General features: G+C 43.2%; 1 protein-coding gene across 1 annotated transcript; it reads left to right on the plus strand.

The window, feature by feature from the left end:
- Nucleotides 1-39,196: 39,196 nt before the first annotated feature.
- LOC137376528 (calpain-2 catalytic subunit-like) lies at nt 39,197-121,136 on the plus strand. The gene is made up of 21 exons (XM_068045246.1): nt 39,197-39,514; nt 46,154-46,223; nt 76,070-76,188; nt 76,854-76,987; nt 78,940-79,108; nt 81,122-81,205; nt 90,209-90,294; nt 91,829-91,903; nt 101,092-101,252; nt 101,885-102,054; nt 102,994-103,005; nt 104,334-104,545; nt 106,840-106,882; nt 108,536-108,595; nt 110,753-110,810; nt 111,603-111,667; nt 112,233-112,301; nt 112,900-112,978; nt 115,275-115,391; nt 117,901-117,959; nt 120,382-121,136. The coding sequence occupies exons 1-21, from the start codon at nt 39,278-39,280 to the stop codon at nt 120,403-120,405; spliced, it is 2,103 nt and encodes a 700-aa protein (XP_067901347.1). The 5' UTR covers nt 39,197-39,277; the 3' UTR covers nt 120,406-121,136.
- The last annotated feature ends 760 nt before the right edge of the window (nt 121,137-121,896 follow it).

Genomic DNA, 121,896 nt, shown 5'->3' on the forward strand with positions numbered 1-121,896 from the left:
ATCCCCGATGCGGGGTGGGTGTGGTGGGGAACGGAGGGTGGGGGGGACCAGTGGGCCGGGGGTTGTTTGGAGCAGGCTATGGGGGAGGGTGTGGATTGTGACACCTATGGAGGTGGTGGAGCATTTCTGCTCTTCCTGGCTCCATAGGAAGATTTCTCTTTGAAAAGATGATTTTAAACTTACCACTAGGTGGCCACTGGACTAGGGAGCATAATAGCAATAATGTCACATATGAGCAACACTGTTACTTTTGGTGCTGAAAGAATGGAGATTCTGTTACAGGAGGTGCAACAACAGAACTTAGAGCTGAAAGCTACCCATCAATAAAGACACAGGTGTAAGCTGCATGGAAGAACAGCATAGACAGAGTTAATGAGGTTATCTAGGGTCTCTCAAACTTGGATATAAATGAGGAATGCTTGCTGGTAAAACAGTTTTACTCACATTTCTTGTGGGATTCATCAACCAGGGAATAAACTGTAGTTGCCACTGACATGTATAATGATCAAATACCAACGTTAATTGAATGCAGACTCTTTTCATGTCCACAAAGGTGCCATTTACACCTCCCATTCAAAGGAAGTGTGCACATAGTGAAAGTTAGAATGGAAATTAATACACAAAAAGATTACAGTTAGTCATTTGTCTTTATGAGGTGAAGGAGATGTAAATTCTATCAATAAGTAACAACTTGCATTTATACAGTGCCTTTACTGTAGAAAAACATCTCAAAGCACTTCATAGAAGTCTAATCAGACAAAAAAATGGACACCCAGCCAAAAACGGAGGGATGACCAAAAGCTTGGTCAGAGGAGGGTTTAAGGAGGGTCTTGGAGTAGAAGAGAAAAAAAATGAGGAGGTAAAGAGATCCAAGGAGGAAAGTCCCGGAGTGTAGGGCTGTGGGATTCAGATGGCGAAGCAGTTAAGGGAGGGGGCAATGCACAAAAGGCTAGAATAAGAGGAATGGAGAGTTCTGAGGTTGTTGTAGGACTGGAGTAGGTTACAGAGATAGGGAGGGATGAGGCTATGAAGGGATTTAAGCCCAAAGATACAAATTTTAAATTAGAGGCCTTCTGGAACTGGAAGCCAATGTAGGTCAGTGAGGACAGCAGTGATGGGTGAGCGGAGTGGGGGATAAGATATGGGCTGCAGAGTTTTGGGTGAGCTGAAGTTTATGAGGGTGAAGGATGGGAGGATAGCTGGGAATATTTGAGACTAGGTGACAAAGGCAGCAGATGGGCTGAGCTAGGGGTGGTGGTGGGCAATGTTACGGAGGTGCAAGCAGGCATTCTTTGTGATAGGATATGTGATCAAAAACTCTGCTTGGGGTCAAACCAGGACGCCAGGTTCCAAACAGTCTGGTTCAACCCGAGAAAGTGGCTGGGGACGGGCATGGAATTGATGGCAAAGGCACAGAGTTTGTGGCAGGGGTTGTAAGAAAAACAATTTAATTTTGCAGCAGATAACCATGTTTAACACACGGCCGGTTATCGGCTGAAAAACACTGGCTGAAGAACTCGTTGGAGCTGCTCCTACTTCACCAGGGTTTCGGATGCACTTCCAATGAAGTAACACTGGCGGAGCTAGAGCAGCTCACAGGAACTTCCCAGCCTTGGGAAGTATTGAGAAATAAGATTTTTGACTTCGGTAATTCTGCATTAAATATGAAATTCAAATAAGGGATAAAATTGCAGTAAACATTCAGGGTCATCCTGCCATTTTACATGGAATGAAGGCCTGAACTGAAAGCTCGTGGGATCGCAGAGGAAGTTGTAAACTGGATAATAAATCAGCCACATAATAGCAAACAGAAGGCAGTTTATTAATAATAGCCATTTCAGTTGGGCAGTTGTGGTCGGTAGAGTTTCCCGATGATCAGTTCTAGAGGACCTGATGCTCTTAATATTTATTATTGGCCTCAATAACCACATTGTAAACAGACTGTCAAAATCTGTGGAGGACATTATGTTGTGTGGGAAGATCAACAGTTCAGAAGAGAGGGATGTTGCTAAAAGCTACTTCACAACTCAGCCAGCTGAATAGCAGGTGATATATCAAAAATTGAGAAATGCAAGGTCATGTTTATTGGTGCTGAACATAGCAAAATATGATTACATATTAAATGCTACATAATTAAATAAGGTGCAATTGGGGTAAGATTTGGGCTTGTTGACTGAACAAATATTGACAATATTACCATATAAAATACAGCTTTTTTAATTCATTTACATCTGCAAGACCAGCAATATTGCCCTTGAGAAGGTAATGGTGACCCATCTTCTTGAAAACAACTGACTGGCTTGCTAGGCCATTGCAGAGGGCAGTTAAGAGTCAACAACATTGCCTTGGGTCTGGAGTCACATGTAGGCCAGACCAGGTAAATATGGTAAATTTCCTTCCCTAAACAGGCATTAGTGAACCAGATGGGTGTTTCTGACATTCTGGTAGTTTCATGGTCGCACTATTACTGCTACTTGCTTTTTCATATTCCATTAATGGGATTTGAACTCATGTTTCCAGATCATTAGTGCAGGCTTCTGTACTCCTACACTAAGGCAAATAAAGGACGTAAATATATAAGTAGAAAGGTAGATCTGCTTGAAATATGACTGGGAATGGGAGATAATAAAGCCCAAAGAACAAGTTTCAGAAAGTGATCATCACATTCAATAGTTTTAGTGAGTTAACAGATGGGTCTGTAATTTGATGTGTGCATTGGAATTGGCACATGCATTAATTTTGTGCATCAGAGTTAATAAAAGTTGATTTTCAGAGGTCCCAAGCTCACACGCCTGGTTTGGCAATGAGCATTTTTGTGAGGCCCCACTCCCAGCCCATGTGAGCCTTGTCAGCATTTTCAAATTACTATAATCAGGTCGCATGCAGAGTTTTATGAATTCAGACATGCAAAACTAGGCGTGTGAGCTTGGGACCTCTGAAAATCAAGCCTTATTAACACTGATGCACAAAATTAGTGCATGTGCTAGTTCCAATGCACACAGCCATAAAAAAACGGACAAATCAGTGCCGGTAGGTGAGGTCTTCACCACAGAGCCTCTTAAAGGCAGCTTGCAGTTACTTCAGTCTACATTGTAAAACCTGAGCATTTTAATCACTGATTATTGAATCATAAGGGGTACGATTCAATTATGGCAGGGAAGTGAAACAACAGCATATTAGACACCCATTGCACACTCGGTCCAATTTTCCTTTCAATTGACTTTCCATCCGTCTGTTACCACCTGTTTTGCATCCCATATGATTTAGCATCAAACGAGCCTTCTCCAATGGTCATTTGTATCTTTCTTTTGGTTTCTTGATATCGCCTTTTTGCACAGCTATTTTCCTGGATATACTATGCAGTGGAAAATAGCTGTAGTAATATACGTGGCATCTAAGAAGTTTGGGAAGATGGGCCTCACTCTGCCAATACTCATACTGAATGAGCGGACCACTTTATCATAAGACATCATCTGCAGATTCAAAGATGCTACCTTGAGGCCTGTGTTTATAAACGTCTCCACATAGAATCATAGAATGGTTAAGAGCACAGAAGGAGGCCATTCAGGTTTGTGTCTATGCCAGCTCTCTGCAAGAGCAACTCAGATAGTCCCAGTCCTGCAAATTGTTTCCCTTCAGTTGCTTATCCAATTCCCTTTTGAAAGCCATGACTGAATTTGCTCCACCTCACTGTCAGGCAGTGCATTCCGGATCCTGGAAATGCCCGAGGAAACCACTCAGTTATATTCAAGAAGACTCACCACCACCTTTTCAAGGGCAATTAGGGAGTGGGCAATAAATTCCAGTGATGCTCACATCCTGTGAATGAATAATAGAAAAAAACAAGTTGCCTTAGAATTTTGGTGCCTGAGCTGATGGACTTACACAGAACAATCCTAATCTGGCAGCTCTTCCCATTGAAGTGAAGGCTACCACAGCATGAAGCTTTTATGCTAACAGGTCCTTCCAAACCATCTGAGGAGACAACTACCACATTAATCAGTCTGCAGTACACACACATATCAATTAAGTAATAACTGACATGCTGCAAGTAGGTAGTGGCTGGATAGGGCATACAGCTTTCACTGGAAGCAAGGTTCAGTTGAGTACAAAGTGCCACGTGTGGTATTATCAGGGATCTTCACATGAATCCTCTGGCCTTCGCGAGAAACAGTTTTGAGCAAAAGGTTCAAGTGGTATCTAGCCACTGAATCATTATGTACATCTGTTACCATTATCTAGAAAGCCATTGTGATTTTTTTTTTTGTGTTTTAGTATTCTATTGTACCCACATTATATGAACTAGAAGAAACACTTCAACTCCATGTAAAATAATGGAATCTATTATCAGGAGTAAACTTGAAGACTATCTAAATGAACGAACTTGCATTTATATAGTGCCTTTCTTGACCTCAGGACATCCCAAAGTATTTTACGATCAGATAAGTACTTTGTTGAAGTGTAATTATTGCTCTAATATCAGGAAACAAAGCAACTAATTTGCACACAGCAAGCTTCCACAAAGTGCACTGCAACGAGTGTCGACCTGGAGTATGAGCTCAAGTCTCTGGAGTGGGACTTGACTTCACAACCTTTTGACTCAGAGGCAAAAGCACTACCAACTGAAATATCAGTCAGCAAGGCCTTAGAAAGGTAAGTTCCTCCCTCACCATTCTCATTGAATTCTTTGTGGAAGTAACAAGTCGATTGTGTTAAACCCTATAATGTTTTCTGCCTAGACTTCCAAAAGGCATTGGACAAAACTCCATATAAAAAATTACTAATTAAAGTAACAGCTGTACAGAGTCAAAACAAGATGTTGGTATGGATGAGAAACTGGTTGAAAGTGGAAAACAATAGGTATTGTTTAGCAGGGTAATGTCAGGGTGAAGGAAAATACTGGCACCTCGGGCCTCATTGTTGGGATCAATAGTGTTCCAAATTCAAATTGAATGCTTGAATTCTGAAACTCAATGCATGTTGTTTAAATTAGCAGATGATATAGAATTAGGAGAGGCAGTGGAACTGAAGGAAGCAAACCAGAAACTACAAAATGAGCTAATTAAAATACATGAGTGGGCTGAACAATGGCAGATTAAATTTAATGCATACCATTACAAGAGTGCTTCTATTTTATGTAAAATATGTTTTAAGGACTTATAGTTGAATTATGGACATAGTTTCATCTGGAATCTTGATTTTAAAAGAAGTCACTAGAAGGTTCCTGGACTTGGCTTGTAAACAAGTCTTACTGGAAGGCACCTGTCTGTGGATAATCACCCAGCAGGGGTTGTTTTTGACTTGGGGAGATGTTTATTAAGAAGTGACAGGTCACAATTTATAGAGGTCAGGAAGCTTGACTTCTGGACTGTTTTTAGTTTCAATTTTAACTGTTATAAAATACAATTGTTTTTTGCCTGCCAAAAAAAGATCCAGCTCATCTCTTTCTCTTGTAAAGAAACCCTGCATTTCCAGTGTGTCAGTTTCTTATTTCCAACTGTATTTGAAGAAACCCTGCATATGAAATATGTGGGAACTGAAACCTTGTTGCCGCATTTCTGCTGTAAGACCTATCTGAAGCCTCTGTAGCTGCATATATTGGAAAGCCTACCCAAACTGATCTTCAACATCGCCTGGAAAGAACTGTTCAAGGAAGATCCCAGTGACAGTGACAGCTATCTATATACATTTGGGACGCCAAACCAAAACCAAGGACAAGTATTCTGCCTACGTGTTTTTGATTTGGCTTCCTTGGAAGAATGCTATAAACAAAAATCCCTTTTTATTTTTCCGGTTAACTGGGGTATGCATGTGTATGTGTGTGAGGGGCTAAGATAAATAACGTGCTTTAATATTTCAACTTGTGTATGTTTTACTTCATTCTTGGTTAAGACTTGTTTTATAATAAACTGATAATTCTGATGTTTATTAAAGAAACCTGGTTGGTGTGTTTTATTTGGGGAAAAAAAGAGTATATGATTGACCGAATTGGAAAGTGGGAAAACTTAAATATATGTTGTGACCTGTGGAGGAGTTGGACTAGAATAAACAATGCATTCCTCCCGCCTCGGTTATAACAACACAAATGTCAAGTATTGTACATAGGAAAGAAAATGGATAGTCCACATACCAGAGGTAACAGCATATAAATAGCTAAGGATAAATTGGAAGTAGACATAGGAGTCTTAGTGCACTCAATGCTTAATGGTCAAGCAAACGGCAAATTAATAGAATGTTTGCAAATTCTTGGGCATAATTATATTTTGAGCAAATACAGTAGACTTTCCATGTTTTTTTTTTACAAATTCCAAGTCAGTGGCTTTGAAGTGCCACAGGCAAAGAACAAGTAACCATCAGGTCCTTGAAGAGGAAGCTCTACAACTCATTGGCAGACAGAATGGGGAGACATTGGAGATGGCAAGGTTGGAGAAAAGTAATCAGGTTCAGGTTCATAATGGCATGAATCACCTTCAATACTCTGAGTGGTTATAGTCTGCCAAAATTACACATCTGCCGTGCCCCATCCCACACCTGACTCACTGACTCCATCATGGCTCTTACTTATTCAAACACAAGCCCAGATATATCCCGGAGGATGTGAGTAGCTGGACAGAATATACACCACAGGGTGAAGCACACAGCACCAGTCAGCAGGGGGAACTTAGAAATAATCATGAGGAAACAGCCATCTCTTCCAGGTAGAAATGAGGGGAGAGAGCAGAAACAATTGACATCACCTAAGCTATGACTCGGGAGCTTAGTTCTCATTTGCAGGCAGTGGTGACAACTCTTACCATGTGTTGCAGATGGTGCATAAGTTACATGAGTCCACAAACCCACATCTACAACACAATGCAGGAGCTATGGTAGGGCATGTGGAACATTTGGTGAATGTTGCCAGGTGGGGTGGACCCCACTCTAGAACTTGAGTGCACAATCTAGGCTGCTGCTCCAGTGCAGCACTGAGGGAGTGCTACACTGCCGAAGCTGCTGTCTTTGAACGAAGGCACCATCTGGACTCTCAGGTGGATATAAAAAAATCACATACAGTATTCAAAGAAGAGCAGGGACGTTGTCCTGGTCAATATTTATCCTTCAATCAACACCATTAAAAACAGATTATCTGGTTATTTATTTCATTGCTGTTTGTGGGATCCTGAAAATTGGGTACTACATTTCCCTTCACTACAACAGTAATTACATTTTGGGAGGTCATGAAAGGCACGACTTATTTTTAGATTTTTTTTTAGATTTAGAGATACAGCACTGAAACAGGCCCTTCAGCCCACCGAGTCTGTGCCGACCATTAACCACCCATTTATACTAATCCTACACTAATCCCAAATTCCTACCACATCCTCACCTGTCCCTATATTCCCCTACCACCTACCTATACTAGGGGCAATTTTATAATGGCCAATTAACCTATCAACCTGAAAGTCTTTGGCACGTGGGAGGAAACCGGAGCGCCCGGAGGAAACCCACGCAGACACAGGGAGAACTTGCAAACTCCACACAGGCAGTACCCAGAATTGAACCCGGGTCGCTGGAGCTGTGAGGCTGCGGTGCTAACCACTGGGCCGCCCTTATATCCAAGCTCTTTATTCTTTGCACAACACCAAGCTAGTGAATCTGTGTTGTTCTCCCTCTAGTGCCACAATAGCCTTGCTTTAGTGTGGAGCCAAAACTGCATACAATACTCCAACTGCTGTCTTAATAAGATTCTATATAGACTCATCATCATGTCTCAACTTTCATATTCCATACATTTTGCCGTAAGACCCAGTATAATTCTCACTGTTTATAGCGAGCGTGTTGGTGCTAATGCAATTTACCTGCCATATGGGCTGGATGGTTGATCACCTCCTGCAACATGCATATTGTTCAAAAGAAAGAGCTGAAGTATTAGTGAAATAGATTTAATGCTAAAATGTTGACAGCTATGTAAATAAAATTCATATATCAAGATCAGCAATTCTATTGTTGTTGTATGTTATGATTTTGGATATCTTAGAATATTCCGTGGGCAGGTGTTGAAAGAAGGCTATAAAATAAATAATGATAAATGAGGCACATTTGTAAGGATTGGGTGTGTGGCAGTTGTAGTGCAGAAGAGACAAAAGATTATCTTTCAGAACAGGTTGAGAAACTGGTTAAAAAGATATACGGGATCCTGACCTTTATAAATAGAGGCATAGAGTACAAAAGCAAGGAAGTTATGATGAACTTTTAAAAAACACTGGTTTGGCCTCAACTGGAACATTGTGTTCAATTCCGGGCACCGGACTTTAGGAAGGATGTGAAGGCTGTAGAAAGGATACAGAAAATATTTACAAGAATAGTTCCAGGGCTGAGGGACTTCAGTTCTGTGGATAGATTGGAGAAGTTGGCGTTGTTCTCCTTAGAAAAGGTTGAGAGGAGATTTAATAGAGGTGATCAAAATCATGAGAGGTTAGGCAGAGTAGATGGAGAGAAACTGTTCCCATCGACAGAAGGGTTGAGAACCAGAGGCCACCAATTTAAGGTGATTGGCAAAAGAATGAAAGGTGACATGAGGAAAAACTATTTTTACACGGTGAGTGTTAGGATGTGGAATGCACTGCCTAAAGGTTGGCGGAGGGAGATTCAATCGAGGCTTTCTAAAGGGAATTGGATAAGCATATGACCATTGTCTCTCGAGACAAGGAGGCCAAAGAAGAAGAAGAAGAAGATGAGAGAAAAACATTGAGGGTCTACGGAGAAAGGGTGGGGAGTGTGACTAGCTAAATTGCTCTTGCAGAGAGCTGGCACGGACACGATAGGCTGAATGGCCTACTTCTGTGCTGTAACCATTCTATAATTCTATTCTATTATTCCATCTACCTGCCACTTTGTACTTCCAACATTAATGAGTTGCTATTTACTTTGTTATTGCAATTAGAGTTGAGTAGAATAAACTGTAACCCAACACCAGTTGAAGGGGATTAATTATGAAAGAGAATTTCACTGTAACCAGATGCAAACTATTGAATGAACTCCTGTTCCTGCCTGAATTACCTGGCACACTTAACTCATCATTATGACTATAATGAAAATGGAAAATGGTTAGTAATTTTTGGCCAATTTAAACAATTGCCTGATTTAAATGGAAGCGGTTTTAGTGACGCTGATTTTATTTCATTAGTTGTTTTATAGTCTTATTCACTTGAGGTGAGCTTTTAATGTCTTGTGAACATGAACCCTCCCTGCCCCTGCAAATACCTCTGCTTTTCTAATTCACCCAACCTTCTTCTTAGTTTAGTATAGTATAATTATTTTTTTCATCAAAATATACCACTCCACATTTATTGACACCTGCCACTTTTTTGTCCATGCCATCAACTTATTAATATCCCTTTGCAGCTTCCCTTAGTTCTCAGGATTATTTCCTAAGCCTCCTATTTTAGTATCATCTGCAAATTGGTCACCACTTTCTCTTGCCCTATATCTAAATTATTAAGGTACACAACAAAAGAAGCAGTCCCTGACAGAACCCTTTAGGACACTGCTCCCTACTTGCAAACACTCTGAAAAAATATCCTTAACTACTAATTTCTATTACCTTTCTAATAAACAATTTTTAATCTAGTTTGCTCCACTCATTCCAACCCTTAATCTTCTCCAATAGTTTTGTGCGTGGTACCCTGTCAAAGGCTTTCTGAAAATCTATCAACTGCAATTCTATCCCCCATCTATCCCCCATATCTGTCACCTCCTCAATGAACGCTATCAGATTAGTCACATAGCTTGGCTGAAATCCATGTCAGCTGCTTATAACTATGTTCTCCTCATTCAGTTATTTAGTACTTTCAGGGGGAAATTTCTTTGGGCATCTCTGGATAATTTCAGTGGAAAAAATCAATGGAGAACCTTGGAGAAACAGTATAAACAGTCACTCTCAGACATTTTCACCATTTCTTCAGGTGTTCCACCGATCTCCCTGCAAAATTCCAGGCATTTATCTATAATTAAAAATGCCAAAATACTCCCTACCGCAGTTGTTAAACTAATGGAATATAATTACCTTGGTTAGCTCTGTTTTGAAAGTGGATATTATATTGGGAACTCTTTTGTCCTCCAGCTGACATTCTCATTAGAACCCTGAAATAGAGGGCAGACTTTTCCCAGCCCTATGGTGGCAGGCTTGGAGGTGAGGGGGTGGTGGGGCTGAGAAAATAGTGGGGAGCCACGTCGGGACGGCTCTCCGATGCATTTCCACCACCGGGGCAGAGACCCAGGAGGCAGGCAGTCAATTTACATAATTAAAGCCCCAATTAGGGACAATTCTGCAGGACCACTAGCATTTTGCCAATGACGGTGCAGCACCCCCCCTCCCCCCACTGCGTGTGGATGCCACAAGCTTTATGGAGACAGCAATCCGGGGTGCCACTGAAACCAAAGGCTCCAACCCCAAACTGGGGGCTTTGGGCATCAAAGGCCACCTCTGCAGCCCCAACAATCCAGGTGGAGGAGTTTCCCCTCCACTGAGGGGCCTACCATCCTCCCCCCCCCCACCCCCCCACCGTAATAATGATTTATTTTACACCGCCATGTCAGCCTCCATTTTGAGGCGCCCTCGTGGTCTCCTACCTAAGCACTGCCCACCAGTCCCATTGGGGTTACTGTGGCTCTACAGATGTTGGCCCTCTGATTGAGCCAGCAGCATCAGAAGTCCACCTGCCTTCCTTAATAGGATGGCAAGCACAGAGGCAGCTAATTAGGAGGCGGCCTCTGAGAAGATCGCCAAGCCAATCTTGCTCTTGGCAAGTGCAGGCTCAAGAACCCCAGTTGGTCCTGACCTTGGGATCCCAAAACCCATGGGAAAATCCTGTGCGTAATTTCCAGGATTTTTTTTTTACATTCTACCAGTCGTAGAGATACAGCATTGAAACAGGCCCTTCGGCCCACCAAGTCTGTGCTGACCCATTATACTAACCCTACAGTAATCCCATATTCCCTACCATTCTCCTACCAACACTAGGGGCAATTTACAATGGCCAATTTACCTATCAACCTGCAAGTCTTTGGCTGTGGGAGGAAACCGGAGCACCCGGTGAAAACATTACTTCTTCAGCATTTCCTTCATCATTATTGGATATATCACGCCAGATCCTGTCTCGTTGTTTTTCTTTAGCTTAATACATGAGACCACAACAACCGTCGGAGGGAGTGAAATATCTCAGTGGGATGGAAGAGAGTAAGGACAAAGATCTCAAGGGAGGGAGGAGGGGAGGGCAACTGAGAGATTTCAAACTGCTAGCATAACATGCTCCGAAGATCTCAAGCAGGCAATTTAATTCCGAGGCCAGTTTTCCTGCATTCCCAAGCAATATGCCTGAAACATTATTATAATCCTTCACTCCCGGGCACATTTTCCTCTTGAATTCAACATTATAAAAATTTATAAACCTTCAGTGCCCAGCCCGGTCTGCTACCTGCCACATACGTAGCATTAGAAAAAGTTACAGGCCTCCAAAATGTAGCTTTTACAGGGAGCCATAATGAAACTAAAAGGAGGAACATCAGCTTGGACGCTTGACCAGATGAATAGTAAGGGCAGGTGAGAGCTGCAGCGTATGTATAATAAAAATATTAAAGGTATTTTAGAAGATCCCTTAAGCACAAATAAAGGAGATGAGTTTAGAATATAAAAGCCTCAAAAATTGGTAGAGGTTAGAAAGCAGTTAATCCTGTCAAATTTGAACTGTTATGTAATATACTTTTACAAATTTCATGAAAAATGTTCTGATAAATATCAACTGCTGCTGGAGGACCATCAATTCGGTGAAAGATGCTGTTTGGTCTGCCCGAAACTCGCTGGTCCTCCAGTGCAAACAATTGTCCACAACCGAGTGTTGCAGACTGGCACATTCCAAGGTCTAGGACTACGTGCTGAAGGATGCACTAAAGCTTGGGGCAGCCGCAGCAAAGGCACAATGGAGTAAGCCCACAGTCTACTGCCTTCCCGCCATAGTACACCAAAGGACTGGGACCTGTGTAAAACCCTTTGGGCTGTATCTTTCACATAAAATGTATATTGTAAATATAACCTGTATTTGTAAGTGTCGTGAGGCACCTTAGAGTGTCACATACTGTATTGAGAGTAATTGAACTGTATTGCACTTTATGTAATGTCAATTTTTTAAAGTTCAAGCCCTCCAGGTCTATTTAAATTTTTAAAGTGACAGTTTATAAAAATTTAAATTTAAATTTTTTTCAAAGTTCCAATCCCCTCCCCCACCTGCCCAACAACTAATCAGTTTATTAATTGTCCTCACCCCCCCCAAAAAATCTTTTCTTCCAATCCTGAACTTTATTAACTTTGACTTTCAACCTCTTCCCACCATCCCCTCAAACAACAGCAAGAGCTTTTTCCGCTCCCCTCCCTCGCACCCTGAAAACTTCACTCCACCCCCTCCCCGCTGGCTATATTGAAATTAACCAGGACTTAATTCAGTGTTAATAGAGAGCAGGTGATGCTCATTGCAGTTTGCATTTAAGGGCTGGGTTTTTCCCCAGGCTGAAGATTACCAGGAGAAGAGTGGAAACTGATATTTGGACTGAACAGTGAATTGAGAATAAAACAGTTGTGGATCAGAGACTGTCACCAGCTTCCTGATTTTAGTGAATGGATATCTGCCTTATTAACACCCACCAGGTGCCACCTCAGATCCGAGATCCGAAGGCGCAGGAGTTCCGGCAACCGGCTGGCATATCGGCGTGGGACAACCATCGTGATGAGGTAATTATGCGTTAATTAACATTTATTTAAATATTTAAATAAAATTTCCAGTGGTGAGTGGGCCGCCACGAGGCCTCGCTGCTGCCAGTAATATGGGGCGGGGCCTCCCAGGTGTCGAGGCCAGAGGCAGGCCTCTCCCGGAGTTGTTTTCCGGGCCCCCCTCCCCCGCCATGATGATGTTGCGGGGGGGGGGGGGGCATGGTTGCTGGTAAAATCCAGCCCATTTACTTTGAAAGAACAAACTCCTCTGAGTGTAAATGCTGGCATTCTGGGTCTCTGGAGCCAATTCTAAACCTTGTATCCCATTAGAAGGTCCCAGAGAATACCCTGAGGCAGTCACGCAAACATCTGGCCATCTCTGAAAAAACTGGAAGTTTTGTTAGACACACAAATGACAAGCCATAACTGAGACTGCAGCAGAGAAGACTGTGTACCTCCCTTTCTCTCTTTCTTTCTTTATTTCTTTCTCTCTCTAGAAAACATCAAGCTTGAAAATCATCTGTGACTGTAGGCCCTCCAAGCCTTCAGACTGCCAGGGCAAGAGAGCTACCGACAATTCGGCCTCCAAGAAAACCCTGAGCTGAGCAAAGCAAACCAGCCACAAAGTGCAATTTGACCAGCTAAAGACTTACAAAAATACAACTCCAGCCGGAAGACCATCAAATCATCCAAGCTCACAGACTGTGTATTTAAGTTATTATTTTAGATTGGGTTTAGCTTGCTGCGTATAATAAACTTGCCTCTTCTTTAAACTCAAGAAAACCTGTCTGATTGTTTTACCTTTAATGTGATCATGAAAGAACCATTCACTGAGGTGCTAAGCACAGCCACTTTTTAAAAGGAATAAACCCTGTTGCAGTCAAATAAGAGGAAGAGCAAGAGGGGCGACTGTGACCCCCCTCCACACCTTGGCCATAACACAAAGCATCAGATTAAGTCCAAGAAGGCCTCCATCACAATGTCACCAAGGGCAAGCAACTGTGAACAGTTCTCTGTGGGGTGTGGGAGGAGGAATTCTCCAAATTGCCCCTGTCCAAAATTGCTTCTCCTAACCCTGATTTTTGCACCCAGAAATTGGCTATGACACATACCAGTTTCTACTCCGCAGTGTTCCTGAGCATGATGTAATTTGTTTATCACACAAAATCACAGCCGAGTACTAGCTTTTCTGACAGCCATGGCCAGACAAACCTCAACTGGTAGCACTTCCTCAATGAAATTATACATTTCTGCTTTTCACAAGAGCAATAATAAAGTCTTCTCTGGAGAATATTTCATAGTTAGTGAGCCTTAAGTAAGATTTGTTGGTACTGACCATTTTTTTAAAAATGTATCCTTCACCCCAATTTTCTTGCATTTTATTCTGCTTTCCCTTCTCTTCTGAAGGTAGCAACTTGTGTGAGAGTATGGTGTGGCAGGCAACAGCAGCCTAGGTAGACAGCCAAAATAATAATTCTTGGGGTCTAGGGCACCAAAAACTACACCCCCCCCCCCCACCCCCCCGCCCCTACACACAATTAAAATCTAACTCAATGATGAAGGCTGGGCAACTGCTCTCTAGTGCTGGGACTTGGAGGCAGTGACGGGCGGCTTCTGGCTTCATCGAGAAAGACGGTTGGGAAGCTAAACCCCTCAGGCTGTAACTGATGGTCTGCCTATTGGATACAGGATTCTGCCCTGTTGGGAGCCCCATACTTGGCAGGGGCGTCTGGGCAGTGTCTGCAACTTGCCAATTGAATGTGGATGTGGCCCAGAGCCAAATTTGGCATAGGCTTTGTGCCAGCATGGACTGGCACACAGAACAATCACTCTGATGACTTGCTGCCCATTTTGGGTGTGAGTCCTGTTTCTAGCCCTATCTGTTGGAAGGAAAAGGTGCAACAGCCCACAATGGCTGTTTCCAAGCTATGTTCAGTCTCTAGTTCTCACATTCTGCAAAAGTTATGTCACATAATCTGCAATATTACCAAGCAATTGTGTTGACATGAATTACAGGGAAACTGACTGCTTTGGTGTAATATGTCACTCAAAGAAAATCAAAGATAAAGCAATTACTTTACACAAAAGTCATGCTTCACACTAGAGATGATAACACATGCAAATATATAATTTTGAGTTAAGCTTTAAGTGAATCTTAAAAACAAAAATGTCAGATTGAAGGAACATCTGGAATCCTGCTCGAAGCAATGTAAAGGATCTGTTCTATTTATCCTATCCCATTCTGAAAGTAAATGTGGAAAATCAAGAATGGGAGGAATTAAAACCAACCAACCCTATTTAAGTAAACTAAGAGGTGGGGTGAGAGTGAATATCTATGACATCAAAGCAGCATCTGAGTGTAGCATCAAGGAGTCCAAGTAAAATTGAAGTCAGTGGGAAAATTCTCCAATGGTTCTACTCATACCTAGTGCAAAGAGAGATGGTTGTGGTTGCAGGAGACCAATCATTTCAGCCCTAGGACATTGCTGCAGGAGTTCCTCAGGGCTAGTGTCCTAGGCCCAAATATCTTCAGCTGCTTCATCAATGACCTTCCTTCTATTTTAAGTTCTGAAGTGGGGACATTTGCTGATGATTGCACCGTGTTCAGTTCCATCCACATCTCCTGAGATAATGAAACAATCCGGCCTGCATGCAGCAAGACCAGGCTTGAGCTCATAAGTGGCAAGTAACATTCATGCACCACAAGTACCAGGAAAAGACCATCTCCAAACAGAGAAGGTCTAACTATGTCCCATTCAATGGCGTTGCTATTGTCGAATCCCCAACCATCAACATCCTGGTGGGAGGGTCACTGTTCACCAGAAACGTAACTGAACCAGCCACATAAATACTGTGGCTACAAGAGCAGATCAGAGGCAGGGAATTCTGCAACAAGTGACTTACCTCCTGGCTCCCCAAAGCCTGTCCACCACAAGGCACAAGTCAGGAGTGTGATGAAATACTCTCCACTTGCCTCAATGAGTGGCGCTCCAACAACACTCAATGAGCTCAACACCATCCAGTACAAATCAGCCCGCTTGACTGGCACCTCATCCACCAGCTTAAACATTCAGGCTGGAATTTTACGCCACCCCAGTGAGCCGCATGGTGGTAAGGGGGTGGCATAAAATTGAGCGGGAGGCCTTCTCGGCCCGCATCCGCCTCTGTCCCACTTTATGTAGGCCGGGGGAGGGTGATAAACCGGCCACCCACCCCAGGCCAATCAAGTTCCTTAAGTGGCCACTTAAGGAACTGCGCCCGCCTTCACGGGTATTTTACCCGTGGCAAGCGGGTGTCCAGGAGACGTGAAAGGCCGCCCATTGATACTTGGCGGCCTCTCAGCACACCCGGGGCGGGGAGGAGGAGCCTCAGTCAGGCACACGGTGCCCGATTGAGGGCTACCCCTGCTTCCCCAACCCCCCCCAGGACCCGTGACCCCCTCTTCCCCCCAAACGACCACCCATGCCTTGCCAGGGTGTGACCGATCTCCCTGGCGAGGCAACCCTTACTTACCTGAAGTCCTGGCTCCACGTACTTGGCTGGGCTGCAGTCCCAGCAGTGGCCACCGCTCCCAGTGGCGCTGCTCGGACTAAGAGCTGCTGGGCTGATGATTGGCCAGCAGCTCAATGAGGTGGGACCTCTACCTGCCTCGGAACAGTTAAAGCCTGGGGACCCGTAAAATGCGGGTCGGATCCCCAGGCCGGGCGGAAGCGGGATCGCCACCGACTTTTACATCGGTGGCCAGCTCCCGTCTGCCCGGCGTAAAATCCAGCCCTCAATCCCTCCACCACTGGCACACTGTGGCTGCAGTACGTACTATCTACAAAGCTCCTTCCTCAGCACCTTCCAACAACCTCTACTACCTAGATGGAAAAAGGCAGCAGGTGCACGGAAACACCAAAACCTCCAAGTTCTCCTCCAAGTCACACACCATTCTAAAGCCTGGCTACCCAACCCGAACCCAACTAGACTCGACTACGTGTGTTAGGGTTGGGTTGGGTCGAAATTCCGAGTCCAACATTCGAGCTCAGGTCGGGTCGGGCCGGACATTGATTCCGGGAAGTCACTGGATCAGGCTTACCCATGATTCTCCACAACTCCAGCTGCTGCAATAGCCTGCTGCCGGAACAGATGAAGGAGATTCCTGTCGGGTTGGGCCGGGTCAGGCGCGAAAAAAAATTAAAGGTCCGGGCTCGGGTTGGCTGTGGCCGGGTCGAGCCCGGGTTGGGTTTTAATTTTATACCCGAGCCAGGCTTTAGAGCATCCCAACTTGGGAATATGTTGTTGTTCCTTCACTGTCGCTGTGTCAAAAATCCTGAAATTCCCTATCTCATGGCATTGTAAGAGTCCCTTCACCACACAGACAGCAGCGGTTCAAGAAGGCAGCTCACTATCACCTGCTCAGGGGTATTTAGGGGTGGGCAATAAATGTTGACCTTGCTGGCAACGGCCCCATCTCATGAATGGATAAAATATTTAAGTAAAATGCCTTTAAGCAGCAAACAGATACAAGTGAATGTGGGCATGGTCGGTACCTGCTTATTTCTTGGAACGCACCTCCGCCCTGAACATCGGCCCCAGGGAGTTTGCTGTTAAGGAGAAAATTCTTAGCAGTTTTCAACTTCCTTTGTAATTTTTCTTGTCACGTATTTAAAAACTGATTAGTTGGGAAGTTTTAGTTGGATTTCATCCTCACCCTTTAGGGGCTGCACATATGCTGAACATATTTATTTTGTTGATACCCATTTATACACCAACAACATTAAAAAGCATATTATACAGTGATTTTAGACATGATTTTCCAACCATTAGACTAAACAGGTGGATAATCTTGGCTGGCAAATGCAGAGGCGAAAAACATCAACCATATAATTTTGCTTGTTGTTACCTGCAGATATATCTAACCAAAACATTGTTATAATGCTATAAATGCTTTAATGGAGCCACAGTCATGGGGACAATTGTAATCTCAGTTACATCCTGTAAAAGAGCACAGGCAGGAGGTAATGGAACATGAAATTAGGTGATTAATCCTGACTGAACTTCGCCCATTTTGGAAACTGTTCAGGTGTCAGGAACTCCAATCAGAAACATTCAAGAGTTTCATTAAAGTATGGAAATGAGGGCACAGCCCACAATTTCCCAATGCTAAGAAATGCAAGATATCCAGATGAAACTATGTTGAGGAAATTAAGCATTGTTGGGGATTGAGAAGTCCGGTGGCAATTCATTTAAAGAACATAGTAATATAATGACCCTTTCTTGGCCATTCTTTTTCTTTATGCTGGGACTAGGTCTCTATGAGCTAGTTCTTTTTTGCCCCTCTCCACTATTCCCAATGAGAATAGCAAGGTCACTGAAGGCACGCCAGGCAGAACATACTGCTGAAAAGGTGCTCTATACCCACCTGAAGTGCCTGCACATCCACATCTGCAAGTAGTTGTGAGCAACACTTTGCTTTGGCAGATGGTTGTAGGAAATATCTTCTGTTGCCTTCGCTCAAGATCAAAGTCACTGAACTCGAGGAGCACACAAGACACAGGGCTTTCTGGAATTGATGCTCCAAAAGATGGTCACTTCATAGGCAGGCAGGGTTTTCGAGAAGAAGGACTGAACATTGGTGCCTAACCAATGAGATGAATAGAAGTCAAAAGGAAGTGAGAGAGTTGCCTGAGAATATTGCCTTGACAAGTAAGTTTGCAATAAATATTATTAAGAACTGATTTTCTCATCCCTGGCTCCACCTGGGTGTATCAGGTGGAGAAAGCTAGAAGTATGCTCTGTGAGACCTGAACTAGCCTGTATTTCAAGATCAGTGCATTACCACAGATCTGATAAGTGTCCTCCCACAACAAAGGTCTATGCTTTAAAGCAGGGAAGGGAACTCTACTCGCTGCAGTAATGGTCCCAAAACAACAGTAAGAAAGCCTTCAGATGCCAATATCCCCTGCTTTTCCTAGAGACAAAAGTATCTACCTGTTTTCAGCCTCGAGAAGCTTGTTATTCACAGCCCCTTCTCAATTTGTTTGAGCTGTGCAGGCTAGGTGTAAGCAGTGAGGCCCATTCTTTGTGGCCACTGCTCTGTTGCAACATCCATCAAGCAGAGGCCTAGGAAAATAAGGAGGAAATGTCAGAAGGCTTCTACAATAATGAAACTTGGTCACTTGTAAATGAACCAACCAGAACTGCTTTAAGTCACCCATTATTCAGTAATCTAGCTATGTCTCAGAAAAATTGTTTTCAATTGAACAGAAGACATCAAACAAAACCAAGATTTAGTGAAAATGCCCTTGACAGCTTATGGATGGGTGGTTGAAGTGAATTAAAAAGAAAGACTTGCATTTATTTAGGCACCTTTCATGACTTCAGGACATCCCAAAGCACTTTATAGCCAATGAAGTAGTTTCAAAGTGTAGTCATTGTTATAATGTAGGAAACACAGCAGCTAATTTTGTGCACAGCAAGCTCCCACTAACAGCAATTTGATCATGACCAGACAATCTTTTTTTGATGTTAATTATGGGCCAGGCTGGTTGATCATACATAACTCGGTTACCTATTATTCCAATAAAACCATATTCCAAGAGGTAGCTGTGAACCCTCAAATATTGTTGCTTTCAAGTTTGAACTAAACTAAAACATAGAAGAAACATAGAAAGTAGGAGCAGGAGTAGGCCATTTGGCCCTTCGAGTCTGCTCCGCCGTTCATTATGATCATGGCCGATCATCCAACACAGTAACCTGTTCCCGCTTTCGCCACATATCCTTTGATCCCTTTCGCCCCAAGAGCTATATCTAACTCCTTTTTGAAAACATACAATGTTTTGGCCTCAACTGCTTTCTGTGGTAGCGAATTCCACAGGCTCACCTCTCTCTGGGTGAAGTAATTTCTCTTCATCTCAGTCCTGAAAGGCTTACCCTTATCCTTAGACTATGACCCCTGGTTCTGTACTCCCCCACCATCGAGAACATCCTTCCTGCATCTACCCTGTCAAGTCCTGTTAGAATTTTATAGGTTTCTATGAGATCCCCCCCTCACTCTTCTGAACTCCAGCGAATATAATCCGAACCGACTCAATCTCACCTCATACTTCAGTCCCGCCATCCCAGGAATCAGCAAAATCCCAGAAGAGCTTCTCCAACAAAGGGAGGATGGAAATCAGACAAACAAACAAACAGTCACCTTGAACTGGTCTGAAGAGTGTACTTGAGATCCAGTTTTCAAATGGATTTCTGCGTAGGATATTGGAAAGAAGAACTTTGGAGTTATTTAAGAAACAGTTGGATGTTGTAAAATGGAAAAATTACATTGCTGCAATAAAAGATTGATAGATTCACGGTGGATTTAAGTCAAAGTTTCCTCCTTATATACTTCCTATTGCCAATCTTCAAATATTTTACAACGGCCCCCAATTCATACAAAACTTCGATCAGCTAATTTCCACCCATCTCGTTCACACACAAATCACATTTAAGTTGTGAAGTTTTATGCATTGGGATTCATTTCTAGAGGAATAAAACTCAAAAACAGTGAAATTTTGTTAAACTTATATAGAACCTTGGTTAGAGTACATATAGAAACTGTGTACAGTTATAGATGCACTAGAGAAGATGCAATAGAGATGTACAACGGTGCTATCAGAACTGAGAGGTTGCAACTATCAGGAAAGACTGAGCAGGCTGGGATTCGTTTCTCTAGAAAAGAGAAGACTGAGAGGTAACCTGATAGCAGTCTTTAAAATTATGAAGGGGTTCAGGGTAGACTCAGAGAAGATGTTTGTGGAGGACACCAAAAGTAGGGTCCATTAATATAAGATAGTCACTTTCCATTTCATCTGAAAATGCTACAGCAACTACAAGCGAGTGCAGATGCGAGGTTAAATGCAGAGAAAAGGAAAGTTTGCTGTACGGGATGCACCACTCTGTTGTTAGCTTCTCAGGCACAACAAGGTGGAATTTAATTCCCCCTCAGGAGTGGGCTGGGAAGCAGGGGGGTCTGTAGAATGGGAAGGGAAGGTGAGGGGCAAAGTGCCCGTCCTCTTCCTGACTCCCCGTGATTAAATCAGGGGTGGGGAAGGTCGAGGATGGCCTTCCCACCTGGAGGCCAATTAATGACCACTTAAGGGCCTCATCCTGCTGCCGCTGGCATTTAACCAGTGGCAAGTGGGGGAGCCTCCGGCACATGGGGAGACCGCCCAGTAAAACCAGTTGGCCTTCCTGTGGGCCTTCGGGGGGGGAGGGGCCCTCCTGCTTGGGAAATCTGTGGCCCACATGGGCCCCTGACAGCAAAGGCCACCCCTGCACCATCACCCCCGTCCTGTGCTCAACAATCCACCCGCCCACCCCTCGCTGGGGCCTGCTTGACTGGTCCCGGTGAGCCCGCCCCACTTACCTGCTCTTCGAGGCTCCATGGCTGCTCCTGGTCCCGGGCCTACTGCAGTTTCAGCGGTAGTGCTGGAACTGCTGAGTTGCTGGCCCTCTGATTGGCTGGCAGCTCTTGGAGGCGGGATCCTTCGGCACGGGCAGTTAATTGCCTGACCGCTGTTAAATGTAGCCAGGGGTTCCCCAAACAGCTGAGGCACGGTTCTCCTTATCTTTCTCGCCCTGCATCAGGACCCCACAGGCTGCATAAAATCCAGCCTGACATCTCCATCACCATGCATCGAATGGCATGAAGTTGGCGTATTGGTGCAGTAGATGCAAACTAAACATGCCACAGAAAGCTAAGTCTTGCCCATTTCAGTTTAAGTACCCTTTTAATGACATGATAAGTGTTATTTATTGCCATTGTATCCTTCTGGTACTGAAAATTAGCCATCGCAAGTATGCAATCTCATTCCTTCAGGTTTTAATTGTTGTTGGAGATTTTTAAAATATAAAATTTTAAATGTTGCAGCAGTTGGCAGATTTCACTGATGGTCTCTTTAGTGAAGCACAGGCATCTCAAACATTAGTCGTCTCTGAGGTTCAGGTAGGAGAATTGCTCCCTGAAAACCCTGGATGGATATAACCTCCTGCTGAGAGCACATCTCCCCCTCCTCCTCCCCTGTCTTTTAGTAGTTTGTCCTGCTCTGCATGGCCTCTTCTTATTCTACCAGTCATGCTCAATTCCAAGAGAAACGCCAATGAGTGTACCTTTATCTGGGAGCATATGGTTTGTGCAGAAGCTTGAAGTCAGCAAAAGGTCTTTCAGCACCTGTGACACCACTTCCTGTAAACATTTGAAACTTGAAGCAACTATGGAAAGCACCAAAAACATGTAGAACTATAGCAACAGACAGAAGAAATCAACCAGCAACCAAACTGATCCCTTTAAATAGCACTGGTGGGAGGTTTTTCACGCTGCTTAATGTTGTGTTCAGCTGTGCAAGGTTAAGAGCATGTGTAAGCTGGAGCGTGGAGTTCCAACATGGTACTGCTGGCGTCAAATCAGCATTGCGTGTTGATTGTCTTCATGATCTACTTGTTCTGCATACTTCTGGCAGATGTTAAGTGTTGCACGCATTAACCCGCTTTACTGATATGGCATCCAGCGTGCTTCACATCATTAGTGCACCACAGATGCCATTTTGGACTCCTAAGGGACTCAAGGTGCCTAAAAAACAGCTGCTACTGAGCCCAAGTTCACTCCCTCTGGCTGTATTTACTACAGCAAAGAAGGTTAGGAAGTGATTGAATAGATGTTTCTAAAAATATGAAAGAATTTAAAAGACTGATTAGTGAATGATTATTTCCACTGGTTGATGAATTTGTATTAAGGGCCCATAAATTTGCAGAGCTCAAAAGAATTTTTTTCATGTAAAGATTTGTTAGAATATGGGATGCATCACCATAAATGGACATTGAAACCAGGTCATAAATGACATGAAGAATATTAGATAAACATTTAAGAAGAAAAATATTAAAGGCCCTGGAAATGGTACAGAAGAACTAGATTAGAGTAGGTAATTCCAAGATAGAGCTAGCACAGGCACACTGGGCCAAATGGCCTCCTTCTGATTTGAAATTTCTATGATTTTATGAAATACAGACAACAATGATACTCATGCTGATATGACCAATGGAGGGCCATCTGTGGGAAATGAGCAATCAGAATTGCATAGTGTGAATTACTTTAATAAACTTGGAGAAGTTTTTAACTTTCCTGAGGAAATTAAAGAATTGGGCTGGAGTTTATGAAAGGGCAGATTTAACTTTTTTTTTTGAAACAGCACATGGTCTTTTATCATTCTATGCTTTCTTATGTCCGTAGCTCTGCATTGTAATTGTTGGATACAACATAAATTCCTGAAAGAAGGTATACATTTGTAGTACTCAACATACTAGCAAGTTTAACATGTCAAATGCTTGCCTTCATGTGATAATTCCACAGCTATAGTTGGGAGTTTTGTAAATCACAAATATTTCAATTAAAGTTAATGACCGTAGTTCATTTGTTGATGCATTTGGAGTAACTCCCATGCATGGTTTCCTGGAATTTTAACAAGGCAATCCTCCTTGCATGAGTCATTGGTGATTAATATTTTATTAATATTACACAAATTAAAATGGTGGCAAGCTTAGCTTTCAGTTGTGACTCTGCATCCTCCTTTGTTCTGTAATGTCAAGCTTTACCTGTAAGACCAGATGTCTGGTTTCCAAACCAGCTATTTTGACAAACTGCTGTTGATTCTGTAGTATGGCTATACTATTAGTGGACATTTTGTGTCAAACCATCTTCTCAAAAGCACTGAAATATCATTCATTTCCACATTCTTCTTAAATACCACTCAGAAGCATCTTGTTGCAGTTGTTAAGAAGAAAGAACCATGTGATTTTTACATCCACATGAGCAGGCAGACAAGGCCTGGGTTTTAATGACTCATCTGAAATTGGTACCTCTGAAAGTGGAGCACCCACTCAGTACGGCACTATTAGTGCCAGCCTGGATTACATCTTCGGAGTGGGACTTGAACCCACAATCTTGTGACTCAGGGTGACAGTGCTACAGAACCACCCAAGTGACTCAGTTGATAATAACAACAACAATGTCCCATGGTGCTTCACAGGAGCATTGTAAAATAAAATTTGACACTGAGCTATATAAGGAGATATTAGGGCAGGTGACCAAAAGCTTGGTCAGAGAGGGAGGTTTGAAAGAGCAGCTGAAAAGGAGGAAAGAGAGGTGGGGGGGGTGGCTTGGGTAGAGAGGTTTAAGAAAGGAATTCCAGAGCTTGGGGCCTAGGCAGCTGAAGGCCGGCCACCAACGGTGGAGTGATTAAAATCAGGGATTGATAACACCCAATGTAGAACTCACCACATGGATCAGGAAGGTCAAAGGCATGAACACTGATTATTGATTGAGTTAGCTGATCTCAGCCAGGGTCATGTTGGGATGCCCATACGAAGCTGGGAGTTTTAGCCACAGTGAACCTCTTGGAAACAAATCTATCACAGATGAATGGACTAATTTCAGCTTTTTCTTCTTACTATAAACATCTGTTACGACCACCTGGAGCGATGTGGGTGGTTCCCACTGTTCAACTCCCCACCTGACCGCACCAAGTGTATTTGTATTAGGGTTTAGCCCCTTGGTGTTTTTTAATAAACAGCCAGTGATGGGTTTTCTTGTAGGTTTTGAAAACAGAAAGTCACACACAGAGAAGAGAAAAAAAGGAGGTGGCTTTTAATGGGGGTTGAGGAGGAAGGTTATGATAAACCTGTTGAATTCTCTTGGAAATCAAGATGAGTGTAAATTTCTCTCTTGATTGAAGGTTCAATTGAAGACCGTGGGTTACTTCTAGCTCTCACTGCTGTATAAGGTAGATGACGGATTCTGCAGTAGGGCATGTGCTTTCTGACTTGGCTGGAACACAAGCTGTTAGGTTGTTGCTTCATCCTCTCTCTCTCTCTCAGGCTGTCTTTCTTTTAAGGGAAGGCTGTTATCTCTCACCACTTGTTAGGAGACGCTCTGGTTTCTTCCCCATGGTAATCGCACAATGGCCCAGCACGTGGCTACTTCACATCTTCTTTGCTCCAGAGGCAAACATTCAATTCTGGAATGTTTTAAGATAGGTGTAGGATTGGTTCAATTGACAACTCTTAGCTTTGAAGATTTGTCTTTGTCAGACAGTTTGAATATAGAAAAGGCCAATCCCTTTTTCTTTGCTGGCCATTTTGGATCACTGTCACTTTTTAAAATGAAGGTTAATTTTTTTTAAAGACTAAATCTATTTATCATAATTCTTCAGAGTTATTCCATGATTGTTGTATCATTGACACATCCAACTTGAAAAAGTTTGAGCAATATTTTGCAGAACTCCATTCCTGCTATTTTGAGAGAGTTCTACTCTGCATTTCTGGGTCTCCACCTGATGATGGCACTAGGTACCCAACCATTCACAATGATCTTGCATGAGTTTGCCACAGTCTAATATGCACAACTTGTAGGTATCCAGAAGCACCAGTGCCAATTTTAACCCAGCCTGCCCACCAGGAATGGACTCTTCCACCCATCCTCTTCCTCTCTCTGGCATTATGCATGGTCTTGTCCTGAGGGTGAGTTCCTCAGAGTGAGTGTTAGCTGAGAAGGTGTGAGGAAATGTGCAGGGCTTATGCATGGAGTGGATCTAGTAGGGGTTGTAGAAGAAGCAAGACTGCCTGCAGAATCATTCTATCAGGATGCCTGCCCATCCTCCCTTTTTTAAACAAGCCGAAGAGTTAAAATGGCCAAGGCCTCACATCAACAACATAATGAGGGCTTGTTGCAACTTGTGTACTCCGCCCACCTGATTCCCACCCCGATTGAAACTGGGACAAATCACATGCCGGTTTGCACAATTAAGTGGAAGAACACGTTTTAGCAGATCATTGTTCAAGGTTTAGTGAAGATTGTTTAAATCATAATTTGTAATACAAACTGAAATACACACTGGAGCATATTTAAAAGTACACATTTGCTGACAATGCAACACTTAAAATATATGGTGCTGATCTGATTTCTAAGAATTACTTCAGTTATTGTACCTAAACAATATGAGATGAGTAACCTTACAGGAACTACACCCTAATCTTTCATAATTTCCTTCAGTCATTTTCCACCCAATTATGAAGTTGTCATATTTACTGAGCTACATGTTCAGAATTTGTGGTGTTCCCCAGAATCATTATCTGTAAAAAGAGAGATTGGGCATATGGATGTCTACAGGAACCAAATGTGTGATTCTTCTTTGGCCTCCTTATCTCGAGAGACAATGGGTAAGCGCCTGGAGGTGGTCAGTGGTGTGTGGAGCAGCGCCTGGAGTGGCTATAAAGGCCAATTCTAGAGTGACAGGCTCTTCCACAGGTGCTGCAGACAAAATTGGTTTGTCGGGGCTGTTACACAGTTGGCTCTCCCCTTGCGCCTCTGTCTTTTTTCCTGCCAACTGCTAAGTCTCTTCGACTCGCCACACTTTAGCCCCGCCTTTATGGCTGCCCGCCAGCTCTGGCGAACGCTGGCAACTGACTCCCACGACTTGTGATCAATGTCACAGGACTTCATGTCGCGTTTGCAGACGTCTTTAAAGCAGAGACATGGACGGCCGGTGGGTCTGATACCAGTGGCGAGCTCGCTGTACAATGTGTCTTTGGGGATCCTGCCATCTTCCATGCGGCTCACATGGCCAAGCCATCTCAAGCGCCGCTGACTCAGTAGTGTGTATAAGCTGGGGATGTTGGCCGCCTCGAGGACTTCTGTGTTGGAGATACAGTCCTGCCACCTGATGCAAAGTATTCTCCGGAGGCAGCGAAGATGGAATGAATTGAGACGTCGCTCTTGGCTAACATACGTTGTCCAGGCCTCGTTGCCATAGAGCAAGGTACTGAGGACACAGGCTTGATACACTCGGACTTTTGTGTTCCGTGTCAGTGCGCCATTTTCCCACACTCCCTTGGCCAGTCTGGACATAGCAATGTGTAGCTTCAGGTATATCTGGTGTGACATGTGATATCTATGCCTGGAACATCTGAACAGGATTTCACAAACTGCGATATTGTAATTAGATTCAAGAGATTACATTGAGCAAAAGCAGATCTGTACTCAAAAATTTCGTTAAAAACAAATGATGCAACTATAAAACAGCTAGCTTAGATCTATAGTGATTCAGGGCTTCCAGGATCTCTCCCCGTAACTCTCCTGGGCTACACATTAAACAGTCTGGAGGGTGGAGAGAGATTTCTATTTGTTGTTATATGTCTATACAGTTAACTATTACACAAATATAGTCCAAATTTCCATTATTTCCTCTCCTTCATTACAAATAACTGACCAGTATAAAGCTGCAGAGTGTGATTTAGAGTTCATAGCACCTAAATTATACTGCAGACTGTACATGAACATGAATCTGCACTCTACCCATTGTGGTAAAACTCCATGGGACTGACTTTCAATGCTGTTGCCTAGATGGTAATCTGGTGGAGTAGAATCCATTGATTCATCCCACCAACAGCCTAACCCAGCAGGTAGCAGGTTCCAGATTACACCCTACATAGGAAATATAGGAACAGGAGTAAGCCATTTAGCCCCTCAAGCCTGTCCCATCATTCAACAAGATCATGGTTGGTCTGCAACCCAACTCCATATGCTTATCTTTGCCCCATATCTTTTATTACCTTTGGTTAACAAAAATCTTTCAACCTCAGATTTTAAATTAATAATTGAATGAGTGATTTGTGGAAGAGAATTCCAAACTTCTACCATTCTTTGTATGTAGAAGTGCTTCCTAATTTCACTTCTGGCCTAATTTTTAGAACCTAGTCCTATACTCCCCAAACTGTGGAAATAACTTGTCTCTACCTACTTTATCAGTTCTCCTTAATATCTTGAAAATTTAAATTAAATCACCCCTTGATCTTCTAAATTCCAGGAGATACAACCCTAGTTTGTGTAATCTCCCCTTGTGGCTAAACCTTTGGAGTCGAGGTATCATTCTGGTAAATCTACACTGCACTCTGTCCAATATATCCCCCTTATAATGTGGTGCCCAGAATTGTTCACAGTACTCCAGGTGAGGTCTAAACAGGGCTTTGTATGACTGTAGCACGACTTCTACTCCCTGTATTCTAGTCCTCTAGATATAAAGGCCAGCATTCCATTAGCCTTTTTGATTATTTTCTCTACCGGTTCATGACCTTTTAATGATCTGTGGACTGGACTCCCAAGTGCCTTTGGACCTCCACTGTTTCTAGCTTTTTACCATTAGAAAGGACTGGTTCTGTCCTTTTTAAGTCCAAAGTGGATGGCCTCACATTTGTCTAAACTGAAGTCCATTTGTCACAGTTTTGCCCATTCATTTAATTTTTCATTATTTCTTTGTAATATTATGCTTCCATTTACACTGCTTACAATGCCAGCCATCTTTGTACATTTGGCAAATTTGGATATGTGACTTTCTATCCCATCGTGTAAATGATTAATAAATGCGATAAATAGTTGAGGCCCCAATACAGATCCTTGCAGATCATCACTGTTGTATGATCGCTATGAGAGTAATGTCCCTTTAAGAACTACATTTGATAATGAGCTAAGTACCAGGATGTAGTCATGTGACTAGAAGCCATAGTCACTCTGCACTGTAACACCCTGAACATAGGTTCTGTATATAGTTTGCTCTGTATTGTATGTCCTAGTAGTCTCTTGGTCCCTTTGGCCTCCTTGTCTCGAGAGACAATGGGTAAATGCCTAGAGGTGGTCAGTGGTTGCGGAGCAGTGCCTGGAGTAGCTATAAAGGCCAATTCTAGAGCGACAGACTCTTCCACAGGTGCTGCAGACAAAATTGGTTGTCGGGGCTGTTACACAGTTGGCTCTCTCCTTACACATCTGTCTCTTTTCCTGCCAACTGCTAAGTCTCTTTGACTTGCCTCTCTTTAGTCCTGCCTTTATAGCTGTCCGCCAGCTCTGGCAATCACTGGCTACTGACTTCCATGACTTGTGGTCAATGTCACAGGACTTCATGTCGCCTTTGCAGACGTCTTTAAAGCGGAGACATGGACGGCCAGTGGGTCTGGTACCAGTTACGAGCTTGCTGTACAATGTGTCCTTGGGGATCCTGCCATCTGCCATGCAGCTCACATGGCCAAGCCATCTCAAGCACCGCTGACTCAATAGGGTGTATATTCTGGGGATGTTGGCTGCCTCGAGGACTTCTGGAGATACGGTCCTGCCACCTGATGCCAAGGATTCTCCGGAGACAGCGAAGATGGAATGCATTGAGACGTCGCTCTTGGCTGACATACGTTGTCCAGGCCTCGCTGCTGTAGAGCAAGGTACTGAGGACACAGGCTTGAAACACTCGGACTTTTGTGTTCCGTGTCAGTGCGCCATTTTCCCACACCCTCTTGGCCATAGCAGCAGACACCTTTCCCATGCGATTGTTGATTTCTGCATCAAGAGACAGGTTACTGATGATAGTTGAGCCTAGGTAGGTGAACTCTTGAACCAATTCCAGAGTGTGGTCACCGATATTGATGGATGGAGCATTTCTGATGTCCTGTCCCATGATGTTCGTTTTCTTGAGGCTGATGGTTAGGCCAAATTCGTTGCAGGCAGCCGGAATCCTGTCGGTGAGTCTCTGCAGACACGCTTCTGTGTGGGATGTTAATGCAGCATCGTCAGCAAACAGCAGTTTATAGCTGTTAATAAACCTTCTAGAGATCTTCAGGGAACTGGAATCCGCATACCTCATTGTGTTGTTTAAGATAACACAAAGAAGCTCATGAAAATCACTAGTCACCTCCTGCCAATTAGAGTACCTGCCCGTTATCCCGAATCTTTGTCCCCAGCAGCTCATTCAATTTTCTAATCAATTCCGTGAGCTTCAGCTTTAGCTAACAGTCTTTTATGAGGGACTTTTTCAAATGCCTTCTGGAAATCCATGTAAGTAACATCCATAGACAATTCCTGACCTACCCTTTATAAATCCACATGTGCAAATCTACTTGTGTGTAACCGTGAGTTTCTGCAGTGTTCTGCTGCAACCACTAAAATTGTAATGTTTACAGAACATGGCCAAAAATGTTCTTAATCCCAAAACATTAGAAAACATTTCCGCTTAAGTTTATGAAGTGTCCAGCACTCTAATTGGTAAATGTGGCAATTGATGTCCCGCAGGGATCTGTACTGGTGTCTCAGCTTTTCACCATATATGTTAATGACTTCAATGAAAGAATAGATAGTTATATATTCATGTTTGCAGATGATGCTAATTTAGGAGGCACAGTAAATTGTGTCAATGGAGCATGAAGTCACAAACGGACATAGACAGACTGAGTGAGATAGAGTTTAATGCTGAAAAGTATGAGCTTGTCCACTTTGATCCATGAGGAAGATAATTTGGAATTTTTTTTAATGCTGAGAGACCAAAAGCTGTGGATGTACACAAATCACAAAATGCTCGTGTGTAGGTACAAAAATGTTTTCAAAAAGTAAATGAAATCTTGGCCTTTATCTCAAGAAGATTGGAATTCAAAAGTTATGAAGTGAGCCTCAGTTAGACCCCATCTGAAGTATTGCATTCAGTTTTGGGAACTGAACTGCAGGAAAAATATATTGGCCTTGGAGGGAAGAAAGTGTAGATTTCATAGCATTATACCAGGGCTAAAACGATTAAATTATGAGGGCAGGTTGCATAAACTTGGCTGTGTTCCCTTGAGTTTAGATGGTTAAGGCTGTTCTCATCGATAAAGGGATTTTATTGGGTTGATCGAAAGAAACTGTTTCCTCTGGTGGGAAAATCCAGAACCAGGGTACATAACGTGGATTTACGAAAGAGAAATCATGCTTGACAAATCTACTGGAATTTTTTGAGGATGTTACTAGTAGAATAGATAAGGGAGAACCAGTGGATGTGGTGTATTTGGACTTTCAGAAGGCTTTCGCTAAGGTCCCACATAAGAGATTAGCGTGCAAAATTAAAGCACATGGGATTGGGGGTAAGATACTGACATGGATAGAGAACTGGTTGGCAGACAGGAAACAAAGAGTAGGAATAAACGGGTCTTTTTCCAAGTGGCAGGCGGTGACTAGTGGGGTACCGCAGGGATCAGTGCTAGAACCTCAGCTATTCACAAAAGATATTAATGATATAGATGAGGGAATTAAATGTAATATATCCAAGTTTGCAGACGACTCAAAGCTGGGTGGGAGTGTGAGCTATGAGGAGGATGCAGAGAAGCTCCAGTGTGATTTGGACAGGTTGGGTGAGTGGGCAAATACCTGGCAGATGCAGTATAATGTGGATAAATGTGAGGTTATCCACTTTGGTGGCAAAAACAGAAAGGCAGATTATTATCTGAACGGTGATAAATTGGGAAAGGTGCAGCAAGACCTGGGTGTCCTCGTGTACCAGTCGCTGAAGGTAAGCATGCAGGTGCAGCAGGTAGTTAAGAAGGCAAATGGTATGTTGGCCTTCATAGCGAGAGGATTTGAGTACAGGAGCAAGGATGTCTTGCTGCAATTATAGAAGGCCTTTGTGAGACCACATCTGGAGTATTGTGTGCAGTTTTGGTCTCCTTATCTGAGGAAGGATGTTCTTGCTATGGAGGGAGTGCAGCGAAGGTTCACCAGACTGATTCCTGGGATGGCAGGACTGACGTATGAAGAGAGATTGGGTCGATTAGGCTTGTATTCACTAGAGTTTAGAAGAATGAGAGGTAATCTCATAGAAACCTACAAAATTCTAACAGGACTGGACAGACTAGATGCAGGAAGGATGTTCCTGATGGCAGGGGATTCCAGGACCAAGGGTCACAGTCTAAGGATAAGGGGTAAGCCATTTAGGACTGAGATAAGGAGAGATCTCTTCACCCAGAGAGTGGTGAACCTGTGGAATTCTCTACCACAGAAAGAAGTTGAGGCCAAAATCATTAAATATATTCAAGAAAGAGTTAGATATAGTTCTTAGGGCTAATGGGATCAAGGGATACGGGGAGAAAGCGGGAACAGGTTACTGAGTTTGGATGATCAGCCATGTATTGAATGGGGAAGCAGGCTCGAAGGGCCGAATGGCCTATTCCTGCTCCTGCTCCTATTTTTCTATGTTTCTATGTTTCTAATATTAACATTGGAACCAGGCAATTTAGGAGTGAAATCAGGAAGCGTTTTTTCACTTAAAGGGGAGTAGAAATCTGAAATTTGCCCCTCCAAAATGTTTTGGATGTTGAGTCCATGTGGTGTCCACAGTGCTGTTAGGGAGGGAGTTCCCTGTTTTTGACCCAGCAACAGTGAAGGAAAGGTGACTAATACCTGGATTGGGCGGGTTGTCTTATGAGGAAAGGTTGGACAGGCCAGGCTCGTGTCCGCTGGAGTTTAGAAGAGTAAGAGGCGACTTGATTGAAACATGTAAGATCCTGAGGGGTGTTGATAGGATGGATGGGGAAAGGATGTTTCCCCTTGTGGGACAATCTAGAACTAGGGGTCACTATTTAAAAATAAAGGTTCGCCCATTTAAGACAGAGATGAGAAAAAAAAATTCTCGCAGAGCGTTGAGAGACTTTGGAATTCTTTTCCTCAAAAGGCAGTGGAAGCAGGGACTTTAAATATTTTTAAGGCAGAGGTAGATAGATTCTTGATAAGCAAGGGGGTGGAAGGTTATCGGGGGTAGGCGGGAATGTGGAGTCGAGGTTACAATCAGATCAGCCATGAACTTAGTGAATGGCAGAGCAGGCTCAAGGGGCTGAAAGGCCTACTCCTGCTCCTAATTCGTATGGTCCAAGCCAGGATGGTGTGTGCCTTGGTGGGGGGGGGGGGGGGGGGGGGGAAACTTGAAGGTCGTGGTGTTTCCATGTGTCTACTGCCCTTGTACTTCTGGGTGGTAGAGGTCACAGGTTTGGAAGGTGCTATCGAAGAAGCCTTGGCAAGTTGCTGCAGTGCATCTTGTAGATGGCACACACTGCTGCCACTGTGCATTGATGGTGGAGGGACTGAATGTTTAAGGTGGTGAATGAGGTGCCGATCAAGCAAGTTGCTTTATCTTGGATGGTGTCAAGCTTCTTGAGTGTTGTTGGAGTTGCACTCTCCAGGCAAGTGCAGGGTAATTCATCACATTCCTGACTTGTGCCTTGTAGACAGTGGACAGGCTTTGGGGAGTCAGGAGGTGAGTTACTCACCACAGAATTCCCAGCCTCTGACATGCTCTTGTAGCCATATTATTTATATGGCTAGTCAAGTTATGTTTCTGGTCGATGGTAACCCCAGAATGTTGGTGGTGGGAGATTCAACTATGGTAATGCCATTGAATGTCAAGGGGAGATGATTAGATTCTCTCTTGTTGGAGATGGTCATTGCCTGGCACTTCTGTGGCACGAATATTACTTGCCACTGTTGTGGAAAAATCTAACCACTCTCGAGTCCATGGAATTAAAGCAAATAAAGACTTTATTTCAAGCATATGCAAGGGAGGAGCTTCTGGTAACCCTAAGAACTTCTCAGTGATACAGCGTTTACAGCACACATTTATAGGATACAATAGTCATTACTCATTGATCACACTATTCCCCAACACATACCAGGTTTACAACTTAATCAAGGAACTAGATTGTATTGCCCCACAGACGTCTTCCTGTTATCTCCTCCCCCATACTTGAAGCTGCAGGTTCCCATGGTTCATTGCTGCCTGTCTCATCTCCAGTCTTCCCCTTATCTCTTTGACTAGTGAAGCAAGGACCACATGTTTACATAGGATGTAGAGGCAATTAGGTCCTGAATTGTACAATCCCAGCATAATGGTGAAGCTTCTCATTATTCAACAGATCCCTCACAACTACAGCATTTCGTCTAAGCTTATTAATGCATTCTAATGCTAAATCTACTAATGTTGCCCCTTTGGTCTCACTTCACTACTTATCAGCCCAAGCCTAAAAGTTGTCTAGGTCTTGCTGCATGTGGGCACAGACTGCTTCAGTATCCAAGGAGTTGCGAAAAGTACTAAATACTAAACGCCTTCTCGGGTCTGCAAATGAGACCTGACCCGAGCCCAACAGAACCCCATCCGACACCCAGCCCGACCCAGCACGAGCCCTTCCATTTTTTCCCGTTCCCGACCCGACCCGACCCAACCCGACCATCAGTTAACCTACCTTACGTTTTTCACTTTGTTCCTTACCTGCACAAGCTGAAAATACCTAATAAACCATCTTTAAAGTCCAAAAAGTAAACGAACGTTAGTCACTTACCTGAGGTGGTGATAGAGCATGTCCGACCCAACCCGAGCCCAAATGCCGGACCCGGATGTGCAACCTGACACGACCCGAGCCCAACATATGTCGTCGGATCCAGTCGGGTTCGGATTGGGTAACAGGCCTTCAGTAAATACTGTGCAATACCTGCCAAATTAATATTACACTATGGGAAAGTGATGTGTTGTGGACTGGCATTTACTGGAATTTTGGAACAGGACTGAAACTGCATAGATTCCATTCTATCCATTTGGGGATGCTTTCAGCCAATATCCCATTGTAATTCATTCACTACTAAGATGTCAGCACTCATTTTTTCTGGATAAAATACATATTTAAAAAAATGTACTGAGATTGACAGGAAAAATGGAAAGGTTAATGCTATTCAAAATACCTTCTAACAGATTTGACTTCTAAAAGATGTTGGACAGGTGAAAGTCCCTGTCCATCTTAACAAACTACACTGGAATGTAAAATTAACCTTGCTTCCCACTTCTGATCACTATCCAGTGACCCTTACTGGAAAGTGGGTACATATAGATATTGGGTGAAGACAACATCAGGCAGAACTGTGGCGTGCTCTATTGTCGAATGCCCTGTTGGTAATCACTGTCTTGTCTCACTTGCCAGAGGGTTGGAAGGGTTATTGGTGTCTCTGGAACAAAACACCAGCATGTATCTCGGTCTTTAGAAGCTGAGATGCCACTTATACAATTATTGAGTGGGGTGGTTGGAAATGTTTTAGATGTACACTAGATACAAATGTTTGTTTAACATAATAAGATGTCAATAGGGGAAGATGTCCTTGGGTTGATTGATATGTGTTTGAGACATTTAAACCAATAGCACCTCTCAAACCCACAACCTAGAAGCACAATGACACCAGATCCATGGAAACACCATGACCTGCAAGTTGCCCTCCTAGTCACACACCATCTTGACTTGGAAATACATCAGCGTTCATTCAACATTGCTGGGTCAAAATCCTGGAACTTCCTACCTAACAGTACTGTGGGAGTACCTACACCACATGGATTACAGTGGTTCATGAAGGCAGCCCACCATCACCTTCTCAAGGGCAATTAGGGATGGGTAATAAATGCTGACCTTGTCAGTGATGCCCACAGCCGGTGAACGAATGAAAAAAATATAAGAAGATATTATTTGGTCAGTAGTCCTAGCAATACCTTAAATAAGTCCAAATAGCAATCAAAAGAAATCTTTTCTATGATTACAATATCACCAAGACAATATATCCTCAGTAAATGCTCCCAATATGATTTTTCTCATTGGCTTTCATTCTATGTTGTTAGGCATTAAGCTTTTTAATGCATTTTCATCAGCACCAAATAAAGTTTCTGAACATTCATGTTTCCACGATAAAATTAAGGGAAAGAGGGTCATTTGAGATCCCCTGGTCTTTTGCGAGTTGCCCCAGGTCCAGGAAAGGATCCCATGCTCAGGGATATGGCCAACAGCAGAACCAGCAAGTTTTTGGCAGTGATGGCAGAAGAGCTAGAATCTTGAGAGACAATGGCTACTTACAGGCCGAGGATCCTTCGGGAAGAGGGCTTGTGATTCCTTGAAAGCACTCAGCAAGAAGGCAATGGGAAGTCACTTCATGTACTTTTTTCCCCTAGTCATATTGCTGATTACTCATGGAAGTTAAAAAATGGGTGGCTCTAATAAGCTTTCTTTCTTTTGGGCCTCCTTATCTCGAGAGACAATGGATACGCGCCTGGAGGTGGTCAGTGGTTTGTGAAGCAGCGCCTGGAGTGGCTATAAAGGCCAATTCTAGAGTGACAGGCTCTTCCACAGGTGCTGCAGAGAAATTTGTTTGTTGGGGCTGTTGCACAGTTGGCTCTCCCCTTGCGCCTCTGTCTTTTTTCCCGCCAACTACTAAGTCTCTTCGACTCGCCACAATTTAGCCCTGTCTTTATGGCTGCCCGCCAGCTCTGGCGAATGCTGGCAACTGACTCCCACGACTTGTGATCAATGTCACACGATTTCATGTCGCGTTTGCAGACGTCTTTATAACGGAGACATGGACGGCCGGTGGGTCTGATACCAGTGGCGAGCTCGCTGTACAATGTGTCTTTGGGGATCCTGCCATCTTCCATGCGGCTCACATGGCCAAGCCATCTCAAGCGCCGCTGACTCAGTAGTGTGTATAAGCTGGGGGTGTTGGCCGCTTCAAGGACTTCTGTGTTGGAGATATAGTCCTGCCACCTGATGCCAAGTATTCTCCGAAGGCAGCGAAGATGGAATGAATTGAGACGTCGCTCTTGGCTGGCATACGTTGTCCAGGCCTCGCTGCCGTAGAGCAAGGTACTGAGGACACAGGCCTGATACACTCGGACTTTTGTGTTCCGTGTCAGTGCGCCATTTTCCCACACTCTCTTGGCCAGTCTGGACATAGCAGTGGAAGCCTTACCCATGCGCTTGTTGATTTCTGCATCTATAGACAGGTTGCTGGTGATAGTTGAGCCTAGGTAGGTGAACTCTTGAACCACTTCCAGAGCGTGGTCGCCAATATTGATGGATGGAGCATTTCTGACATCCTGCCCCATGATGTTCGTTTTCTTGAGGCTGATGGTTAGGCCAAATTCATTGCAGGCAGACGCAAACCTGTCGATGAGACTCTGCAGGCATTCTTCAGTGTGAGATGTTAAAGCAGCATCGTCAGCAAAGAGGAGTTCTCTGATGAGGACTTTCCGTACTTTGGACTTCGCTCTTAGACGGGCAAGGTTGAACAACCTGCCCCCTGATCTTGTGTGGAGGAAAATTCCTTCTTCAGAGGATTTGAACGCATGTGAAAGCAGCAGGGAGAAGAAAATCCCAAAAAGTGTGGGTGCGAGAACACAGCCCTGTTTCACACCACTCAGAATAGGAAAGGGCTCTGATGAGGAGCCACCATGTTGAATTGTGCCTTTCATATTGTCATGGAATGAGGTGATGATACTTAGTAGCTTTGGTGGACATCCGATCTTTTCTAGTAGTCTGAAGAGACCACGTCTGCTGACGAGGTCAAAGGCTTTGGTGAGATCAATGAAAGCAATGTAGAGGGGCATCTGTTGTTCACGGCATTTCTCCTGTATCTGACGAAGGGAGAACAGCATGTCAATAGTCGATCTCTCTGCACGAAAGCCACACTGTGCCTCAGGGTAGACGCGCTCGGCCAGCTTCTGGAGCCTGTTCAGAGCGACTCGAGCAAAGACTTTCCCCACTATGCTGAGCAGGGAGATTCCACGGTAGTTGTTGCAGTCACCGCGGTCACCTTTGTTTTTATAGAGGGTGATGATATTGGCATCGCGCATGTCCTGGGGTACTGCTCCCTCGTCCCAGCACAGGCATAGCAGTTCATGTAGTGCTGAGAGTATAGCAGGCTTGGCACTCTTGATTATTTCAGGGGTAATGCTGTCATTCCCAGGGGCTTTACCGCTGGCTAGGGAATCAATGGCATCACTGAGTTCCGATTTGGTTGGCTGTATGTCCAGCTCATCCATGACTGGTAGAGGCTGGGCTGCATTGAGGGCAGTCTCAGTGACAGCATTCTCCCTGGAGTACAGTTCTAGGTAGTGCTCAACCCAGCGGTCCATCTGTTTGCGTTGGTCAGTGATTATGTCCCCCGATTTAGATTTGAGGGGGGTGATCTTCTTGATGGTTGGCCCAAGAGCTCTCTTCATGCCATCATACATTCCTCTGATGTTTCCGGTGTCTGAGGCCAGCTGAATATGACTGCATAGGTGTTGCCAGTAGTCGTTTGCGCAACGCCTAGCTGTTCTTTGTGCAGTACTTCTGGCTGCTTTAAGTGCTGCGGATGTTAAATCGCTGGGGGCTTTCTTGTAGTTCAAAAGTGCAATGCGCTTAGCGGCTATGACAGGTTCCAGCTCTTCATTATGAGATTGAAACCAGTCTGCATTTCTCTTCGCACTTTTGCCGTAGGTGGTCAAAGCTGACTCATAGATGGTGTCTCTGATGTGGGCCCACTTGGTCTCAGCATCCCCTGTGGGAGTGTTTTGAAGGGCTGTTACAAGTGAATTTAGAAATTTTTGTAACAGCTGTGGGTGAGAAATTCTGCTCGTGTTGATGCGCGGGTGGCCCTTCTGCTTGGAATGATGCAACTTCTTTGGTCTGAGTCTAACCTTGCTGCACACCAGGGAGTGGTCGGTGTCGCAGTCCGCACTGTGGAAGCTGCGTGTGATTTGAACACTGTTTAAGGCGGCTCGCCTTGTGACAATGAGGTCTAGCTGGTGCCAACGACGTGATCTTGGGTGCCTCCATGAAACCTGGTGACAGGGTTTAGTGTGAAAGAACGAGTTGGTGATGCAGAGGTTATGATAGGTACACAACTCAAGCAGTCTCTGCCCATTCTCATTCATCCTTCCAACGCCATAGCGCCCAAGGCAGGAGGGCCATGAGTCATGGTCGGCCCCAACCCTGGCATTAAAGTCCCCCAGCAGGAATAGGTGTTCGGTGTTGGGGATGCTGCTAATGATGTTATGGAGTTGTTCATAGAACTGGTCTTTAGCTTCAGGTGCGGAACAGAGTGTTGGAGCATAGATACTGAGTAGGTGTACTGGACCAGAGGTGGTGAGCAGTCGGATGGACAGTATGCGTTCCGAGCCATTTGAGGGAGGCTCTATCATGCTGAGCAAGGAGTTTCTGATGGCAAAGCCCACTCCATGCTGTCTTGGTTCTTCAGGATCCCTGCCCTGCCAGAAGAAGGTGTAGTCTTGCTCTGCTAGAGAGCCACTCGCGGGGAGGGTAGATGGCTCCTGGGCTGGAAGCTCCCTTGCTGTTCAACTCTATCCATGGCCATCTGCTCCCATCCCTAACGTTTTCTCCCCCAATCTGCCCTCTTAAACTGTTTAAATTCCCTGGCTCTAATAAGCAACTGAAGGGGAAAGCACAGGACCGTGCGGCGTGGAGAAATGAGCAGAGAACCTGCAACTTGGGCGGATCCGCACATGTCTCATACATTCCTCTTTAGGCAGGTATCAACCTAGGCTTAACCTTGGAATGTCAACGTTGTCACCCGAGGACTCAAGCTATGATCCCAACCCAGTTTCTACATTATCTTCTGTTTGGTTTTAGTTTTGGCAATGGGAGGAGGGAAAATGATGAAAATCACTCCCCACCCCCCTGCTATTCCTTTGTAATACGGGTGTTGCTGCAGATATAGCCACACCCAGCTCCGACTGACCGTATAGGGGAAAAAAAACCTGCAAGCAAGAGTTTCCTTTCAGTCCAGTCCCATCCGGGCCAGGCACGAATCTAGTGCTGCTTTTGCACTGATCGCAAATATTCAGCAGTTAAAGAGCGTACACCCGTCCCTTAACCGCCATAATGTCAGGAATGGCAACTCGTATTAAGAAGCTGAGGGAGCAGGCGGAGGGGATCGGTTTGCACGAGCAGCCCGTGAAATTCCTCAATCAGGATTTTGAAGCACTCCGACAGCAGTGTTTAGAAACAGGAAGCCTCTACTGTGATGAGACCTTCCCCGCCTGTCCTTCATCTTTGGGTTACAATGAACTGGGACCAAATTCATTCAAAACCAGAGATGTGGAGTGGAGACGCCCAAAGGTATTAAGCTTTCTACAAAAAAAAAAGTTAATTGTTAATTCATGTGTTACTTTGTTCAGGCTATCTTTCCTGCTACTTTCAATATAAGACAACAGGACAGGCAACTCGGTTATTTTTTTGAATATTAGTTTGCTTTTACTCAACGCAGCCAAAGGCATATCTGGGGGCGGGTGTGAGTGATGGTTTGTAAATTCCTCTTTTCAGACAAACGCTGGGAGAATGCCGTTCCTCCAACATTGACAATCCGCAAATGTAAAGTGGATAAACTAGTAATTTTTCCGAGGCTCATTTCCTGTTGGGACGTCGTCTTATTAGATAGCCTCAAATGTGAACCGCACTCCGTCTAGTGAGACTCCCACCAGGTGTAGAGCCTCACCTTCCTGTGGTCAATATTTGAAGAGGCGGTTGTGCAGGGCCAGACCAAAGCGAACTTGCTGAGAGTCACAGCAGTTGGTAGTTCTGTAATACGGAACAGTTGTGTGGTGGTAAAGTGCAAATAGTTCTGCAATAGTTAAGATTTCTTTTTTTTCATCATCCCTATGTCCTGTACATTCCCACAGCCTTTGGCTTCTAATCTTTTTGCCAGTGTTGCTCTGAGGCTGCATTAATCAATTTTGTTTAATCTATTTATGTTGGGGATGTATTTTAAAAGCATGTTTGGATGTTACTGTCTATTTTTAGTCATTTCTTCTTCCTCCCTCTTCTGGGGGAGGGGGTGGTAAAGTGTGAACAAAGGCTGTGCAAATCTCTTCCTGCATTGCCACTTGCCTGTAACGGCCAGTATGTTTTCTTCTGCAGGGAGACAGGATCACAGAATTGTTACAGTGCAGAAGGAGGCCATTCGGCCCATGGTGTCTGCACTGGCTCTCCAAAAGAGAAATTCACTATGTTCCATTTCCCTGCCACCTTCCTGTAACCCTGCACATTCTTCCTTTTCACATAATGGTGAAATTCCCTTTTTGAATGCTTCAATTGAACCTGCCTCCACCAGACTCTCAGGCAGTGCATTCCAGACCTTGACCACTCACTGCGTGAAAGTCTTTCCTCATGTCACTTTTTTGCTTCTTTTACCAAATACTTTAAATCTGTGCCGTCTCGTTCTCGATCCTTTCACAAATGGGAACAGTTTCTCTCTATCTACTCTGTCCAGACTCTCTCATGATTTTGAATACCTGTATCAAATCACCTCTTCCTTCTCCAAGGAAAACAGCGCTAACTTCTCCAATCTATCCTTTATAATTGAAGTTCCTCATCCCTGGAACCATTCTCGTGAATCTTTTCTGTACTCTCTCCAATGCCCTCCCGTCTTTACTAAAGAACTAAAAGCAATATTCCAGCTGAGGCTGACCTAGTGTCTTGTACAAGTTCAATGTAATTTCCTTGTTCTTGTATACTATGCCCCTATTAATAAATCCCTGGCTACTGTGTGCTTTATTAACCACTATCTCAACCTGCCCTGCCATCTTCAATAACTAATGCACATATACACCCAGGTCCCTCTGCTCTTGCACTCCCTTTAGAATTGTACCCTTTATTTTATATTGTCTTTCCATGTTCTTCCTACCAAAATGAATCACTTCACATTTCTCTGCATTGAACTTCATCTGCCAAGCTGCCTGCTCTTTCTACCAACTTGTCCATGTCCTTTTGGAGTTCTACACTATTCTCGTCACAGTTCACAGTTCCAAGTTTTGTATCCTCTGCAAACTTTGAAATTGTGCCCTGTACACCAAGATCTCAGTCATTAATATATATCAGGAAAAGCAAGGATCCCAACACTGACCCTGGGGAACTCCACTACAGACCTTCCTCCAGCCTGAAAAACATCCACTAACCACTACTTTGTTTCCTGTCACTCATCCAATTTTGTATCAATGTTGCTACTGTCTCTTTTTTTTATCTTGCTTTAATCTTGCTCATAGGTCTGTTATGTGGCACTATATCAAATGCCTTTTGAAAGTCCATGTACATCACCAATAGCATTGCTCTTATCAACCCTCTCTCTCTGTTATCTCTTCAAAAAAACCTGCAAGTTAGTTAAACATGATTTTCCCTTAAGAAATCCATGTTGGTTTTCCTTAATTAACCTACATTTGTCCATGTGACTTTTTTCCAAATTATTTTTTGCCAGCAGTCTCCCCATCATCAAAGTTAAACTGACTGGCCTGTAGTTGCTGGGCTTATCTTAACAACACCCTTTTTTGAACAAGGGTGTAATGTTTGCAATTCTCCAGTCCTTTGGCACCAACCCCAAGTCTAAGGAAGACTGAAAAATTATGGCCAGTGCCTCTACGATTTCCACCCTCACTTCCCTCAGTATACTTGGATGCATCTCAACGAGCCCTGGTGCTTTATCCACTTTAAGTACAGACAGCCTATCTAATACATCCTCTTTATCAATTTTAAACCCTTCTCATGTCTGAATTACTTGCTCTTTCACCATTGCCTGGATTGCATCTTCCTTGGTAAAGACAGCTGCAAAGTATTCATTTAATACCTCAGCTATTCCCTCTGCCTCTGCAAATCCCCTTTATGGTCCTTAATTGGCCTCACTCCTCCTCCTACCACCCTTCTACTATTTTTGTCTGTAGAAAATTTTGGGATTTCATTTAATGCTAGCTGCCAGTCTCTCTTCTTGCTCTCTCTTTGCTTCTATTATTTGCTTTTTCACTTCCCCTCTGGACCTTCTATATAAAGCCTAGTTCTCAGTAGTATTTTATACTGCCATCTGTCATAAGCACACTTTTTCTTCTTAATATCTACCTCTTTTGTCATCCAAGGAGCTCTGGATTTGTTTGCTTTACCTTTCCCCTTCTAGGGAGCATACCTTGACTATGCCTGAACTGTCTCTTCTTTGAAGGTAGCCCATTGTTCAGCTACCGGTTTTCCTGCCAACTTTTATAGTCAGAGATACAGCACTGAAATAGGCCCTTCGGCCCTCCGAGTCTGTGCCGACCATCAGCCACCCATTTATACCCATTTGACTCCAATTTATTCGCCCCAGCTCCATTCTTACCCCATTGAAGTTGGCTTTACCCCAGTTAATTCTTACTCTGGATTGTTCTTTGTCCTTTTCCATAGTCAGCCTAAATGTTATGATACAATGATCACTGACCCCTAAATGCTCTCCTACTGATACTTGATCCACTCAGCCCACCTCTTTCCCAAGAACCAGGACTAGAAACGTACTGCTGTAGAAAATTTTCCTGAACGGCATTTTAGGAACTCTTGCCGTTCACTGCCCTTTACACTACTATTCCAGTCTGTGTTTAGATAAAGTCCCCCATGATAATGACCCTATAATTTTTGCACCTCTCTGTAATTTCCTTGCAAATTTGTTCCTCCTTCCCACTAGCTGGTGGCCTTTAGACAATACCGAGCAATGTAACTGCATCTTTTTTGTTCCCTAGCTTTAGCCAGATTGATTCTGACCTCAACCCCTCTGGGACATCCTTTTTCTCCAGCACTGCAATGCTCTCCTTAATCAATACTGCCACCCCTCCCCCTTTTTTCCCTTTCCTATCTTTCCTTAACACCTTGTATCCAGGAATACCTAACGCTCAGTCCTGCCCTTCTTTGAACCAGGTCTCTGTTATAGCCACAACATCATATTTCCAGTTGGCAATCTGTGCCTGTACCTCACTCAGTCTTATTAACCACACTCCATGCATTCACAAACATGCACATTAGCCCTGATTTAGACTTTACTACTTTGTCCCTTATTCTGATCCCACCAAATAGCTTACATTCCCTACTCTAGTGCTGTCTATCTCCCCCAATATTCTGTGCACCTTGGTATTGATATTTGCTCCTGGTTCCCACACCCCTGACAAGTTACAGTTTTGCTCCCCTCTGATCTGAGCTCCCTCTCGGGTTCCCAACCTCCTGCCAATCTAGTTTAAACCCTCCCTAACAGCACTAGCAAATCTCCCTACAAGGATGTTAGTCCCAGTCCTGCTAAGATGCAACCCATCCATCTTGTACAGGACCCACCTGCCCTAGAACTGGCCCCAATGCCTCAGAAATCTGATGCCCTCCCTCCTACACCGGTTCTCCAGCCATGTGTTCAATTGCTCAATTCTCCTAAGCTAACTTGCACATGGGACTGGGAGTAATTCTGAGATTACTGCTTTTGAGGTCCTGCTTTTTAATCTCCTTCCTAGCTCACTGAAATCTGCTTTCAGCCCCTCATCCCCTTTCCTACCTATGTCATTGATGCCAACGTGGACCACGACCTCTGGCTGTTCACCCTCCCCCAGAAGAATGGCCTGTAGCCATCCTGTGACATCCTTGATCCTGGCACCAGGGAGGCAACATACCAACCTGGAGTCCTGTCTATGGTCACAGAAACACCTGTCTGTTTCCCTAACTAATGAATCCCCTATCACTACTGCTCTTCCACTCCTCTTCCTCCCCTCCTGTTCAGCTGAGCCACCTGTGATGCCACAAACTTGGCTTTGACTGCACTCCTCTGAGGAACCATCATCCTCATCAGTATCCAAAATGGAAAACTGTTCAGCAAGCAAGATCATCTCGGGGCACTCCTACACTAGCTACCTGGTTCTCTTAGACTGTCTGGTGGTCGTCCATTTCCTGTTGGCTTGCATGCTTCTAACCTGCGGTGTGACCGGCTCCCTAAACGTGCTATCCACATAGTTCTCATCCTCGCGGATGCACCACAGTGACTCCAGCTGCCGCTCAAGTGCCTAAACCGGGATCTTAAGCTTATGCAGCCGGTGACACTTCCTGTAGATGTTTGTCTAGGCCACAGGGTGCATCCATGACTTCCCACATGCCACAGGCTGTACATTTCATTTGGCCAAGCTGTCCTGCCGTACTTTAACTTTACAGACTATTTATAAGTAGAATAGCTTACCAGGATGAGCTTGGTCTCCTGCATATTTTGTGGCCTCCTGCAAGAAAATAGGGAGTGTGTTAGTGACATCCATGTGAACCTTTAGAGAATGTACCCACCATAGGTAAGATGTGAGGTGTGGGATAGTGAGGGGTACTGTAGTGGTGAGAGTAGTAAGTGCAGTGTGCTTGAATAAAAGGAGATATAGTATGGTGCAGTGATTTATAGTTGAGTGAAGGGAAGCAGGAGAGGGGAGTATTGAGAATTGAGGCTGCAGGTGGTGAACATGTGAGGGGAAAATACTTTGAGCTGTAAGATTCTTACCTTGACAACTCTGGTGAGGTCATTGAATTTTTTCCAGCATTGCAGCCATGTCAAACAAATCCTGGGCTTCCTGGATGGTGAAAGAGGTACAGGTTAAGATGAAGAAGAAAAAGTGTGCTTATGACAGATGTCTGGTGGATGATACAAACCAGAACCAGGTGGAATATAGAAGATTCTGCAACTAGTGTACACCTTCCCCAAAGACATGAGCCCCCTAACGGGTATGCACCAGTCAATAGCATGAGTAGTGCTGACATGCCTGACTCATAATGAGCTGTCAGCACCAACCAGACCAGTGTACTATGTGCCCAACCCGCCATACCTGTTTTCTAGGACATAGTTTTAAATGGGAGTTATAGTCATACGTCAACTGTGAATTTAATCCAATAAAATCACTGCTTTTAATTGTCATCTTCATGATAAAGGCAAATTGTCATAGATGTAACTCGAAAAGTGCCTGTTGTGCCAGAAAGAAAAAGTTTTGCATTTGTGTTTGAGAACTACCAACATGAGGAATGTTACCAAAAGAACACTTTTTTTTAAAAAACTGTCTTGTTTTAATAGCAATGGTCTGAACTTTAGGCATGTAGACTGATGTGTTTTTTTTAACCTACACAGCAATTATTCAGATTACAGCGGTCTTGTCCTTGCTGCTTATTGCTCACCCAACTTTTGGATTCTGCCTGTGTGTTTGGAGGCAAAGTTGCAGTTATGAATTTCAGTGAAAGTTGCTTGGCAGAGACAAAGAATCAAACTCCCATGCCCTTGTCTTCCTTTTTCAGCCCAAAACAACAAAAGTTGAGATGATTCTGTGTTTGTTTTGGGGAGTGGTTGTTGAATGGCTTTAACAAACTTGCCGAGTTGTACAGCTTTTTGGAATTGTAGTTTTAGTATTCAGGAACAAAATAATGCATAATATAAGATAATGAGAGTAGTGTGCCTGGTGGAGTGTATGGTAGTTCAAGTCCAAACTTTTATACATATTAGATGAGTGTTCTGTAACTGAATGTAAGATTCCGTTTATATTTTAAAAAAAAAAGTCAGAAGCTGATGTCTAGATAGTTTCTGAAGCCATATAATGGCTGAGTACAAATTAAGCCCAGTCTGATGGGATGCCAGTCTGCAGACTAAGGTTCCTGTGTGAAATGAGTTTGGGTCCTCTGTGTTCGCAGTGGGTGTTGACATAACACAACTTTTCATAATTTGGCACAGAATTATATCTTTGAAAGAGGGCACAGAAAGCTGAAGTAGAAAATGTTGTTTTTCCCATTGTTAATGGAGAGAATGCTTCTGAAAGTTTGTGCTTTTCGTGCATAAGGTAAATAACTATGCAAAATAAAGAACTTCATGGTTTTCTTGGCAACTTTATATAATTAGCAAACTTCCATTTCATTCTTTGTGTCTTGTCCCAAGAAATGGTGAAATTCTTTTTTCCATTTGTCTGTGTATTTTTATTTCAGGATCTGTGCGCAGACCCCAAGTTTATTATTGGAGGAGCATCACGTACGGACATCTGCCAGGGTGCACTGGGTAAGTGGCGAGAGACTTTTACAAATGATTCTTTTGAAAATCACAAGATGTATAGCAATCTATCACTTCTAGCAAAACCACTTCTAGACTGATCTTTGAGTTAGTTATCCAGCAATGCCCAAAATATGAACCAAGCACACACACGCACTCTGCATTTTGAAAAGTCTTTGTGCTTTCTGAAAAGTAAGTTTCAAAGTTGTGTTTCAATTAGTTTTCATCATTATTGCCACATTCTCCCTCCTGTATGATTTTTGGATTTGGCAAAAGAGGGGGCTGGCTGCAAGGAAGAGGTTGGGGAATGTGACAAATAGAAAAGGCACCTCATTATTTTATCCTAGCATCTATTTGTGCAGTTTAAATGGGATTTACATTGGTTTGACATCTTTTGGTGTAGTTGACCAGTATGTCTTGCAGGCCCCCACCTGCCAAGAATGAGGCATATTAATTTTGTTATATGAACATTGAGTTCAAACTTGCTGGTAAGAAGAGAAGGCCTGTTACAAGAGCTGCCAGACACTTAGCTGAAAAACATTTGCGTACTAACAGTGTTTGTGGAGACAAAAGGATCATTCCCTGACACGTTCACCCCACAATGGATTTTGATCACCAGATATTGAAGGTGTAAGGAAGAGCATTCCAGAGACTGATGAGGTGATACAATCCACAAAAGCCAGGACTGGTTAAAACAGCTGGTTACATGACTAACTGGCTGGTCCAGGACGTTTTGAACTAGTGACAGAGTTTGAACTCAGAAGAAAAGACTGTTTGCTCCTGGAGTAACAAGACGCCTGCTGTCTGCTCCATTTCTTTCTCAAGTCTCTGAACCCCTTGAGGACACATGAGCTTCAAGAGAAAGGTCTCCTACAACGAACAAGGTTTAAGAAGAATACTGGACCCCAATGAAAAGCAAGACCTACCTACAATCAAGGACTCTAGAGCGAGCTTGAAGAAAAGTAACCAATACCATCTTCAGATGTTGTCTCAAGCTTTTCCACTTTATTTCTTCTCTTTTCTGTCTCTATCTGCATGTGTGTATCACATGCTAGCGTGGGCACGTCGTGTATCCGTAGGTGTTAACCAAATTAGAGTTTAAGTTTAATAAAGTTCAACCTTTTTTGCTTTATAATTGGAAGTTAGTGAACAAGGATTCACTAAGGGGGTGCTTTTAATTTAAAAAAAAAAGTGTTTAAAATTAAACCTGTTATGATAAGACCAGGTGAAGACTAAGAGGGAACCCTAGACCCCTTTCTGACCTGGTCATAAGTAAAAGGAATCGGGAGGAACTATACAGACGTGGACATGCATATGTTGCATATTATCACGGTTAGTTTCTCTCTTTCCTTTCCAATTTTAGTACCTCATTTGCAAATTAAACAAGACTGATTTGAATTTTGTTGGTACAGCTTGATAAACTGGCAGTGGCCTTTTCAGCTCAAACCCATAAATAGATGAGTAAACCTAAGCTTTTGCAATGATAGGAACAGCAACTTTGTAAAGTTTAAAATGAAGAAGTTCAATGCTCTCCAAAAATAAAGATTACTTGAAACACAGTAATTATTATCTCCCCAAGAGATTATATTGAGTTTATATTTACTATCACTTTGCCACTGCAAACAAAAACTTAATTTTATTTTACTGCAGTTTTTCTTTTCAGAAGTATCATTCTTTGCAAAGTTAAGGATTTTGCCGCAAAGTGTTTGTGTTCTTCGCAAAAAAATCCTGTTGAAACACAAAGTTTAAAAGACTTCGTGAGCTGAGTTGTTTATGCAATTAGAAAAGAGTTTCTTGAAGACCTGTAATGATGAATACAATGGGTCCATTGCAGTCTGGTGCTATTTACCTCAGTGAAGATCAGTATCCTTTTCCAATTCTGTTGATTCAAGGGCTGAAATGTATAAACAGTGTGGTAAATCTGTTTAACTTGTGTTCTTCGGAAAAGTGCTATTACTTTCCATTAAAAGATCAACAATTTTTATTTCATCCGTGTATTCCCTTTAGCCTTGCCCATGATCGTTGAAGGAAATAGTGGGCTGGATGTTCTTTTGAATTCGCATTTATTTCTGACGTGGTAAATGGAGTAAGACAGGATGATCATTCCTACCACTTCAAAATTGTCGGTCTAATGTTGCACCAAACATAACAGCATAAAAGAAGTCCCCTTTAAGCCTGCCTCATGGCATTTAAATAGGGTCAAGTGGGCATGGTTAACCCGCCTATCCCAATTTCTCCAAAATCCATCCTAAAACTGCCCCAAATAATGACTGCCAGTGGTAAGATATTCCTGAGGTGAATACTCCATTGAGCAGGTAAATTTGTTTGCTGCAACTGAAGATTAGTCTTACTTTGTCTGCATGGCGATATGTTTGGTACTTTGCAGGTTCTGCCAGGACTTTTTGTTGGTATGTGTGAACTCTGCATGCAGTGCAGTTTTGAAATGGAAACATGATTTCCCAATGGGAATCTCTTTATTTCTATGTTATGGAAAGGAAGATTGTGAGGAAATAGAAGAAGCACACTGAGTGAGATATCACAGAAATGTTTGTTCCCTTCCTGCAGTTGCCCACTCTCCAGGGTTTACAGACCGAGTGAGTCTTACTGAGACTTTTCTGAATGCCAGTGCCTCAAGATTTTGCTTCCCCTCAAAGACTATTGGGGGATATGTGATCTAATCTAGATTACAGCAGCTATGTCGCTTGGGTTGGTTGTTGTTGTGGCCAGTCTCCTCTTCCACAATGTCACTAATGTGAAACACAACAGGGCTTATTTAGCTGTGTTTAGTTATATTTGCCCTTTCTAAACACAAAAAAGTGGGTGATGGCAAGGGAATTGCAGTCCTCCAGGTTTTATACTAAGTAATATCCCACTGAGTGGCAGGTTTGGATGCTGGATGTTTAATTTCACAAGAGAACCTGTTTATTGCAACCTGCAGAGTCATTTGGAATTGCTAAAGTTAGTACATGCATTGTAAAACTTTAAAAAGGGAGTCACACATTTTCAACATCCAAATTTTCTGGTGAGTAGCCCTAGCCTGAGGGATAAACATTAAGAACAAGGAATCTTTTACATTTTGTTTAAACTTTAATCACTTCATTCTTTCAACCAAAGATTGCAAGTTCTGCTTATATTTTAACTCCTATGAAACATATGTAACTTCATTTTTTTTAAAAAAAATGTGCGATATTGGTAAGGTTATATCATATTGAGAAAACTAGATGAAGCCCATATTGCAGGTTTACGCCAAGGCTGAAAAGAGGAGGAGAAAAGAATGAACAAAAACAGAAAATGTTGGAAACACACAAGACTCAGCCAGGACCTGTGGAGTGATTTCGACAGATTAACATTTTGGGTGTGAACCATTTTTTTCAAGGTTCAGTTCGCTGGAATTAATGCATGGGTTCTCTGGGAGCTCTGGCTAAAAATGCCCATTTACACCATTTCTCTAAGATTTCCACTGAAGTTAATGTAGGCGGTCGGGAGAACCCTGCAGAAATTCTCCTTTTTTCCTGCGCCTTGTCGAAGGATCTTCAACTGAAGCATTAACGTGTCTGTTCTCTCCACAGATGCTGATTGACCAGCTGTATATATTCAGCATTTCCTGTTTTGTTTGATTTACAGCAGCTGCAGTGCAATATTTTCCTTTTTTTTAGGAGATGAGTTGAGATGGTTAGGTGATACCATGCTTGTCTTTGGAAAAACATATGAATTTTAGGAAAGGAAGACTGGGGAGGGTGAGAATTTGCATAGTTTTGAGTTGTTGGGAAAGTATGGGTTAGAGTAGGAAATGTCCACCATCCAGTCTTGAATGATCTGCTGTTTCCTCCAACTAAACATTGGGAACGCTGAAGCCATGCCACAAACCCATCACTGCTTCCAGTCGCCTCTGAGGCCCCTGTCTCAGGCTGAACCAGACTGTTTGCTATGTTGACATTCAATTCGAGATGAGCTTCAGATGCTATAATCTTTCTATCACAAAGATTGCCGACTTCCATCTTTGTGGCATTAACTGGTTCAGCCTATCTTCTGCATCATTCCTTTTATCACTTCTTCCAGATTTGACAGTTCCATTGATGGCCTGGCTGGCCTTCTCTCCATCCTCTAAACTTCAGCTCATCTAAAATTCTGCTGCTTGTACCCTTAACAAGAAAGCCTTCAATTTTGAGCGTATGCAGTACACTAATTTTACCCATTTCGATTGCCAGGAAAAGCTCTTTCTGTGTTGGAACTGATCCCTTAAAGTTGAAAGCATTGATTTTATTTTTGTTTCTGCATTTATTCCCCTTTCACTTTTTATTTGGATGAAGAAGGGATGATATCATGGATATCCAATGGCACCAAGGTGCACTGGCCATTGTCACCAGTATATCACCCACTGCATTTATCTGCTCAGGCACAATCACCTAATGATGACTGGAGCATTGACTCAGCAGGATCATGTTGGGAGGGGTTTGCAGATACACAGCTATGCCATCTACATCCGGGAGACCAACAACCAAGGTGAAGTGGTCCTCAACTCTTGTGCCTCCGAGCCCTACTAAGCTAGCACAGGGAGTGTCTGCAGTATCAGTAAATTGGCTGCTTATGGCTGCATCAACCAGGTGAAGGTGCCAACACCTTCATTTGCTCTTCCATTGAACAGCAACGCTGGGCAGGGCAGAGTTTTCCAATTTCATTACATTGCTGAATTTTCCAGTATTTGGGAGACTTTGATAGTACGGATGTGGCCAATGAAGCTCCTAAGCACAATGCTTTAACCTAATTAAAAAGAAAGGGGTTCTACTCCAACAATGATTACAGGCCATCAAGACCAGATAATGTAGGTCAGTGATCACCCTCCAGGCATCAGCTTTATCAGTTTAAGCCAAGTCATCTGTATCAAGTATACTCCTTCTAATCCACTTGAGAATGATGCAGATTAAATGGCCATCATTTAAATTACTTCAGCTGTTGAAATACTGCAAATGCTTCATTAAGATGTGAGTAGCACCTTGTATAGAATACAGAAGATTTGCAAAGAATTAATATTGAGTGTAAATGGCAAGCAAGTATAGTCATGAAAATAATTTGTAATGCACTGTTTTACCATCAGCGTGGGAACAAGAATTTCCAGACTTGTATGTTGATCACAGAAAAAACATTTCCTGGTAGATGTTGTTGCTAGTTGTTTGAAATGTAAATATTCCCAAATGTGGCACCAAAGAGGTTGTTGTGAAAACCTTGAGGATTCATGAGTAAGGGTTAATTTAATCGGTGAAGCAAATAAATGTTAGCTGACATGTTGAAAATGAACACCACTCGTTCCATGCCCTTTAGCCTTTTCTGAAGGGGTTTCTTTTGTGATTTTTAGTTAAAATAAGATTACTTCCAGAGGCTTTACTTCAATGTGCCCCAAAACATTCAATGGAGAGTACATAGGAAATGATTAATGGAGCATCTCATTGGAAACTTAACCCTGTTGAGGGAAAGGGAAGAGTACAATGACAAAAGCTGCAATGTGGTTCATGTGTGGTGTCACCAATTGATATTTGTATCTGATTTAAATAAACTCGAAATAAAGTGAGTTATTGCTCTGCAAGTGCATAAACTTGAGAGTTTTTGCAGTGCTTTGTTGGAACCAAGCTTAGATTACAATATTTGACTCATTGTTGCTACCTCTTTGCAAAGCCCATGTGTATCCTTTTTATATTCTGCCTTTTCTAATATTTATCCAGCTCACTTTTTAAAATCTGTTGCCATTTGTGGTAAGCCTTTTGTATCTAGAGGGTAGAAGTCTTGCTTCAATTATACAAAGCTCTGGTTATACCACACCTGGAGTACTTTGAACAGTTCTGGGCACCACACCTTAGGAAAGATATATTGGCCTTGAAGGGAGTGTATGGTAGATTGACCAGAATGATACTTGGGCCCCAAGGTTAAATTGAGGACAGATTACACAAATTAGGGTTGTAATTCTTGGAATTTGGAAGGTTAAGGGGGTGATTTGATCGAAGCTTTCAAGATTTTAAGGGGAACAGATAGGGTAGATTGGGAGATACCTTTTCCGCTAGTTTCAGTATAGGACTAGTGCACCGTCTTTTATTTTAAATTTTAGAGCCAGATCTTTCGGGAGTGCAATTAGGAAACATGTCAGAGTGGTAGAAGTTTGGAACTCTCCTGAAAATGGCAGTTGATGCTAGATCAGTTGCTAAGTTTAATACTGAGATTGATAGATTTTTGTTGGCTGTAGGTATTAAGGGATATGGGGCAGGGGCGGGTATATGGAGTTGTCTTGTATCGGCCATGATCTCATTGCATGGTGGAACAGGTTCAAGGGGCTAACTGGCCTACTCCTGTTACGTTACACTGTCTGAATACTTACAATTTTACAGAAATTATTCTTGCATTTACATTTTTTTTTGAGGTCACCATCACTGACTCAGTGGAAACTGCCTATTTGAGGTCTATAGTTATTATTGAATTATTTGATGTGTTTGTAAAACAGCCATCCTCAACTTCTATTTGTAAACGTTCCACTGCGGCCATGTCCCTGGAGCAAGGCTTCATGATGTCACAACTTCAATCAAATCACCCTTTAACGTTCCAAGGATTACAACCCTAATTTGTGGCGCAGTGGTTAGCACCGCAGCCTCACAGCTCCAGGGACCCGGGTTCGATTCCGGGTACTGCCTGTGTGGAGTTTGCAAGTTCTCCCTGTGTCTGTGTGGGTTTTCTCCGGGTGCTCCGGTTTCCTCCCACAAGCCAAAAGACTTGCAGGTTGACAGTTAAATTGGCCATTATAAATTGTCACTAGTATAGGTAGGTGGTAGGGAAATATAGGGACAGGTGGGGATGTTTGTTGGGAATATGGGATTAGTGTAGGATTAGTATAAATGGGTGGTTGATGTTCGGCACAGACTTGGTGGGCCGAAGGGCCTGTTTCAGTGCTGTATCTCTAATCTAATCTAACTTAACCCTTGGAGCCCGAGTATCATTGTGTTCAATCTACCATGCACTCCCTGCAAGGCCAATATATCTTTCCTAAGGTGTGGTTTCTGCATAAAATTTGTTCACAATGAGAGTTCTGAAACACAACACCCAGTAGCAATGTCAAATGATAATTATATAGCTGTTTGCCTTCATAACATTATTGATTTTATGTGACAACTCGGGGCTTAATTTCCCTATAACATCAAAAGATGTTTGTACATTTTATTTTTATTTAAACATCCATTGTATTCACAACTGACCTTGTCAGAGACATGGTAAATGCCTTAAAATGAAAATAATGTGAATGCTGCAAGACAACCAGGATTTATACCATCTTTCTGGGCTGGATTTGAATCCAAGCCCTGAAGGTGAAAGAACTATGTTGCAATTCACTGTGGCACCCAGGCCTGAGGCCTGATTGTAATACATTCTGTTACCAATCTGATTTTCCAGCACATTTTAAAATTCGATTCTTGGCCCATTCTTAGTTACACAAACACTCATTTGAAAATACTATTTTTTATAATTGTACCTCCTGGATGTTTTCTACAGTTTAGATGGACATCAATGAAACCTTCACATGCCTGAGATATGTAAGGGGCCGATGGGAGGTTGGGTTGGATTACTGTTTATCTGAGAGCATGGTTTCTCTTCTAAATTCCAGACTTTTGTGTGCTATGTTTGCATTTTAAAATTCCCAAACTTCCTGCTCTAAAACTGGAATGTGGCACTTTATAAGCGCTGATCTTCCAGGTCCCCTTTCATTTCTAGGATAGCCCCTTCATTCCTTAATAGTCAGCCACATTTGAATAGTTTTTACATACACTTACCTTATTACTAAGTGTATTAGTGTACAGGTCCCCCAGTTGTATTGGGTGTATTAATGTCAATGCAGTTTGCCTACTCTGAGGGGAATGGTAGTGTGTAGTGCTTCTGAAATATTAACCTGACATTCAAAATGCCCCCAGATCATTGTTTACTAATGTAAACTGGCAACAGAACTGTTCTGATGAGAGATTATCAACCTGAAACATTAACTGTGTTTCTCTTTCCACAGGAGTATTTCCAGCATTCTGTTTTTTTAGTTATTTAAGTCACACTTTAAAAAAAAAAAGTCAAATGAAAAGTTAACTTCTGATTACACTATAGGACATGTATTTGTACCATACTTTACATTTTGCACCATTGTCTATGGCAAAGAACTCTGAAATCCATGTTTGCACTCTTTTTTTTTTTTTTGTGGTATGGCGGTCAAGATTTTCCACCTTTTTCTTAATGTGCCGCCATTTGGCTCTATATTAGGATTCTGCCACATTTGAGGCATGTTATGTTAAAACCCCAGAGTGAACATCAACCATTGTTACTGATGGCATCAGACTGAAGGGTTTTTTTCTCTCCTCTGTTTGGAACCCTGTGTTATGGCAAGACTTCTATCTCTGAAGCTGATCTTCAAAGGGATTAAAAATTGGGCCTGCCAAGTGCTTCAGGGAGGTCACTAAGGAGCGCATCTCTCTCCTGCGCATTTTGAAGCCAGTGCAAAAATGACCCCTGAACCTCCCCATCCTTTCCATGTTCCTCTATCTGTCTCAGTTGGCATTTCTGTCTTGATTGCAATTTTGATGCCATTTAGTGAACAGCTGTTGACACTCGGCCTAAATCGGCGACAATAGATTCCGGTAGATAGATGTTCTGCACCAAGTCCAGCTGGCTCATCTTTGGCAGCTTATGCCACTTTTTTCCTTTTTGGAGGTCCGTGTTTGTGCTGGGCTCATCGCTTTTTATTTTGCAGCAATGTATGCTGCTGCATGTCAGTACTGTTGATGACACTGGGTTAAGTAACCAAGACAGTTTAACAAGGTGTGAACAGCTCCGTCTGACCAAAATTGCATGGGGGTTTTCTTGTGTTCAAGTGGAATCCTGTTTCTTAGATGCACAGTGTGTAGGACCTCTACACCCTGTAAATGGTGTTACGACCAGGTGTGGTAGGAGTCTAGGGCTTCCCTCTCAGCCTTTTCCTGGTTTGGCCGTAACAGGGTTTAATTAAGGGGTAGGCGGTGGCGTAGTGGTATTATCACTGGACTAGTAATCCAGAGACCCAGGGTATTTCTCTGGGGACATGGGGTTGAATCCCACCACAGCAGAAGGTGGAATTTGAATATAATTAATAAATCTGGAATTAAAAGCTAGTCTAATGGCCATGAAACCATTGTCGATTGTTGTAAAAACCCATCTGGTTCACTAATGTCCTTTTAGGGAAGGAAATCTGCTGTCCTTACCTGGTCTGGCCTACATGTGACTACAGACCCACAGCAATGTTGGTAACTCTTACATGCTCTCTGAAATGGCCTAGCAAGCCACTCAGCTGTACCTAACTGCTACGAAGTCAACAAAAAGGAATGAAACCGGATGGACCACCCGGCATTGACCTAGGCGACGGAAACGACAACAGCAAACCCAGCCCTGTTGACCCTGCAAAGTCCTCCTTACTAACATCTGGGGGCTTGTGCCAAAGTTGGGAGAGCTGTCCCACAGACTAGTCAAGCAACAGCCTGACATAGTCATACTCGTGGAATCATACCTTACAGACAATGTACCCGACACTGCCATCACCATCCCTGGGTAGGTCCTGTCCCACCGGCAGGATAGATCCACCAGAGGCGGTGGCACAGTGGTATACAGTAGGGAGGGAGTTGCCCTGGGAGTCCTCAACATCGACTCCAGACCCCATGAAGTCTCATGGCATCAGGTCAAACATAGGCAAGGTAACCTCCTACTGATTACCACCTACCGCCCTCCCTCAGCTGATGACTCCGTATTCCTCCACGTTGAACACCACTTAGTGGAAGCACTCAGGGTGGCAAGGGCACAAAATGTACTCTGGGTGGGGGACTTCAATGTTCATCACCAAGAGTGGCTCGGTAGCACCACTACTGACCGAGTTGGCCGAGTCCTAAAGGACATAGCTGCTAGACTGGGTCTGCGGCAGGTGGTGGGGGAACCCAATAAGAGGGAAAAACATACTTGACCTTGTCCTTATCAATCTTCCTGCTGCAGATGCTTCTGTCTATGACAGTATTGGTAGGAGTGACCACCGCACAGTCCTTGTGGAGACAAAGTCCCGCCTTCACATTGAGGATACCGTCCATCGTGTTGTGTGGCACTTTCACTGTGCTAAATGGGATAGATTTCGCCCAGATCTAGCAATGCAAAACTGGGCATCCATGAGGCGCTGTGGGCCATCAGCAGCAGCAGAATTGTACTCAACCACAGTCTGTAACCTCATGGCCTATACCCCACTCTACTATTACCATCAAGCCAGGAGACGAAGCCTGGTTCAAAGAGTGCAGGAGGGCATGCGAGGAGCAACATCAGGCATACCTCAAAATGAGATGTCAACCTGGTGAAGCTACAACCCAGCATTACTTGCATGCCAAACTGCATAAGCAGCATGCCTTAGACAGAGCTAAGAGATCCCATAACCAACGGATCAGATCTAAGCTCTGCAGTCCTGCCACGTCCAGCCGTGAATGGTGGTGGACAATTAAACAACTAACTGGGGATGGAATGCTGGCTCTTACACATTCAATGTCTCTTGATCATCACTAATAACCATGCACAAACATTCACTTCCTCCACCGTGCACAGTGGCAGCAGTGTGCACCATCTACAAGATGCACTGCAGCAACGCACCAAGGCTCCTTAGTACCTTCCAAACCCGCAACCTCTACCACCTCGAAGGACAAGAGCAGCAGATGCATGGGAACATCACCACCTGCAAGTTCCCGTCCAAGTCACACACCATCCTAACTTGGAACTATATCGCCGTTCCTTCACTGTCGCTGGGTTAAAATCCTGGAACTCCCTTCCTCCTTAACAGCACTGTGGGTGTACCTACCCCAAATGGACTGCAGCGGTTCAATATGGCACCTCACCACCACCTTCTCAAGGGCAATTGGGGATGGGCAATAAATGTTGGCATAGTCAGTGACTCCCACATCCCATGAATGGGGGAAAAAAGAAATCCATCTGGCTAATTTGAATTAGGGAGTACTCCCATTGTCTTCATGCAATGTTCTTTTAGAATGCAAATGTGCAGCCATGTCTTCAGCCACTGTTGTGGTCTTTTTAAACAAGTTATTTCCAGTCCAGTAGCAGTTCAAAAATGATCCATATGACGAAATTAATAAGTTTCATTTTGGCAGGTGTGGTTTCTGTCACAACGGATACGGCGGCCATCAACCAGTTTTAGTGAACTGTTTACTTGATGAGACAAAATAAACAACTGCAGCTAACCTGAGATGCGAAGGCTGAAGAGTTGGGCAGGAAGTTGTACATTTTAAATTAAATCTTTTGTGGCATTTTAATTTTGCAAAACTTTGAGAAGCTCTTGTCTTCTATGCTGAACAAAAGGCACTTTTGAGATCACTTAAGGCATGAAAAACTGGGATGAAAACCAGGCACATACTGAAAAATAACTGACGTTTCCTGTCCAGTTTAGTGGTTAGACTTTCTGAGATTCAGTGCAGCTGACAGAACCTAGCATACATCAAGCAGCTGATCAGCAAATTAGAAATTACTGACTGTTGTTCTATCCATTTGAACCTAATGGATGGAAAGTCACTGGCACTGCTCCCATTCCAATAAGCTGCCTGCTGTGTGTGGTAATGAGGCCTGAGGAAATTCTATCCAATCTAGCATGCATTCATCACAATTCAGACATCCATGGTACAAAGTATCCCAAAATACTCTCAGATTAAGAAGGCCACTTGGTCCTTTTCAATTTAACCATTTAGAAGACTTCTACTCTTGTTTCCTCTCCCCACACTCTACCCCTGCTGCACTTAATGTTTCTTAAATGATTCCTGGGTTTTCGCCTCTCCTGTTCCATCCAAATGTTGCGCACACTCTGCATGAAGAGGACCCTCCCGATATCAGTCCTAAAATTACTTGGAACTTCCCCTTCCCAGTTTATCAATCTGTAAATTTAATCAAAAGATAAATATGACAAAACAGTAGATCTGTGCCTTTTTTTTAACCTTGATGGCTTCCACAGTCTTGTCACTTCCTGCATCCATGAGTACCTTCAATCTTGTATCCCTGCTGAAACCTTCAGGTCCTCCAGCACCAGCCTATTTCTTGCCCCTTTTGGTGGCTCCTCCAGAAATTTTGGGTTTCTCCCTATCCTGTCACAAGTTCCCTCCTTCAGAAGCGCTGCCGCCTTATTTTCCCTCACTTCTCTCCCTATTTTCAAAAATCTATAAAAGACCTTTTTGTTCCCCTCCACTCAGTGTACATTGTTACAATGCAGAAACAGGTGCAAATCTACAGAAATATCCATTAACTATTGATGTAACCATATACACCTATCGTTACGGTCAGATCATGATTTGAATCGAGACTTTAAAGGTTAAGATTGGTCCCTTTTTGGCTTCCATGAAGTTGATGCACGTAGTTATTCTTGGTGAGGTAGTAGAGAAACAAGAACAAAATGAATGTGGGTGTGGTCGCCAAACAATTTTCCAATATACTGAATGAAATGCAGAAAGAATTCCATGAGCATATCAGGATAGGTAAACAACAGCCTAAAGAGATATTTGCTGTAATTGGGCAAATGAGTTGATGCATGGAGGTGAGGATTGTTTTTGGTAACTAAACTGTAAAGGAAAAGCCCTACATATGTATGTGTGTGCGCCATACCCCCCCCACCCAATGTGTGCGCGCACACAATTTGATGAATTAAAATTGCAATAATATTCAAATAACGTAAAGAATTTCTATTGAGCCTGAATATATAAATTGGTATGGCAGGATCAAAGTCTAGTGTGATGTGTGTGGCATGCATGATGTGGATATTCCTAGACTGGCATATCCTCCTGGGTGACTATTCCAATGCTTTTCTGGCTGACCTTCCATCTTCCATCCTCCATAAACTTAAGCCCATCCAAAACTCTGCTGCCAGTATTCTAACTCTCTCCAAGTTCTGGTCACCCATTACACCTGTGCTTGCTGAACTATGTTGGCTCCCAGTTGAGTAACACCTCTGTTTTAAAATTCTCATCTTTGTTTTCACATTCCTCCATGGCCTCACCCCTCCCTATCTCTGTAACCTCCGACAGCCCTACAACCCCCCCCCCCCCCCCAAGATATCTGCGCTCCTCCAATTCTCACCTTTTGCACATTGCCAGTTTTAACCACTCCATCACTAGCGGCCATGCCTTCAGCTGCCTAGGCCCTAGGCTCTGGAATTCCCTCCATAAACCCCTTTATCTCTGTTTCCTCTTAAGACACTCCTTAAAACCTACATCTTTGACCTCCCTTGAGCAGAAAATTGTGCAGCTTGAGAGTCAACTGCACACATTCTGCATCATTCAGGAGGAAAATTTTTTTTTTTTAAATTTTTGGGTGTAGATATTCCACTGGTCAGTAGGAGTGGCAAGGGGGTCTGGGTGACCATCAGTAGACAGTGTAGGAAGCAACAGATGAGTGTAGAACAAGGATCATTTACGGAGCTTGATTTGTCTTAATCGGTCTACCTGTTTAGATACCAGTAATATGGTCAAAATCATGACACAGAAAGTGGGTGACCATGAGTGACTATAAGATTCTGAGGAGCAAATGGTTACCAATGGAGGAAATATTAAAAATAGTAAGAATAGGCATGTGATTGAGGGACACTATAGTTGAGGGCGTGGAGATATTTTGTAGACATGATCCACAGTACCAGATGGTACCATTGCTTTCCAGGTGACCAAATACTGGCCATCCACATGGCTGGAAGTATTGGTGCAGAAGGGAGGGTTGAGGGTTTAGGGTTCCTGAAGGACTCTGATCACTTTTGTGGCCAGGGAAGGCTGTACAAATAAGATGACCTAAATGGGTGGGGCACCTGTGTCCATGCAGATAAAGTAAATAGGGGAGTGGGGAACGATTTCAATTAATTTTGAAGGCTGAGCGGTGAAAATCTACACTGGGTCAAAAAATGAGAAAGGGCACAGTAAAGCATATGGGCAGGTTGGGGACAGATACCTAAATGAGTTCTGTACATGAATGCGCACAGCATAATAAATAAATCAAGTTAGAAGCACAAATGATGCAGTAGCTGTTACAGAGACAGCTGGCTAAAAGGTAGATTTATTGAGATATAAATATTCCAGGCTCTATGATCTTTAGAAAAGGCAGAGAACTTCATGAAGAGTAGCAATATTAATATACAGCAGTAGTAGGGATTTCAGTAGGGATGATCAAGAATCAAAATTAAGAAATAGCAAAGAATGCAAGACTCTGCTAGGGGTTGCCTAAGGACCTCCTGATGATGATGATGTAGTGGGGTGGATATATAAATACAGACAATAGGGAAGGGTGTAGCATGCAATGTAGTTTATAATGGGAGATTTTAATTATCATAAATTGGGAGAAGCAGAACAGCTCATAGTAAAGTCAATAAACTTCTAAGATGTCTCCAGGGAGAACAATATTACATAGAAATTACAGTACTGAATAGAAGAAGAAATAGGAACAGGCATAGGCCATTTATCTGTTCGAGCCTGCTCCGCTGTTCAAAAAGATCATGGCTGATCTGATTGTGGCCTGAACTCTACTTTCCTGCCTGCAGCATCACCCCACCCCCTAAATCATCCTTTACTCCCATGTGGATCAAAAATCTATCTAACTCAGCCTTGAATATATTCTATGACACAGACTCCACTGCTCTCTGGGGTAGAGAATTCCAGAGATTAACTGCACTGAGAAGAAATTCCTCCTCATTCCCATCTTAAATGAGAGACCCTTTATTTTGAAATTGTGACTCCTAGTTCCAGATTTCCCCCATGACAGGGAACATCCTCTCAGCATCTACCCTCTCAAGCCCTCTGAGTCTTGTATGTTTCAATAAGATCTTCCCCCTCATTCTGCTAAATTCCAATGTGTATAGGCCCAACTGCTCAACCTTTCCTCATAAGGCAACTCCTTCGTCCCAGGAATCAACCTAGTGGACCTTCTCTGAGCTGCCTCCAATGCAAGTATATTCCCCATTAATTAAGGAGATCAAAACTGTACACTGTATTCTAGGTGTGGTCTCGCCAATGCCCTGTACAGTTGTAGCAAGACCTCCCTAGTTTTATACTCCATTCTCCTCACAATAAAGGCTAGCATTCCATTTGCCTTCCTAATTACTTGCTGTACCTGCATGCTAACTTTTTGTGATTCCTGTACGAGGACACCCAGATCCCCCTCTACATTCTGCAGTGTCTCTCCATTTAAATATTCTACTTTTGTATTTTTCCCACCAAAGTTCTCAACCTCACATTTTCCCCCCATTATACTCCATCTGCCAAACTTTTTCCCACTCACTTAACCTGTCCATACTCTTGGAAGACTCTGTGTCCTCCTCACAACTTGCTTCCTACCTATCTTTGAAACGTCAGCAAATCTGGCTACAATACACTCAGCCCCTTCATCCAATAATATAGATCTTAAATAGTTGAAACCCCAGCACTGATCCCTGTGGCATCTCGCTAGGTACAGTTTGCCACCTGAAAATTACCCATTTATCCAGACTCTCTCTTCTGTTAGTTAGCCAATCCTCTACCCATGCTAGTATATTACCCCCAACACCATGAACTTTTGTGCAGTAACCTTTTATGAGGCCATTTGGTGTTTTAGAACAAACAAAGAGAACAGGTCATACTAGATTTAATGATGAGTAACAATCCACAATTAGTTAATAATCTGACAGTAAAGGAACATCTTGGGAATAGTGACCAAAATATAATTGAATTTGATTTTAGGTTTCAGATGGAGACGTGAAAGTGACAAGCCAAGGTTTTAAATTTTATGTAAGGCAACATTCGAAGGGATTCGAAATAAAGTGACCGCAGATAACTGGCCTGAACTGTTACTAAGTAAACCTATTGAAATCCCGTGGGATGTATTCAAAGAATGAAAGAACTGTAAATACACCTAAAAGGTTAAGGCAGTGAAATTCAGCTTGGGAAGTAGTGCAAAATGACTAATAGTGAATTGGCTGCCACTTATACCCTTCACCTGATGTTCCTTTCCAATGACTTCCAGCTGCTTCTGTTTAAATTAATATTTAATTTTGGTTGGCTGCGGGGACTGCTGAAAGATCTTCAGAGTGTCTCGCCTGAAGAAGTGAGCCCCAGAGCACACTGATCTCACCAGTGTGAAACATGGACCGTTTTAACACCCGGGTCTTCCAACACATGCCAGCGGACAGCTTGCCACCCAAAAATGTCCTCTGGACGAGAGCAGATTTTTGAGCGACCAAAAAAAACTGTTGGCTAGTGCCAAAGGAATAGTTGTGGCAACAAGTTAAGTCAGGGAAGGGCTTTCGGAAGGTTCTGTGGGACAATAAGGGGAGGCTTAACTTTTGCAGGACCCAGTGGACCATTTTCTACTCTTCGCTCCAAATGGAAAGCGTACAAAACTTTGTGTTTGGCCCTCTTCCATCTCTGGGTTATTTTCGTGTTGTCTTCGCTTGACCACTTTTAAAATTGTATGACATTAAACCCCAAACTGCAGAGTTAAAGAAGGACCCTCCTTTTTTCCCCCCCCATCCCAGTGGTTGCAGCTGGGTGTTGGCAGGTAAGTCACGTAGCCAATTTTAAAGTGTCCAGTTTCTGCTGTATGGTTAAAATTTTCCCTTAAATCATCTATTCTCTCCATAGATGCCGCCTGACCTGTATTTCCAGAATTCCTGTTTTTATGATTTCCAGCATCTGCCATTTTTTGCTTTTATTGCTACTGCAGTAAATTTGATTCACAACATCCATTTTAAAAGCTGTTCTATTCACATCAGTCTCCTCGTATTAATGCAGTTCACGGGGATCTTGATGTTTACACTTTGCTTAAGGTCACAAAGACCAACAGCAGTTATGCTTACTGACATGGAGTAACAACGGGAAGTATAGAGTGGATGAATAAACATGATCTAAAATAAGGAAACAAGGTTGAGGTCTGATCAGTTTGCACCCAGAATGCTAGCCTGTCTTCCTCTTTCATGTACTGATTGCTCTGCTGTGCATTTCCAGCATTTTCTGCTTGTATTTTGTAATTTTTCTTTCTAACTTCATCTGACACACTGCCTCACCTTATCTAAAAGCAAAAATAGATTGAAGTAATTTGATTTAGGCAGGTCTGATTTAAATATAAAGTAAAGCAGGTGAATGACAAAGCAGGTTTGACCAGGTACAGAACAAGAGGATATAAATGGCCTTTTTGTTTTGTAAAGGCAAATTACTTCATTTGATCCTTCTCCTAATGTCGAGAACTAGCACTGATCCAAGCCTCGCCCACATTATATTCTTTAGTTCTGTTCTTTCAGTTCCTATTTGAAAGCTGGTGTGATGGCTAGCCTCCTATTGAGCTAGAAATCCAATGAAGCTCATTTTTCTGGGATTCATGGTTATTGGTAATGTACCACTGCGGGCTAGATGGATAAAGGGATCAGAGAACAATTGCCATGAAGTTTAGTTTACAAAATAGATTTGCTGTTGAGATGAAAATTTCAGATGAAAGTGAAATCTGATCTGTAAAGTCATAGCTAGTTTATATTCTAGAACTGCTCCTAGACAAGATGGTTCCATGATATGAACCAGTTTCCCTCATGCTGAATTTGTTAGTGATTTTATGCATTCACAGTTACAACACAATGTCTTGCCATTTGCCCAGTGTTACGACTAGGTGAGAAACAGGTCTGGGGTTCCCTTTTAGCCCCCTTTTTTAGGGGAAAGCAGCAACAGCCCAATTTGTTGCATCATGGTTGGCTCTGCTGCACAGGGAGGAGTAAAAAGTGTGGGAATGCAATAGTTCTAGAGGATTCAGTTGTAAGGGGAATAGATAGGCGTTTCTGTGGCCGCAAAAGAGACTGCTGGATGGTATATTGCCTCTGTGGTGCTAGGGTCAAGGATGTCTGAGTGGTTACAGGACGTTCTGAAGGGGAAGGGTGAACAACCAGTGGTCGTGGTACACATTGGTACAAATGACGTACGTTTTTAAAAAGAAAGATGAGGTCCTAAAAGCAGAATCTAGCAAGTTAGGAAGTAAGTTGAAAAGTAGGACCTCAAAGGTAGTGATCTCAGGATTACTCCCCATCCCCGGGGAGGTGGTGGTGTAGTGGTATTATCACTGGGCTAGTAACCCAGAGATAAAAACAAGAAATGCTGGAACCACTCAGCAGGTCTGGCAGCATCTGTGGAAAGAGAAGCAGAGTTAACGTTTCGGGTCAGTGACCCTTCATAGTAACCCAGAGACCCAGGGTATTGCTCTGGGGACATGGGTTCAAATCCCACCACAGCAGAAGGTGGAATTTGAATTTAATTAATAAACCTGGAATTAAAAGCTAGTCTAATGATGGCCGTGAAACCATTGTCAATTGTTGTAAAAACCCATCTGATTCGCTAATGTCCTTTAGGGAAGGAAATCTGCTGTCCTTACTAGTCTGGCCTACATGTGACTCCAGACCCACAGCAATGTGGTTAACTCTTACATGCCCTCTGAAATGGCCTAGCAAGCCACTCAGTTGTACCTAACTGCTACGAAGTTAATAAAAAGGAATGAAACCGGACGGACCACCGGGCATTGACCTAGGCACCGGAAACGACAACAGCAAACCCAGCCCTGTCAACCCTGCAAAGTCCTCCTTGCTAACATCTGAGGGCTTGTGCCAAAGTTGGGAGAGCTGTCCCACAGACTAGTCAAGCAACAGCCTGACAGTCATACTCACGGAATCATACCTTACAGCCAATGTCCCAGACACTGCCATCACCATCTTCGGGTATGTCCTGTCCCACCGGCAGGACAGACCCAGCAGAGGTGGTGGCACGGCGGTCTACAGTAGGGAGGGAGTTGCCCTGGGAGTCCTCAGCATCGACTCTGGACCTCATGAAGTCTCATGGCATCAGATCAAACATGGACAAGGAAACCTCCTGCTGATTACCAGCTACAGCCCTCCCTCAACTGATGAGTCAGTACTCCTCTATGTTGAACAGCACTTGGAGGAAGCACAGAGGGTGGCGAGGGCACAAAATGTGCTCTGGGAGGGGGACTTCAATGTCCATCACCAAGAGTGGCTCGGTAGCAACACTACTGGCCGAGTCCTAAAGGACATAACTGCCAGACTGGGTATGCGGCAGGTGGTGAGGGAACCAACAAGAGGGGAAAACATACTTTACCTTGTCCTCACCAATCTTCCTGCTGCAGATGCATCTGTCCATGATCGTATTGGTAGGAGTGACCACCGCACAGTCCTTGTGGAGACAAAGTCCCGCCTTCACATTAAGGATACCCTCCATCGTGCTGTGTGGCACTACCACTGTGCTAAATGGGATAGATTTTTAACAGATCTGGCGATGCAAAACTGGGCATTCATGAGGCGCTGTGGGCCATCAGCCGCAGATTTGTACTCAACCACAGTCTGTAACCTCATGGCCCGGCATATCCCCCGCTCTACCATTATCATCAAGCCAGGAGACCAAGCCTGGTACAATGAAGACTGCAGGAGGGCATGCCGGGAGCAGCACCAGGCATACCTCAAAATGAGGATGTCAACCTGGTGAAGCTACAACACAGGACTACTTGCATGCCAAACTGCATAAGCAGCATGCAATAGACAGAGCTAAGCGATCCCATAACCGACGGATCAGATCTAAGCTCTGCAGTCCTGCCACGTCCAGCCATGAATGGTGGTGGACAATTAAACAACTAACTGGAGGAGGTGGCTCCACAAATATCCCCATCCTCAATGATGGGGGGAGCCCAGCACATCAGTGCGAAAGATAAGGCTGAAGCATTTGCAATAATCTTCAGCCAGAAGTGCTGAGTTGATGATCCATCTCCGCCTCCTCCTGAAGTCCCCAGCATTACAGATGCCAGAATTCAGCTAATTCGATTCACTCCGTGTGATATCAAGAAACGACTGAAGGCACTGGATATTACAAAAGCTATGGGCCTGACAATATTCCGGCAATAGTACTGAAGACCTGTGCTCCAGAACTTGCCGTGCCCCTAGCCAAGTTGTTCCAGTACAGCTACAACACTGGCATCTACCCTGCAATGTGGAAAATTGCCCAGGTATGTCCTGTACACACAACCCGGCCAATTACCGCCCCATCAGCCTACTCTCAATCATCAGTAAAGTGATGGAAGGTGTCATCAACAGTGCCATCAAGTGGCACTTGCTTAGCAATAACCTGCTCAGTGATGCTCAGTTTGGGTTCTGCCAAGGCCACTTTGCTCCTGACCTCATTACAGCCTTGGTTCAAACATGGACAAAAGAGCTGAACTCGAGCTGAGGTGAGAGTGACTGCCCTTGACATCAAGGCAGCATTTGACTGAGTATGGCATCAAGGAGTCCAAGCAAAACTGAGGTCAATGGGAATCGGGGAAAACCCTCCGCTGGCCGGTGTCATACCTAGCACAAAGGAAGATGGTTGTGGTTGTTCGAGATCAATCAATCATCTGAGCTCCATGACATCACTGCAGGAGTTCCTCAGGGTAGTGCCCTCAGCCCAACCATCTTCAGCTGCTTCATTCAATTACAAGGTCAGAAGTGGGGATGTTCGCTGATGATTGCACAATGTTCAGCACCATTCGTGACTCCTCAGATGCTGAAGCAGTCCGTATAGAAATGCAGCAAGACTTGGACAATATCCAGGCTTGGGCTGATAAGTGGCAAGTGCTAGGCAATGACCAACTCCAACAAGAGAGAATCTAACCATCTCCCCTTGACATTCAACAGCATTACCAGCGCTGCATCCCCCACTACTAACATCCTAGGGGCTACCATTGACCAGAAACCAAACTGGAGTAGCCATATAAATACCGTGGCTACATGAGCAGGTCAGAGGCTAGGAATCCTGAGGCGAGTAACTCACCTCCTGACTCCCCAGAGCCTGTCCACCATCTACAAGGCACAAGTCAGGAGTGTGATGGAATACTCTCCACTTGCCTGGATGGGTGCAGCTCCAACAACACTCAAGAAGCTCGACACCATCCAGGACAAAGCAGCCCGCTTGATTGGCACCCCATCTACAAACATTCACTCCCTTCACCACCGACGCACAATGACCGCAGTGTGTACCATCCATAAGATGCAATGCAGCAAGGCTCCTTAGACAGCACCTTCCAAACCCGTGACCTCTACCAACGAGAAGGACAAGGGCAGCAAATACATGGGAACACCACAACCTGCAAGTTCCCCTCCAAGTCACACACCAGCCTGACTTGGAACTATATCGTTGCTGCTTCACTGTCGCTGGGTCAAAATCCTGGAACTCCCTTCCTAACAGCACTGTGGGTGTATCTACCCCACATGGACTGCAGCGGTTCAAGAAGGCAGCTCAGCACCACTTTGTCAAGGACAGTTAGGGATGGGCAATTAATGCTGGCCTGGCCAGCGACGCCCACATCTCATGAATGAATAAAACAAAAATTACTACCAGTGCCACGTGCTAGTCAGAGTAGAAATAGCAGGATATATCTGATGACTATGTGGCTGAAGACATCGTTTGAGGGGGAGTGTTTTAGATTCCTAGGACATTGGGACCGGTTGTGGGGGAGGTGCGGCCAGTACAAATTGGACGGGTTACACCTGGGCAGGACTGGGACTGATGTCCTAGGGGGAGTATTTGCTAGAGTAGTTGGGGAGGGTTTAAACTAAAATGGCAGGGGGATGGGAACCTTTGCAAGGAGTCAGAGGGGGGGGAGGGATCAAGGACAAGAACAAAAGACAGTAAGGGGAATAAGAAAAGTGATCGGCAGAGAAATCAAGGGCCATAATCAAACAGGGCCACAGTGTAAAGTAATGGGAAGGGGACAAGTAATGCTAAAAAGACAAGCCTTCAGGCTTTGTCCCTTAATGTGTGGAGCATTTGCAATAAAGTGGATGAATTAATTGTGCAAATAGATGTAAACAGGTATGATATAGTTGGCTGCAGGGTGACCAGGGATGGGAAATGAACATCCAGGGGTATTCAGTATTTAGGAAGGACAGACAAAAAGTGAAAGGCGGTGGAGTTGCATTGCTGGTTAAAGAGGAAATTAATGCAATATTGAGGAAGGATATTAGCTCTGACTATGTGGAATCTGTATGGGTGGAGCTGAGAAACACTAAGGGGCAAAAAATGTTAGTGGGGGTTGTATATAGACCCCCCCCCCCCACAACTGTAGTAGTGATGTTGAGAATGGCATGAAACAGGAAATTAGAAACGCATGCGATAAAGGAACATCAATAATTATGGGTGAATTTAATCTGCATATAGATTGGGCAAATCAAATTAGTCACAATACCGTCGAGGAGGAATTCATGGGGTGTTTACAGGATGGTTTTCTGGACCAATACGTTGAACCAACTAGAGAACAGGCCAGCCTAGACTGGGTATTGTGTAATGAGAGGAATAATTGACAATCTAGTTGTGCGAGACCCCTTGGGGATGAGCGACCATAATATGATAGAATTCTTCATCGTGATGGAGAGTGACGTGGTTGATTCTGAGACTAGGGTCCTGAATCTTAATAAAGGAAACTACAAAGGTATGAGGCACGAGTTGGCTATGATGGATTGGGAAACGTTACTTAAAGGGATGACCGTGGATAGGCAATGGCAAACATTCAAAGAGTGCATGGATGAACTGCAACAATTGTTTGTTCCTGTCTGGTGCAAAAGTAAAACAGGAAAGGTAGTCAAACCATGGCTTACAAGGGAAATTAGAGATAGCATTAGATCCAAGGAAGAAGCATACAAATTTGCCAGAAAAAAACAACAGACCTGAGGATTGGGAGCAGTTTAGAATTCAGCAATGGAGGACCAAGGGATTGATTAAGAATGGGAAAATAGAGAACGAGAGTAAGCTTGCGGGGAACATAAAAACTGACTCAAAGTTTTTATAGGTATGTGAAGAGAAAAAGATTGGTGAAGACAAATGTAGGTCCCTTACAGTCAAACAGGGGAATTTATTATGGGGAACAAAGAAATGCCTGACCGACTAAATGCATACTTTGGATCTGTCTTCACAAAGGAGGACACAAATAACATGCCAGAAATGTTGGGGAACACAGGGTTTAGTGAGAGGGAGGAACTGAAGGAAATCCGTATTAGTAGAGAAATGGTGTTGGGGAAATTGATGGGATTGAAGGCCGATTAAATCCCAGGGCCTGATAATCTACATCCCAGAGTACTTAAGGAAGTGGCCCTAGAAATAGTGGATGGATTGGTGGTCATCTTCCAAGATTCTATAGACTCTGGAACAGTTCCTACAGATTGGAGGGTAGCTAATGTAACCCCACTATTTAAAAAGGGAGGTGGAGAGAAAACAGGGTATTATAGACCAGTCAGCCTGATGTCGGTAGTGGGGAAAATTCTAGAGTCCGTTATCAAAGATTTTATCGCAGAGCACTTGGAGAACATTGGTAGAATCGGACGGAGTTGGCATGGATTTATGAAGGGGAAATCATGCTTGACAAATCTACTAGAATTCTTCGAGGATGTAACTAGTAGAGTTCATGAGGGGGAGCCAGTGGATGTGGTTTATTTGGACTTTCAGAAGGCTTTCGACAAAATCCCACAAGAGATTAGCATGTAAATTTAAAGCACATGGGATTGGGGGTAGTGTATTGTGATGGATGGAAAATTGGCTGGCAGACAGGAAACAAAGAGTAGGAATAAATGGGTCTTTTTCTGAATGGCAGGCAGTGACTATTCGGGTACAGCAGGGATCGGTGCCAGGACCCCAGCTCGTCACAATATATATGAATGATTTAGATGAGGGAACTAAATGTAATATCTCCAAATTTGCAGGTGACACAAAACTGGGTGGGAGGGTTAGTTGTGAGGAGGATGCAGAGAGGCTTCAGGGTGATTTGGACAAGTTGAGTAAGTGGGCAAATGCATGGCAGATGCAGTATAATGTGGATAAATGTGAGGTTATTCACTTTGGTAGCAAAAATAGGAAGGCAGGTTATTATCTCAACGGCTATAAACTGAGAGGGGAATATGCAGCAAGACCTGAGTGTTCTCGTACAGCAGTCGCTGAAGGTAAGCATGCAGGTGCAACAGGTGATAAAAAAGGCAAATGGTATGTTGGCCTTCATAGCGAGAGGATTTGAGTGCAGGAGCAGGGATGTCTTGCTGCAATTATACAGGGCCTTGGTGAGGCCGCACCGGGAATATTGAGTGCAGTTTTGGTCTCCTTATCCAAGAAAGGATGTTTTTGCTATAGAAGGAGTGCAGTGAAGGTTTACCAGGCTGATTCCTGGGATGGCGGGACTGACGTATGAGGAGAGATTGAGTCGGTTAGGATTATATTCGCTGGAGGTCAGAAGAGTGAGGGGGGATCTCATAGAAACCTATAAAATTCTAATAAGACTTGACAGGGTAGGTGCTGGAAGGATGTTCCCGATGGTGATGGAGTACAGAACCAGGGATCATAGTCAAAGGATACGGGGTAAACCTTTTCAGGACTGAGATGAGGAGAAGTTTCTTCACCCGGAGAGTGGTGAGCCTATGGAATTCACTACCACAGAAAGCAGTTGAGGCCAAAACATTGTATGTTTTCAAGAAGGAGTTAGATATAGCTCTTGGGGCGAAAGTGATCAAAGGATATGTGGGGAAAGTGGGAACAGGTTACTGAGTTGGATGATCAGCCATGATCATAATGAATGGTGGAGCAGGCTCGAAGGGCTGAATGGCCTACTCCTCCTATTTTCTATGTTAAAAGAGCAGAAGAAAAATAAAGTGGAGATCTGAGGCAATATCTGAAGAGTTTGTTATGGTTCTTCAAGCTCACTGTAGAGTCCTCTTGTAGATTGATCTTGCTTTTCGTTGGGGCCAGTTTGATGTGGTTGTGGTGATGGGGTGGGGGGAGGGGAAGCTGCATGGTGTAGGCAAACCGTGATGATGGTGGATTTGAAAGGGAAAGTGACAATGGCTGAACAAAGAAAGCCATTAACAAACTGAAATCAAATTGCAGTGGGAGGATTACAGCAGAAAAGTGGAGGCAATCTCAGAAAAGCAACCGTTTTCCAAATTAACATCCTGAACTTGGAGAGAGGCGTGTGAGCGGTAGCAGCTAAAGGCCGGCTCGGGCCTGCAAATGAAACCCGACCCGAGCCCGACAGAACCACATCCGAGCCTGAGCCCGACCTGGCCCGAGTACTTTCAATTTTTCCCGCACCCGACCTGACCATCAGTTAACCTACCTCCTTTTTTTTCACTTTGTTGCTTATCTGCACAAGCTTAAAATAACTGCAACAAAAACACCTTTCAAGCCCAAAAGGTACATGTACATTGGAGCCACTTACTGGAGGTGGTGTTAGAGCGTGCCCGACCCGAGCCCAACACATGTCGACCCTTCGGGTCGGGTAGCCGGCCTTTAGTAGCAGCTAAGACCTATAAACATTTGGGCCTCCCTTGCGCTGCATAACTCTGAACCAACTGGTAGAAATTATGCCAATGTGACAGGCCTGAGAAGTTGGTCACCTATATCTGTCACAGTTGGCACATGGCCCAGCCAGACTGGGGAGAAAAATGAGGGGTGGAGGATATAAGTCAATGATGATTAAAAAGTGAAAAGGCCCAAATGTATGTTTGGACTTGAAGTACAAGCAGCACAATGGCCCTGCCAGAAATGAAGTATCATGATACCACCGCATAGTGAAGAACACTGACGTCCCTAACCTGCAGGTGTCAGAGTAAAAACAGTGGTTAAAAGAAATGTATATATGAAATAAACAACTTTTGTGATGAGAACTTTTTGTTTTTACATCTGGTGCAAACTGACCTCCAAACATCTTGAGTTTTTTCAGTACTTATTTACTGAACCATTCTCTCGCTAAGCAGCCATCTTATGCCACATTGCATCATTCGCCCTGTTATGTAATCTGTCCTACCTTCCACCCTATCACAGACCTTCCCTTTTGTTCTTCCCCCTCTTCTCCCCACCCACTTTCCCTACCTTTTGTAATTGCTTAAAACCTGTTTTACCAGTTCTGACAAAAGGTTATTGACTTGAAACATTAACTCTTTGTTTCTCTCTCCACAGCTGCTGCCTGGTCTGAATATTTCTAGCATTTTCTATTTTTATTTTATATATGTAAAATATTTCCTTGCTTGAAATTGCTGTAAGATAACTTGCAGCAAATCTGAGATTTTCCTACCGGGAAGCTCAAAATTGAAGCTTCAAACAAAATTTTAGCGAGATTCAAAGCCTCTGGCTTCAGCCTTTACCGAACTTGACTTATCCTTTTTTACAGGCTTTGTGCCTGGTGAAATTCTTGTTTAAACCCTGGGACACCATTAACCGGCACTGCCTTGGGGATTGGCACACCTACTGCCAGCAATTTACTGCAATTTAGTAAAAATGTAACTCTTGCCATATCTGACTTGTGCCTCACATTCCACCCGAGGTGCCATAAAATCCCCAATTTTGTTCCAAAAAAGATTGGAATTTCAGCCCCTTAGGCCCTGAGGTTCCTGAGGGCTTGCTCTGCTGGTGTAAGTGCAGTAGAGTGGAACCCCCATCTGCCAAAGCCGATAGTTGCAGAGGGCATCTCAAATTGCAATGCTGAGTCTGTTTGTGTGGACAGGGTGGTAAAATGGCGCCTGCAAGGGCACTTCATCACCTTCCCCAAATTGCCATTTAGACTGTCGGAGTGCCACAATATCATTCTAACAACAGAGGGGAAGCCTCTCCAGTCCCGCGAAAAAGTATCGTCTCTAGTCTTCTGTTCTCGATGGAGCATGTAGGCCTATTGAAGATCTTAATTGAGTCCCTCCCAAAATTAATTACCTTTCTGTAGTAGGGCGGCACAGTGGCGCAGTGGTTAGCACCGCAGCCTCACAGCTCTAGCGACCCGGGTTCAATTCCGGGTACTGCCTGTGGAGTTTGCAAGTTCTCCCTGTGTCTGCTCCGGTTTCCTCCCACACACCAAAAGACTTGCAGGTTAATAGGTAAATTGGCCATTATAAATTGCCCCTAGTGTAGGTAGGTGGTAGGGAAATATAGGGACAGGTGGGGATGTGGTAGGAATACGGGATTAGTGTAGGATTAGTATAAATAGGTGGTTGATGGTCGGCACAGACTCGGTGGGCCGAAGGGCCTGTTTCAGTGCTGTATCTCTAAACTAAACTAAAGGTTTGGGGCTACTTGAGGAGCGAGTTCTGCTGATGCCATTAAAGAGTGGTATTCTTGGGATAGCTCAGGAGCTCTGCCAGATGTGCTTGCTTGATGTAGGGAGTGTTGGTAGATCTGCCAGTGACCCACCCACCCACCCACCCCACCTCTCCAAACAAAATTTAGAGGTCATTGCAAGCATTGTGGAATCCTTGTGTAACCAGATTCTGCCTCAAATTCCTGGTCCTGTCATTCAACACTCCTGGAATTTTGTGTCTTTTTTTTCTTTGTTTTCACTATGTAATGAATATCTGTATTTTCAAATGCATTAAATACAAATCATTGAAGGGTTCAGACTCTAAATAAAATGCATGACTACATAAACCTTTAGTACAAAAACATGTCTCCGTACTAACTTAGGATCTTTGTTAGTGCAGGTTTGGGCAATATTAAGTTTCCAAAATAACTGGAGACTTCCAATATTTTCTATCAATAGACAGGCTTTCACTCTGTTCCCTTCTGGAATGATTTCCAGCTTGTGGGACAGGGAGGCAGTTCAGTACATTTTGGCTCAAGGGTTTTCTCAGTAGTATTTTAACTTGAGCAGACTGTTTGCATTGGATGGTATCTGTTGTGCTGAATGTAACACTAGTTTCATTTATAAAAGCATCCATTTACCCTGTGCACCCCCCCCCCCCCCCACCCCAACCATTGATGGTAGAGCCTTCACCTGTCTCTGCCCTACTCTCTGGAGGTCGGTCCCTAAACTAATCCGTCCGTCCCTGCGGATCGGAAAATATATTTTTTGTCAACTAGGCTTCTGGTCATCTCTCCTAATTTTTTTCATTTTTGGTATCCATTTCTCCTCTGCAAAGCAGAGTGGAACATTTGCCACATTAAAACCTCTACATAAATGCCAGTTGTTGCTGGACATGAGAACTTCTTGCTACTTATGTAAAATGTGAATGGAAATTGGGTGTGGGTGATTCAGTGTATTAAATCACCGTCCACCTCTTTTATTTTCTTATTTGTCTCCTGGTATTCTGCTCTGTGACTGTGAACTTCCGTAAGTACTTCACTAAATATATCTAATAAAATTATTGGAGACACCCAAGTGCTATAAGTCCAGCAGATATAAAAACAAGAAATGCTGGAAATACTCCGGTCTGGCAGCATCTGTGGAGAGAGAAGCAGAGTTAACGTTTCAGGTCAGTGAGCCTTCGTCAGAACTGGCAGAGGCGAGAAATGTAATAGGTTTGAAGCAAATAAAGTGGGGGTGGGGCAAGAGATAACCGAAGAGAAAGTGTTGATAGGATAAGGTCACAGAGAATAACTGACTAGAAGGTCATGGAGCGAAGGCAAACGGTATGTTAATGGTGTGCTGAACGATAAGGCGTTAGTGCAGAGAGGGTGTTAATTGACAGAAAAATAGAACAACCTGGCCCAAAGTACAAACATGACAAAAAAAAAAGCAGTGGTTAGGCACATATCCTGTTGAGCTGCACTCTCACCAAAAATGTGCCCGTATCCGAATTTTTACACTCCCATTACCACATCCTGGCATTTATTTGGTCAGTGCTGTTTCCCCAGAAAAGGCAAGAATGCAGTTAATATAGCATCTTCCAAAGTACTAAACATTGAAAGGGGTAATCATGTGTTTCATTGAAGTCATACACAGAGGGAGCATGAGTAAGAGACAGTTGCAACATTGTAGCCTGATTCTCCAAACTCTACTCCTTGTGAGAATGGCTCTCAATGGGAGCACCGGTTTGCAGAATAAGCCTCAATGAATTAGTTTGAAATGTAATAGCTGCTTTTGTTATGTAAGCAAATGAAGGAAAGATCACCAGACTGCTTTGATCAGCTTCTCTGCCCCATGTCAAGGACCTTTAAGAATTATCCTGTGCCTGCACACACTTCTCTCTCAGGACAAGCTGTTCTTGTGTGTTCAGAGTGTATACTGCGTACTGTTTACACAGGTACAACCTTCACAACCAGCTGTGTGTATTGCTAATGGTGGGCTTATTGATGTGGGGAAACTGAATACAACTGCAACTTTCAACTCAACGACAGCAATATTTTTATTGTGCCTTTAACATAATAAAATGTAAAATGTCCCGGGTACCTCACAGGAGCATTATAAAATGAAATATGACACTGATCCACATAGGAGTTGTTAGGTCAGATGACAAAAAGCTTGGTCAAAGAGGTAAGTTTTAAGGAGTGTCTTTAAAGGAGGAAAGCCAGGTAGACAGACAGATAAAGGAGGGTATTCCAGAGCTCGGGGCCTAGGCAACTGAAAGTGTGACCACCAATGGTTGAGCGATTAAAATCAAGGATGCTCAAGAGGCCAGAATTAAAAGGAGCACCGATATCTTGGAGCGTTGTGGGGCTGGAGGAGCTTACAGGGGGTAAGAAAACAACTGAACTGGTTATGGATAGTCAGCTGCCTAAAGACAAGCAAAGAATGTTCTCTCCCTTGTTTTTAAACCACTAAGAGGCACAGTCGCCAATATCTTTTTATTGTCTCTTTCCTGCACCCCCCCCCCCCCCCCCCACCACCACAGTTTCTGGTCCCATCGTTCCCACTTCTTCCAACTGTACATACACAAATGCCTGAATCTCTGGCATTCTACTTTAGGAAACTTCCAGGACTTTGAAATAAATAAACCTTGGCATCTGGATGTATGTATTTGCATTGATTGGGGAATATAAAAGTGGAATGACACTGTGATTACTTACTGGTTTTCTTTATAGGTGACTGCTGGCTTTTGGCTGCTATTGCATCGTTGACCCTGAATAATAATGTCCTGTGCCGGGTTGTCCCCAGTGAACAGGACTTTGATGCTGATTATGCAGGAATCTTCCATTTCCGGGTAAATCTCATCACTCTTTTACGTTTTACTGTTGGGTGGAGGTGTGGGGAAATTCAAAACTCCAATCCTGCTGGGAGTTAAAGGAGCCACTCATCAGAAGCGTATATTGGAATTTTGGGTGTACATGGTGGGGAAAGAGGCAATAGGAGGAGTAAGGAGAGAGTGGAGGGAGGATAAGAGGGGAGACTGAGTGAAGGGAGCAAGGACTGGGAAACCATATTGAGAGGGAGGGCAAACTGGTAGCTGGGTGCATACATTTGCAGGAGGGCAAGTGATATAGGAGTTAGAACACAGAAGCAGGCCGTTTGGCCAACCAGTCTGTTACTGTCTGTCCTCTGAGCAGTAGTCCTACCATCTATGCACCATATATCCAATCCATATCATTTTATTCCCCTTGTTTCTATGCCACTCATTCTGGACCCATAAATCACTGAAAAGAGTCTGTTTTTATCAATTATGTGAATCCTTTGATAATTTTAAACACTTTGAAATCTCTTCTGTTCTAACAAAAGCAGCCCCAATTGGAGCACTGTCAGTGTAGAGGATTGCTAAATTGAAAAGATTTGAATCTGAGACCTGTCAAAAATGTCTGAATTTAATTTCACTTGTTGGTCCTTTTTGGGAGGTGCGAGTTCTGTAAATAATCTCTTGATGTTCTTGATCAGTTCTGGCAGTACGGTGAATGGGTGGATGTGGTGATCGATGACAGGTTGCCCACAAAGGATGATGAGCTGATGTTTGTGCACTCAGCATCCGGAAATGAGTTCTGGAGTGCTCTGCTGGAGAAAGCCTACTCGAAGTAAGTCCATCATGGCCATTATCCTTTCTTATCTGTATGTGGAAATGGTGATTTCAGTCTTAACATTTTTTTACATTGTGCATTTGTTTTTAATATTTGTAACTCTCTGCCCCCAATAAGTGGATAACTATCTTTGGCATCCTATTAGGCTAACACCAAGAATCTGCTGTTACTGAGCCAGACAACGGCAACCACTTAATCCTTTATAGTACTTCTGATGAGAAAGGTGGCTCAATGTCCTTCACAGGACACAGCACGAGATAGACATCATGCGCAGGGAAGAGAAGCACAAAGGTGGGGGCATAGCTGGCAGGTGTTGCAGAAAGCAAAAACTGTCAAAAAGAAAGGTTTGTAGAGACTTTTTCAAAGTGGGTAGATGGTAAAGTAGAGATGTTGAAGGAGGGTGTTCTGGAAATCATGGGCATAGTTGCTGATGGTGGAACAGAGGGAAGTGCAGTGAATAATCTGGTGTTTAAAGAACATGTGGAGTTGTATTGGAGGGTGCAATTGTTGAGGTAGGGTGAGGCGAAGCCAATGAGAGATTTCAAGGTAAGGATGAGGTTCTTGAAATTGATTTGCTGAGCCATGGGGAGAAAGTGAACCTTGGCAAGGTCAATGGCACTGGGAGTGCAGGATTTGGTGCAAATGATGACGTAGGTGATGGCATTTTGATTAAGTTGTAGTTGTGGATGGTGGAGGCCAGTAAGAAGAGCGTTAGAAAAATCCCATTCTAAGCAGACAAGGATGTTCGGATTCAGCAGCAGTTGGGTAGATTGATGCAGAGGTTTGTAATGTTGGAGGTGGAAAATGGGTTATTTTCATTATGATCAGACACAGGAGAGGAAACTGAACTTGGTTGAGTAGTATGTCATGGTTATTCATCTCTGGACTTATCTAAGTTGATAGCTGGGGAGGTTAATGGCATATAGGTGCTGGTGGGAGTTGCAGAGGATATCTCCCATTTTGTCAACAGAAAGCTGGAGGAAATTTCTGCTTATATAAATCTTAATTGTCAGTTAGAAAGTTTGGGATCAATCAAGGATGCAGTGAGCTTGGGTGACATTGGCATACAAGTGTTAGGTTCTAGTTTCTGTCCTTGGTTTGTGCTGAATTAGCTGATTTCAGGTAAGATAACAGTCAGGTTGTTAAAGTTGGTAGCTGGAAGGGAAAGGAAACATCTTCCAGGATTCCTGTAATTGATTGCTGTCCAGTACCCCTGCTGGAACAGGTTAAGGCGAGATTGGCCATGGCTGTGATGTCCACCATAATAAAACAGGCTGCTGAAGTTTGGGAGTGACAATAACGTTGCCCACCTGGCGGAAACAGGATGGCTGGTCAGTTAAAATCATTCGGGTGAGTGGAAACAGGATAGGTGGTCAGTTAAAATTGCTTCGGTGATTTACCCATCATAGAGCCATTAGGGGCTGAGCATTTTGCATTTTAACTAGCTCAGTTGAGCAGATGGCAAGAACACTTACCCAAAGCGGATGGATACTTTTTTTTTTGCATATAGTTGTCTGGTCCTGACAGCATCATTGGGACTCAACTACAATTTTAACTCGATGACTTGAGCAAGAAGCTGCAGTAGCTTTCCTGCTAGGTGAAGATAATAGAAAGATGATCTAGGTCCTGATTAAGCCCAAATAGGCGTGGTTTTAACTTTAATTTTACACTTCCATGTGGGGGATGAAGGAGGTAAAAGTGCTCTTCTGGATCCCACACGAAAATCTAGAATCTCCCCTTCTGTGGATTCCCCACCACCCCATCCAATAGCCACTTAAGTTAATATTGTATACTGTATTGGCAGGTATCTTCAGTTGCGTGATTTTTTTTTTCTGCTGCTTCCTGCTGAATTCCACTTTCTTTGGTGGGAAGCAGGTTTCATATAATGGGCTGAAACGCACCATTCAGTTCAGTCAGATGGACTAATTGAGATATGCCTGTTTTTCCAGGTTAAATGGATCATATGAAGCACTATCTGGAGGATCCACCACTGAAGGGTTTGAAGATTTTACAGGAGGAATTTCTGAGTGGTATGAATTAAATAAAGCACCAAGCAACCTCTTTAAGATCATCCAAAAGGCATTAAGATGTGGGTCACTGCTTGGCTGTTCTATTAATGTGAGTCTGCACCTAATACAAAATGTCTCTTGATTTTTTTGCTTATGAGAATGATCCTTCAAATAGGCTTAGTATGCACTTAGTAAAGTGCTAATTAGGAGATCTAGGTTATTAAAGTTTGCCAAATTGGCCTTGTTCATATTGCAGTTCAAACAGTTCTGAAATATGTGAGGATCTGCTGTTGCCTTATAACTGGCATGAAATCAGATCATTGGCAACAAAACTGAAACAGCTGCATATGTGAAGTGGCTCAAAAGTTAGTCACAGCTTTAGGTATCTGTGAACCTTCCCAAGTGATGATCAGAAAATTTGTAGTAGCAAAGTAGAAATTGTGTCACTTGCTTAAGAACAAATGCAGCTTCCAGCATCTGGCACAATTACCATGGGACACTTAACCTTTGCTGGCAGTGGCAACTTTCCTCCAGAGGCTTCTTGGAAATCTATCTTTGTGTGTCTGAATAATTCTGGAGTTAGCTGTACCGCTGTGTTGTAATATAAGCAACATATAAATTTTGCTAAGACTTGAACTTTGTCAGATAGTATTTATAAATTAATCAGCATTCTAAAATTTTCTGATTGCTTAGGTGCAGTAAATAGAACAAAATCATATAGGGGTAATCGTACATATGTAACAGAGCCCGCCTGATTTCCTGTCCATTATGTTAGATGCACAGATAATGGGGTGGGCTGTGCTACATACATGCAATCCTCCCGAACTGTTTGTGTCTACATGCTATGTCCAAGAAATCCTTCACAACTAAGGACAGTAAGAAAACCTGCCTCACTGTGAACTCATCTGGCTCATTCTGAAAACAAATGTGTCTCAATCATCCACTCCTTCAAATATTGTTTGAATTCACATTAAGATTTTCTCACTACCTGCTTCTACATGAGGACTTCCTATTTTTCCACTCCGTGTAAATGATAAATTCATTTTTTTTTGTGGACATGAGTGAATAACCTTCACACCTCTACTGCAAGAATGACGTTCCTCCACTTCGATGTACAGTCTGATATATTGTAGATATAATGGGAATCGTAGGGTAGACATCGTTGCTTGGTAGGGCAGATCACATGTCCTTTGGTTTTCCCTGAATGGAAAGAAAATATAGGTTCTAAAAAGTGTGAGCAATCTGTCCCGGGGTGAAGCCCAGTGAGTGTGTACTTGGGCTGTAAATGTGTAATTCAAGCACAAAGTACATGTTTAGGCCATTGCAAAGAGGAATTAAGGTCTTTAATTTCTGTTTAGCAATATCTTTGGATTTAATTCAGAAAACTGATCATATTTGCAACTTTTCAATTGTTGGCACTTGTGTAAACTCTCAAACCTAGTGCAAGCCTCCAAGTATACTGAACTGAACTTCTTGCTCCCTGTGTCTTTGCTGTTTTATCACACTGTCTTCCATCCAATTGTTTTCTAGGACCCAAGACTGTGGAATTCCTTGCCTTTTCACTCTTCCCTTCATCCTATAATCTACAAGCCTTTGATTTAACATCAGATAATTACTTTTTGATTTATCTCACCTCTTTTCTTGGTAATGTAATATAACATGGATCTTGGCTGTTCACGGATTATCTAATACAAATTTCGTGCTTCAATAAAAATGTAAAGTGGATAACCAATTATGCATTGAGATGACCAATTGAACATTTAGGGTGGCGCAGTGGTTAGCACCGCAGCCTCACAGCTCCAGCGACCCGGGTTCAGTTCTGGGTACTGCCTGTGCAGAGTTTGCAAGTTCTCCCTGTGACCACGTGGGTTTCCACCGGGTGCTCCAGTTTCCTCCCACAGCCAAAGGCTTGCAGGTTGATAGGTAAATTGACCATTGTAAATTGCCCCTAGTGTAGGTAGGTGATGGGAGAATGGTGGGGATGTGGTAGGAATATGGGATTAATGTAGGATTAGTATAAATGGGTCGGCACAGAAGTGCTGTATCTCTAAATAAAATAAAAAATAAAAATTTATATAAATGGCCTGTATAATATGTGAATGTTTACTCTTTTATGTATTAGATCACCAGCTCAGCAGAGACTGAGGCAATTACTGCACAGAAGTTGGTCAAAGGTCATGCTTACTCTGTTACTGGAGCAGAAATAGTAAGTCTAAAGCAACGTGTTTTTAATCTCCTTTATCTTCCTGTTTTAAATTTCTTAGAAACATGTAGTGTTCTCTGGAAGGGTGAAGTGTTGTTTCTCTGCAGTGCCTGCCAAACATTTAATAGATTACGCAACCTTTCTCTTTCTCTTTGCCTTAAAGATTGAGCCATACTGACAGGACAGGTGGTTATGCAGGTAATTAAACCTCTGATACCTCGCCCATTGCCCAGAACAGTCATTCACAACTGCACTTTAAATCCTGATTGTCTGGTATTTGGTCCTCTGATCACCACAGCACTTATGCAACTGTTAAATCTGCTCAAGCACCCCATCACCTCTGCCGTTCAGGCTCCTGTTCCCATTAAAACCCCTACTGACTCACTCTCACTCTAGTCATTCCCTGTGCCATGAATCCTCAAGTCCAAGTGGCACAAACTTGAACATATCTGGCATACAACTGGTTCAACCATTTATTGCCACATCTGCTGGACCAAACTTCAGGCTCATCCTGAAATGCAAGATAATCCCCGACTTCTTTTCTCTGCTACCAATTACCTCCTTAAACCCCACTTTCTCTGCCACCTCTACTCTGATCTCCAACAACAAATGTGAGGAGCTCCTGGACTTCTTTGTCACTATGATTAGTATGATCTGTTCAGCTGCCTTTGACACATCATTCTCTTTGCCCTATGCACAAAGCTAAACTTTCCCCATGGCTTCCCTTTGTTCTATCCCTGAATCTGCATCTATGTGCCATCCTGATTGAGATCAGCTAATTCGGTAAAGACCAAGAATTAATGCCGGTGATTCATTTACCCAATGAGTCTTCTATTTTATTTTTGTAAGGAGCTGGACCGTAATCTAAGAAAATAAAACCAGCCAATAGTGAACACTGATGTAGAGTGTGTGTGATGTCAGGCAAACTCCACCCACCGTTTTCCCCCCCCCCCCCCCCCCACCCCAACCTGCCAAGACTGAGATACACATAATTTTGCCACATGAATATTAAAACTTAAAATTGCAAGCCCCTGACTGGAAAGACATTTGCATAGTAACCGACAGTGTTGGAACAATGGGAACCCAGTCATTGCTTCCCCAATACACAGAAGAAGTGGTCAGACCAGTTTTGGTCATATGACTGACTGACGGACTGTTGGAGGTTTTGAATTTGAATTTTCAACAGAGGATTTTGAACTGAGAAAGCAATGTGCTCCCGATTGGAACAGAACCTCCTCTCCAGTCCTGCCTGCCTCCATCTCTTTCCCACGGAACTGAATCTTGTGAAAACACGTAAACTGCAAAGAGAGAAAAGTCTCCTACGTGAACAAGGTTTAAGAACAACACTGGGCCCTGACAAACAGCAAGACTACCTACAATCAAGTGAGCTCGAAGCACAGTAAACATGAAACTCTTCTGATATTGCCTTAAACTCCTCTTTACTATATTTCCCCCCCCTCTTTTCTGTCCGTATTTGCATGTGTGTATGCTAGCGTGGGTGTGTCGTATATCTGTAGGCGTTAACCATGTTAGAGTTTAAGTTTAAATAAAGTTTCATCTTTCTTCTTCAAACCTCAGAAAGCCTGTGTAAATTGGTTTCTTTGTCTTATACTTGGAAAGCTGTGAACAAGGATTCACAAAGGGGGAGCTCAAAACACAGTGTGTTTAAAGTTAAACCCTGTTCCAGGTGAAGACAGCAAAAAACCCCGAGACACCTTTCTTGCCTGGTCGTAACAGGACTTTGGTTGTTAGCGTCTGGATTTTTACCCACAGATGAACGAGTGAAATTGGAAATTCCAATCAAAAAGAGCAAAGATTAATACAGGTGTTCTTGTGGTTGTGTGTGATTGAATACTCGCATGTTTGCAACTGAAATGAGTAGCTCTGCAAGCCAGGGTGAAGTAACTTGGGATAAGTTAAAAGCACTGTCTATGGAGGAGCTGAGAAAAATGGCTGAGTAATGTGGGATCACTGTGCGTGGCAAGGCTAGGAAGTCTGAACTCCTAAGGCTAGTGGCCAACTATTTTTCCCTTGAATCTGAAGAAGCAGAAGCAGTGTTAGTAGACCCAGACAGGGTACTGCTAGCAAATATACAATTGGAACAGAGGAAACTTGAATTTGTGGAAAGAGAGAGTGAGAAAGAAAGAGAGAGCCTTCCAAAAGGAATGTGAAGAGAATGAAAGGCAGGCGAGAGAGAGAATATTCTGGAAAGAATCTGAAGAGAGAGCGCTGAAGCGGCTTGAGTTAACTAGGGGGCGACAGAGTAACCCTAATGAATACATGGCCAATATGGAGGAGCATGATTCAGGGCTGGGTACAAAATTGTTAAAAGTCGCTCTGTTAATTCCAAAATTCAATGAGAAAGATGTGGAAGCGTTTTTCATGTCTTTTGAGAAACTGGCAAGGCAGCTAAAATGACCAGCTGAGACCTGGTCTCGCTCATTGCAAAGCAAAGTAACTGGAAAAGCCCATGAGGTTTATTCCTTGTTGCCAGATGAGAGTTCATCAAATTGTGAACTGACCAAAAATGCTATCCTCGGGGCATATGAATTAGTACCCAAAGCCTATCGCCAAAAGTTTAGAACCCTCAAAAAACAAGTTAATCAAACTTATTAGAATTAGAACATTACAGCGCAGTACAGGCCCTTCGGCCCTCGATGTTGCGCCGACCATCTGACCTACACTATTCCATTTTCATCCATATGTCTATCCAATGACCACTTAAATGCCCTTAAAGTTGGCGAGTCTACTACTGTTGCAGGCAGGGCGTTCCACGCCCCTACTACTCTCTGCGTAAAGAAACTACCTCTGACATCTGTCCTATATCTTTCACCCCTTAACTTAAAGCTATGTCCCCTCGTGTTTGCCATCATCATCCGAGGAAAAAGACTCTCACTATCCACCCTATCTAACCCTCTGATTATCTTATATGTCTCTATTAAGTCACCTCTCCTCCTCCTTCTCTCTAACGAAAACAACCCCAAGTCCCTCAGCCTTTCCTCGTAAGACCTTCCTTCCATACCAGGCAACATCCTAGTAAATCTCCTCTGCACCCTTTCCAAAGCTTCCACATCCTTCCTATAATGCGGTGACCAGAACTGCACGCAATACTCAAGGTGTGGCCTCACCAGAGTTTTGTACAGCTGCATCATGACCTCGTGGCTCCGAAACTCGATCCCCCTACTAATAAAAGCTAACACACCATATGCCTTCTTAACAGCCCTATTAACCTGGGTAGCAACTTTCAGGGATTTATGTACCTGGACACCAAGATCTCTCTGCTCATCTACACTACCAAGAATCTTCCCATTAGCCCAGTACTCCGCATTGCTGTTACTCCTTCCAAAGTGAATCACCTCACACTTCTCCGCATTAAACTCCATTTGCCATCTCTCAGCCCAGCTCTGCAGCCTATCTATGTCCCTCTGTACCCTACAACACCCTTCGACACTATCCACAACTCCACCGACCTTCGTGTCATCCGCAAATTTACTAACCCACCCTTCTACACCCTCATCCAGGTCATTTATAAAAATGACAAACAGCAGTGGCCCCAAAACAGAACCTTGCGGTACACCACTAGTAACTAAACTCCAGGATGAACATTTGCCATCAACCACCACCCTCTGTCTTCTTTCAGCTAGCCAATTTCTGATCCAAAGCTCTAAATCACCTTCAACCCCATACTTCCGTATTTTCTGCAATAGCCTACCGTGGGGAACCTTATCAAACACCTTACTGAAATCCATATACACCACATCCACGGCTTTACCCTCATCCACCTGTTTGGTCACCTTCTCGAAAAACTCAATAAGGTTTGTGAGGCACGACCTACCTTTCACAAAACCGTGCTGACTGTCGCAAATGAACTTATTCTTTTCAAGATGATTATAAATCCTATCTCTTATAACCTTTTCCAACATTTTACCCACAACTGAAGTAAGGCTCACAGGTCTATAATTACCAGGGCTGTCTCTACTCCCCTTCTTGAACAAGGGGACAACATTTGCTATCCTCCAGTCCTCCGGCACTACTCCTGTCGACAATGACGACATAAAGATCAACAACAACGGCTCTGCAATCTCCTCCCTGGCTTCCCAGAGAATCCTAGGATAAATCCCATCTGGCCCAGGGGACTTATCTATTTTCACACTTTCCAAAATTGCTAACACCTCCTCCTTGTGAATCTCAATCCCATCTAGCCTAGTAGGCTGTATCTCAGTATTCTCCTCGGCAACATTTTCTTTCTCTACTGTAAATACTGACGAAAAATATTCATTTAACGCTTCCCCTATCTCCTCTGATTCCGCACACAACTTCCCACTACTATCCTTGATTGGCCCTGTTCTAACTCTTATCATTCTTTTATTCCTGATATACCTATAGAAAGCCTTAGGGTTTTCCCTGATCCTATCCACCAATGACTTCTCGTGTCCTCTCCTTGCTCTTCTTAGCCCTCCCTTTATATCCTTCCTGGCTAGCTTGTAACTCTCAAGCGCCCTAACTGAGCCTTCACGTCTCATCCTAACATAAGCCGCCCTCTTCCTCTTGACAAGCGCTTCAACTTCTTGAGTAAACCACGGCTCCCTCGCTCGACAACTTCCTCCCTGCCTGACAGGTACATACTTATCAAGGACACGCATTAGCTGCTCCTTGAATAAGCTCCACATTTCGTTTGTGCCCATCCCCTGCAGTTTCCTTCCCCATCCTACACATCCTAAATCTTGCCTAATCGCGTCATAATTTCCTTTCCCCCAGCTATAATTCTTGCCCTGCGGTATATACCTGTCCCTGCCCATCGCTAAGGTAAACCTAACCGAATTGTGATCACTATCGCCAAAGTGCTCACCTACATCTAAATCGAACACCTGGCCGGGTTCATTACCCAGTACCAAATCCAATGTGGCATCGCCCCTGGTTGGCCTGTCCACATACTGTGTCAGAAAACCCTCCTACGCACACTGGACAAAAACAGACCCATCTAAAGTACTCGAACTATAGTATTTCCAGTCAATATTTGGAAAGTTAAAGTCCCCCATAACCACTACCCTGTTACTCTCGCTCCTGTCGAAAATCATCTTCGCTATCCTTTCCTCTACATCTCTGGAACTATTCGGAGGTCTATAGAAAACTCCCAACAGGGTATCTGGAGTTTGAAAGAAGCAAGCAGCTGGCTTTTGACCAGTGGCTGAGGGCTTTAAAAATATAGCTCAGCTATGAGACTCTGAGAAGTAATCCTGTTAGAGGAATTTAAAAACTCTCTCCCATTCTCAATAAAGACACCTCTAGAGGAGCAGCGGGTTCAGGGAGCCCAGCAAGCAACTGTTCTGGCCGAGGAGTTTGCTTTAATTTAGAAGTTGGTTTCCCAGGGGAGAACCTTTTCCTAATCACCCCCATAAATCCGAAAAGGACAAAGGGTGGGAAGATGATATCTGCCCAGGCAATCCTGGAAGAGAATGAAAAGCAGGAGACATGGGTGGCCCTCCTCCAGCCAAAAAGGAAGGTGCTATGAGCAAGAGTGAGACCCGGAGACCTGTGTGCTTCCATTGTAATAAGGCAGGGCATTTAAAAGCTGACTGCTGGAAACTAAAGGGGAAACTGGTAGGGTTAATCAGGGCACACCCGCTCGGTGAAGATGAGGGCCTGATGCAAAACACAGAACAAGCTGTGGCTTTAACTGCAGTAAGAGTGCAAACCAGGAAGCTTACTATGGCCAGTGCAGGAAAGGTTAATAGGATTCCTGAAGGTTTTCAGAGTTTTGTATTTGAAGGTAAAATAACCCCATATCCCTCGAATGGGGCAGGCAAGTCCATAGCAATTCTCAGGGACACAGTGGCGACTAGATCCCTTTTACTGGGAAAAGGCCTGACCTTTCCCCCAGAGAGTGCAGTGAACACCAGAATGATGGTGAATGGTATTGGAGGGCAGTGTACGCCTGTGCCTGTACACTGGGTGCACGTGGAGTGTGACGTAGTTTCAGGACCGATGACTGTAGAGATTGTCCCTAGTTTGCCTGTGGACAGTGTTGACCTGCTCCTAGGTAATGATCTGGCAGGGGTGAAGGTGGTAGCCCCCCCAGTAGTGAAAGAAACACTGCAGGACAGAGACAGGGCAGTGGCAGGAGACAGTCTTCTGCAGTTTCCCTGAATGTGTAGTGGATCAGGCCATGATCAAACCAGCTCCCCCAGAGCAGACTGCATTGACCCTGCAGGCAGATGACCATGAGGTCTGCCTGTCCGAGACTTTCTTTGGAAAGTTAGGAGACCCAGGAAGTGAATTAAATGGATTATCCCTTGGTGAAGCTGTGAGCCCCCAACCCAGTATTGCAAGAGTTAGCACAGGCTGCCCAGTCTGAAAGTGAAGCAGAGGGAGTCCCTGATTGCTACTATTTAAAGAATGAGGTACTGATGAGGAAATGGAGTTCTCCTCACAGACCTGAGAGCAAGGAGTGGACAGTAGTCCACCAGTTAGTGGTGCCACAGAGAAATATGAAGGACTCATGAGACTACAGTGCCTGTACATGCCGGGATATGAAAGACCAAAGCCCACATAAGACAGCAGTTTGACTGGCCAAAGCTCCACGAAGATGTGGTGGAGTACTGCAGGAGTTGCCACATGTGCCAAGTTGAGGGGGAACCCCAACCTACAATGAAACCCGCACCCCTAAGTCCTGTACTAGTGTTCGGAGGATCCTCCAGAAGAGGGCTGGTGAACTGTAAAGGGACCCCCGCCGAGAACAAAAGGGGACAGGCAGGCGCACGGCTGGCAAAACTTTAGAAAGAGAAGGGAAACAAGTGACCAAGAGGGCAAGTTAAAGGCAGTCCAGGAAGAATTCCAGATGAAAACCCCTACTGTCCTGTCAACCAACGCAGAAAAGTTAGACCCCACATCCTCCTATGTAATTGCAGACTCTAGAAGCACCCCACCAAAGTTGCTAATAGCATTTACAGGAACCTGCAGAGACAAAGCAAGACCTCTAGGGGGCACAGAAACCGTGAGGGTGATGTCTCACCTAGTCGAAGTGTCACAGGAGAGTGCAGCCAAGTCTGCACAAATACTGACAGGTATGAGTGTCCCAGAGAACAAAGGGGAGAGTAACAAAGACTCTTTCCCCACAGTCAGAAGAAAAGGGAACCACCCATCCCCTGAAGTCAAAGGAAAAAGGAACCACCCATCCCCTGAAGTCAAATGTCTTTGTAAAGCAGCCCCGGCACACAGAACAGACCATTTTTAGTAAGCTGTAAGATTGGTAAGTGAGTGGAAATGAGTGAGAGAAATACATGGTTTTTCTTTCTGTATCTTCTATTTCTCTCATTCTATAATAAAATGCACCGTTTTTCTTCAAATCGAATTTCATTCCCCTGGGTGTGGAGATGTCAGGCAAACACCCCCCCCCCCCCCCCCCCCCCACGCTCCCCACCACCTGCCAAGACTGAGGTACGCATGATTTTGCCACATGAACATTAAAACTTAAAATTGCAAGCCCCTGACTGGAAAGACATTTGCATAGTAACCGACAGTGTTGGAACAATGGGGACCCAGTTGCTTCTTGCCCAATACACCGAAGAAGTGGTCAGACCAGTTTTGGTCACGTGACTGACCGTTGGAGGTTTTGAATTTGAACTTCCAACAGAGGATATTGAACTGAGAAAGCAATGTGCTTCCATTTGGAACAGAACGTCCTCTCCAGTCCTGTCTGCTTCCATCTCTCTCCTACGGAACTGAATCTTGTGAAAACACGTAAACCGCAAAGACAGAAAAGTCTCCTACGTGAACAAGGTTTAAGAACAACGCTGGGCCTGAAAACCAGCAAGACTAACTACAATCAAATGAGCTCAAAGCACAGTAAACCAGAAACTCTTCTGATATTGCCTCTAACTCCTCTCTACTATATTTTCCTCTCTCTTTTCTGTACCTATTTGCATGTGTGTATCACGTGCACATGCTAGCGTAGGTGTGTCGTATATCCTTAGGTGTTAACCGTATTAGAGTTTAAGTTTTAATAGTTTTAACATTTTAACAGCAAAAGACCCCAGACCCCTTTCTCGCCTGGTCGTAACGGTGATGACCACTCCTGTGCCCTAGTTGCACTTAACATGTAATTGAGATTCTTTATGGTGCAGCTGTTGTCCAGTAAGAGACCAGATGGAACTTCACTAAAAAGAGGCTTCGAGCTCAGAACTGATCAGGAGGAGGATGGTCGTGACAGGAATCTGAGTCAAGTATTGAGTAGAGGCTATGTTGGGTCCCTGTCTATATTTAATGCTAATCTTTCATTCTCAAAACTGAAACCTGGCCAAGTTTTTCCTTACCTTTTAAGGTGTCCCGACATATTATTCCTAAGACGGCTGTTGCCTTCCAGGTCTCAGTGGGGCAGTTATGCACGAATTAGTCTGCTGAACTGTGCTTGTTATTTGTTGACCCCAGTCTGCAATATCCACCTGTCTGGCTCAATTGCTAAACACTAATGGGATGCAGAAACATGCCATTGATCTACTGAATGGAGGCAGGTTGGTTGTTTTCTGTTACTGAACACAACTTGACTCTAAATCAAAGTTAAGTGGAACAAAATTAAGTAGAAGACTTCTTGGTAAAGCAGCATAAAACTTTAGTTTGGTTTTGTCAATGTTTTTATGTGTATGGATGCGTATATATTCTAGTGAAAAATGTAATACAACTTTGAGGTAGTGATTGGCTTGAAAACTAGACTTTCTACTTAGGATGTGCACAACCCACAGCTAGCCACCTCCTGTTGTACAATTGGAGCAGTATTTCCATAAGAATGGTCACATCACCAGTGAATTGGGTAATAATCATCTTGCATTGGGAACTGTAGGAAAAACTAGCTAGGAGCCCAGGAAGAAAAATGCCCCATTTAAAACCCCGCAGTAATTCTTGTTTTATTTCTCCTGGCGGGTCTTAGCAGCTGCTGCTGAATATTCATTTTGAGGCCACAACTGAAATAGAAACATGGGAATGCAGTTTTCTTGTATTTTAACCCTGTAGGTGAATTATCAAGGCGATGAGGAGAAACTGATCCGGATCCGGAACCCTTGGGGTCAAGTGGAGTGGACTGGAAGCTGGAGTGACAAGTAAGTTGTTTTGGGTATAAAAATACCATTTCTGTTGCAATGGTTATCAAACATGTTTAGGATCTTGTTGGAAATTGTCATGATGAATTCGTCCTTCTGAATCTAGACCTCCCATGTCAACAGATGGTTTGTTGGTAACAAGTCATGCCCTTGCTCCCACAGCATAAACATCCTTTAACAGACACCTTAAACATTCACTCCTTCCACCACTGGCGCACATTGGCAGCAGTGTGTACCATCTACAAGGTGCACTATAGTAACTCGCCAAGGCTCCTTCAACAGCATCTTCCAAATTCTTGACCTCTACCACCTAGACGAACAAGGGCAGCATGGGAACACCACCACCTGCAAGTTCCCTTCCAAGTCGCACACTATCCTGATTTGTTCCTTCACTGTTGCTGGGTCAAAAACCTGGAACTCCTTCCCTAACAGCACTGTGGGTGTACCTACACCACATGGACTGCAGCGGTTCAAGAAGGCAGCTCATCACCACCTTCTCAAGGGCAATTAGGGATGGGCAATAAATGCTGGCCGAGCCAGCGATGCTCATGTTCCAAGAAAGAATATTAAAAGTTAATGACACCACTGAGAGTTACACAACAGCAGAAGAGTGCTACAGGTACATGCTCAATTAGAGCAGTTATCAAGAGGAACATCAGGGTCTTGAAGTGAATATTATTACTTTGACAGGTCAGGAGGGGCTTCCGCAATATGCAACGGCTGATATGTGCCACTTAGTTATGGCCTGCTGTGCCCTGCACAACACCTTCATCAAAAAAGTCACTCTTGAGGAGTCAGCCCTAGCGGCTTTGGCGTCCGAAGTGAAGTACTTGGAGTAGAACATCAGAGTGACCATCTCTCAAGGAACTTATCCGTTTTTGTCTTCCCCCACCTTCAAATAAGAAAACCAATCATTCAGTTCTAATATCCTAGAACAACAATATACATCAAATCTCTGTCCCTGCATGATTATGCCAAAAATAAACACCCTGATTGAAAGCATGAAATAAATACATCATTTCCTGTGTGACTATGATCTTTATGAATAACAAAGCACCACAAAGATGCACATACTCTTTTAGTACAATAAACTCCAAAGTAAACTGATGTCAACCTATTCTTTCTTTCCCCACTGAGTTTCCCCTGGGTTGGTAAACTTTTCTTCCTTTCTCCTATTTGTGTGTTTCTCCCAGGTGCATAATGTGGGCCAGGATCACTCAAGGGAGGAATTGGGCATTTGATCTAAGACCGTAACAAAAAAATATATAATATATATAAAACCACTTTTGAAATTCTAGTAATGCCATTCAATTCAACAAAAACCCTAGATCTAGTTGTTTAAAGTAAATAAGTACATTATAAGACTCCGAGATCAGTTGTGTTGTTCCCAAGTGGTTAAGACATCAAACACATCACTAAAGCAGATGGGCTCCTGTGCAAATAATGGAGCTCACGGTGATGAAAGCTGAGGTTAATGATCACATACCATTCTTGTAACAAAGTAACCTTTTTAAAAATGTTTCTCTCATTCCAGTTCACCTGAGTGGGATTCCATCTCTGATGAAGAAAGAGAGAAACTGTGTGCCCGGTCAGATGATGGAGAATTCTGGTAAAGTAAATTTAGTCCACAGACCTGATTTATGGATTTAATGACTTGTTTACACACAGTTATAATATTGATACAAACAGGGCAACCAGGTAGCTGGAAATCTAGTAAAACAGAAAATGCTGGAAATACTCAAGTGGACCAGGCAGCACTGATGGAGATGGGAAAAAAGGTTGTTTCAGGTCTTTGACCCCTTTGTCAGAATTAGATGATACAGATGAACAACTTATAATGAGAAACACAGCAAGAGGAAAGGGGGTGGAGGTGGGGAGGAAACTTGAATACATACAAAAATAAAGGGAGAGATTGCTACTGTGCTAGTTCTCCAAATGTTTTGTTCAGAAATGTATAGGTGCATGATAAGTCCACAGTGCAACACAATATAGGTGTATCAATATCTTGCATTCATCTGGCCCACTTTAGTGCAGAAAAAGCACTTTGCAGAACTGTAATTGAAAAATAGATGCTGAGGCAAAGGAGGAGATAGTGGTGAGGTGTTAAAATGTTTCAGAGGAGCATTTTAAGCAGGGTACTAAAAGAGGAGAGGGAGGTTGAGAGCAGAGGTGAATTCTGGAAGACATGGAAGCTTTTTTGGGACCAGTGGGGGGGTTGGAGTGGGAAAAGGTGGTAGAGCTGTAGGAGGTTATAGGTAGTGTTAAGCAAGGCCATGAAGGCTTTTAAATAGAAGGATGAGAATTTTGAACTTAAGGCACTGGGGGACTGAGAGCTAATCTAATTCAGCAAAGATTGGGGTGACAGGCAAGTGGGACATGGCGTAGGATTCGATACTGGCAGCATAGTTTTAGATGAACTGAAATTTACAGAGGGCAGAGAATGGGAGGCCAGGCAAATGCAGAGAGATTATAAGAGGATGAAAAGATAATAATGTAGCATAGTCTTACAATGTTTTTGGTGATTTTGGTTAGCATGATTTTAAATGGAGAATTGTAGGAGATGACAGTTTGGGAGATGACAAATGTGCAAGAACTTCACAGAAGAAAGGAAGGTTGGATACAGTAGACTGCAATGGAAGAGGGATGAGAGTGGAATTTCTGAGGAGAGCTGATGGTGGAGATTTTGAAGCGGATGGAGATGCTGCCTAAGGACCATTTATGATGTCAGTTAGCCTGAGACCCAGAAAGGAAAGTTGGGTGGTCTGCTCTTTAGTGGGAATGTGGTGAAGGGAGGAGGAGGTGGGTCTCATGGATGGGATAAGCTGGGAGAGAGCATGTGGGGGGAGATAAATGAGCAACTCAAGAGAATTGTAGCTTCAGGGAGATTTCGGAGTCAGTTTGGTTGGTGGACAAGGTGTACAGGGGAATGCTGCAAAAGCATGAATGATCTGAATCCTGGTTACAAAGAAGTCCATAGAATCCATACAGTTGTTGGAAGTGAGGATGGAAGGTACAGAGAAAAGGGGCGTAAGGAAATGGTTGGAAGTGAAAGGAACAGGTGAGAACATTGCAGATACTCTAACCATAATCTTCCAAAGTTCTCTCGATCCGGGAACTGTTCCTTTCGATTGGAAAATTGTGCATGTTGCTCTGCTATTTAAGATGGGTGAGAGGGAAACCAGGGAATTATAGATCAGCTAGTCCCAAATCTGTTGGGAAATTACTAGAGCCCATAATTAAGGATAGTGTGTGATGAAGCAGTTACAGTTTGATATCGACAATCCAATTAAGAATCCAGTCAATGGCTTCAGCTGATGCAATGTGAATGGTTGTGATGGCACCAGGAATGGATCTTTCCAGGCAAGAGTTCAATATGTGGCCGATGGTCTGACTTGGATGGCAACAGTCATAATTTGAGCTGGTCCTCATGCTCCACTTGTGGAGCAAGTGGCCACATCTTCCCTGGCCCGTCCTCAAGCGGTTGAGGGTTGTCTAGATTTTCTGCGGGAGGTTGAAACCTGGGACTTCATCATTCGGGTCAGTTACCAGGTTGCGGTTGGTGATGTTAGCAGTCAACCAGGAAGTGTGCCATTGAATGGTAGGGCTGTCGGTTTTTAGGGTGTTCCGGTCGGGGCTACAAGATTTCAGGTGGGTGCGTGGAGTTTTTTTGAGGTCCTATATCAATGGGAATGCTTCATTATAACTGTCAGCCGGTGGTGGTGGTTTGAGGATAATGTTCAATGTGTGCTAGTGCGGGATGTCCAGAGGTGGATATCTACATTGGTGTGGCAGCTGCTGAGCCAGGTTGAGCAGCAGCACTCTGCTGTTGGTTAGAACAGGGCGAGTGAAGCAGTGCGTAGTGTGTTGGCTCTGCTGCCCCAGGTAGTTCCAGTGGGTTTCCTTATGAGATTCACTCTCGACTTGATCTTCGCTGTGACGTTCTGGAGGCGTTGCCGGTAGGTCAAGAGTGTATTGTCATTAGATTGTGGGTGAGTGGTCGGCTGCAACTGGACATGAAATTGATCACTGGCCTTCAAGGTGTTTGGGTGGAAGGCTGAAATGACAGTCTTGGTGGCATTTGGTGGGAGTCTTCATTTTCTGAAGTTGTCTTCCAGCGAACTTCAGTGAGTTTTTCTCAATGTCCTGAAGTTAGCCTGAAAGGCCAGGGCCAAGTCGTTAGCATATATGAAACGCCGTGATTTTGTGGGAGGGAGGTCATTGGTGTATATATATATTGAAAAGGGCTGGTACGAGAACTGATCTCTGTAGGAGTCCGTTGTTGATTATATGAGGGCGGCTAACTTGATCTCCAAAGTGCACACGAAACAGTCGGTTGCTGATCATGGAGTTGATTAGTTGTAGGGTTTTCACGCAGCAGATGATTTTGGAGAGTTTCAGCAGCATGTCTGTACATCACACTATGTCACAGGATAAGTCAACAAAGGTGGTTCCTGTCTTCAGGCCTTTCTGAAAACTGGCCTCAATTTAAGGTCAGTGTCAGGACCTGCTCGGAGCAGTTGCGGCCTGTGCGAAAACGTGTTAGTTGGGAAGGCGTCCATCCTTCCAGGATGGGACTCGGTCTGTTTAGCAGGAGGCGTTCCAGGACCTTTGTTATTGAGAGAAGAACAGTGCTCGCTCTATGGGTCGTTGAGTGGTTTCCCTGGCTTGGCAATTCCTACAATCTTAGACTGGTGCCAGATGTTTAGACTGGTGCCTGTGTTATGGATGTTGTTTTTGCTTGCCACTTCCTTCCCTGTGATACGATGCACTTCAGGAATTTTGGGTAAATCCCATCGACTCCTGCTTTGCCTGGGTTGGTAGCTGACAGGGCGCTGTCCACTTCCTGTTGTCTGTCTGTAAGGGCTTGAGAAGTCTGTCTGCCCTGTAACAGTCTTGAGAGATTGTATTAGGGCTGCTTTTACTATCCACCTATCTTTCCTGCTGACTGTTATCTTTGAGTTTATTAGGAGTTGTGAAGTGAAGGCATCCTTCACGTGGTCCTCCTGTTAAATTAAGTTTTCCAATTTGAAAACCTGCAAACTGATGCTGTCAAGAAGGTGACCAAACCTCAGTCACCATATTCCCAATCCAAGCAGTAAAAACCTACTGGAAAGGATAGGGTGACGGGCTAAAAATTGCCAAGGTGTTCAATCAGAGAGAGCCAGCATGGAGGGTAGGTTATGCCTGACAAACCTGATTTGAATTTTTTGAAGGGATGACTAAAGTAGTAGACAGGGGAATGTCAATGGATCTTGTTTATATGGACTTTCAGAAGGCATTTGTTAAGGTCTCTTGAGAGACTGTTAGCTGAAGTTGAAGCTCATGGAATTGAAGGCGGATATTGACCTTGTTAGGAAACTGGCTGAATGGCAGGAGATTGGGAGTAAGGGTAATGGGCGGGTACTCTAATTCGCAGAATATGACCAGCAGGGATCTGTGTTGGGGCCTTATCTATTCACTGTATTTATTAACGATTTAGATATGGGATAGAAGGCAGCACATCCAAATTTGATGATAGACAACATTGCAAGCAGTGTAGATGGAAGCCTAACATTATGAAGAGATATTGAAAGACTAAGTAAATGGACAGAACTGTGGCAAATGGATTTCAATGTAGGCAAATGTGAGATCATCCACATTGGACCTAAAAAGGATTGAACAGGGTACTGTCTAAATAGTGAAAAGCTAGAAACAGTGGAGGCCCAAAGACACTTGGGCGTCCAGGTACACAGGTCATTAACATGCCATGAACAGATTGAAAAGGCTAATTGAATGCTGGCTTTTATATCTAGAGGACTAGAATGCAAGAGAGTAGAAGTCATGCTTCAGCTCTACCAAGACCTTGTTAGACGATACCTGGAGTACCTTAAGCAATTTTGCATAGCACTCCTTGGGAAGGATATATTGGCCTTTGGAGGGAGTGCGGCATAGATGTACCAGAATGATATATGGACTCCAGGGTTTAAATTTTCAGAAGAGATTACACAAACTAGGATTGTATTCCCTGGAGTTAAGAAGGTTCAGGGGTGATTTGATCGAAGTTTAAGGTATTAAGTGGAACAGATAGGGTGGTTAGAGAGAAACAGTTTCACTGATTGGGGAATCGAGGACTAGGGGCTTTAGTCTAAAGATTAGAGCCAGACCTTTCAGGAATGAAATTAAGAAACACAAAAGGTGGTAGAAGTTTGGAACTTTCTTCTGCAAAAGACAATTGATAAATTGTTAATTTTAGAACTGGGATTGATAGATTTTTGTTAATCAAAGGTGTTAAGGGATATGAGGCAAAGGAGTTGGGTCACAAATCAGCTTTGATCTCATTCAAAGGTGCAATAGGTCTGAGGGGCTAAATGGCTTACTCCTGTTCCTATGTCACTATGACGAAAAGGCACTGAAATCAATTATATGTAGGTATACTCAAGTCTGCACCTCTTGGATTTGAGGGTGTGAAGATGAGGGCCATACTAGGATGACCAACTGGGGTGACAAACAACAATGATTTCCTTGTCCCCAGGAAATCAAAGGTGGAGATGAGGAAGTGGTTGAGTAAATTACTGGCTGCAGAAGTATTGTGGCAAAGCAGCTACAAGGACTCAGCAGTTGTGAACTTGAAAAATGCAAGTTATATGTAACTTGTGGAGGGTTACTTCCAGGGGCAGACTGAAGTGTGTGGGGTTGGAAGAAAGTAGGGTGAAATGGATAGTAAAGGATATAAGGAAGTTGTCAGATAAAACTTTGTGATCAAGACCATGGGCATAGCAGATGCTACAGTCAAAAAGGTGGCAGTGAATATGGGTGAGAGTGTTTACATGGAGGGAGAGATTTAGGGAATGCAGGAGGACAGTGAATTCAGAGAGAGCAAGGGGAATGGAAATTCAAGGTGGGGCTTGAGTTGGTCCGGTAGATAATGGCCTGGATTTTGCAGCGGCAGGTGGAGGAAAACGCAAAGGAGTTCACCGTCATTACCCTTCTGAAACTGACTGTGCCTTCAGGATGTGGGGCATGTGCAGATAGTGTGGAAATCCTGAAGTTGCAGTCTGTCACTTCGTGCTCAGTCACAGGTTTTGCTGTACCTGCCACCCCACCCCGGGACCAGAAATCAGCGAGAACTTCAACTTTTCCGCTCCAACATCGCTGTTGGAAGCCCCATAAAAAGTTACGTTTTGTTCAATCGAGCATATCTGGTTTTATGAGGCGATCTGATTAATAACATTTGATGGACAACAGAACTGGCCCTTAAAAACAAAACATTTACATTCATGGAGTGCTGTTAAATGATTAGTAGATTTTAAAAATTAAACTTGATAGTTTTTTCAGAATATTTTAGCTTCTATCGTCACCCCGTGTGTATGTCTCAATCTTTAATTTGCATTGTGATTTTTTTTTTTAAATGTTACTGCTTTTTGTTTTCTGTTTGGTGGGGGGTGGGGGCTGTGGTGTCTGAAAATCCTTTAATGTGTTTGGCTATTTGGACAGTCTGATGACCTCACTCCAGCTCCATGTTGGGAAATCCCCACTTTAGATTGCTGCAGTCAGTTGCAGTACCACTGCATGGTGATGGAGGTGAAATTCTCCCCAGTGAGACTTAATTTGAAGTCAGCGGTGAGCCCCCTTGCTTCGCCGCTGACTGCAAACTTCAGGCCAATGAGTTTAAAAAGTGGTGAGAGCATGGACTTCAAGGTAAGAGCAGGTGCTAGAGGCATAGGTGGAATGGATCACAATGTGAATTTGTGATGAGGGCCACACCCACAAAATGACTTTTTTGGGCAGGGGAAGTGAAGAGGATTTGGTAAAAGTCAAGGTGTTGCCACGTGAGAGACAAGTTTTACTCAAAGCCATGATGTCAATGCAATCGTCTGCAGTAAGGTTGTGGATGGCAGCCCATGGCTACGCGTGAACATTTTGAGAGAAATGCATAGAAGGTAGTGATTCTTGGGAAGCGGGTAGGTGAAGTTAGCCCCCAGTGGATTCACTGAACAGTAACCTCAAGAGAAGAGGGCAGAGCAGTGAGGGTGGCTGCTCATAAGGAGGCAGCAGTGAGTGCCTTGAAAGGCTCTTTTTGGAGAATGCTGATCGAAGTAGATAGGGTAGCAGTATACTTATTCAAGGGGTATACAAGTTCAGAATGACAAATGTAGGAAGGTAGAGGAGTCGTGATGGGTTGGGAAAAAGATTAGAAGGGACAGAGTCCCTGAGGCTGGAGGCGAAAGCTTGCCTAGTCAGGTGACATGAAATGGAGCAGACCAAAAAGAAGGGCCTGAGAGGTACGAGGTTAATATAAAAGGGACTTAGAAATAATGGTCTTGGGTCCAGAGTGGCAACTAAAATGCACATGTGGATGGAGAGATTTCAGGTTACGTGGGCATGGCAGAGACTAGGAGAAACATATCCTGGTCACAAACCAAGAGGAGGACTGGGAGAAGACCATGTAGAAGGTGCAGTGTATTTGTTGGTCCAATGGCAGACTGTGCCACCCAGTATACTCATAGTTTTGGTTGAAAGGAGATATGGCCAGTTTAGGGAAGCAAACTATTTGCTGTGAACACAAATTCAGTGCTGGGAGAATACTCCAGTTGCAACAATGAACACAATGAGAAATGAAGGAAAATTTTCCTCTCTAGGTGCCCAGCAGGCACAGTGCATCCAAAAAAGCAGCTGATACATTTTCTTCATGCTGGCCATTTATATTGCCTTGGGTAGCTCTGTGCACGGGCCTACCCCTGGCTGAGCTAAAGTTGGGCAGGAACTGGGAGCACAGTCATTGAGATCTTCAGATTTTCCTGTCCGGGTGGCAAGTGGGATGTAAAGCCAAGACATTCATATTGCTTCCTCTTCAGCCTCTGATCTGTGGAGGTTCCAGAGGCAGTCCCAAATGCCAAGTATCTTCAGGCCCTGCTCTCTACTGGAAGACCTAATGGTCAAAGTCCTTGGGAAATGAGGCTAGGATCTGGAATGTCCCCTCTCACAGTAAAAGCTGCAAAAGGGGGTTGATAAGGTGGTAGAATGAGTGAAAATATGGCATGGAATTGTGTAGAATCTACAGCACAAATGGGTAGTGCAGCCTAACTGGTCTGTGCTCGTATTTTTCACACAAGCCTCTTCCCACTCTTCCCATATCCCTCTCTTTCTAGATCAATGTCCATATTTTTGATTTGGTATATCTTGAGTTTAAAAAAAAAATACTTTGGGGTGGGGTGGGAGGTTGGATGATGTAGAAGAACAGAGGGATTTGGAGGTTCAGGTTCGCAAGATATTAGAGGATACGAGATACTAGAATCTGGCTGCTTTAAAAAAAAATCTTACAGGATGCTTTAGATTAATAGAATATAAAATCCCAAGAGGTAATGATTGTCCTTGTATAAAATCTTAAGCCATTAGTCAGAGTTCTGTATGCAGTATTAGGCTCCCACTATAGGAAGGATATTAAGGCTTTAGTGTGTACAGTCCTGATTCATCATAAGGATGCTGCCCTGTATGAAGAAATACAAATATAAAAGACTTGAAAAATTGCAGTTGTTTTTGTTAGAACTGAGGTGATTTGATAATGATGTTTAAAATTATGATGGATGAAAGAGTAAATTAAAGTTTGCTTCCAGTGATTGAGGACTCTAGAAGGAGAGAACCTGCATCCAAGATTAAATCAAAGCAAGTTAGAACAGGGTGTTGGAGAAATACTTTTACACAGAGGGTTGTGAGACTTTGAACTGCACTACCAGAGTTAGTGATTGAAACAGAAACCTAGTCAACATTTAAGAATGTAGCTTGTTGAAATAAGGGGAATAAAAAGACATAGGCCTGAATTTTACATTGGGTGGGAGGCCCCGCCCACCAGCCGAAAAGTCGGTTGTGAGTCCGTGCCCCCGGCCCCCCTTCACTCCGGGCCTGGGGAGCTCGGCTGGGATTCTTTTGCTCTCCAGCCCTTAATTGGATTTGGGCAGGAAGTCCCGCCTACTGGAGCTGCCGGCCAATCACTGGAGCAGCAGCTCTTCGTCACTGTAGCGCCACAGTGAGTGTTGGCCACTGCTGGGATTACACCCAGCCATCGCAAGCAAGATGAAGGATGGCCACGGAAGACAAGTAAGTTTTTAGGGCCTTGCCAGGGACAATTGGCTGGGCTCCGGTGAGGCAAGGGGGATCAGTTAGGAGGGCGGGGGGGAGAGTTGTGCATTGGAGGCGGTTGGGACTTCGGGGGCGGCCCTCTGTGGGGCACAGTGTGCCCGATCAGGAGCACCCCCCCCCCCCACCCACCCACCCTGCCTGCACAAAGGCCGCCTGGTTTTACCAGTTGGTGTTCTTGAGGCTTTTGCTGTCCCGGCTGCCGAGGGTCAAATGCCCGCGGCGGTGGGAAGAGGCCCTTAAGTGCCAGTTAATTGGCCACGTAGGGCCTTGATTGGCCTGGGGCAGGCCGTTTTGCACCACCGCCACCCCGTGTAAAATAGCAGTGGCGGCAGTTGGAAACGGCCCCCTCGCGCCTCTCTCAATTTTAGCCCCCTCCCCTCCACCCCACGCCACCAGCCCTCTCATTTGGGAGCTGTAAAATTCCAGCCACAGGAACAGAGCAAGGACAGACACTAACACTAGGGTCAACACTACTGCCCAGGTGGAGGAGAAATGCCTATTTCCATGTTGTAATTTCTATGCAAGTATCATTCCAGTATCTTTCAAGTCATAAGAGACAAAGCGCATTCATAAATAACTATTTTGGGTAACTAAATTAGTTAGCCATTCTTTGACAATAGTTAAAGGGTCTTTGTCCTCAGTTGTCTTTTTTTAAATTGTTTTCTTGCCATCACCTTGCAGGATGTCATTTACCGATTTTCTAAGAAACTTCTCCCGAGTGGAAATCTGCAACCTCACCCCTGACACTCTTGCCAGCAATGATGTTCACAAGTGGAGCATGATGACATATCATGGGAGCTGGCGGAATGGATCTACTGCAGGGGGATGTCGAAACTACCCAAGTATGAAATTTCAATTTCCATCTCTTTGGCATGAACTTTTGTACAGCATTCAATTAGTTACATTTAGCAGCTTGGTAATGCTGTTGCATCTCCTCTGCCTTATACACTTTAACATGCAGTTTGGACATGAGGTTCTTTTCACTTTGGGTCATGGATATTTTAGTAACAAGGAAACATAATTCTGCTCATGTGGCTAGTGTTTCAAGGTCAGATATTGCATCTTTTTCCTGTTCCAAACCTGTACTACTCAGTCTGTTTTGAATGCTTCAGTTGAATCAGTATTTTGTGAACTCTTAAACTCCTCCATTTTCTCATCAGAAATGACAACACTTTTTTTATTCAAATATGAGGCTAACCAATGTTCTATCGAAATCTAATGTTACTACTTTTCTATCGTCTATTCCTTTTTCCACTGTTCTGTAATGGCATTAACAATTTACAATAAATGATTTGGTTAATACCAGTGTTAAAATAACAGACCAAGCAGTGTCAAGTGACACATTGTGTTTATTTATCTCTAAACTGTGGTGAAAAGGTGGAACCATTCTGTATTGATCCACCTGGAATAATGTGTATGTGCACCAACTGGTGAATGGCTGATCTCATTGGTAACCGTTGGTTTCCATTTATAGGATCATTTTGGACAAATCCTCAATTTAAGATCCAGTTGGATGAAGCAGATGATGATCCTACTGATGACGACGACAAATGTAGCTTTCTGGTTGGCGTGATTCAAAAGAATCGGAGAAGGCGAAGGAAAATGGGCGAGGACATGAATACCATAGGCTTCGCTATCTATGAGGCAGGCTTAAAAAGTTTACTCACTAGTTGTTTTCTCATAAAAATAAAAGGTTTAAAAAATACAGTAATAAAGATTCCTGCCATGCTGATCTCCATATGGTCTTTTCAGGTTCACACATTCAGTGCAAACATAAGACATTGATGAAGCTAATGGTGCAGACTATTGAAAGTAAGGCTACTACCTTACTGAAACACTGTCACCATGTATGGTGAAGAGCTCTTTCAAAAGCCAATTTTTTGTTTGAATATTAATATTTAATCAGGCATGTTACTTCACTGGACTGTACATGGTTATGATGCTCTATCCGACCAGTCATAGCTTTTAAAGAAGTGGGCACCTTTTTTAAAACTGTATTTCTATTGACTGTGGTGGCTCCTATTGTAGTACAGTAGTGTAGCTAGCCTTTATTGCAAGAGAATTTGGAACAAGCGTAAATAAGTCTTGCTGTAATTGTATACAGCCTTGGTGAGCCCGCACCTGGAGTATTGTGTACAGCTTTGGTCTCCTAACCTAATGCAGGATACCCTTGCCATAAAGGGAGTGCAATGAAGATTCACCAGACTGATCCCTGGGATGGCGGGATTGTCCTATAAGGAGAGATTGAGGAAACTGGGCTTATATTCTCGAGTTTAGAAGAATGAGAGGTAATCTCATTGAAGCATACAAAATTCTTACAGGGCTGGACAGGGTAGATGCAGGAAGTATGTTTCCCCTGGCTGGGGGTTCTAGAACCAGAGGACACAGTCATAAATGGCTTACCTCTTATTCTGAGACTGAGACGAGGAGGAGTTTCTTCACTCAGACGGTGGTGAATCTTTGGAATTCTCTACTTCAGAGAGCTGTTGTGCTTGAATGACACAATTTATGCAGTTTTTTTTTTCAAGCCTCCTTGTAAAAGCCTTTATACTTATGCTCGTCTTTTTTTCTTAAATTCCACAGGTCCCTGATGAGGTGCGTAGGATTAAGATTCAGAACTACAAAGTCATTTAGATTTTTATATGCAGGTGGTATTTTGCTAATTTTTGATACACTTTATTACCCAACTAATCTTCAAACCTGTTCTGAGTGGGCTATTAAAGAAATGGCAGAAATTTTTTTTTCATTTAATATTTTCCCCTTATTACACACCATACTCCAGCAAAAGGAGCATGTAACTGAGCAGCTCCGAGTAATATCCCTGTGTCACCTGCTAGGTGGTGCATTAGAATGGGTTTGGTGCTGGAGAATCTCCTGTTTTGACACTGACGTGGCTGTAATAAAGGATTTTTGTGTAGGCACTTGTGACAGTGACCTCGTATCTTACCATGCTGTTGAATAGTATACTGAACTCCAACTCCAGCATATATGTCCTTTCTCAAAACACAGTTGTCCAACTCCAGAGGTTGGGTTAAGGGTATGTGTTCGGAAATCAATGTAGGGTATAAATCTGCCTTTGATAGTAGCATCATATCAATAGAACTGAATATCAGACGGCCAAAGCCAATGGAACTAATGGGTGGGCAGTCGATGCAATTATCTATTTGCTCTGCTGCCCAAGGAAGATTTTTGCCCCTGTGACTTTTACTTCGGAACCTTTTTTTTTGTGTTGTGAAGGGAATTTTCCTTGGACACATCTGAAAACTTCAAATATGATGCTGCCAGTAGCAGATATTGAATTCAGAGTTAATTTGTTTTTCTTTTCAAGCTATACTCTAGCCTCCTTGCATCCAATAAATTCTTACCACACCAGACAGTTCAACCTCCAGACAGTATCTTTGGATGCTGGGTAGCTCCTTGTTAACTTGTCCAGAACATAGATTTAAAAATTACTAAAACGGATGAATGCCATTTGATTTGTTTCCCCCGTCTTGCATTGTTTAATCCTACTAAGACTATGTGCTGCTGAAGGAGAATTTTAACAGTAAAGAGGGTGAGGAATTGATACTTTCTGCTGTGTTGTTGTTTTCCTGGTAATGATGATATCATCGTGAATGTAGTTGGAGGGATACCCATTTGGTAACAGAAATCTTACAGTGCAGAAGGAGGCCATTCGGCCCATCGTGTCTGCACCAGCTCTCTGAAAGAGCAATTCATTTAGTGCCATAGTCCCACCTTCTCCCCATAACCCTGCACATTCTTCCTTTTCAGTAACTTGCAGGTTATGGAAATAAATTGTATTCTGTCTATAGTACAAATCTTAGATTTGAAGTAATCTATATAATCTATGGGTTGTAATAACATTTCAAAAATACTGCAAATTCAGAAACAAGTTGATGCCTTTTTTTGTTTCTATAAATTAGTATCAAAGCCAAACTAATATTCAGCTCAGGAGAGATTTTTTCATGACCCACGCAGCAAGCGCAAGATCTGAAACCTTCATCAACCTGCGAGAGGTCATGAGCCGACATGCTCTTGAAACTGGACAGTATTTCATTATACCATCCACTTTTGAGCCAAATAAAGATGGAGACTTTGCAATTCGTGTGTTTACAGAGAAAAATGCTAATTTAATGTAAGTATAAACAACACATGTAGAGGGATTGGATATCAGCAAATTCTGTGAAAGGCAGTGACAGATTTTTTTTTTAAAAGAGGGAGCATCCGGGAACTGGATGGTGCTATTCTTTTCAAGACTTACTATATTTTCACCCCTCATCCTGGTTTTGAGTCCAGTCCAGAATGGCAATGTCCTGAGCTGCTCCTGGTCAGCTGCTATAACTTCAATGGAAGTGGGGCGGAAACCCCATTTACATGTGTACATAGGATTTCCACCACAGTTATGGTGGAGCAGGACCAGATTTGTGGAAATTCTCATCCAGCGTCCTCTTGGCCTGTTCTAATGGCCCAACATGAAATGTGTTTAAGTTATATAGAGAGATTAGAGAAGCTGGGATTGTTCTTTTTAAAGCAGAGTACATAGGGAGAAAGTCTTTTCTCTGGCAGCAAGGTCAATAATCAGTGAACACAGGTTTAAGATAATTGGCTAAAGAACCAGAGGAGAGGTGAAAGTTTTTTTTTTTTTGCACAGAGCTTTTTAGATTTAGAGATACAGCACTGAAACAGGCCCTATGGCCCACTGAGTCTGTACCGACCATTTACACTAATCCTACACTAATCCCATATTCCTACCACATCCTCACCTGTCCCTATATTCCCCTACCACCTACCTATACTCGGGGCAATTTATAATGGCCAATTTACCTATCAACCTGCAAGTCTTTTGGCTGTGGGAGGAAACCGGAGCACCCGGAGGAAACCCACGCAGACACAGGGAGAACTTGCAAACTCCACACAGGCAGTACCCAGAATTGAACCCGGGTCGCTGGAGCTGTGAGGCTGCAGTGCCAACCACTGCGCCACTGTGCCGCCCTGATCTGGACTTCACTGCCTGAAAGGGTGGTGGAAGTAGATTCAATAATAACTTTGAAAATGAAAATTTTCAGGGCTGTGAGGAAAGAGCCAAGGGTGGGACTAATTAGTTGTGCATGTGCCAGCACTTTGAAAGAGACAATGGGCCAAATGGCCTCCTTCTGTGCCATATGATAGTAAGTAGTGTTTTTGTGAAACTGCAATGTCACTCCTCATGTCCAAAGGATGGATGGTGTGCAAAGTGGAAATTTTGCACTGGCACAGTCGCAGCCACTCATGTGAACATTAGTTCAGTATAAATGAAGCATCTGGTTTCTGCTAACCCAGCCTGTCTGACCTGTGAATGTACAAACCTACCACTGCAAAATATGTTTATTTTCCCAACACTTCATGCTTCAGGAAAAAAAAATGATGCATGCAATCATTACATTGTTAACTTCAGACAAAAGAGCAGAAATATGGTTCAGAAAGCAAGATTCCATTCTCACACAGTTTGCTAAATCTGAGCCTTATCTTGTGTACAAATCTTAAAATTTAAGGGTGGCAGAGTGGGGTACTTTTAAATTTTTTCTGATGGAATGAAATTGCATGCAACTAATGAATTTGGTCACAACAAAAATGTAATGAAAGTATATAAATATGAAAGTATATTAAGCCAAGCTCTCCCCCCGCCACATGCCACTCTTTTCTCCCCGCCCCCCACCCCCCTGCCCAATGGCTCCATGGATTTGCAGGTGGTAAACTCTGAAGCATGCAGATGAGGAAGGTTTTGATTTCTAGTCTTTGCTGAGTTAGTCTCAACTGGGAGGTACTATACTTAGTCTCTATATCCCTAAACTAGGTTAAGCTTGGCAAAGTTGTCTTCCTGATTTCTCACCTGAGTCCTGTGTTCGAAAGTGCGCAAATGGGAATAACTGGCTGAGTGTGGGATTGAACTTGCCTGTGATGCTCCCCATTGTAAAGCAGTCTTCAGGCAGTTGCTGGCAAGGCAGCTATTTGAGCAAAGTAGTGGAGAGCTGCTAGTGTTTGTGGAATATTCCAGCACATGTCAGTGCACTTTCTTTTAGAATTAGAGGAAATGGGGAGAAAGTTTTGGAGGAAATTATTTTTTTTTTAAATCACTAAACCTAGAAAGAATTTGTGTTGTATTCATCTACATCATCTTTGGCCTCCTTGTCTCAAGAGACAATGGGTAAGCACCTGGAGGTGGTTTGTGAAGCAGCACCTGGAGTGGCTATAAAGGCCAATTCTAGAGTGGCAGACTCTTCCACAGGTGCTGCAGATAAAATTGGTTGACAGGGCTGTTACACAGTTGTGTTGTATTATAACTACTTATTACTGATTTGCTTCTAGACATTTAATTGAAATGTGATCAGGATGCATGGAACACATCTGAAAGTTTCACTGTGTATAATGTGTATTGTTTTTCTCTTCCAGTCAAGCGGATACTGAAATTGATGCAAAACTGGAAGATGAGGAGGTATATATGACTTCATCTTTGATTGTTCTTCGAGGTACTCTAACTGCCCGCTCATTTAGCTTTATCCTCCATGTCGAAAAGGTTGTCATGAAATGTCAACATCCCCACGTCCTAACTTTTAGCGGCCTCCTCGCTCTTCTACCTAGTACTTGTTTAAAAGCCGGGGCCTATAAGGCTGACAATTTCCTGATTTTTAGGGCTGTTTTGACTCTTTAAATGCCCAGCTGCTGCTTCATGTGCCACATGACTGCTGAATTTTGTGACTGAGCACTGACTGACTCCCCTCTAAGCAGCAGGATTCCTACTAGGTATAGAAAGTGACTTTGTTGAGTTTGGCCAGAACTGGAGGACTGTGTGGCACTTCACGAAGAGGAGAGTTCGGCCCTAAAAATCAGAGAAAGCCATGATCAAAATGTATTTTGCTTCATTCAACTGCAGCTTGAGTACTGTGTCCTGTCCTGGCCACTGAGACATTCAAGCATGGGAGGCACTGCAGAGAAGAGCCGGAAGGCTTATTTCTAAGCCAGAGTCCCTAGTTATAAGGGAAGATAAAGAAACTTGGGCTGTTTAGACTTGAAAGGAGGGGCCAGAGAGGCAATTGTATAAACCGAATAAGAAAGGTAAAATCTGAAAAATAATTTTAAATTAAATTATGGGAGTAAGACCCAAGGTTACTGGTCCAAACAAGTAAAAGAGAATATTAAGGTCTCATATTAAGTTCGTCACACATTGATCATTTGAAGGAATAGACTCTCATAGAATATTGGAGGGAAAAAAACCCTGGAATAATTTCTGAACCAATTGGATGGTGCAGTAGCGGGGGAGGGAGAGACTTCGGGGTCATTCTGGATGGACCAAATTACCTTCCTTATCCTGTTCTATATAGTAGGTATGAGGCACCACATTGACAGTTCACTCTCATGCCTGCTGAACCCAGTGTTCATTTGTTGGTTGCCATTGAGATCCATAAACGGTTTTTCATTTCTTCCTTCCCACATGTAATACATGGACTCTGGATGTTGTGAATTTGATGGGATAAATGGCCATTCTCACTCTAGATTTCCAAGTGGCTTCACACTACCAACATTAACCCCCTGGGCATGTGAGGAATGATGGGTGCAAACCAATACCTCATTATTTTGTGAAGCAGCACACTGGAACAGATCCTCAATTGTGTCATTGTTGGAGTTTGGTCCTCAATGAAAGGTTAATCAGTAATGAACTTGTTCATTGTTTTGTGCTTCTTTGGAAACTAATCAGAGCTCCTTTGGACCTTGAGGTGAGATTTTCACTCCATCTGCCAAGTAATTGTAATCCTTGAAAAGTAGCATAACAAATTTGGTGGACTGGCTGGCTTCCCTTGTGAAGTAATGACTCTAATAAACGGAAATGAGACCCTCCTCTGGCCCCTAGGTGTCAGTCAGGATGGTGCTAGTATACTAGATATATCTTTGTCCTGTAAGAAGAATATCCAGATATTTCATGCTGCTAATACTGTGTATCATGCCACATTAATGGTAGCTAAGCTCCTTTACTGTAAATGAGTGATTCCAGGATATACAGTACTATATTGTGTTACTGTTGATGTTTCTTTTTGGCTATGTATGGTTATATGTGAACTCAATTCTATTCTTCTGTGAAAAAATCCTAAAGGTCAACGAAGAAGACATTAGTGCCAGTTTCGAGAATTTGTTTGATCATTTAGCAGGAGAGGTGAGAAATTTACAGTCACTGCTAGGGTTATTTCACTTGTCTTCTGTAATTTTAATTTTGTGCATGTTGTTAGAATATTTTGTAACTTTAATTTTACCTATTCTAAAGTAGATTGAGATAAAAATATATTTGTGGTCAAAATGGGCTGGGGTTCTTAAAATGCAGCCAGGAGATGGTGGCAAAGTGGTAATGTCATTGGACTAGTAACCTAGAGACCTAGGCTCATGCCCTGGGGACACGGGTTCAAATTCCACCATGGCAGCTGTTGAGATTTAAATTCAATGAATTAATAACATCTGGAATTGAAAACTAGTCTCAGTAATGGTGCTATGAAACTATCAATTGTCATAACCCATCTGGTTCACTAATGTCCTTTAGGGAAGGAAATCTGACGTCCTTACCTGGTCTGGCCTACATGTGACTCCAGATCCACAGCAATGTGGTGGACTCTTGACTGGCCTCTGAATTGGCCTAGCAAGCCTAGGGATGGGCAACAAATGCTGGCCTTGCCAGTGACGCCCACATACCATGAAAGAATTCAAAAAAAAACTTCAATTCATACAGTATACAGTTATAGTAAAGATGCAGAGCAGTTCTGGATAATGAAATAGGATAAGTAAGTGATATCTAGTCTAAGAGATCACTCGAGTTGTAATGCTCATTGAACTGCTTTCTTGTTTGATTTTGTCTTTAGAAATACCAGATTGTGTACACCTGCAGTTGTAACAATGCAGGATCTTTCATGAGACATCACAGTTCATAATTCTAGTATGAGTGCAGGATACAGAGTCTCACACTTGGAATAGTTTTACCTTTTTTATCAACATTCATTATCAACATGTCAATAGTAAATCATAGTACATCAAAGGTACATACAAGTGATATGGAGCCAGCAAAATGCACTTAGTCCTTCTCAATCTCTTCTAATCAGCCTGTTGCCATAGTTATTGCCCTCAAGCTCTTATCATTTTATTTATCATAAACACAAGTGACCAAGATAATATCTTGGCCATTATAGACATGGCTGAGTAAATTTCACACATTTCGTCAGCTCTTTTGTCTGAGAAGACATCCTTGCCCTAAGCCTACCTGCACAATGTATCCAATGCTGAACAGAAAGCTGTTTAATTTATTGTGTGCTCATCTCAAATAGCCCAGGATATTAAGGTACTTGGGTAATGTGAACTCTTATTCCCACACTTATAACCTGATGAGATTTACATTAAAATTAAATCAACATAAAGGTACTAGACTGAAAATGAGCTCAATTCAAAAGCATGAAAGGGTGCCTAGCCCTGATTGGGGGGAATAAAACAGTAGATTATCATTCAGAGATAATTCAAATATGAAGCAAAGTAGTTAAATGTTCCAACTTGACATAAGGGATATACCAGAAGTAGGAGCTTCACAGCTAAATAGGTTAGAGCAAAATTAAGTTTTTTTTAAAAAAAAAGGTATATAAAGAGAGCAAAAACATTAACATAAATGGCAAGGGCTATAGGATAGCCAAAGAAGGAGAATGACCATTTAAATATAAGGGAGGACAACTTGCATTTCACAGTAAGGGAATAGCAGGAATGCTTGGCTATATCTCATCAGCTTTTACAGTGGCAGAATAGGGCTGTAGGAGTGCCTGAGGAGGTTGTCAGAGCCATGACTACTGTTAAACATTCATAAGGAAACTCAATTAAAACAAATAATGGGATTACATATCAAAGTCACCAGGCTCACTTGGTTTTTCCAAAGTATTCAGGAACTGTGCCAAAGAACTAGAGGATGGCAAATGTTGCAGCTCAAGAAAGGGGAAAAGGATCAACGCTGCCTCTCGTGGTAAACTTCCACTAGTTAACTAATTGGTAACAATGACATGGATTAAGGATTATCACTCGAAGAACAAAAGGAACTTTAAAATAATAATCTTTTACAGAAGGTATATATTAGAATTTGAAACAAGAGGCTATTGAGAGAGACCATAACATCAATTAAAAATAAATTGAATAATTAGTTGAAAAAACAATTACCCCAAATATTTTCCTTCAACTTGGAGGCAAAAGTTGATCTTGGCATCTCCTGACTTATTTGGATTTGGGCTGGTTTCCTGAGGACATGGCGGCAAGTTGAACTTTGTGGTTTTTTTCTTTGCTCTTTTAAATTCAGGATGCAGAGATTTCTGCCTTTGAGCTGCAAAGAATACTGAACCGTATTGTCTCTCGCCGTAAGTAAGAGCTCGAATTCAAGTTGTTGTTAACTGCACACTAGCATTTACACGTGAATAAAATAAAGGAATCCAGTCCTTTTTGAATGGGCATCCCATGGTGGTGCCATGGAATAGAGTGCTAACCTTGATTCACCTGTGGTTTAGTTGATGAACCATGCAGAATAAGGATCTTGGGATCAATTCTTTAGTCTGTGTTTAAGTAACTGATCTCAGATGGGATGGTAATGGAGTGCTATATATGGTCACGATGCCTCTAGGTTGAGCAGTAGGAAAAACAGCCACGGTTCTTGTCTGATCAATACTTGCAGAAGGCAAAGGTATTTTGACATTGTAGAGTTGCCCCAGCTGGGGAGGCCAGTGAATTTACCTTTTTAACTGAATTGGAAGAAAACTGAGTTTCCTGCATTCATAGGACACCAAACTCTACTTTTTCCCCAGATTCTGCTTAGGATTTCTTTGGTTTAGTGCAATTCAGATAGCATTCTTGGTCCCAGAATACACAGGTGATTTTTTTTTTAAATGGACTTGATAAAGGTATAAACACCAGATATTCCCTGGGTTTCAACTCCTACTATGTGGAAAAAACACCATGGAAGAAACCAGAGTCAGACAGCATGTAAGGCCTCTACGTTTGACAGACTGCATAGAACTACAAACATTACCCCAAATCCTGATTGGAAACTTTGTTAGGTGGAAAGTTGTGTTGCCTCAGTAATACTGCTGTATATTGACTTAATATTATACTCCCATGAGGTCATTCCGTGATAATATGCGCTGTTTTCCTTTTAGGTGATGACATTAAAACTGATGGGTTTGGTTTGGAGACCTGTCGAAATATAATCAGTCTATTGGACGTATCCTTTTAATGACTCCATCTGTGATGTTTCCCTCTTCCCTCTTGCCCCAGATGAAATAAAAATCTGAGTAGTTTAATTTTTGCCGTATTGGATTTTTAAAAAAATCCTTTCAGATACAAGAAGCTCTGTCAGCTTCTAATATCTCTTGGCAATCAGGTGATCTATATCCAGGCTTCTCATATTGTCAGTCTTTTAATCAGTTGTCAAATGGTGCTTAAGAGAAGCAGTTGGTTGGCTTTTTTTTTGCCTCACTTCCTTGAGGAAACTCCTTCTCTTTGTTTGCTGCGCCTCCCTGATGAGCAGGTAGAGATTGTGAAATGACTGCAAGAATCATCATGTCCTATCATTGTCATGTGCTGGTGAAACAATATGTTTGGACCACATGTCTCCCTTATTTCCATATAGCCCAGCCACAAGCTGGTCCCGGCCCAGATAAGTCTGAGCAGATCACCCCAAATTAAGATTAATTCTGAAGATTGACACAAATGGCAGGTTTCACTAATTTGATATTTCTATAAAGACACATTTCCAAGTAGTTTTCCTGAATGTGAATTGTATACAGAAGGATGGATCTGGAAAAATTGGACTTGTGGAATTCAAGATATTTTGGAACAAATTGCAGAAGATGCTGGTAAGTGTAAACTTTTTACAACAAGGTTGTTTCCTGATCGAAGTCAGCCTCCCCACCAGATTGACGAGCTGCCTTTTAAGGGGTGTGTTTTGCAGAGACACCTCATCACATTCATTTAAATGAGGCCCAACCAAGACACCACACTGACTCCATTGATTTGGCAGACTGTATATCCACCTACAACCTGTCAATTAACGCAAGATATGAAAATCATCCCCAAGGCACATTTAAATCGTATAAAGAATTTTTAAAAAATGTGATATGTGCACCCCCTGCTGGCCACTTGGAATAACATTTTAAAAAGTGTAGAGCCTACGACATCCATGGGAGAGATTACATGTCATTCCAATTGAATGAAAGTAAATTTTTAGTAAATGTGGAAATTACATGAAAAGCACTGTTTGAAAGTTATGCCACTGCACATGAACTGTTGCTTCTACCTACCCAGTCTGGTGCATCTGTGACCATAATTTTATCTCTTTGATTTCCCTTTGCTTTTGAAAGTAGGGAATCCAGAGAATTTTTTCATCATGCTACAATTTTGAAAGTTAAAGTAAGATTTAGAAAAGCTTAAATCATTTTCTTTTCCTCCATTTAGAAAACCTTCAAGAAGATGGATGCTGATGAATCTGGTACCATGAGTTCACATGAAATGCGAATGGCATTTGAAGAAGCAGGTAATATTTGAAGAATTCCTGTGGCCCAGCCATCCATACTTCACTGAGCTGCACTTGGAGAGTTAGTTATTGATTCTAGGGTATAATATGCTCTGTGCACACTGATTTAAGAACAAGAATTTTTAGAAACCAAACATAAGACTTGTAAGCCCAAAAAGACCATCCTCCTTATCTCATCAACCTGCTCTATCACCATCTCCATCAGGCTTTTCCTTACTAGTCATAGCTTACATTTTCCTTTTTGCTGCTCCGTCTTCAGGGGACATTCCCTCAGACAGGAGCAGAATTCAGGCAGGGATCAGGTGCACTGCATCCTTACTCCATGTTCCGCCATAATAATTTAGTCAACAGCAGTACCCATCCACAAATGGTGCAGGTGGGGATGGGCTTATTTAAAAAAAGTGGTAACGCTATGGTGTTTAATGTTACGTATGTAAGGAAGGGTATATGTACCTTAGAGGGAGTTCAATGAAGGCTCACTAGACTGATTCCTGGGATGAGGGGATTGTCTGGAGAGATTGAGTTGACCAGGCCTGTATTCCCTGGAGTTTCCCCTGGTGAAATATTTGAAATATGTAAAATACTTAAGGGGCTTGACAGGATAGATGCTGGCAGGATGTTTCCCTGGCTGGGGACTCTAGAACTCAAGATCACGGTCTCAGGATAAGGGATTGGCCATTTAGGACTGAGATGAGGAAAACCTTCTTCACTCAATTCACTTGGAATTCTTTACTGCAGAGGGCTGTGGATACAGAGTCAGGGTATATTCAAGTTCGAGATTGACAGATTTTCCAGATACTAAGGGAATGAATGGAAATGGAGATAATGTGGAAAGGTGTAGCTGAAGTAGATCAGTCATGATCTTATTGAAAGAGTAGGCTTGAGGGACCAAATTACCTACTCCTGCTTCTATTTCTTATGGACACAGAAGTAAAGTGGGCATCCAACTTTGCAGTGGAAAAGACCAGGTTAATTTAAAGTGTTCAGCAGCTGCTGTAAAAGGATTCACAGAAAGCTGATCTCTCTCGGGGCTTTTCTTTGAGACATTTTGTCATTACCCTCTGGCACTGCCATTTTTCTTCCCCCCCCCCCCCCCCCCCTCTCCTAAAATGTGCATAATTGGTTTCGCATTGGGAATACCCTTGTATGTTTGTTTCTTGGAAGATCAGCACAGGAAATAGGCTATTCAGCTCTTGAGCCTGTTGCACCTTTCGATTTAGATATATTTACCTGCCTTGGTTTTATGTCTCAATTTTTTTTTTAATTTCCAAAATATACTTTATTCATAAAAATCTGTAAAAATTACATTCCCAAACAGTTTCAAACTGCATCAAGTCGAAGAATACAGACAGTGCAAAGGTGATCAGTTACCTTCTATACAATCATGAGTTGCCTCACAACCCTTCCATTTCATTGTCATGCCATATTCATTTTTACATTTACAGCACACAAAATTTCTCCGATACAGTTCGAGGGGTTTCCCATGGATCCAGCCCCTCAGTTCAGCTTGGTGGGGGGACCTTACACTGTGGTCTTTCCCCATTGAGCCTTTGCTGCGGCTGCCCCAAGCTTTAGTGCGTCCCTCAGCACGTAGTCCTGGACCTTGGAATGTGCCAGTCTGCAACATTCGGTGGTGGACAACTCTTTGCGCTGGAAGACCAGCAAGTTTCGGACAGACCAAAGGGCGTCTTTCACTGAATTGATAGTCCTCCAGCAGCAGTTGATGTTTGTCTCGGTGTGCGTCCCTGGGAACAGCCCGTAGAGCACAGACTCCTGTGTTACAGAGCTGCTTGGGATGAACCTCGACAAAAACCACTGCATCTCTTTCCACACCTGCTTTGCAAAGATGCATTCCAGGAGGAGGTGGGCGACCATCTCTTCCCCACCACAGCCAACGCGGGGGCACTGTGCGGAGGGGGTGAGACTTCGGGTGTGCATGAAGGATCTGACGGGAAGGGCCCTTCTCTCTTAATACCCATACCTAACAAGTCACTGAAATCTTTCACCTAGAGAGGCAATTCTCTGGGTTACTCCTGGGAGACCAAAGCTACCCTTTACAGTCATTTGGACTTTTCCCACAAATGCCATCTCTAAACCTTCCTTTCACCCTATTTAACTCTTATAGCTTCCATTCATGCCACCTCCTCATAGTTAATTCCAAACCTTGCTAAAACAATGTCTGCATGCCTAATGACTTTAGTGCACTCATTTTCCAATGGTAAGTATATACACACACTGAATGGATTGTCAATAAAATTAGCAATTGTATTTATATATACTTTGTTTTTCTCCCCAGGTTTCACTCTGAACAATACGTTGGTTCAGATCCTCGTTGCCCGTTACGCAAATACTAACCTTCTCATTGACTTTGATAACTTTGTTGGCTGTTTGATCCGTCTGGAAACCATGTTCAGTAAGTTACTTTTCACAATGCCTTTTACGTTAAAGATCCAAGTTCAATAAGCTCATTGGGACCAGAATTTCGAGAGCTATGCTCCACTGACGGAAGTATAGCATCCCCATCCATGGAGATTGACCTTTACCCTCTGCCAAATCATGAGGATAGGTTACTTAAATACTCAGTGCATCCAAGGTGCTTGCCCTAACTCAAGAGGGCAGATTGGAGGCCTGGGATGGCTGAAAAGTAGCAAGTAATAAATTTTTAACATTCTAATGGCCATTGTTGGAGAAGTTAGGTAGGGCTGATGGCATTTTGGACAGAATTCAAAAGGTAGTCCAGAAACTCACTCAGACATTCCCCAAACTTTGTTCACCAACTAATACTTGGTCTCTTCTGGAATGTGCCACATCAAGGAGGTCTATTCTCCACCCAGAAGCTAAACAGGGCAGTAATTATTGGTAGAGATTCAGCCCTAATTCTGGCCCCATGGCAGGTATTTGGCCCTCCCCAACTACTTGAATTTTGGCTTAGTTGGATCTATCTGGTAGAGATTGGTTGAACTTAATTTAACTTCCTATAAATTCTCAAGGTCCTAAAGTCATAGAGCTATACAGCACAGAAACAGGCCCATCGTGACTGTGCCGGCTATCAAGCACCTATCTATTCTAATCCCATTTTCCATCACTTGGGCTCGTAGCCTTGTATGCTCTGGTGTTTCAAGTGCTCATCTAAATACTACTAAAATGTTGAGGGTTCCTGCCTCTACCAGCCCTTCAGTCACTGTGTTCCGAATTCCAACCACCCTCTGGGTGAAAAAATCTTTCCTCATCCCCTCTAAACCTCTGTCCTCTTATCTTAAATCTATGCCCCCTGGTTATTGACCCCTCCACTATTGGAAAAAGGTTCCTTCCTATCTACCCTCATAATTTTGTTTACATCAATCTTTGCTCTGAAGGAAAACAACCCGAGCCTATCCGGTCTCTCTTCATAGCTGAAATGCTCCAGCCCAGGCAACATCCTGGTGAATCTCCTCTGCACCCTCTCCAGTGCAATCACATCTTTCCTATAGTGTGGTGCCCAGAACTGCACACAGTACTCCAGCTGTGGCCTAACTAGCATTTTATACAGCTCCATCATAACCTCCCTGCTCATATTCTATGCCTTGGCTAATAAAGGCAAGTATCCCGTATGTCTTCCTAACCACCTTATCTACCTGTGCTGCTGCTTTCAGTGATCTACGGACTAGTATACCAAGGTCCCACCATCCATTGTATAGTCCCTTACCTTGTTAGTCCTCCCAAATTGCATCACCTCACACTTCTCAGGATTAAATTCCATTTGCCACTGCTCCGCCCATCTATATTGTCCTATATCGACCATTAAGCACATGAAGTCAATGGGAAGGCAAATCAGGCAGGATGTAGAATGGGCAGCCAATTAGATATTGTTGGTTTTACACCCCTACCACAGTTCTGATGTATCACTTGAATACATCTCAATACCATTTACCTGCGTTGTCACAATGTTCCTCATTCTTCATGTTTCCAGAAGTTAATTAACTACAGATGATTTAAAAATTACATTTAAACCATAAATTATTCAAAAAAGCAGATTAACTAAATATACATAATTAATAATTCTAATGTATACAGTGAGGCTGCAAGGTTGGGAGATCTGGCTGTCAAGTGCCTGGCCCAAAAGACGACTTATCTCCCTGCCTCATCTGGCTTTCAGTGTTGACTAGTGCAGCTATATGTTTGTGCCTAGGATCTCTCAATTTGATGGGAGATTCACAATGGAGCAGATAATATGTCATTGCTAGTGATGATCAAACGCTGCCTGTACCTACAAACAAGTGAGTTGGCCTCACCAATTAAAGCAAGATAACCTCATGTGTTTTCTAGTTGAGCATGTTGCTCATGCCATGCTAGCACCATCAGGTCCACAATTTAGGGCACCAGAAGCCAGTGAATGTCTAGGATTGAATAAGTATCCAGCAGTCAATTTTCCATTGGGAGTGGGAAGGGTGTTTAATTTAAGTGAGCAGATGATAATGATTTTTTAATTGCAGACTCCCCTTTCAGCACCTATTCCAAACATTTTTGGGGAGGGGCGAGTGAGCAAACCTTGTACATGCCCTGATTGTACTGGCTGCCTCGCATATTGCAAAATGTGGGCCACCATGCTTAATGATGCAGGGAGTGGTCACCCAATGTGGTTCAGCAAGCATATCAGGTGCCAACCTTTGAGTTTATTATCCATAGTATTTCCTCCTTGTTCAGCCGGCACAAGTGTGCAACTCTAGTTGCTTAAATTAAAAATAACAGGCTCAGTTTGCATACAAATGTGGGTGAAAGATTATAATTCAAATAATTTCTTGAAGATTTCACCCGTTTTGCTGCTGTATTCAGTTATACATTGCAGAATTACCCTTTCTCTTAAAAACTGATGTCCAGCTGTTTTAAAGAAAAATGCAAAAAAGATCCCGTTTTGAAGTGTGCTCATTTACTTGCCGTTTCAGGAATATTCAAACAATTAGTCCAGGATGATGGGGAATTTGTGGAGCTGGATCTATTTCAGGTATGTATTTATTTTTTTTATCATTTTAGAGATACAGCACTGAAACAGGCCCTTCGGCCCACCGAGTCTGTGCCAACCAACAACCACCCATTTATACTAATCCTACATTAATCCCATATTCCCTATCACATCCCCACCACCTACCTACACTAGGGGCAATTTACCATGGCCAATTTACCTATCAACCTGTAAGTCTTTGGCTGTGGGAGGAAACTTGAGCACCCGGCGGAAACCCACGTGGTCATAGGGAGAACTTGCAAACTCAGCACAGGCAGTACCCAGAACCGAACCCGGGTTGCTGGAGCTGTGAGGCTGCGGTGCTAGTCACTGCGCCGCCCATGCAATTTAGTGCGGCAAAATAAGAGAACATAGCAGGAGTAGGCCATTCAACCCATCGAGTCTGTCCCACTACTCAATATGATCATACAAACTCTAGCTAGTCGTGCCTTAATGTATTTATACACAGCTGTTCCATGTTTCCTGACTGATGTAGTGAGAATGAGTTGAATATTTCAGCCCTAAAATTCCTGGGGAGACATTGATGGAGCAGAATTTGTTTGTCCATTCCCCATCGAAAATTCCGTGTCAGGCTATTTTAATACCATAGGCAGACAACGGCGCTGTTTCTGCTGCTATTCGAGAGCTCACCAGAGTAACCAGGGTGGAGGGAGGGAAGGGGTGGGTGGCCTCCAGAATCAACATTTAAAATAGTTTGTGTTCTCCAGCTGCTTCTGCAAATCTGTTTACCGGCCTTTGAATTTTTGATCTATCTGCCTCCTACAAAACCTGCAACCTTGTGTTTTCTGACATTTCCTCAATTAACTCGGCATGTTTATGGGCCAGCCCTTCAAAGTGATGAGCAGGACCCTAGCAGAGCTGGGCAGGTCATCCACTGTGAAACTTCCCTCCCCATTCACAGGAATCTCAGGACATTCCTATATGTGTCTGTGAATTGGGGAAATGCCTTAGAAAGAAAGGGCATTCATTTATATGGACAAGATATTGGAGTCATTTTAAACCAAAACATGTCAGGTGGGATTTTCTTCAATAGTACTGCCTAAATCAAAGTCCCATCCTGCCAGAAATGCAGTAGGTTTGCATCAGATAAATATTGCGATGTGATATCTGTCTCAAGTGAATGGATGCTTTGTTCTAAGACACATCTGGGGCTGTCAGGCTTGCATACCATCATGCTGGGTTAATAGATGGCAGTAAACATCCGGATGGTCACCAACATATATGTTAGCCATTCAACAGTTCTCTTCCCTTTGTGCCAATTGATGAAAATTAATTTTCCCCACACCTCACCGTCCCTGCCCCATTGCCAACTACTGGCAGCATTAGGTTTCCCAATATGATTTCCCCCTATCTGACATGTCTGGAAGAGGAAAATATAATAGGATGCCAGGTATTATCAGGTTGTCTCAAAGATGCTTTGTGTCCACTCACCAATGACTGTACCTCCATATGTGCAGAGGGGAACAAGTCTCACTTTTTGGTAGATGAATAATGCTGTTAGAGGTTCATCTTCCCAAAGGAAGCTGGAATAGACCAGCTTTGAGTGCTATAAATATGTGAATGTTTGACAAATTTTAATATCCTTGGATGTAGCCTAAGCCACAGCATCTCCTGCTGTTCAGTGGCAATGCACAAAAGGAAATTCCCCCCCCCCCCCGCAAGAACCACTGTAGCCTAATTGATGGCATCTTGGGTGGATTCAGCCAATAATTTCTACAGATCTTTACACATCTACTTGACACTGAATGTGTCAAGAGAATGGTCTGAATCAAATGATGTGCAGAGCTGTCTGAACTACTGTATGCACACCTGTAACAACCATGCAGCAGAGGGTTGGCATCTGCAGTGACAGTTGTGACTTGAAGCTTGTCTTCATCTTGCAAGTATATTGCTGATCTTTTGGGATGCTACTGTGCAGTAGCACCGAGGGCAAGCCTCTTTGCAGCAACTCATGTGGCACTATCTCCAATATGAGCTGATCGAAAAACTCCTCCTTCACTTGAATGCAGAATCAAGCCTACCCCTTAATTTTCTTTTTTGCCTAGGTCTTATGCCTTTCCCTCTTACTGTAACACTCCCCATTAATTTCCTCATCCCTTCAATTTTGTCTTGCATACAGTTTTACTCTCCCACCAACAGTCTGTCCAGCGTTATCAGCTGACAGCAGAAATTGGGTGTAAACTTTCATTTCAGTCTGCCTTATGGAGAAAGGGTTTGAAGCATTCCTCTTTTAAAATGAAAGTAAACATTCTAATTTATGTGCAGTGTGAAAAGAGCTCTTGTTTTACAATTAAAGTTTATCTTGAGCTTCTGAAGGGGTTATTTGGGGTCCAGTATGATGTGGGCTCCCTTGCGTATGCAGCCTGACATTCATTTATAATTGTCTTGATTTTTCTCTTAACAGTGGTTGTGGTTGGTACAGAACTGAAGTGTTGCTCAGCTGCAAGAAGCCAGACTTTGGTCAATCAACAGACACTACTAAACTAGGAAAGAAAAATGGGAACTAATTTAGCTTGTTAGGCATCATGAACATGTATGGAGTAAGGAAATAGGTTTGTTTTTCTGCAACTGCATTGCTGTCTTGAGCTTTATGCAATATTTTGGGTGGTAGTTATTTAACGAATCAGACCTTTGCATCAATCCATATTAGTTATAAATGTGTTCTGAAAGACATTTTAATCCTTGTAAGTACTATATAGTGCAATGATCTGCATTGCTGAAACCCCATTTTTTTCACTACAATCGTCAACCTATTCAGTTTATCTTCTAAAGCCCAAAGCTTTGAAACTTCTTAGCAATTACTTTAAAAGTGGATTTGTAGATGCAGCCTGCAGACACATGAGGTCAAAGTCATGATGTCCAGATAATGAGAATCAGGATTGTGATTTGGGACATAATATATTTAAAATGTAAATTTGAGAGAATGCTTACTTTCTGTTCTGTAGCTAAAATTAATGAATGTGATGGCTGAGCTCATGCCAATTGTTCTTGATTGTTTACTCAAAAAATGACACCTAAAACTCATCTAATTTCTCTATCAAAATTAGTGTTTTGCTATATTATTGACAAGAATGCTTTTGGTAGAACTGTTATATTTTCTGATCAATACTAAACTGAATTCTGTAAATTGAAACCTGCTTTTATTTAGAGAAAAATATATCTGGAAATTAAATACTAAATATGGGTAACTTTGGCTTATGGTTTTTTGTGGAAATTCTAGTATTGTTCAATACTCTCTCCATCCCAGTACATAGTACTAGGAGGATAGAGCAGATGAATGCGTGGCTGAGATGATGGTGCAGGAGGGAGGGCTTTATGCTGGATCACTGGGTCTGTTTCTAGCAAAGGTGGGACCTGTACAAGTTGGACGGGTTGCACCTGAACCAACATCCTTGCTGGGAGGTTTGCTAGTGTTGTTGGGGGCGGGGGGGGGTTAAACTGATTTGGCAGGGGGATGTGATAGAGTGGAGGTACAGTAGTGGGTGATGGACAGTGAAATATAGAAGAGAAAGTCAGTCTGGAAGGCAGAGCAAATATAGACCTGTTAAGGCACAAGTGAAAAATGCAAGGCTGGATTGCATCTATTTTAACGCAAGGAGTCTTACTAGTAAGGCAGATCAATTGAGGACATTGATTAGCACATGGGAATATATTATTGCTATCACAGAGACATGGTTGAGGGAGGGGCAGGACTGGCAGCTCAATATTCTAGGGTATAGAATCTCCAGGCATGACAGGGGAGGGGGTAAAAGAGGAGGTGGCATTACACTGTTGATCAAGGAGTCAATTACTGCAGTAAGGAGGGATGATATCTTAGAAGGTTCCTCAAATGAGGCCATATGGATACAACTTAAAAACATAAAGGGGGCAACCACTTGGCCAGGAGTGTACTACAGGCCTCCAAATAGTCAGGGAGAGA

The sequence above is a fragment of the Heterodontus francisci genome, chromosome 13, assembly GCF_036365525.1.
Source record: "Heterodontus francisci isolate sHetFra1 chromosome 13, sHetFra1.hap1, whole genome shotgun sequence".
Lineage (NCBI taxonomy): Eukaryota > Metazoa > Chordata > Chondrichthyes > Heterodontiformes > Heterodontidae > Heterodontus > Heterodontus francisci.

Excerpts from the sequence above, each read along its gene's own strand:
- LOC137376528 (XM_068045246.1), top strand. The coding sequence starts at position 39,278 with ATGTCAGGAATGGCAACTCGTATTAAGAAGCTGAGGGAGCAGGCGGAG. Across the intron at positions 81,206-90,208 it reads CTGTTACTGGAGCAGAAATA|GTGAATTATCAAGGCGATGA; the intron begins GTAAGTCTAAAG and ends TTAACCCTGTAG. Across the intron at positions 112,302-112,899 it reads ACAAATTGCAGAAGATGCTG|AAAACCTTCAAGAAGATGGA; the intron begins GTAAGTGTAAAC and ends TCCTCCATTTAG.